This window comes from Notothenia rossii, assembly GCF_949606895.1.
Source record: "Notothenia rossii genome assembly, chromosome: 3".
In the NCBI taxonomy this organism is placed as follows: Eukaryota; Metazoa; Chordata; class Actinopteri; order Perciformes; family Nototheniidae; genus Notothenia; species Notothenia rossii.
In genome coordinates, this window is record NC_136901.1 from 11,248,609 (window position 1) to 11,392,787 (window position 144,179).

The following is a 144,179-nucleotide window of genomic DNA, read 5'->3' on the forward strand; positions in this document are numbered from 1 at the left end:
TGTTTTGATTTGTAAACACACTTTGAATTTGGCACACTCGATGCAGTAGTATTTGTATTAATGTAAAGGAAAGAAAAACTTTTCATACATTTCGTAGTCTGTTCACCTGCATTTTCTCACTATTTTAGACTTTCTAGTGTGATTAAACCTGCTTTGTCATCTATTTTACTCTAAATGCAAGAGTTGTAACATAAAGATGTGTTGAAGAAGACTTGAAACTTGCCATTAGGACCCCAAACATATTTAGAAAATGCCAAAGTAGAAAAATCAAGTGGGAATTCGCATTATATTAGAATTGAAATCACATTTATTGATGATAAAGCCAAAATAAATCATACCCTCTATGGGTTTGATTAAAAAAACATGTTTGCTAGACCCCTATGAGTTATATCATGGCAACCAGTATCGCCATGACAGCAGATGGAAACACCCTCGTGGAGTATCACCTATGTGTCTTAAGCAGTATGAAGGTCGTGCAGATAGCAGTCACAAAATACACTGACTCAACAATTCACACATTGAAGACAAAACTGCTGACATGGCTTTGTTGTGACTACATGAACTTTATTTAAATAGTGATTTGTCATTACAAAAAAATAAAACGAGTACATCAATTACACGCCTGATAAATATTTCACCATAAATGTTCACATTTCTTTTTTTTAACTGAGATTCTTAAATGTTCAAAGTGTCACCGTGATGCGTTTACATGAGTGCTAGAGTCATGATACAGTGGGGAAGAATAAGCTGATGACACAACGCTCTCCTTATGTCACAATATAGTGATTAGGCATTAGGAATGTCTGAGATTATACGAGTCAATAAATGAACATTAAGATTATAACAAATAAATGTTGAGCTGTAGAACGAAAATGTTGTCCCCTGTCATTGTACGTTTCTTTTTGTGTTAAAAATAAAACTCAAACACGGCACATACAAACTTCAAATTGTTTACCTCCTTTGTGCTGGCCCTGATTCGACAACACAATCGGGACCACACGCAAATACAATTCAAAGTGGCGTAGGGCAGAAGGCACTTTAATTTCCATACAAACTCAGCAACCTCGCTCTTAACAGGATACAGGAGCCGATAAAGACCGAGAGCAGACTTACAACCTGCAGGCGGAAACACAAACAGCGCGTGGGCCTTTGCATACGATTTGTGTGCGGAGGGAAATGCTCGGCACCACGTTTGGTCCGACAGTAGCTCAAGTGAGAAATTAAGCTTCTTTGTATTTGAGGACTATAAGGACATGGCACATTAGGTACACACATACAGACACAATTTGTACACACATTTACAAAGAGTGGATGCAGTTGTCTGGACGGCCAAATATCTAACCTGTTAAAGAACAATATGCTTGTTTAAGAGTGCTTGATTGACATGAAGAAAGTAATCATCTCTAAAGAAAATGATTTATAAGCATACCCAACATCTGAAGTGGATTCTTTCCATGGACAGTTTTTTGAGAGGAAAACAGGATTTCGACAGCAATCCAGAACAGTTTGCCTCTTTTTCCTGCACAAGTAGACTAAAAGATGGTGCGTTTAGTGTTAGTCGGCAGGATATAAAGTCAGGAATAACAATTGTTACATCCTGTTGTCATTCACATGTAACAGTTAGTAAGGTAATGCTAATTTGGACCGAGAACTCTTCAATTGTGTCTCCACAACCTTTTTTCTTTAAAAGCCACATTGAAAACATGTCTTGTCTCATAGTTTCTAGGATACACTCAGTACACAACATATTATCAATATAATACAAATATATATAGTCCTCTATTATCTATGGATATGAAGAGGTGAGGTGTTAGCTACCATCAAACATATACGGTCAATGGGGCGTTAAGACCTACATGTGACGCTTTTCAAAAAAACAAACAAATAAAAACAGTCCATCACACCTGGCCATACTTAGAAGCATTTGTGCCATATTTTCCTGATTGGCCGTCATGACGTGTGCTAGCTTGATTGGTGGGTTTAAGAAGAGGTTCCCTCTCATTCGTTGTTGTTGCTGCTGCTGTCGAAATCTTTGCACTGCAGGTCTCCCTCGGTGTAGTTGATGCCGGGGATTTTGTCGCCAAATCGGTCCACGCACCAGCAGATCCCCCTTCTCCGACCACGAGACGGCTTACACTGCAACGGTGGAGTTAACACAGAGTCAGCACTTTGGAAATAAAGGGGTTTTAGGCATGTTACAATGATCTGGTTGGTATTTCGGCCAAACACTTCAGAGACATATTCTGTATATATCTGACACCTATAATATATTGTTGAAAAAGAGGAGGACCTTTGGGGGACCTTTAATAGATTATTCGTACCTGCTTGCGCTTGAAGAAGCCCTTCTTGTCACAGTTGGGGATGTAGAGAGAGAGAGCCAACACCCGAGAAGTGTCCTTCATACTCTGAATGAGATTATCCAGTCTCCTTCCGCATGGGCCCTACACACACAGACACAGGTGTGAGTGTGTGCATGGTTACAATGTGTGTTTTGTGTCTATTTCTGCAACAATAATGACATCAAGACAGGAAGGTAATACAGGTTAAAGACCTAAATATCTATATTGAAATAGAGTTGATTAGAAGGTTGATTTCCAAATTGAATATTTAAGTCACCTTTGCAGCTGTAGTTTTGTTAAACCACTACTTTAGGATTAAACCAATAGGATTTGGTTATTTCTTTCTATTTTTACATTTTAGTATAATAGTTTTCCTGGCGACATTTGAGGTAACCAGATGCTGTGATTACGGGAAATACCTCCACTAATGAGTACTTCAGTAATTTGGCATTCGACTGTGTTCACACCTTGTTGTATGTGTGAAAGTTGCCCTGCGGGGCATCTTGGCTTGAATTTGTCAGAAATAGTTTCTTTATGTTTATTTCCCCTCTGAGCTGAGTGAGATTTTCCCTCTGCTATGCCTGACTGTAGTCTCTGCTTCACTTACGAACTCAGGCTCCGATTTATCCAGGCTCAGCGGGGAGAAGTCCAGATTGCTGGAGGGTCCCGGCCTGGCCAGCTGCTTCTTGCGATCCTTGGCCTGCCTCATGGCCTGGGCTTTCCGACTGCTGATGTGGTCTCTTAAGGGCGCTTTGGTTTGCTGAGATTCTCTGTCTGATAGAAAGGCAAGGACAGATGAGGTCACTCCCCATGATCATGCATGTTTGAGGGCTATTAAAGGGGCCCTCTGGGCTTTTCTTTTAAGTTATATTTAAATATCCTCATCAAAATAAACAGTTTATCCTTTAGGCCTAATAAAAGTGTTGAATACATTCCTCCCCCATAAAATATTTGGAAAGCTGATCATCAGCAGTTTTGACTTCTTCTCTGCTTTTTCATATCTCTATATTTCTCTACAGCATCCCACTGCAGAGCTCCGGCCTCGCCAGAACCAATGGCGGAAAATCTTGTGTAGTTATAGATCAAAAATATATAAATTCCACTCTTTTATATTGCACACATTGTTTTATCGTGCTAATCCTTCATAAGTAAAATTGGCTACTAAGCATACATTTAAGCTCATGTAAGCCAACATGAGCTATATGCTAATGTTAAACATGAACACAACAGTATTAGGTACACAAAAAACCCACTTAGAAGGTTACAGTTGTATCAAAATGTTTAGTTTACTTTGTTTGCAAACTAATGATTGCATGCTGTCGAACATGGGAATGTGTATTGTATCACAGGGATGTTTTTTTCATACTGTACATGTGCACATAGGACTGACTCAAACTACTATAAAACTTGAATATGAGCATGGGATGATAGAATACTGACACAAGAACAAAAGCAAGAACAAGAATGTGTTTGTGAAGCTTGATTCACACAGGACTACTATTATCAGGGGAGAACTGTCTTCACCACAGTGCAGTTGGTGCACCGGATCTTTACAAATTACAGACATGCAGGAATAAAATAACCCGATACCAATTATTACTAACAACTTGATGTCCACGGGTGTAATATTAGCCCTGTGCAGAGCAAGGCTTCAAAGCATTTTTCTACTGCTTTCAAGAGACTGTTTGAAGAAGAAAAGGGGTCAAAATCAAAAGCATAATGATGGCTCCCACTTGGCCTAAAATTAACAAGTAAATATCAACTCATGGTGGAAGAGGACAGGAGAATGTCACACAACACGACGTGATGATTTCACTGCAGCAGCTAAATGCTTATTTAGCACTGTTAGTGGCTACTGGCCAGCTTCAGATCCGAAGTGTTGACATACAGATTACAGAACAACATAGCCTACATTTATGGCAAGCTAGGTTGCCAGTTTGGGGTATATGTAGACCGGGGGTTTTAAAACGTATATAGCCGGTGACCTAAATGAGATATTTAGTCTCACCCTGGCACCCAGGCCCATGAAAACATACTATTACACTTGTCATGTGGCGGACTACCAGAAAAGGCCGCAGCCCATTTTGTGTCCCAACCTCCACATGTACATGCAGCCTTCATCTGTGCAAAAATACAGCTCTCTGCTACATTTCGGGGGCCGCGCACTGTCGCTCAAACCTCAGCTCGCCCCTCTGCCTCGTCCCACCCTCTATTCATCCTACCGCAACAACTGTGTAGAGACTTTCTTTCCCAAAAGCACTTTTATGCTGATATTTCACTTCATTTAAAGCTTTAAACATGCATCGGCCTTCTATAGCCGCGTTCACACCGGAGTACTTTTCCCACTTTAGTTCCGACATAGTTCCGAAATGTCGCGTTCACACCAAAAAGAGCCGGAACTAAAATTAGTTAATGAGAACCTTTTTACCCCCCTTTTCCGTCCCTGCTAGAGAGCAGGGACTCATGCGGCTTTCTTGTGAGAAAATAGCTATATTTCTGATTGGCTGGGCGGATTGCAAACCACGCCCCGTAAAACTCAAAAAAAGTGTTGTGAAGCCACAGTTTTATTATCCTCGCATTAGCATTATTGGCATTAGCATTAGCCCTGCGCAGAAACGCAGAGAGACTAATTTACGGCAACACAAAATAAAACATGGGAGCGGTGGAGATGAGGAGGTGTCGGCGTTCTGGCTATTTACTCGGAAGGCTTCAGTAGAAGCTGCTGGGAGTCCCAGCAGCTTCCCCAACTCCGGGGACTTCCGGCCGGGGATTTTGGGCGGCAGTATACGCCGTGAAGTTGTTTGCGGCCTGCCAATAAACCCAAAGCAGAAGAAGAAGAAGTGACGTCAGCGGCTTCATTTGCCTAATCCACCCCCAGGGATTTATTCCGGTGTGAACGCGATCTGTACTTAGTTCATCAGAACTAAAGAGTTCTGTTGAACTAAATTCTCATGAACCTTTGTGGGAAAAGTACTGCGGTGTGAAAGCGCCTTATGTGTCTTAAGCCTCCGCTGGCCCATTTCCACTGCTGTGACACGCACTTTTTTTCATTTCGGCAGATTCCACATTTCTGCACTGGCGTGATCGCTAAACTAAGCTAACTGGGCGGGGGAAACTAGGTCATTGCAAATTATGCTTAAAATCTGGCAAACCCTTACACCCCAAGTGATGAAGAGGATCACGGTTATGTCATCCATCCACATAATTCCAAATTCTTGGAAACAAGCAAGAACCATCCTCCAGTTTACTGCTGACACAGTTCTTTTTTTCTCCGTCCATTGAAAGCTGAGGCAGATCAGCAGCCAGTGTAAACCCAATCAAGTCCTCACTTGCTAATCCTCGAGTTTGTCTAATCTGACCTGGGCTGACTGATCACGTCTTTCATTGCTTCTTCACCCTTTTCCTCGAGTTGGAATTGTGAAACATGGTGATCTTTGCAGTCACAGAAAAACTCCTTCCTTGGAAATCAATGTGAAATCTGTCCGGATAAAGTTGCAGTTCAATAGTTTAATGTGTCATGCACTAGCAAACATGACACATGGTGTATTACTGTTCTTAAGGATGTTTTCAAGTGCATAGATAAGCTTTTTGGCAGCTCCTACTAGATTATATGCAGCATACTTTTTGGCTCATTCTGTAGCTCTGTAAAATGTAATGATGTGTGTATTTATCACAAGTGTGCACATGGGTTTTGTTTAATTTATGTGCGCTCAGCATGAGATGTAGAGTTAACGGAGAAGCCGGCTGACGGGCGGACAGATGGGGTGATCAGTAACCCACGCTCAGCCTGCATTCTGCTGAATCATGGCACAGCCTGGGCCTGCCTGCAGCGCCGTGACCGAGAGAGGGGGAGGGAGGGGAGAGGGGGAGGGAGGCAGATGAAGAGACCAGGGTGGGACTAACAAAGAGTGGTGGGAGGGGAGCAGAGGAGAGTGTGGGAAAGGGAGATGAAAAGAAGATTTTTGGGTATACGACAAGTTCTCAGATGCTCTAAATTAGCTTAGTCTGATGAGAAGAGTGCAGCAACTCCAACATATAATGGTATAAATCCTCACATATGTGATACATGTGTATGGCAATCTTTCTTATCTTCTGCCTTTGTTATTGGACTTCACTCTCAGCCAATAAACTGTGGTTCTTTGGCTCAGTCCTGAGCTCTAACCCCACCACTGAGATTATTTTTGTTTCCAGAGTAGATTTGCTTCTATACCAAAACTCCAATCTGCATGAGAGTAAAGCATAACACAGAATGGGAAATGGTGAAACTGTGGATGGGTGGGAAGAATAATAGGGTGGAAAAAGATGAAGAGGGACAGTAGCCAGGCAGTGAAAGAGGAGAAGATGCAGTGTGATGAGAGAGAATAGAGAGACATAAAGGCGGGTTAGGTGTGGGAAAAGGCACAGGTGGTGGATGAAGGAAAGTTGACAAAAGAAAAAAGAAACTGTAGAGGAAGGGAAAAGGGATAAATCAGACCATGAAGAGAGTGTCACAGGCCAACATTTCCCACAATGCTCCCCAGCAGACACAGTGACTGTCCCTGAACTGCCATTCAGCGGAGCCAACCAGGAGCCGCACGGAGCACCACCTGTAATCTTCTCCCTTGTTTTATGTGGGCTGGGGGCCCCGAGGCGATGGGCCACTCACACGAAACCTACTGATTTACGGCTCGCAGCCCCACCAGGGCTTTTCAAACCCAGATGACAGGTTGATCGACGCTCCGCGCCAATTGTTGACAGAGTTCACAGGGTCAAGACTCACGGGGGCTTTTGAGTCCTGTGCCTTTAATGACAGGTGTCAGCCCGTCTCAAAGAGGGCTGCGAGGTGACTCACATAAGAGAGGCAGGGAGGGCACTTACACCTCGCCTTTTTAAATCGCACACCTTAAGAACATACTGGATTTCAGTTTTATGACATGGTGTGTGGAGTGTTTTTGGAACACATTTGTTCAGCTTTTCTTAATTCATCACTGGCTGACTCTATGTGTGTGTCAGAGGGCTTCATTAAAATTCCAGCCCTGACAAAGGAGGAGTATCATCATTATACAGCTGTTTGCTATTTCTTTGGACCAGAGCCTTTTACATATGTGGTTGAAACACAATCATTGTAATAAAAACCCACTGTTTTCTTGCACTGTTTAATGTCTTTTTTCTTTCTTTTTTTGTCTTAAGTATAGTGTATGTATGCTGCACTGTTGGAATAGCCAGGGATTTAAGATTTACATTATTGGCCACAACTGCACTTTAGATATTGTGTATTATGTACATTAAGCCTTTGAATCTATGAAACACTATCAGAGCTGACATAAATATGATAGATGCCGGCCTTAAAGGGACACTGTAAATAACTTTAAAGCCAGTGGGATATAATAGGTGGAAGAAGACAAAAGAAAGTCTGCACAATGAATAAAATATTAAGCTGCTATCAATGAATGGCTTCATTAACGTTGCATTAAAGTCAGTGACCTGTTTAAGCGCCATTAGAACCTCAGTGGTTACTATACCTTTGGAAGGATGCAGCATTTTATACAACTTCTCGTTCCTGCACAGCCCCCGGCCGTGCAGCAGCGCGTGCAGCGGCTTCTCCTCTCCATTCTTGGGCAGGCAGCGGAGTCCGCGCGTGCACGGCCGGGTGTACACGCCGCACGGCTGTTCCTCTTCGAGCGCGCACGTCAGGCAGCAGCCGCAGCCGGGCTCCTTCACCAGCTGACAGCCCACCGGCACCGGCGGGCACATGGACAGTGCCTTCTGATCACACGGCTGGCACGGCACGAAGGACGAGCCGCAGCCGGTGATGCTCAGCAGGGGAAGCAGCAAGGAAACACTCCACAGCATGGCGCGAGACTCGTATATTAAAAGCAGGGCGTTGGTTGGAAACGATTATCAACTATATCTCACGCTGAATCCTTTCTTTGCGAATGATTTGAGTCCAAGCATCAGAGGGGGTGTTGCATCCACAGGTGCTTTGCGCGCTCAAATATCACTGCATCCGATGCTCACAATCCACGAATAGTCTTCCCTCCCTGCAAAATATTAAAATAACAAAATAATATCCCTGGATATCAACCTTCAGTGATGCCCGGTGCCGTTTACGCGCAAGCTACTCGTCTCCAAATGAGAGATAAAAGGCCTGTTACACGCTGTCGTTCTCTCTGTAGGTTATTTATCCCGCACGGGCTGCGAGCAAAATGTATAATCTGTGGCTTTGAGCTTGCCTTTTAAAAAAGAAACTGCCAGAGGCAAAGCCTACAACGATGGGTATGTCAAACAACGTTTGGAGGGGGAGGCGCACTTGTCAACTCCGTGCGCTGCGATGCTGATTCCACAGGGCGGGTGCTGGCATGCCTCCAGATCTGCCAGATAGGAGACGATGCTCCTGAAGGCGACTGAATAAGACCTTGTGTCTTTCTCTCCTCGCACAGTGGCTATTTAGCAATTCTTATTTTAAGTGTAGTGAAAGCCACCCGGATCTCTTCTTGAAATAATTCTGGAAACTTAATTAAAAAAGTTGAAGAGTTTTGTTTGAATGGCAGCCAATGAACTTCCTAACTGTGCTGCCAGATTGGGAAGTTATTTTAAGTGGAAATGAAAAGTAGTTTTAGTGTTTACAGACCTCTCAGGGAAGAGTCACATCAAAATGGCTGCAGAAGTTGGCAGAAAAGAAAGAAAGTGTGACCTAATGCAACATTATTCATGTCACACACAGGACAAACAGGTGGTGTGTGTTGCTAAAAAAACTATTTTGGGTTGACAAAACTGAATCGCCTGTTAAGATATAGATTTATAGTGAGAGGATTCTTTCTTTTATGGAGGAAATATTATGATTATTGGTCACTGTGTTTGTGGTTGCTTCCAGCTGGGGCTTGCCTGTTTTACGCAGTCACTTGAAGCATGAATGAAAGACTATGTTAAATTGGACATTAATGTATAATCTATATATCTGTCACAAGATACAATCCAACTGGTTTCTTCTTCCATTTGTATACACAAATTCCAAGGTTCTTGACCCCCAAACATGCTGGTCAGATTTGGAATCGGTCCGATCTCTCCCTGGAATCCCCTCAATATCTTTACTCGTTTGCCAAAAAGTCCTTGCAATTAGAGTATTTCCAAATGTTTTCGCATGCCAAGCTGTTTTCTTTCCCCTCAGATATCTTTGGGTTTGGATCTCTGTTCAAAGTACTGTTGCTTTAAATATTTGTGCGATGCTCTCTTATTCCTAACAAATGTTCTCAAAAGATCCGCACAATAACTCGTTGTAAGATGTCAGGTCAAACTGCACTTGTACTGACCCTGTTTTGTGACCCAGTGAGGTCAGTGTCCGGCGAGATATCTGAGCAGATGTTTCTGGCAGATACCAATATCTCTGAGTGGAATCTATTTAATGATTTTAACCCCGGGACTGTTATCTTCTTGGAATAATCATAACTTATTTCATTTGTTAGCCTCTGTGTTTACATCCTGTTATTCTTCATCATCTTCTTCCGTTTGTTCTGTCAGTCAGTGCTGAAACTGACCTTTAAAGGTCAACCCTCATCAAAGCTTTGATTCCTTTGCCGTGTCGCGTTTCACTTCCTCTTTCACCCTTCCTCCCCTTTGTGGAACTTTGTCGGCAAACTGTTTTTCAGATCATCCGACCCCTGATTGCCTTTGCCCTTGACCTTCGCTCCGTATCAGTTTTCAAATGTCGTCACAGGTGTCGGAAAGGTCATCACCCACGCACCCTTTTCATGCCACCTTCACAGATTTGAAGAAAGAGCGCCATTCACATTGTAAACCATGTGCGCCACATCTGTCTTCCAGCAACAAACCTTTACACATTTATGATTTATTTCACAGGGGCATTTTGGCAATTCTAATATATTTACACTTGGAAATGGAGGAACTGTGGTCCAAGTGCTTCTCAGGTTCGTAAAGCCTGTCACAGCGTCCGTAAAGGTTGGGTTTCCTGTACAGTTTGGGTTTTAGTCACTTGGTGTATATGGGCCATATAATGCACAGATGGTGGATATAGCGGCTCCGGATAGAGATTAATGCTTTGGGATTTTCCTCGAAATTAAGCCAGGACTAAATGTGTTGAGGTCTGTGAAAAGGTTTAATGCTTTGCTATCTCTGTGAGCGACGTCCATAGAGTTCCTTTAGCAGAGAAATAGCCTTTTAAGGCGGTAATGGTACACATTACAACATCAAAATGGTAAATGGACTGTACTTATATAGCGCTTTATCCAGTCTTTAAGACCCCTCAAAGCACTTTACATACTACATGTCATTCACCCATTCACACCCATTCATACAGAGCAGTGTACCTTACTCTAGGACCTAACATTCACACACATTCACACACCGTTGGCCATGCCATCGTGAGCAACTCAGGGTTAAGTATCTTGCCCAAGGATACATCGACATGTTGACTGCATGGGCTGGGATCGAACCCACAACCTTCTGGTTGAAAGACGACCACACTCCCTCACAGCCACAGTCGCCCTTTTTCAAGGGTCAACAATTTACGCACAGTTTGTATCGGTTCCACAAATCTTAGCCCAATTTTAAAGTAACTTACTCGGAAAACACCAAAAAGTATTTTCCAATTCTACTTTCTCCTTATTGCACTACTGTGTGAAGTGTCTTTCGTCGCCATTTATCTGCTTGGCTTGGCTTGACTTTATTTTTTATATATTTAACACTTGAGGAGTAAAGGACCATCAGTTTTGTCTCTTTGGGTCTATATCTTTGTATTATGGTGCGGTAGTGCAAGTCCTAGTTCTTACATGTTGTGTTCTTTGAGAGACCCAGCCTGTGATTTAGGACATAGCTCCTGAAAGCACATCAGCTCCAGTATTGTTGACCTTTGACCTCTCTGTGAAAGCAAGCCAATACCACAGCCCTTTCTCTTCCATGGATTATTAAACCTTGCCTGTCTTTGCTTCTATTAGAGGTGTTGTTGGCCAGTCTTCAAACTGTGTATGAACCAGAACTCATATACAGAAGCTTTCAACTCATCTATCTTTCCCCCCTTTCCCTCCTCAACGTCCTTCTTTTTCTCTGCCATTGTTCTTCAGCTTCTGTTTCCAGCTTTTCTTTCATATCCTGAACTACTTTGTATGTTCAAAGACACTGAAGCTGCTGCTGCACTTGTTCTGGAAGAGATAATGGAGCTCCAGTCAAGTTGAGCGATGTCTTAACACAAAATGATCAAAAGCGGAGAAAAAGAAGCAAATTCAGCACAAAATGGTTCAGAGTGCCGATAAAATCTATGGGATACAGCGCTCCAGTGTCGGATTTCTCTTTAGCCCCAGGACCTCGGGCTAATGTGCTGCACACAGGAAAGTCAGGAGAGGAGAAGTATGCCAGACAATGAAGTAATCCTTTCTGAAGTGCTAGCCTGAAAGCCTGTGCTGCAAGAGGCTTCATATTTGTTTTTCTTTTACCTTCCAGCACATAGAGCAGGTGGAAAATCACCATTGTTCTCCCACTAACCCACAGTGCACTTTGACAGTGTGTTGGCAGGCAGTCGTCGCTGCTAGTTATCACTCCGACTGGTGTACATCAGCAGACTTTGTGTGACTGATGTTCGCCACATGACACGGTCAGAGCTTACTGTAAGCGACAAAGCCAAGCAAACCGCTGGAAATGTGCTGAGGCAGCATGCATTTCCCTCCCCCATACACACTCACGCAGAGATACAGTCGGTTCCCAGAATACGATGTGCTTTTCAGAAACAATTAGAGGAGTCCACGCTTGATAAACTTGGGCTGAAACCACAAGCAATGCAAGTGCGTGGTGTGAAGTACAGGTGTTGACCTCTTTGTTAATCCCACTAGGCATTTTAGGAAGAAAACTACGGAGCAACATTACGTCAAATGTAGTTCTTACATCTCGTACGGCTCTTTCAGAATAAAAAAACTGATATTTAATACGAATAATTGTCCAATTCTGCGCAGGAAGCGATGTGTTTCATGTTTCTGGCATTATCGGTTGTGTTTTTTTTGTGGAAATGGGGAATTGGGTAAAGACCATGAGCAGCCGCCTACAGAGAGTTTAATCAAGGGAAAGTCCCAGGGAAAAAAAGATGCACGTGTGTCGACCACAGTGCCAGATTCTTATTTAAATGTTGGGAAATGCAGTGCATCAATACCACATCAAGAGGTGCACAGCAGCGATGACTGAATCAGAATCAGAATGGGAACAACAACTAAATGTGTTTGCTTCAGTAAAGATAGTAATCTTGTGCCAATCAATATTCTTTCAGCCAAAAATGACTTTTTACTGTAATCCGCCTGGCTGTGGTTGCTCTGATTCACTAAGTTGTTAAGATGACAGTGCACTTTTGTTTCCATGACACAGCAACTGAAGTCCCCGTCCCCAAATTACACTTTGGGAAACGTATGTTTGGGAAATGAAAACCGCAAATTAGCATAGTGTTGTTGTGATCTGCGTGCATAACTACAGCGCAAGGTAAGAGGAGGGGAAGGAGGGAGAAGCAGGGTCTGGTTAAGGATGGATTATAGAGAGCAGTACGTGAGATGGCAGATTGGCGAAAACCTTGTCAGCACATCTGTGTGGCCCTGGCAACTGTGCATTGGACAAAGACAGATCATTGGATCCAGATGTTGGAAAAGCTTTGGTGTGTCTCTGCCACGGCGATTCTATTCAAAGAGCGTTTTTCTATGAATCCGTGGAACGTGAATATTCAAATCTGTCAGCAAATCATCCGTCTTTCGTAAAGCGAGCTGCTTTTAAATAGCTTGCAGTGAAGATGAATTGTGTCAGGTGATCTTTCTCTCAGCGGTGGTTCGGATTTGATCCATAACAAGCACGCCGACATCAACAGCCATTTACTCTCTTTTGGAATAGCTCTGTATCCAATATCCAAGATTTTTACATTTTTATTTAGCACCTGCAAATCCCAAAGTCGGAAACCAGCAAAACATTTCCTGGCAAAAAGGGATTTGGCATCGCTCTGATCGTCATCAGTCATAAAAAAAATGCTTTCTCAGAATTTGCGGTTTCCAGTCGCCTGCAGTGTGGCATGCAGAACATCTCCCAAATAACGGATGAATTCGGCAAGAGGACGCTCTCCGAGGAATCGTTTTGATTTACGGCGAGGCTTCAGCCCTTGTTGTGGGCCTGAACAGTTTGAACTTGCGGTCGGAGCTGTCCACCGCTTTGTTGCTTTCCCACTGGCGTCTGTGCACAACGCAATGACTGATGGTTAGGCTTTTTTTGTGAAGGGTCTTTCCCAGAATAAGTCCCACTGTGGTTTTCGGGGTCAATGTGATTTGAAGAGGCCAAGTCCTCCTGGCCTCGCTTTTGCATCTTTTAAGACTGTGTGTCTACGAAGTGCTTCCTCTAGTTAACATACTAATTTGATGGCACTGAAACCAACAGATAAATATGCACACTCGCAAACACAGTCACTGACAGAGCAGGCAGGTGTGTGGGTGACTATGGCATGTAACAGACTTTTAACCTTGGTTTATGTGAATGTGGGAGGCAACCTCATGATGCAAGTGGCCAAGATACTTGGCTCATATTTTTAAATGGATTTTTGGCTCTGAGAAATATCTGTGTTCCTTTTTCTTAAGCTCCTCAGCGTGCAAACCTTCGCCAAAGCAACTCGATTGATTTGTGGCGATCTGATTTTCCAGATTCCAGGTGATCAGGAACCTTGCAAACGACTTAAAAATAAGAAGTATGTACTGGCAGAAAAAAAAATCTCACAATGAAAAGGTTGTTTTTTTGGGCCAAAAGTCATGATATTAAAGAAATCCAAAAAGGGGCTAAAAGCCAAAGGCTGACCAAGTCTGGTCAAATGAGATGTGTATGAAGGATCTGAGTGCCCCGAGTGTGTGTTTCTCTTCCTCTCTTAAGCCCTGAAGGAAGGGCCTCCTCACATCTGATTGGCTGAGAGGGGAAACCCAGGTGCTATCAATGTTAATTAGGAGCAGGTGATCTAAATGATCTCCAATCACAGGAGAAACATGGCATTCAGCTAAGATGAATTGAAAAAGGAAAATTAATGATTCCATCTTTAAAATGTTGGAACTTTAGTTTGACCTGTTTAACAATTGAAAGGGGACCCATCATGCAAAATGCACTTTTAGATGTCTTTTATACATAAATATGTGTCCCTGGTGTGTCGGGGAACTCACGCAGCGTCAGAAAATAAAACCCTTTCTCTTTTCCTCCGTACCCAAATATTTTAAAAATAGGGGTACAACGAGCGGATACAGATTTGCTGCCGATATGACGTCAAATCAGCGGCGGACCCACAGAGAGATGCTATCAGAAACAATGCCTGACGTGTTTTGGACGTAATCTCGTTTTTGTTTACAATAGCAAGCCTCGCTAACACTCAGAGCTAACCTGTACTGGAGAGCATGTGTTAAAAAAGCAGGAAATAAAAAAAAGAACTCACCTTGTGATAAACCCGCAAGAGAAAAAGCATTTGAGCTCCATACTGTTTCAGAAATAATCCTTGATGTGGTTTAGAACAGGATGGCGTTTTATCACAGCAGAATTTAACTTTATCTCTGGTAGAATTCTGATCAGGCATTAGCTCCGCCTCCTTTTTTTTTTTTTTTCAAGCTAAGGACCCCAAATCCATTGGTATGAAACTTCACAGACATGTTTTGTATAGGTATGTGGCCCTACAATATATGTTTCCAATATAGCATAATACATCCACTTTAAGCTGTTCCAATTGTGAACATATTCTATATTATGCACTTTTATTATTATATGGTATATATACCAACATATATATGGTGCAACTGTATGAAGTGAGAGTAGACAACTAATAGTCTTTGTTAAATCATTTAAATGTGTAATAAAAAATACTTTGTGAAGGGTAATTCATTTATATATAATTTTTGTAAATATATAAACTTTAGTTTTAGATATCTTTTATGTGAGGATAACATTATCAGAGCCTTGTTGCTGTTCTTGATCTGTTATATTTATGACCTCGATTAAAATGCAATAAAATGTACCAACGTTGGTTTCGTGGAATATGATAGGGTAGTGATCGCCAAGGCAGCATATAATGGGGATGCCAATGAACAATAAAACCTTCTTCTGTGAACGCATTCCAACAGATAACCAGAGGCTGTGTTTTCTTCACAATGCAGGACTTTATACCTTCCACTCAGCACAATAAAGCGACTGTGTAATCAGGTTAATCAGGTTGACTCCTGTCTCCATTAAATCATCAGTTATTTGCTTCGAAATAGTTGAATCATTCATTGAAATTTGCTGACGAGGGAACACTCGCACACCTCTCTGCAACCTTCAATCAAGCAGTAAACATGTCAAGTCTGAATGCTCATAAAGCAGCACCCCTTATTTAGTGTCGTTTGACTATAATACGGCATTATGCAGGGGATATGTCTTTCGGCTTGACTCAAACAAAAGAATGTGCCTTTGGGGCGGATACAAAATGAGGCCTTTTGTCCTGACATACCCCGGTCCAAACTCATATTTTCCTCCAAATTCAGCTTCTCAAAAATGATTGTTCTTGCCCAAAGCCAAATCGGTAAAGTGTTGCACTTTACAGTTTACGTATTTTCCATATTTTGGCCGTTTATTCTTCTGTGTTACTAAATCAAGATCTTAAAAGAAGTTGAAGTATTGTTAGCTAGTTTAACAGTTTTTAGAGAGAAGTTATTCGTTAGGATTGAGAGTTTTTTTGCAGTGCTCAAAACTCATAAATGTTACATCAACTCTGCTATGGGTGTGGGCTTGTATAAACAGCGGTAGGCCTATACACTGTGGTTTTACACCGTCAGAAGTTAATTATCTTGAACAATTTCGCCTTGTGTATAACGATTAGTGTGATTATGTGGAGAATCCGCGGTGACAGAACAATCCGGGGGGTTGGCACAGCTTGCGTCATGAAAGTCATCTCAAGAATTCACGAAACCCTTCCTCTGTGTGTGTCCTTGGGGATGGTGTGTATGCCAATGGAGATGTGAAAGGCCAAGGAGACCCGCATGATGAGGGGGAGAGAAAAAAAACACAGGTTTCCGTGAGTGTTGCAGATTCCTATCAGAGATGCTGAGCTTGTCAGTTCCACATTTTTGGATGCAGAGATACAGAGACTGATGGGAATCTTGGAAACGTGCGTAATGAACACTGTCTCCTGCAAGACAAAGTACATTAAAAAAAACCTTTCTGAGTTATCATCTGCCTCGCCTCTCCAAATCTGTCAAGTATCAGAAACTCGCAGGGCTTCCAAAAGTCAGCTGGATTGAAGCCCTTGCTCCCATGTTTGGTGATCTGTGAGCCTCTGCCAGAGACGTGTCCCTTTTGAAAGTCATGCGATACCTCAACAGGAGGGCATTGTCAGGCCGAGTCACAGGGTGTTTGGTAGACGGAAACTTTCAAACAGCCAGTGAGTGCACGTATTCGTGAGACACACTGTCGTCTTGTGTTTCAAGAGCTGGGGAGATCTAGGGATCATTTCTAAGGGCTGATTGCATGAACACGTGAAATATATGCTCATTTGTAAGCTCAACTTTCTACACTTTGGTTTTTGTACGGATGAAACAAACTGGATATTGTGTCAGAGCAGGTTATCCTCTTTCTTGCAGAGTTAGATGAGAAGATCCATGTAAATATAATATAGATAGCTCAGTTTATAAAACAAACTGAGCTATCCTGGCCTGGCATTGGTACGAAATCGGATAACAAGCATGAGCTGAGCTTAATCATTTATTTGGATCTACTTGGCTTAATTTCCAGGCTAAGCTAACTGGCCTGTCCACTAGTTTGCTGGGAGATTGTGAGCTTAGTTTAGAGTTAGAAAAAAAGTGAAAACTGGGTTAGCCTTGATTTCTCCAAGGTTAGAAAAAGGTCAACCTTCCAGTTCAATTCTTAATTTGGAACACACATGCTAAGTTAAGCTAACTGGCTATCTTCATATTTACCATACAGACATGAAAGTTGTATTGATCTTCTTATCAACTCTCAGTAATAAAGTCAATATTTCCCAACATTTTGAAATATCTTTGTCAAAAAAGGAGCCAATAGATTTTCTTCTCAATTTTGGGAGTTTTTTTACTAAAACAATTCCAACCAAAATACCAAATAGGATCCACATATTTGACTTTAAGTCTTATTCCATCCGTTTTTTCTTCCTCTGACTGTCAAGAATTGAACTCGGCACACGTCTGAAAAGAAAAACAACGCTAAATAAACCTTTCACTACGCTGTCACTGACACGTCTTAATACCCACTACAGTCTTGATTTAATGACATGTCATAAGTGCGGCCTGAGTCACTCTTCTTGGCGGAGACGGCTTTTTTACAATCACACTGGGGAGTTGATGGAAATCTGTCACAGGGATGCGCCTCTTTCCTCACCACACACACACAGAGGTGCTCTTGTTATTGGCCGGATGTGAGTCCTGTGCAAGTTTTTTTGCCAGTGTAAAGAGTTTATTCTTTACATAAGGTTTAAAGAGGTGAACGTTTACATCTTGAACTAAATACATGCCGAGATAAATCAAATTCATTCGTGACATCTTCCCGAGGAACCTCCTAACGTGCGTGATATGTCTGCATCCAGAGGTCTAAACTAATATCTTAAGAGAGCTTTTTTTTTTGAAGTGTGTTTGCAAAGAGAGAGTCGTAAAGCCTTCCAGGATTACGGCTTTAGACAGTGGCATTTCTCGGGGATTATGCTGCGTGTACTGCTTGTACTTGTCTTGATGCCAATTCATGCAGAGCTCCAGCCAAGTTAATGAACCTGATGACATACGATAAGGCAGGAGATGTGAACGCAAAATGAAGAGGAATCTCACACCTCTCAAGCTCTGCTGGGTCAAGATGTTGCATCGTGCAGCAGAGCAATTTGATGGCACTGTTGGGTCTAATTTGGGGACTTTTGAGTCTGGCAGCTAGGTTTTCAAAAGATTCCCAAAAACGGAGGAGGAAGTTCTTCTCTCCTTTTCTGCAGGAAAGTCAGAAGGTTATGCTTTGCACTCGGGCACCTCAGCAGGACAGATACTGGCCATCATGGGGGGCCTGAACCTGAGTTCTCTCGGCTGAGGGGACGTTCTCCCCGTTGCCTCCATCCAGCTGATCCAACTCAACCACCACAGGCAAGGAAGCAAAGTTTCCGTCTCTTGTGTTTGCAAACCAGCTTCCTTCCCCAGCCAAAAAGACAGAACAGGCGGCTATTAATTACAAAGAAATATTATCCTCTTGCGGGAGGTTCGCAGCAACACCAGTATCCAAAGCAAACAGATACGGTGTGCTTGGAAGCTTGGTGCCTTGTACAGCTGCCATGCCAAATCTAAGCCCCACAGATCCTCTTACAGCAGATCAGAGAGTACAAGCAAGGGGGGGGGGGGTTGTTATCATGCACTCTGCAGCATCACGATTCCCATTTCATCTTCACTTCTTGACTCCAAAGCTGATAGGAAAGCAGCATGCAAAAGTGGTTTTGTTGTATTCCCTTCTGTGGGTCTTTTCCAATCTGCAGCAAGAAAAAGTTATGCGAGCAAACTGGATCAGATGATTGCATGATAAATAGTTTCCAACACGCTAGCAGATGGTTGTGTGGGAGTTTTTAAACATGCATAACACGGTGCTAAACAGCACAGGAGGAAGAGGGAAGATTGCATTCATTACATCCAAGATGTTACATTTTCTTGAAGGGAGCGTTATGAAGGTCAAGAACCAGCGAGATGTGGCGATAAAACTTGACTTTTCCCAGCAGGTGGTTCTTCGCTGATGCCGTTTGACTCAAACCACGATGCATTCATGGCACTTAAACAATATTTGGACAATGTAAAGCTTGTCTGAAGGGAGAAACCATCAAAAGAAGTCAAGCAAGTCGCCCCTTATTTAGATAAAAAGGGATTTAGTCATTCTTTCAAAGTGTTAATTTACAGTTTGAACCTCCGAAGCTAGGGGCCCCCTGACAAGGCCCCGCAGTACTGTGCATAAACACATCGTAAATAGCCATTATACCTTTGACATTACCTGCAAACTGCGAGGAGAGGACATCCTGTGCAGTCAAAGGGAGAACACTGAGTGTCAGAATGATGGATGAGGCTAGACGGTGTTGTTTTGATGGAAAGATGTGGAGGGCCGTACGCCTGGTGCTACACCGCTGCTGCTCTTACAGTGTGTGTCCCCTCACTGGAGAAAAAGTGCTCAACACGTCGGCTAGGATTACAGTTTCACTTCGCTCCACGCGTGATTTACTTTAAGGCATTGGCTGCAGGAAGTTTACTTTGCTATTACGCAGGACATTTCAAACTGTTAACACCGCATGCAACACTTTACTTTACAGGCCTTCTTTTATTCTAATGATTTCCTAATAAAGAACCTGGAGAGAGAGATTCCTGGAAAGAACAGTTTAATCTGGGAGTTATTATAGGGAACGAGCTTAATTGTGTCCAATTAATAACTTCAAATTACACTCGACTGAACATGCAAAGATCTCAGCATGGGATTTAAAGTGCAACTCAGGAGTTTAACCTATATTTCTGAGTGTAAAGTACTATTTGGTTTTTCTGAAATTGGTCCAATAATGAGCTAGAATTCTGCACCCTGTCTCGCTTTTGGAGCAATTTTTTCACAGTCAATTAACATCCACTAAAAGTGCTTGTGTTGGCCACTGACCGGCTCACTGTGTTATTCCAAGAGTCTGACCACTATTGAAAGGACCCCACAGAGACATAAAACATTTTCCTTTCACTTGAGAAATGTTTGTTATTGTGTCTAGCAAAGTCTGAAATCTCGTATCCACATTGTCCGAATCAGATAAAGATTCAGCCAGGATATTAAAAAACGTTTAGATAACATTTGTCTCCCTCACTGCCTGGCCTTCCCTTCTTCCAACATAGCCAGAAGCCACATTGATTGACAACAAATATTTCATCATTCCGAGACTTACGTGGCTTTGTTACCGTCCTGGCTAAAAGAAGGGCCTCCCAAGGGTGTGTGTGTGTGTGTGTGTGTGTGTGTGTGTGTGTGTGTGTGTGTGTGTGTGTGTGTGTGTGTGTGTGTGTGTGTGTGTGTGTGTGTGTGTGTGTGTGTGTGTGTGTGTGTGGACAGCAACACTGTCATCAAAGACTCCATCATCAGTTTCTTTCTACACTAGGATCAGGGGAAGACAAAACAGCATGCTCCTATCGTCGGGGAGTTGTTGTGTCCTGGCCTGTGATTTTCTGAACTCCTTCCACCTCACACGATGCTCACTGCTTATTCAATTTTATTCTTTGCAGACCATTTACATGCACAAAAAAAAAAATATATATATATATATCACACTACAGGAAAGGGGAAACATTGATTTTTTTGTTGGCACCGGAAGTCAATAGCAATCTGCTTCCATTATATTGGACATATATTAACACTGAGCACCAAAACAATCTAGTTGGATAAATACCGCAAGACGTAAAATAAAATATATCTATTTTTGTATTTAGGGGTTAACTGCTCCTTTGTTCCTTAAGGAACATCTTCTACATAAAGTCAAGCGGTGAACCTGCTCAACTTCACACATGGTCATGAAGCTGCTTTTATTTACACCAGAACTTCACCTCAGGGATTTCAAACAGCCGCTGATGGACACGTTGTCTGTTGTTAGGGTTGAACCCGTGACCTTTTGTTCACGGACAGAGAACAGAGATGCTGTCAGCCCTGATCTCCAGACAGGTGTGTTTGAGGTGAGGATCCTCTTGTTGCATCTCAGGAGACATTCCCCAGTGACTCATGTGTTTCCTTTTCTCACCTTCATTTGTTCTGCAGAGTCTTGCTGAGCAGGCACACTGCTGTCTGTATCAACACAAATGAATGGTTCATTATGTATTCACATTTGATAGATAAAATGCCACCACACCTCCCAACATCACACTTAGGACTCGCTCAGTTCCACCACAGTCTTCTGTCTGTTGACCGTTGAGTGCATTGTGTGGGATGAGGATATTGCTCAAGGGTACTACTGGCAGTCAGTGTTGAGAGAAGGATGAATTATGCTTTTTCGCTTCCTCTACCTCAGGCGGACTAGCAGACACACGCCTCTGTGTGTTTCCAGGCTACAGTAGGAGTCTGTGATGACGACCAATGTTAATGATTCATCGATTACTTTTCCAGCTGTCGAGATGAATGATTATGAAAATGATCTGTATGTTTATTTTTGTATAGCGTTCGGCTGTACGGTGAAACACGGCTTTCCATTCAGATCCCTGTATATGGAACAGTTTTGTAAGTATGGGGCGCTACCAATTCTCCAGATTTGGAAAGAAGAATGACAACCACTTCCCAACCATATGAAAATGAAGAAATACTAACAATTTCGCCAATTAAATGTACAGGGAGAAACACATGTCTTTACAATGGAAATACAGCGTCTGCAATATGACAAAAAATAATTCTTCAATTATAATGAAATGCCTCATAATATAAAATTGCCCAATTGATAATTAGGACATATGTATGAAGGGATTTTGATACAAATGAACTAATAAAAATAATGGTTTAGTATAGTTGTCAAGCATAAACTCTTAGTGAATATCATTTCAGATAGTTTCAGGATGCTCAAATGAGAAAGATAAGTCTCAAAAGGATCCAAATACCTGATGTTTTGGCTGATAATGTCTGTCGAAATGCAGTTTGCATTGTATTGAGGATGTATCAGAAGGATCTGGTTGTGCAACAGCACCATTAGGATCCACCAGGTGATCCGCATGACCTCCAATCAACTCCGGGGGAGTGTGACACCCATCTGAAATTAATTCGTAAAAGGACAAGACAACAAGTACCAAAGAATGAGGGACTGTTTAGTTTACAAAAACAATAGTTAGAACATAACGTAATAAACTACTACAGTCGAAGATTGATGAATTTAAAGGGGTGTTTGGTGTCGCACAGATAAAACAACGGAAGCAGACAGGCACAGATAATCTGACTGTGAGGCCATCCTGCATTTGACATAATAGAACTCAACCGCATCTTCATCATGACACCATCAGGATTATTTTTCAGATTTAGGACAGCTCTCTCCGGAGTCACATCAAACATTATGTAACATTATTACACAAAAGGTATCACAGGCTAAGTAGTATTCCTCATTACAAGTAAACTGAATGGCTTATGCCAGTCTTGATCACATAATGTCTGCTTGTCATGCAAGATGAGTCATGGAAGTATCTTATATGATAATTCAATATAAGTTTACCTTTGAATGCAGAAACGTTATGAATTTAAAGCAAGTTTGTAGAAGGAAAGGAAAAGAACAGAGCAGAACACGGTGAGAAAGAAGGTATTATGAATGAGAGAAAGAGCACATACCGTACTGAAGATAGAGTATCATATATATGATATCCTGTTAATATTAAACTCCTACTTTCCTGAAAGCATTCCTGCTATGTTGGAAAGATTTACAATGTGCAGTTTACAGATGAAGGAATTTACAGCATATACAATATGCGGGGTGTTTGAATGTGCATACTTCTCTGTCTGTTTCTTCAAACAAAATGATTTCAAATGAAGGGGGAAAAGCAGAATAGGAATCCAAGTTTTGGATAAAATATGATGTTTTAAGAGGAGATAAAAAGGCGGGTTACGATGGATACTTTTTTTTGCAGTTTTCTGCCAGCTCCGTCTCTGAATGAATGTGTCGAGGGGTGTGGGTTCCATCGTGGAGGAGATCGTCTCGATTTGTATTGCCATTGGCAGAAGTCATAGACTAAATAATGGTTGTGTAATGGAATCGGTGCTGCCTAAAACACGGGGAATAAATGTTGGTGGTCATGTTCATTCATGCTGGTAATAATCACTGCCTATTCACGAAAGAAACTCTATTCAAAGCAAAGCAATTATGAACTTTGGACAGACACTGATGGTGTTGCATCGATCCAAGATTTAAAACCACTTGTGTGTCTGGTACACTCAAAGTTACGATACTAGGCAACTATTGAGGAGAAATGGCTCCAGCTCTGGGAGCACATGTTCACCTCAAAAGGCACTCCGAAGCCAGATGAATCTTCAAGTCAAAGCATTCTTTTCCTTCTTTCTGCTTTGGAAAACATTCCAGGAATAAGATCTCAGATGTGGAGACAAAAAGGCGCCTTGTACTGTAGATACATGTCACATGAATAATATCACCTTTGAAATGTTTTAATAAAAGCATCTGAAAGAAATTATGCAGGTAACTCCACACATTGTGGCGCTTTAAAGCTGGCCCGAGGACAGAGCCCTGAGGCTCCTCAAGGGCCACGTCGTAAAAGAGAAACACTTACGCCCCGACATGACTCAAGTTTGGGAGTTTTCACATTTATGACAGTTGGTGTTTTCTCTCAATGTACCACGCTCATGTCTGTATGCTAAATATGAAGCTCTAGCCAGGAGACAGTTAGCGTAGCTTAGCATAAGACTGGAAACAGGGAGGAGTAACTCAATTATGCCCAAAAAACCAAATCCAGCTACCGGCATCTCTAAAGTTCAGTTAAAATGTGTAATTAAGTTAAGTTTAAGTTAATTCTGTACAAAAGTGTAGTTTTGAGGGTGCTTCACATGGCTTTGTCTTTATGCTGACTATCTTCTGTCAAAATGTGAACTCTTCCATCAAAATTCAAATCACTTTTAAAAAAACCTCTACCGTCTCTGAAACCACAAAGTAAGTACAACGTCTGTATCCTTGTGGCAGAGACAAGAGGAAACATCCTTATCCTGACCCTCCTTCCAAATCTAAGTCAATGCTTGACTGAGATGCCTCATAGTCTCCACCCAATCTCATAAAACTTGAAAGCTGAGTTGGATTTGAATACTCCCACGACTCGAACATGTACGTCGGTGCGGAAGATATGAGCGCTGATTGTCTGATGCAGGATCGTTGTTCCGGAGAGATTTCACACGAGCGTGAAGCTAAAAGGGAGTCAGTGAGCTGTTGCGGGGACACTGCGAGATTCTAACAGGGCCTGTTATGCGGCTTTGGCGCGGGAACAGCTGGCTCGTCTCAGAGCTCTCTCCGGCCTCTTTCCGACCAACATGTGGATGTGAAGAGAAGCCCAGCGTAGCATTTCCACCCCTAATAAGCCTCCACTGTTATCTTAAGGAAATCCTCAGGAGCTGACAATCATTCAAACTGCGGATATGTCAGGGGTTACGAGTGTAGTCCGTAGCAAATGGGCTAAATCAAAACTTCTCTTGAGAAGATTACCACTGGCAGGAGCACTTGAGCAAAAGAAAAACAATGATGAGCTTTTTAATAATTTCCTCCAAGATTTTTCTTCATTATACGCCTGAAAATGTCATCATGTCATGGGCGATTGGTAGGAAGCAAGAAGCCTGTAATAAGCGCTCTTTGGGAGGTGAAAAGATACACGGAGGAGGTGGAGTGCAAACCAAAACAAGCAGGTTGATTTTTCCATTTGATAAGGACAGAGTGGGAACTTTCCCTTATTTGAATATTTACAGTCCAGTGGCATCTGCGTGAGTACGGGTCAAGTGTTTCCCAATCGGGCCTGTGTGTAGGAAGCTCATACCTGGGTGAGAGGCCTCTCACAGACGGAACACATTTCCACTGCGTACTTCACTTCATGTTCTGTACATGTGCTGCACGGCACTTCAACACTGAATTCACTTCTGAGGGAAAGACAATCTGAAATGACTTTCGATCTCACTCAAAATCATCAAGCAGTTGATCTTTGGTGTCAGCACAGCCGGTAATACAATTTATTTTCTCTGGAAGTGAAGTACCTCCACAACTATTGGAGAAATTGCCATTACATTTAGGGGTAGTGATTTGCTACATGGTTGTGGTATGTCATTGACCTTCATTGGTCAAGGTTAGTATCAGTCAAAGGCTAGGTTGAAAGCTTTGATATAGGGATATGGTTCAGGTAAGGCATTGACCTTGAGTGGTCATTGTTAGCATTGGTCGGTTTCTCACAAGAGTTGACGCGAATCTACCCCCATCTAGATACTAACTATGAAGAAGGATAGAACCCTTGTGAACTGACGGAAGCTACATTTACTCTTAACTTCAAATGAACCTGGCCTTTGCTATAAACTGAAGCTTTTATCTTTCAGATCGGATGGAACTGAGGACTGGGGAACTACTGGTGTTTTATTTGAAAAGTAGAAATGCTTGGTCAGGACTTTTTGAACCTTGGTTGATCGCAGGTCGTAAACATTTAATACTTATTTCTCTTGCTTCTTTGACGTAGAACACCTTTAGCGAACTAGACGGGACCATCACGGTAGTTTTCATCCAAGCCCTCCTCCTTTAAAGACGATTTCAAAGCAGAGAGGCATCTGGTCCTGATTTTTTATTCTACGAATTGTCCGTCGATTGAACCCCCGAGCCACACGGTATCGGGGCGTCACGCCTCTGATCCGACGCTTGAACTCTCACTGTTGTTTTTACAGCCATATGCTCGGTTTTGAGTGTGCTTCTTACTTATGCTGCGCACAGGGGATCTCTTGTAAAATAAAACTTTGCTATCAGTTGGATTTCCTTGTTCAAATAAAGGTGTCAAATAAAATCAAATCACATTTGCTGCAGACAGGACCAGGAACATGGCTTCCACCCACTGCATGGGACCATTACATGAGTCTGTGTTGTGTGGATTAATTAATCTAGGCCTATATGTAGTAGTGTCTATGAACTGAGCCAGGACCCATGATGCGTACCTCCCTTACAGCTCATAATGTGCCGCGGCGAGGCAAAAAGAGCGACAGTGCGTATGTAATATGTCAGGGGGGAAGTGTGTCATGCATATTTGGGAGTTTGAACACTGTCTGCAGCCGTGAGAACCTCACAGAGTTCTGATTATATTTCTTTATTGGCTGTCTCTCATCCGTCTGACTCTCGCCGGTCTCAGGCGTGGTGGGGCTCCAGCAGCCGACAAACAAACAGACGGGCTACTGCTTGGAGAGATGCCTGGTTCTCTCTGGATTTCCCCCGAGTGGCTCAGCGTCTCGGTCACAAACACACACCTGTTATCAATCCGTTTGTGTTCGTGTGGTAGTGTTGGAGTGTTTCTGGCTTCTTTAAAACTGATCTAGTCAGGAATAACAACTGAGAATCACCTGAAAAACAGAACCAAATTGTAAAAGAATATCAAAATAAAAGAAATGGTAGTGATATCACTCTAAAACTAAAAATAACAAATATGTCATTTAGAGCACTGCATAACGTATCAATGACTATTTTTATATGTGACATTTACCAATTAAGATATGTGGCATAGTCTGATTTAATTCAGGTTTTAGGAGCCTTTTTGGACAACAGCACACGGGCATGTGTGGTATTGTGGATCTTGTCACAGTTTGCTACACACCACCACTTGCCAGATTTGTCTCTGTTAGCAAGGCTTGGAAAGAAATGCATGTTGAAAAGAAATCTGGTCTCAAGCAGAAACACACCAACTTTGACACAGTATGAAAGACTTGGATATCAACAAGCTTCTGGATGTGCACAAACATCGCAACGCCAAACTTTTCAAGAATCTGGTTGAAGGAATGAAAAGGGAATGCCGTGGTTACATGGTGTCATTTGTCCACCACTGATGGAATACTTTAAGAATGATCCCATTTGGACAGCTGCACGCAAACTATCGACTATCGACTTTCATTAGCCATGTAAACAGCTTTTCCAGGAATATTTGTTCTTGGAATAAGGGCCAAAAACGGATCATTTTGTGGCTGTAGTCAATAATGTCATCATTTGTTTCCATAGCTTCATACAAACATGCAGGAAGAGCAGAGGTTGAATCTAAGGCGAGAAACATTTGCCGTTCAGTTTAAAATGAACAAAAAAGTAAAAATGGGAGGAGAGCAGCACGTGGGAAGGAGATTGGGATTGGTTTCGTGAATCTCGGAACATGAGGAACACGCAGCATGTGTTCCAGATGAACCCTGAAAGTGGTGAATTCAGCTGACAGTGCTGCTAGTGATTAATGTTGAGGAAGGACCATACCGTCTACAAACACACTCAAATCTAAAAGAACACCCAAATGTCTTGAATGTAACTGATTTGTATTGCTTTAATGTTTTTTTTTCTCCTTAGGAACAGGTAAGCCATGACAATATAATGTAAATGATAAGCGCAAACAAAATCTGAGACCCTTTTGTACATTCATTGTAGCACATTCATTCAACAAGTCCTATCTGTACACCGGGTCACTGAAATCACTTCTTTTTCACTGAAACATGGCAACGCTCGACTCAAAGCCAACAGGTCAAAATGCTTTTTTCAATTAGGAGATTATTCTTTTTTTATTTATCCCAAAAAATTGCTTTGTTAGTAGTCAATCATTTGCACTGAACCTCTTTGCTTTAAACAAAGCGCCGCCACACATTCCTCCATTCTTTAACACTGAACTGCGATGATGACAATGAAACCGATATTTTTTTTGAAAACAAAGAATAAATAAGAATAAATAAATCAGTGACTTTTTGAGAGGGCCGGAGCAGACACCTTTTGGCAGTCTGACAGAAACACGTCCGACTTAATTTACCTCCAATTTGGATTCTTCTTTTGGCATTGTGAATGTAAGTGCTTCGTTTACACACTTCTAACCGGGACACAGCGGACCGGGCGATGGAGGTCTGCACAAAAAAAAGGTCTTCATGGTGGATGTGTAAACCCCAGGCCCCCCTGTGTAAATGAAATGACCAAAAACACACATTTCTGCACGTACTGAGCTGAGCGAAACGTGTGCGGAACAGAAAAATTGAGTAAAAGCGACATGCACCATAGTGTTTTGAATCTTTGGCAAAATCATAATTGTAACTGTGATGGGTGCTGTTTTCATATTGCATTAGAGGGTTTGCTCCTGAAATTTTTAGCGTGCTTCCCTTTTTCAAAAAATCATCTACCATCTACGACGCGTTAGCTTCTGTGAGCTGTCGAAAAAGCGCTCAAATGCTTCTGTCCATGCAATTCAGACGCTTCTATCTCACTCATGCCCTACCTCGTTCTGAGAGAACGCAATAACGTAAAATGAAAAACATGACAAGCCGAAAAAAATAAAATAAAACATATACATGTACAAAGTAATGTACACCATATATTCAAACACATTTCAAAATCGTCAGACTTTGAAATCATTAGCCAAAATAAGTATATCTTTTTTTCTCAACCCCGTTAGGTAATCTTATTTATCTAGACTGTACAATATATGTATATATGAGTAATCATGAGGGACCAAAGCAACAAAAATAAATACTTTTTCGCTATGTCACCTTTCAAAGTAGTATATCTATGTACATTTATATCAATATCAATTTTCCTTAGCTTATTGTGAGTGGTTGAGCGTGTGTTCAACAAGCAGGCATTGGCGCACAGTGTGGAAACTCCTTAAGTTTTTTTATCTTTTTGCCCTAAAAGGTATCTAAATGTAAATTTTGACGACACTGTGGAAGGAAAAAACAAAGACGGGACTGTCCTCGATACAGTGAAAGGTAACCCTGGCTCAAATGGACCAAAAACTAAAGAAAAATGAAGGAAAAATAAAGCATCTCACCATCATGTGACTACTTCAACAATGGGTTGTTCTACTTCTTTTTCAGGACTCTTATTTTTTTTTTCAGAGTACAAAAAGTTTTCATGCAGTCTTTGACAAGTCATACAACCTCAGTGTCCGGAGGTTTTAAAGTCATTTTTAGCACACAGCATAGAATGTTTTCAGTGATGTTGAATGTAGCTATGAGGGAGAGGGAAGGGGAGGGGGAGGGGGAGGGGGGAGGGGGGGGGGGGGGTGCAATTTGGGACAACAACATGCATAAAGAACAGTGCATAGGTCCAGGTCATTGGGGCCAGTCCCTGGTGATCTCCAGTGTGTTTCAGTGTCTATCAACAGATCCACTACTGCAAGCAGTTGGTGAAGGGGGAAGGGAGGGGGAAGGGGGTCCAAGCCTGGATGAATGGCGCCATCTTGTGGTCTCTCTCCGTCTGCCATGCGATCAGGAGTTGCTGATTTCCAGGACAGTAATCCCATAAAAGCGAGAGGAGGGGTGGTCAGGCTTGGACCGGAGGCCGAGGTGATGCATCTGTGCACTTTTTTTTCCTTCTTTTTTTTTTTCAAAGTCTGGTTTGCAGTTCCCATTGGTCACTGCAGAGCCCTTTCTGACGCACATCAGACCTGGAAGCGACCACTCTAAAGGATTTCAAGATGAGTTTGGTGGAAGGTAGAAGAACCAAGCTTAAAGATCAAGCTAACATGCATAAGGTCTTCAGACTCTGTTTTGCTAAAAGCCATCAAGGCCAACATTTTTTTTCCTGAAGACGAGTTCAAGAAGAAATCTCTTTTTTTTTTTTTTTCTTCATCTTTTGAAAAGAGGAAATAATAATGGCTTAATAGCTACATCATTCTTGCACTTGTATTGCAACTACCTTTGGTAAATCAATCAACAAAAAACGACAACAGAAAACCCCTGAAACATACGAGTCTTCACGCGTTCCTCGACTGAACTTAGCATTGTTCCTTTAGTCTTTAGCCAGCATTTTTCTTCTAGTACAGGTTTTCCCCCCGTTAGTAGATTTTCTCCCTTCAATGGCCTTCGTGTTTGTCACGTTCTCAGCTCCACACCGCACTTCCTCTACAACCCGCTCTGGATCCACGCCAAAATCCTTCACCTCTTCCAAAAAAGTCAAGACAAACCAGCAAGGCAGAGAGAAAAAGAGAGAGAAGGGAAACAGAAACAAACCGACAGGAAACAGAAAAGAAAAAGGACACCATCGATACCCGGCGACTCCAATGACGGAGGAAGATTTCAAAATGGCCGCTGCCATTCAGACACCAAAGGTTTCACCGCTTCATCATCTTGGAGGCGAAGCTGACGATGGCGGAGGCGGGCTGATCTGGGTCCAGCTCCGCGAACAGGTGGCTCACATTGTCTGTTGTGCTTCCTTGTTTCCTCGCCACAAATCCAAAAAGCCTGTTGGCAATGAAGAGAAGAGCATTTTTGATACTCGAGCAACAATATAGCCGAAACAATTATTTCTAAAATGCACAAATACTAATTTATCCTAAAGCATTTCAACTTACTTCACTGAGCCACCTCCTTCTTTGCCCCACCTATTAGAAGAAAGCAGGTTTTTAAATGGCCCCCTCCAACGTTCCATAATGATTTTTTTCAACAGCCATAATGTGCGACGTAGTATTTTTTTTTTTGTCTATGATATTTGTACGGAACAAGTTAGCTTACTTTCTGTCCTGGGGATCAATGTCACAGAAGGTCACCGTGTTAATGGGATAGTGTCGCCTGAAGAAAAGCCTGCAGCACGAGAGAGGAAGATTAATCACAGCAGTAAACACACATGCCTTCTACAAAGCATACATTTCTATATTTGTAAAGTTCCCATGTGATAGAAGCATATTTAATAATAAATAGTGTAGTCTTCAGAATCAACACACGAGGGCGCCAAAAGCACCACTGTTTCTCTGCTTAATTATTGCCTCTTGTTTATCCATTTTTTTTTTATTATTACAAGACATTGTTAAGAAAATTAAACACACATGTTTTATTGTTATATTTTACTAAATTATTTTATTTGTTCTTATTTATTTTTAGCTATTGTTTTTAAGATATGTATGAGGCTTCTTGACCTCTCCTTTCACATTTCAAATTGTATTCACTGGTCGTGTGGGTGTGTGCGAATAAAATGAATTGAACCCAATGTGCCATCTTGTTTGAAAGTTTTTGCGCGTTGACTCACTTCCTCTGACTGTCGGTGAGCGTGATGCCCTGCGTGGACACTTTGAAGTGCACGCTGGTGGCTGCGGGCAGAGGGTTGCTCTCCAGCGTCTGACTGATAGCCTTGGCGATGGCCTGAGGCCCCGTCAGGGACTCCATGTCCACAGAGTTGATGTAGAGAACGTTGCACGCTAGAAATAAACAACACCGATGCATTGTTAGATAAATAAAGAAACAGGAAGTGCATGCAGGTAAATGTAAGGGGAGGGGTTGTATCATACACAGCACAGTGACTAGATTATCTTCAATACATGCATTTCACTAAAGGTTGTTTTGGCTAGCACATAATAATGTTTCTGTGAGAGCAGGCATCCTCACAGAGTGCGCGATGGAGCAGAGCAAAGCAGTCTTTATTTACCATGAGCCTCCTCAGGAACCTTCTGAACTGTAAGGCAAGAAGTGAGCAAATTAAGGATAAATGTAAAAACCATGGAAATAGTGCAAACAGGCCATGCCCCATGCCGAAGTAGGATTTTACCAAGGTGGGACGATATATTCATCAAATATTTGAAGTTTAAAATGTGATATACTATACAGTATATGGCTCAGTTGTCAAATTTAACAAAAATATTGGGGTTCTTTAGTTTTACTGCTTTATGTACAGTAAGTGTGTGTGTTAAGTTAAAAAATTTTTTCTATGTCATTAGATTTTTTGTCTTTGATAATTATTGGCTAACCAATAACATATTTTGTCTTTTTGTGCTTGTTTTTGTTAATTCTGTGAATCATATGTGTATTTTTTTCTTCTGAACTGTATGCAGAAGTTCAGTTTCTCTCAACGTATGTTATACTTGACTCTAAATGTATACTTCAAGAGGAACTATCTAGACATTTGTGTGAAAATCCAGTACAATGTGGTATTGTTTAAGCCACCTTACTAGCCAAAGCTTTTTTAAGTTAGATGGAACAATATCTGAAAAGTGTCCCATTAACTACTATGTTCTTCTGCTTATGACTTCCTTCATAAAGTGCCTCCATGCTTCCATTCCAAAACATATTCATGTTGCTTTCTGCCATGATGATGGAAGCAGAGGTGCAGTGGTAGAACCTTTTATAAGAACATCTGTCCACAGCTTACCTGCTCCCTGCTTCAGGAGTTCAACCGATGGATCAGTGGGGGTGGCGAGTTCCAGCGCCTCTTCATTTGGGTCTGTGAATGCCAAGATAGAGAACAACTTGGATCAATGCTGTCAGAAAATATTCATAAATACAATCTGAAAATAAAAGGGGGATGCTGACCTTTGGCGGGGATCATGAGCTTACAGGGCAGAGCCAGCGGAGTCATGGAGTGTTGGTACACCAGAGCAGAGAGACAGCCTGAAACACAGAGGGTCTCTGATGAGCTGAGTCACTCTGATTTGAGATGATAACAAACAGGACTGGATGGTGAGCTCACCAAAGTAGGGCTCGTTGGGACAGCCCTTCAGACGCACTCCTTTAGGGCTTGTCTCGATCAGGAAGTGCCTCACCAGCTCATTGGTCAAGTCACCAACTGGAACACAAATTAAGACAGCAACAATGAAATTAAGACGAATACTTGTTCAAAAAGACAGATATTCTTTCTTTCTTTAAAAAATGGACAAACATATCAGTATCTTGTGAGCACTAGATATTTTATTTTGCCTTGTAAGTAAAAAAACGTTGCCCCTTATCATGGACACACACATCCCTTAAATGTACAAATATTATTACCCTTTTTAATGTCCTGAAGCAAGGACATGGAAACAGTATCAGTAAAACATTTGGACATGAACACATTCCCCTTAACACATAAACAGGTATTCCTCGCCCATCCCAATCTCTGCTATACTCACCCATACCTTTTAGATTATTCATATTTAACTTATATGAAAATAGAAATATGTGCCTTGGACTTAAAGTAAAAATGTATCTGGAAGCGGGATTAAAAACCTTTGAATAAAGCATTTTTAAACGGTCAGATATTCTGATTCAAAATGAAACTTCCACGCTGATCTCTACCTTTCTTGTTCTGCTGGATGGTGGGTGGGGGGCAGGCCACCTTCATGGCCAGGCCGTAGGCTCCTCTGAAGGAATGGCTGTCCCTGATGACGAAGGCCCCCGGCTCCCTGTCCTTCAACACATTGATGGCTGGAAGGAGGAGAGAGGAGACGAACAAGGAGGCAAAACAAGGACATGGTGACCATTGTTATTTCCTCTTTCACTTGGAAACTGATGAATGATAGTGAGTACAGTCTGTACTCTGGAGCCCTCACCTTGCTCTCTGGTGATGTCCGGCTTGTACCAGTACTTGGACGTATCCTGAACAAACTTGACGTTCATCTTAATGTCCGGATAGCCATCTGTTTGGAGACAGGGGAATGATAAGTGGAGAGGACACAAACATCCTGAGAGGCAGTAAACGTCTCGCTCATGTCTCACCGTATATGGACTTGGGGCCGTCGGGCAGAGTGTGTGTGCCGGTCAGAGTGTGTGTGCCGGTCAGGTTTGGCGTGCTGCCCCCGCTGGCTGGGGTCAGGTTCTTGTTGTCCGTCCTCTCCGCATCCCCGCTGGACATGTGCCTCTTCTCCGGCAGCTGGGGGGAGACGGGGAAGGCGGGGGTGGAGGGGGGCTGGGCGCTCCCCTGGCGGGAGGCAGCACCCAACTCGTCGGGCGTGCTGTGCCCGCTCCCCGCCATGCGCCGCCCCATCAGGGGGCTGGGGGGCACCCCGCCACCGCCTACTGTTTTAGGGCTCCGGCCAATCAGAGGGCTGGAGGGGACGGCTGCTGGTTGTCGGCCCAGCGAGGGGCTGCCCTGGCCCAGGCGTCTCTGCAGGGCGGGGCTGGTCGGCGTGTTGGTGGCCACGGTGCGGTGCAGCGTGTTGGGGCTCCCGGGGACCGTGTGGACCCCCATGACGCTGACCTGGGACCCCTCAGGGGACCCGGGTCTGTTGGAGTAGGAGGGAGAGGGATGAGGGGCGCCATCGGAAGAACCAACCCTCCTTCTACAGACAAAAAAAGACATAGTTATTATTTTTGAGACAGCATTTTATATTACGTTACATTTGATTAGCTGATACTCTTGTCCAAAGTGACCTACAAGAGGTAGAATCAAGAGGATACAAATTCAAGCTGCAAGAGTCCTGCAAGTAGCTTCATAAAGAGGTGGAACAAAGTATAAGGGCTGCGCAAGTATCTGCATTATTAATACATATCTTGATCATTTCCTAGAATAACTAGAAATGTGTGCCAAATGTCAGTTCAACGAGATCCCAGGTGGTTTCACATTCCACATCAAAAATGACAAAAAGGTGGTGTTCAGTTACACAATGAAACTTGCATACATGATATATTGATACACAGAGGAACTGCACTCACCCATCAGCGCTGTGGATGGGACTGCTGGAGGAGAGAGGAAAGTTGAACCCTCTGGACTCCCCAAAATAGCGATTATCTGAAGAATACAGAGAATCCAAAACACACAGTTAGTCTCAACTTAGTGTGTCACTCAGCACGTTGTCCTGAAAAGAGAATCTGAGGAAGACCTGGGGTGCAGCAAATATTTAGCTCGCAGTGTAAAAGTGAAAAAACAAAGGAAATGTGTGGGGGTCAGGAGCTGTGCAGCAGTGGCCTTACCTTGATCTCCATCATTAGAATCAGAGTCTGACAGCGAGAAAAGGTAAGAGAGGAAGAGATGTGTGGGAGAGGAGGAGACAAGGAGGACACATGTGAGCGCAAAGCCAGAACTGTAGAGAGTTAGCTGTTAGCATTTAGTGGAACCAGCTCCAGGTGTAGTACCAGTTTAAAGCAGCAGAAAGCAGCAGAAGCTAAAAACCACTGCAGCTAATCACTGCAGAGCTACAGGATGACATAATGCAGAGACCCTGCTGCACTGAGCACACCATCACACTGTATAATATTTCAGGAATGTGTCTTTTTATTCGATTTTTAAGTCTGCTACATTATTTTAAGTTTGATTTTCTTTGTTCTTTTGAGAGTGTGTTTTGGTTCGTTTTCAGGTTTTTATTTGAAGGTTAAGGCTTAGATTGTAAATATCTAGTTTGGTTTGATTTAAAAATGTAGATTTGGGAAGTTGTGTTCTCTTTCACTTCCAAACTACTGAAAAAAAGGTGTCACCTGCAATTTCCATCGAGACCACAGTTTGTTTGCATTCGATCTACAAACGATTTTAGATCGTTACGTAAATCCAAAACCGTGATTTATTGTGAAATGTCGAAAGGTAATATTGTTAAATTTTTTCCTGAAGGATGTCTTTTTTTAATTTAATTTCGGTTTAGGACAACATATTAGTTTCCCACATTTTTTTTTTTTATCTTTGGATTTTCCACAAGTGATTAATAAGGAGTTCAAACAAAGAGCTAACACTGTGAACAAGTGGAAATATATTTGCAAGATGAGAGACAGAACATGAATGGATAATATTTGATAACTGACCTGATCCAGCGTGGTGATGAGGCTTCAGGCCCAGCGCTGACAGAGGAGTCTTCATCAGACCTGGAGGAGAGCGAGCTGCAGGCAACGAGAGGAAAACGAAACATTACAACAAAGCATAAACACTTAGGAGGGCAGTGGGATGAGAAATGTACACTGAAGCCATGCAAGGATGAAACACAACCACTTTGAGGAATGAAAAAACATTTCTTCACTTTAGCATCAAAACAATCATACATATATATTTAAAAAAAAACAAGATATTAAGCTGAAATTGTGCATGTTTTCAAATGCCAGATCATGTACAAATTCAAACAAAATATGTTATAGTAATGTAAAATACTGTCGGTGCTTTACAAAGGAGAAAATTGTCAAAGTAAAAGTATTTACTATTTCGTACTCTCTTAAATATCATAATTATTTGACATGAAAAATGTCAGATATCAGCGTCACCGATAAATCCGAAATCTTTTCCAGTGGTCTTTTTCCGAAAATGTGTGAAACTAGATAAATGAATTGGCAATTTGTCCCCCAAACAAATAATGGCGCTGTAGCTGAAAATAATCAGCCATCCACAACACAGGTATGTAGTCATGAAAAGGTTGGAAGTTTAAAAGCATGCTGCTACTAAAAGTCAACAACTCTGGATTAATGTTGCCATAAAGAAAACTGAAGAGTTACTTCCAAAACAAGATGTCAGAGAATGTCTGTCTCGGGAGCCAGAGAGCAATCTGAACAGTCACTTTCCTCTGTCACTGCTACCAACGTAACAAGGTAAACTGATCCTTTGTATTCCAGCGAATAGACATCAATCGTTCGGGAATTTAACTTTTTTCATTAAGCATGACATGGATTCTGTATATTTGCTCACTTAAAGGGATAGATGTTATTTAGTGGGGATGTACGAGGTACTATCTATAGTCAATCTTTATTTTGCTAGAGTACCTCATACTGACCCACTTAAACAGCCGTACTATCCCTTTAAGGTGGCATGGAGAGCGTTAGATATGAACCACAGAGCAGATTCTTACTGCAGCAGCTGTGTGTGTTCAGGACTGACTGCAGTAGGGGGGAGGGGGGAGGGGGGGGGGGGGGCAGGGCTGGTTAACAAGAGTATCCTGACAATCTGTCACAGAAACATGCTGAACAGGGGGGTCGGTGTCTAATGGTTTGTACATAAGTCAACGTTTGTTTCAGTGTGTATGGCTCTTTTAACTTCAAAAAAAGGACATGTAAATGTGAAACCATGAGAAATGACATCAGTGCATCGTCAATATTTCTAGATATCTGAAGTGTAAACATTTGAAATGTGCAGAAGAAGACGCAAAGGAGAACTAAAAGAACAACAGATCCAGTTCTCTTTACATATGTACTCTAAATTTGCTTCCTGAGGAAAAGCAGAAAGACAAACGACATACTGTGTCCTCCATAAACATGATTTGCACACACCTGCTATGTGCTGTTGTTCTCTGTCAAGTCATGCAGGGCTTCATGTTTGCTGAAGCAAATTCAACATTTGTTTTACAGCGTTGCGAAAGGTGCGATGTAATGTAAAGGTGGGCTCGATCTCTGTATGTTTAGGACAAGGGGTGAATACAGAATATAAAAAAGACTAATATCATGTTCCTAATAATACACCTAATGTTGTGTACAAAATGCACAAAAACAAAGTTAGATTCGACTGTTGTTGTTATTATTATTATTTCCATGTCAATCAGCATTTATATGGTCATTGTGGATTATTTGGACTATAATCGTGAGGTATTGTCATGTCAATGGATCAAGAGCCTTTCTTTAGCTCACACATTCAAGTCAATATAAATACTTTAAAATATACAATAATCGGAATTTCATTACGTTTCTCTATGCTCCTCAAATTTGAAACTAATCTTTCCTTGTGTGGGAAAAATACTTGTGGATTGTGAAAATTGTTTTTGTTGTATTCTTATATATAAATAAGAGATGGTTTGATGGTATATTGCTTCCTGCATGATGCCTCATAACTAGAAGTAAGCAGCTGTGTGTTCTCATTAAAACATGTGAAGACAGAAGGAGGGGGCCCGTCTTATGCAAAACAAAAAGTGTCACATCTTCAGCATATACATTTTTTAAAGCTCTCTGCCCCTCAGTGTGCTGCAGGACTGTCTCTCCTTCTCTAACACGAGACAGTGATGGATCAAATCTCCACCTTGGTTTTGCTCCTTCTGAGCTTGTATGCAACTCTCGGCAAGTACGTCTACATCGAACAGAGAAAGTCGTGGTTTGAAGCTCTTGCCTATTGCCAGCAGTATCACACAGACCTGGCTCCTGTCAGATACAAATCTGAGATCAATCGACTTATGGAGCTCGCGAATTACTCCACTGAATACAAGTGGATTGGACTGATAAGGAATCTCACAGACGCTGACAAATGGACGTGGTCCGGAGGCGCAGAGGTGTCAACGTTTTTCTGGGAAAACGGTCAACCAAATAAACGTTCAAATGAAGACCACGGCTTCGTTAAGAACTACTCTTGGCACGATGCACCGCCATTGCTTAGATTGAACTTCTTCTGCTACACAGTGGTGGTGGTGCGGGAGACAAAGACTTGGCAGGAGGCTTTGGAATACTGCAGGGAGCATCACAGAGACCTGGCCAGCGTTACTTCGGACACAGAGATGTTGCTGATCCAGAGGGAGCTACAGGAGAGGGAGACGACGGAACGAGTGTGGACCGGATTGCGTTTCTTCCCCGGAGGTTGGCTGTGGGTCGAAGGTAGGGGGTTAAGTTACGAGGCCTGGGGTCAAGAGGGCAAACCAGAGTGTCCTGAAGTGAAGCGGCACTGTGCGGCTCTACAGGTCCCTTTGAACTTCACCTCAATACTTCACCTCAATGCCTCGGCTGGGACAGTGCACACTAACAATACAAGGAGTTATGGGGTAAATAATGCACGAGAACAAGGGAATAGTTTTATTCCAGAAGTTGACGAGGCTGCAGATGTGAAAGAAGGGGTGTGGGAGGCTCATGACTGTGAAGAGAGACTTCATTTCCTTTGCTACTGAGCGTTTAGGTTGGGAAATGTATATATGTTAGTCATATTTATTGGTTTATTAGTTGATTTTCTTTGCCTAAACTTCATTTTTGTGTCTGTTTATGTTAGGAAGTTTACAAGGTGTCCATTTTGTGTGTGTGTTTTAGTGCCTTTTCTGTGTTTCATTTTGAATTGTGCAACTCTACTAAAATTAAACAAAACATCTTTAAGTAGTCAGTTCGATTAAAAATTAAAAAACCGTGTCCTTTCCTGTTTTTTTCAAACATTTTCTCACCATTTCAACTTAAAGGAACAAGGCAAAGGTAATTGTTTAGAGGATTAGAGAGAGCCCTCAGTCTGCAGGCAGGGTGAACCTACACAAGTTGAAGTAAGGAGTCTGTGGCGACACGGGGAAGCTCGGGGTCTGGGGGGAATTCTCACCACCGCCTCTGAAGGTGGGACTGTTGGGAAACCCTTCCGCATCGTCCTCTCCAAACGCCTCCCGGTAGCTGTGCATCTGACCCTGGAAGAGATCCAGAGGGGACGGACACACAGATATCAGAAAAGTGATTTGACAAGCAAAATGTGTATGCAAAAATATTAAAATGTATAATATAAATTATCCTAAAATAAATCATTCTGCATAATGACTACTTTTACTTTTTGTATATTTTTGATCCTAATACTTCTGTGCTTTTACTTAAGTAACCACTTGACTGCAGGACTTGTAACAGAGCATGTGTACAGGATCTGAGTACTTTTTCCACCTCTGTCCAAACCATAACATAGGCTGTAAATAAAGAAAATCCTGTTATGCTTAGTGAACAAAACCGAAGTGATTTACAACTATTAAAAGAAAAAAAATGCTTAACCTTAAACTTGATGTGTGTTTTGAAAAGCAGTGAGAGCCTTTTATTCTTTGTTACGATACGGAAATGGCACTTTGTCTAATGTCCTTTCTCATCATCACTATTAAATGCTGACCTCTCTGGGTCTTCCTCCCGGGTTCAGGGCCAGATTGTGGGTGAAGTCCGATGAATCCACCACCGACGTGTTGTCATGGCTGCTCTGGTACTGTCCCTCACTGGTGGTCCGACGCCGACCCCGACCCTTCTCCTGAGTCACTTCTGGGGTCATTCCTCTGGAGCGTACCCCTAAAACACCACAACATATTCACCATGTGGAACTTTCCTAGGTACATTTGAAAAACAGCTTTTTTTTTATGTTGCTTGTGCCCCACCCTGGGGTTGTTTTCGGGAACATTAAGTAACATTAAGTAACCTGCTTTTATCTTGAGAGCCAGACAGAGAAAAGTAATATGGGAAGTCGAGAAGTGAAGGGAATACAAAAAGCAGAGGATAAGTAGAAAAAGAGCAGAAATAATAATAAATGAAAAGTCATGTAAGATTCCACAAATGCAAAGAGAAGGCGACGGAAAGTGGACAAACCAGAGAAGGAAAAGGAGCGATGGCGGTCAGATTCTTGCGGTGTCATGCTAGCACTGATGCCCCGAATACGAGCGTTGTACTCTGTTCCCAGAGAGGGAGGGAGGTCAGGGTCGTGGATGGAGGGCAGGAGGTGGAGGGAAAAGGCGGAGGAGGAAGGTGAGAGAGGTGCAGAGGTGGAAGCAAATGGTGGGAAGGGTTGTCCATACAGCAGAGAGATGGATTAAACAGAAAAGGGGGAAAAACATCAGAACAGAAATGGATCTAATGAAAGTGAGAAGAAAATCAAACGATATGTCAAATGAGATGACAACCTGTTTATAATCCAATGAAGCTTTATTGCTGCTATAAAATGGTTTATATTATTATATATCTATATGGTTGATGATTATGTTTAGAAATGGTTAGAAATAGGATGAATTTACAACTTTCTTCCACTGGGAGGCGCTTGAGAGCATCCACATGGTTTCAAATAAATGTAAATATGGACGTAGACAATGCATGGAAGCTGGATCCTCTCTGAACTCCTAGCTATTCTTACTCTCATCCCATCTCCACTCTTCCCAGCTCTGCTGCTTAAAGCTGCATTGCTAATGCACTGCATGGTGCTGGACACAAAAGATGCCTCTAGTTGAAGATGAAACAAGTTGCCGGCAGCAGACTACAGCTTGATAAAGGCCTTTGTTTTTAACTACTCTCCATCATTTTGCAATCATATTGGCAGAAAGATCTCCCTGACCTAAACCCAGCTAAGATATGCAGCGTAACTCACCAAAATGATTTTCATTTCTGCTTTTGTTATTGTAAAACTATCATTATTGTTGCATTGCAAACCTCATTAGTTCATCCTCCTCAATAGCTCTAAGCCTTACCGGCGATGCGTTGAGCCACCAGGCCCCCCAGGTTGAGCGTCTCCTCCTCGGCCTCTTGTTCTCTGGGCAAGGATGAAGAAGATGTTTCCTTGGGCTGGGGGGTGATTGTTGGGAGAGGAGAGGAAGAGGCACTGTAGCCTGGGTAAGGAGACGAGCCCTGCAGGTCTGGGGAGTGGGAAACCCCGCCTCCTGGGTGGGAGTTCACAGGCTTAACTGGAACCTGCTGTTTGAAATTAGGGGATGGATCTGAAGGGTATTGGTGGGCTGCTTGGCGTGTTTGGAGGTAGGGCTCTGGGGTGTGTGTTGGGGTGATGTTTTGGTGTTGGTAGCCAGTGTTGGACCTCTGGGGAGAGTAGACTGGCGATTCCGTCACTGGGCTCTGGTTGGGCAACGCTGAGACTCTCCCAGGTGACCGCTGGGGCTGATGGAAGTTGCTGTTGACAGACCCTGAGTTGTTGTAACCATGGATAGCAGAGTCTGCCTGGTATGAGGGTCTTGCGAGGGTCTGTGAAAATGGCGCCTGGGATGAATTGAGGCTGTTCTCCCCAGGAGGAGCACTATGGGACTTGGACATGAGGGAGTTGATTGGGTCCAGGTCGAGCATGAGCATGTTGAGCGCCTCGATGGACTGCTCGATGTCCCGCTGCGAGGCGGAGGTGGGGAAGTGGGGCAGGCTGTGGGTTGACTGAAGAGGGGGGCCAAACGGGTCATCTGGGAGGCTATACTGGTGCCAGGTGTTGAGACCTCTTTGAACAGCCTCACGGCTGCTGGTGCTCCTCTCCGGGGCCCTGGGCATCAGTTTGGGGTTGGTCTCAGGGCTACTGGCTGGCTGATTCCCAAATGACTGTGATCGGTACATCCCTTCTCCATTCTGGTAGTTGTTGTATCCCCCCTGTGGCGATGCAGAGTCCACAGACATCTCTTGCAACGCCGTGGGCGTTCGTACTCCATGCACGGGCATTTCGCTTAACTTTTCCCCAATAACAACTCTCTCAAGGTAGGGTCCGTCGTTTGGCCTACTGCTGGGTGTCTGTGATTGGTAGTAGAGGTCAGCCGGTGTGGCGTGGCCCTCTAAAGACGAGAGCGTGCCCAAGCTGTCCACGCTGTTTCCCTCTTGACTATTGGGCGGCTCGTCGTCTAGAATATCCGTCTCACGCTCCTCTGTTGAAGCGGCGCCAATTAGCCTGGTGTGGCCCCCGTTCACATGCACCTGCGCTGGGACCAAGTGTCGGACACCACCTCCTGGACTGTTGGATGTGGACAGGTAGGCTTGTCTCTGCTGAGTTGTTGCTTCGAGACCGCTCAGAAGCTGGTCGAGCTCTCTTTTTTCCTGCGGACTGAGCGGCGGCTGGGTCGCTGTTGGGTTGGTGGGGTTTACGGCGCCCTGTAAGGACTGGCTGTGCTCATCAGTACGATCAGTCTTGACGGAGGCGGTAGAGTTGCCTGAGTCGCTGCTCACAGAAAGGGTGTGGTCAACAGCGGGAAGGGAGGCGTGGCCTGTCACAGGTATGGTTTGGTCAGTGGTTTGGAGAGGATGGCTGGGGTTTTGTAATGGGTTCTCAACATTGGTCAAGGGGTTTTCATGGACTGGGAGGCCATTGATGGTGACAACTCCCTCCAGGGAGTCTTTCTTGCGGACCCGGGCATATAGACTTCCATCAAGTGGACCTTGGGTGTGAACAACATCTGAAAAAGACGTATACTAAAGTCATTAAAGAAGTTCCATGTTTTTATGCAGGTCCAACCATACACATAATTGAAAAGTAGAAAAAAGGGATACCGTTTGTCTTTTTTGAACTGCAAGATGATTCTGATGAAAACAAAACCTGCTTGAGGTGATTTCAATCATCTTGTCTTCCCACACAAATAGGTTTCATTGGCTCCGACCTATCACATTAGTATGGACCTGTATAACTCACACCAGAAGCACAGTGACCCCCCTCTGCACCCATCTTTTTTGGCTCTCAGGTTCAGCATGTAGCCCGGCCACCAGCAACACAGCCCCTCCGGCTCTATTAATAGCACATTTGCAGGGCCCAAGCGACTGTCACGTTGCGTCAGTGCAGGCCTGCATGGTCTGACGTGAACCGGGGCGACTCCTGTCCAACACACTCAAACAGCTGGTCTTTGCGAGCCAAACAGAAGATCAGCAATGCCAGTTTGAAAGCCCAGGGCTGTACTGAAGGAGGATGAGCTGTCTTCAAGTTGATTTCTGGCTGCTGAATCATGTTGGCAATTTCATGCTTATTGCTTACAAGTTGCACGATCAAAGTAACAACTAAAATTGGTCTAAAGACATTGGCATACTTTTAGACCGTTTTTAAGCTTCAACAGTAACACTGTGTGCCATGTGATCTCTCAAAAGTCACATTCTTAGTCTGAAAGAAAAGTTAAATACTTTTGGAAAGTTATCGCTCCTTCCTGGCAACAGTAAAAAAAAATATATTGAGGAAAATCACCATCTTTTTAAAGTATCTGACATGTATAGAAACTAATTTGTAATTTCTTCTCACACATAAAGGTCTGTGTTGAAAAGTTAGGTAGGAAAAGCTTTGAAAAAAAGTTTAAATATAAGCCTCATTTGTGACACACAAATAGAGGTAAGGTCCAATACTGTAATTCACACACAATTTGTACTTTAATTATAGGCCAGGGAACTTTTAGAAAATATTCAACACTATACTTGCTCCAATAAAACCCAACAATCATACATGCAACAGCTCATTCTGTGGTAAAACGTATGCTTACAAAGGAAAGTAATACACCAATCCTCGCTTCCCAAATCTAGTTTACATTAGCAAAGTGAAACAAGACATATACATGACCGCAGATGGCTCATATGTGGGGTATTCCAATTTCAGCGACCCCCGCAAGCAGATGGTTAATCGCTCGGGACGCAGCTATTTCAAAACCCATGTCAACAACAACTTATAGGCAGAGTAGCAACAAGAACCAAAGCGCAGGTAGGGAAGTTGTAAACACAGTTTGTTCCTGTGGTTGTTTTTAATGATGACATAATAATTAACATTATGAGAGGAAATGGCAGGATGTACATTTTATTTGGAGCCGTGTTTAATCTAGTGTAACCAGAATGTATTACAAAGTCTTATGGACAACATTTTGAGATGAAAATATATAGTTTGAATACAAATATTTAAATTTGTATTTTGAAGAGCGACAAAATGTTTTTTTCTTGCCAGGAAAAATGTATTAAATTCTGGATCTCAATTATATAAAAAAATATATATATATATTAAGGGACTTAATTACATCACATCAAAGTATGGAAACCTCCTTCTTACCTGAGCTTTAGGTCAACCATCGGAACTCTCAAGACAGGATGAAATATTTCCAAATTTTCTGGCAATTACATTACGAAAAAAATACACTTTTTAGTCCATACTGTCCTGTCCGGTAGCCTCTCAGTGACTGAACGTTATCCTTCTGAGCTTCTTTTCTTACTCTCCCTGTCCTCTCTGATTCATGTCCTCTCATCACCCAACATGTGCTTTACTGGAGTGAGGCGGGGCCGTACCACTGAAGCTGCCGAAAGGGGTGAGCTGGCACTCCGGGATGATCTGTGGCTGTTCCCGGCAGCGGGGGAGGGACCACCACCACCACCTCCTCCCAACTGCCTGAGAAGCAACATCACTTTAAATAAACTACATCTACTATCATTTGTTTGACTGCAGCACCCCTGCCTGGTGAGACCATTAGAGGGGATCCCCTCACTCACAGTCACCCTGTCACTGCATGGTTTACATCCTCAATAACTAGATTGTTTTACCTTTCAAGTACTTTGATTCAGATTATTAACAGCATTTCAAGAGTTTTCAGAGAACTTGGTTAACATTTTCCACCATCTGATTATGTCTGTCTTTGACACTTTTTTTCTTTTTTTTTTTCTTTTCCTAGCTCATAAAAGATGATCTCTGTGGCAAAAAACGGCTAAAGTCTGCCATGGAGACATTTTTTCCAGCTGCTGGTTAACCCCTCCCAAGGTCAAATCAGGGGAGACTGTTATATGACTTGTCACGGCTCATTGAGGTAAGAAAGGAGCAAACCAAAATTGTTTTCTTTTTGGTAAGAACCTTAAAATGTTGGTGCGGTATCGTTGTTATTCTGGTATCACAAGAAAAGATTTTGATTCATTTCTAATTCAATTTGATGCCTGTTGTTGTGGATGTTACCACTGATCAACCAACTAACAGACCCAAAGGCATCGACTTCAGCTGCTCTTCCAAATCAACCAAAAACTACCAGTGTTTGCACATTGAAGTGTACAAAAAAAAATCACCATAAACTATCTTTTGGAGCAATTATTTGCAAACAATTCTCTTTAACCAAGAAGAAAACTATAACATTGTTGACTGTTTTGATAAATGTGTTTATCCAACAGGATTTAGTGGAGACAAAAACTTCACACGAGTGACTCACAGGTCAAGCAGAAGTGTTTCCAGAGTGAGTCTCACCTCCTTTAACACTTTCCTTGCTATTTTCTCTTGCTCACTAACAGGGGCAAACAGGCCTGAAAGTCTGATGTCCTCAGTAAAGAACGGAAGTGCCAACATTGGGCATGACAGGAAGTAACTAAACGAGCATTTCAGGGTCACAACCCCACACTTGTGCCGGGTGTGCACACATTTTTTGTATACGGCTGCAGGGGTGACTATAGTTAAAAGAGTTTGCCCTTCAGTGTTCCACTCCATTGAATTATGACCACTGCGATCCAGGTATAAACCAATGTGACGACATAACACAAATATCTGATGACCCTGCATCGCTTGCGGTAAAGAAGACGAAGAGTTCCAGATCTGAATAGCCTGTTATTAAATCCAAAGACTGGGCCAACACTACTTCTCCATCTGAATAGAACAAATACCTTTCTTCTGTTGTCAATAAATAGCTGCAGCAGACCCCAAATTAGATAGGTTGAGTCACCAAGGCTTGGCCAACACAAATAACTTCTCATCTACATATTTCACGATATTGAAATTAGGCGCATGGAGTATTTTCAAACGTACAGTTAAAACTTAATACCAATGTAGCATCTTAATTGGCCCTTTCATCGATTTGGCACTATATTGGTCACTCACCTGTCCATTCTCCATATTGACTCATGCGACAGGTGCTTTCCTCTTTTGTGAGGCGTTTGCTCATACAGTGCTGCGCGCACACACGCACGCATGCACGCACGCACACACACACACACACACACACACACACACACACACACACACACACACACACACACACACACACACACACACACACACACACACACACACACACACACACACACACACACACACACACACACACACACACACACACACACACACACACACACACACACACACACACACACACACACACACACACACACACACACACACACACACACAAACACACACACCTCTTGGCTCTATTCTCTTAAGTGTTCGCTTGAGTGTCTCATTGCCACATCGCTGCCTTGCAGGCCATTAAAAAACCATTAAAACATCTGTGGCCAATGGCTTATTATAAATAGACAATGTGCTACAACTACTGTTATTGCTGTATCAAATGCACCAGCTGGGATGTTGATAATATACATAGTTAGTACATTTGAGATTAACACGCCCATGGTGATTGAGGCAACCCATTTGTCAACGCACCTATAAAGCAATAAGAGCATGACTGTAAGCCATTTTGGTGCTAGCGGTGTAGCTAAATGTGATTCATGCACACATAGTACTTCCTAGTTCTTTTGTGTGTAAAGCTGTGCTAGTTTAGCACCAAACTCATTGGCTTGGGTCTGAACCTCTTGGTCAAGGAACAATATTTGTGGGGTTCCGGTGTAGCCAGCACATATCCGGACCAATGGTGTGCTTCATATTGTTTACAGTCACATTAGCCAACTAATACCAAAAAAGGAAGTTCAGAGATGACGCTTAAGACCGGATTGTTTCCCCAAGTAATTAGTTTACACGCTACATTTACCTCAGGTGATCATACTTGGCTTTTTAACATATCTATTTATTAATGTATTTTATTCTGTTAGTTTTAATACCTAACGCTGAAGTCCAAACGTCTTAAATAAGTCATGTTGATTCATTTTTCATTTCCAGTGAAGAAGGTCCTCAGGGCTCTGTTTTAGGACCACTTCTGTTTCCCCATATTTGACTATTTGTAATCATTTTATGTTTGTCGCATGTTGTACTGTATAGTAAAGTAACTTCTCAATTTGTGGAAACTTATAATTGCAAGTAGATTGTTTGGACCTGGAACAAGCTCCTATTGATCTAATTGAGTCTAATTGAAAAAAAGGAAATCTACCACCAACTATTTAAAAATGTGTTTGGGTGTATTGCTCCTTTAGGTTTTCCTTATTAGCTGCTCTAGACGTTTTTCGGGGATGATGGAAACTTAAATACAGGCTTTACACTCTGAAATGGGACACGATGACCTTATAAAAGGACCAAACCCATTTATTTTTTTAAACGCAGACACCTTTAAATATAGAAGCACACCTAACATTTACATGCATTATTTAAAGGGGCCATGGTGGCTGTCTGACCCTCTAAGGAAAGAAGTCCACAATCTCAGTTTTATTGGCTGCGGTGTTAGATTTCATGTATGTTTTAAATGCTAATGTTTACTCACATGCATACAGACAACTACTGTAAGAGCTATTTATAGTGGGAAGTTGCCTTGTGAAAGAGAAAGGTCTCTTTGGATTGGGGAGAGGGATCTATGGGTGAGGAGGAAACTGGGAGTGCGTGTGAGCCAGTAAAACTGGGAAGTTAGGAAAAGTGAAGAAGCTTTAAGGGGACCAAGATGACAGAGTTTAAAAGAGCTCATTAAACTTCAAAAAGCAGAGAGTGTAAATGCAAAAAAAACCCTAACCATTATTTGAAAAAGCCTTTAAAGGAAATGTATAGGATTCAAATACTTCTTGAATTATTAGTAACATTTTATTGCCTTTTTCATTTGTGGCTAGACTTTGACTCTAGACAAACTTATTTTTAGTCAGTGCCAGAAAATATTAAATAGCCTAAGATGGATTTTTTTTCCAGTCAGGCATGTACTTGCCCAAACACACACGGTGTTGTCATCGAGCCATCGGGTATCTCTCAGCAGTATCTTTACAACTTTCATATCAGCGTGACGACGGCAAGTCTGCATGCCAACAGTGGGTGACTGGGTTTGACTGCCAACTGAATGACATGTCCTAAAAGAAAGTATTTCCTTCAAGAATTCAATTAAAATGATTGATTTTAAGGCTAGTTTGGTGATTGTTTTTTACCAAGTAAAGATGTTTACAATTACTTGCAAACTTTTAACATAAAAAACGTTTAGGCTGCAAATTAACGTCTTTTGCTTCAGAGCACAAGACAGAAAGAGCTCTATAGTATCGAGGTATGATTTGACAGTCCATCAGTGTAAAAGGTGTCATGGATGGTGTATCAGTGACTGGCACAAGGAAAACTGTCGCGGATTTATATTTGCCATGTCTGCCATGTCATCTATCACCAAGTGTCCAGCTGTCACAGTTTGAGGTAACATGACGTGACGGAATCAGAGTCTGTCTCCACGATTGCTTTTCAGGGGTGATGTCATCCATCCGCCTGTCTGTCTATGAGTGACTGCCATAAAACACTCTCTGCCTGGCTGTCTTTATATCTGACAACCAGCTGCACTGCACATGTGATGCAAGCAGCAGCTCTTTGCAACAGAGGAAACGCCAGATCCAGCTGCAGAGTGGGATTTGGAAGCCAAATCAACCCCAAACGCTAATTCAAATTCAGTTACAATACTGTACGTAAAACGTTGCTAATGTCGCGTGAATGATTATCAGTGAGGAAAAATACATCCATGCATTTACTGCATTTTTTTAAGGAGTAGAAGTGAAATTGTAAATGGAGAGAAAATGTAAGAATGGGATTATAAAGGGAAAAGAAAGTAGAATAACTAAAGAGATTTTATCACTTTATAACTTTTCCTCAACCAGGCACCTTTTAACTGAAGCTTCTCAAAATGGGTCGAGTTAGCATCTTCACAAAATAACTTAATAATATAGCCAGAGTAATGTTTACTCAGACATAAAGAGAGGACCAAAAGGGTGACGTCAGGGTTTTTTGCCGGCCTGCCTGTCGGGTTGGTTTCCTGTGCATCTGTCCGTCCATCTGTCTTTCACTCAGGAGGATCAGTAGCTGTCATAAAAGTGCATCTGCCTGCTGTCTACCTCCATGTAGGTCTGTCATCTCTGTCTGCTTGAGAGCTTTGGGGTGCCACGTTTATACACACTCTAAGCAGGGCACATAAGGGACAAACTATCCATCTGTAGCATTTGGATTTATATAGCCAGATTGATTGCATTTCTGGATTACTTTTAGGAAGTAAAGTCAACAAAACCATGGCTTTCCAAAGCAGGCAAACTAATGTTGTCTTCTAATTTTTTTGAAAAGAGACGCTGACAAAATGTACAAATGATGCTCAGTTAGCTCAACTCGATGACATTCAAATATAAAAAGGACAAAAGCAGAGCAGGACGCAGATCCAAGGAGATATCTATGCAGACAGTAGGAGAAAGGAGGCATTAAAGGATGAGGAGTGGCTCAGCGGGGGTCCTATAGCAGGGATTTGAACCTGCTGCTGCAGCTCACCGTGCTGTCAGCGAGAGGTTGAGTTCAAGCATTATGTGCTCATGCTAGACACACACAGAGGGCTTTAAAGAGCCTCACTTGGTGGCCACTTTTAGTGTGCGTGGGTTTGACACTAAGCGTAAAAGGTACAATAAAGGTATTTTTTTATGCATGTGGCAAAAGTTACAAACATGTCTTTATGGCAAGCCACAATTCTGATGTCTTTTTAAGGTGAAAAATATAATAAAAATGATGGCTTTTAAAGCTGAAATCACATCTGTAGAATACATAGTTTTTAGAGATTAATTCAATTCTTTTTCAACAGTATTCTTACGGCCTAATGATAGTTAGTTTGAAAACTTCAAACTACATTTTTAATGCCTGTCGGATTTTCCTGCAATCTGGAGCCGCATGACTTTCACACAAGAAGCATTTGTTAAACTGTTAAAAATCCTACTTCATATGTTTTAGCATGTTTAAAGACTTCTGAATGATTGATTTAAGACACTTTAAAATCAATTAAGTTCTTGTATTTTAAATAAAATGCAATGCCTTTCAAAAACGTTTTAAATGTCCTGTTTTAGTCTCATATTTAGTGTTGACTTTACTAACAAAACTACCAGCACCCAAAAAGAAAACATGTATAAAACAGTATTTAAACTATATACATATGGACAAATAAACAAAGTTATATTATTTTAAATACTGAACAACATCTATCCTACATGCATCTCATCCCACTCCAGTCCCTCTGCAGCTCACATGGAGTTAACCAAACTGCCTAATAGTTTTGGTACACCCAAATTGCAGTTCGCTCATAAAATGTTCCACACACAAATTGCTCGCTCCATGACTCACTTTATACCATATAGGAGCCAAACACACAGGATGCAACTGTGTTGACATGGAAACGCTATAAACAGACACACAGACTCTTATATCTGCAGACCGAAGGAACACAAGTTGTATTCTTGTCATTTCGTCTCGGCAAATGAGTGAGAAGATGGCGTTTTCCTGGGTAAAAACCTGCAGGATTTCACAGAGAAACACACATTTTGCAACTTATCTTAGCAGTATTTGGTTGGACTGTGTTATAAGCATTCAAACATTGCCATTTCGTTTTTTAAATAAAGTTGCGAGAAGTAAACACTAGTTTTCTACTCGATAACCAACACTGGTCAGCTGCGTCCTCTGCTCAATTTCACTTCATTCCTTATTCTCTCCTTCATTCAAACTCCAGCAATAAACACAATAACTTACTTGGCAAATCTGCAAAAGTCTGGTGTTCTCTGCTTCTCTCTGCGCCCGCCTTTCTATCTCTGTCTCCGTCTCTGACTCTGTCTCTATCCAGCTATTCCAGACATGTTTCAGGGCTCGGCCCCAGCCAAATATGGGACGGGGGCGGTAAACAAGGAAGACAGGCTGTGCTGTCACTGGGCCCTCTGCCCTACTGTACACCCCACACACACTGGAACACACACACACGTATGCTCCTGTGGCAAGACATTATGTTTAGTGGTTATTTTCATATTTCAGAACTCAGGGTATCATTTTATTCCTAGAACACATTCGAGCGGTAATTTGATGTGGCGCTGAGTACTCGAAACATCAAGCCGTTTCACTAAAGACGGAGCATGAAGCACCATTCCAATTAGAGAAGGGTAGAAAAATCAATGAATGTATTTTTTCTATGACTTGAACAAAGTACAACATGAATAAATATTGCATTTTGGTTCATGATTAGGGTTGAGTTTGATCGGTTTGACTAGATCCAGAAATTAGTACTCCTATGTTCTGAATCCACAATCCATGTATTAATACTTTAACTTAACTTAATTTCTATGTAGTACCAAACAATGTTGTTAGGGCCACGATTAAAACCAAAAATGGCTGCCAATGGTTTCCTCCGTACACTCGATTTCAATGCGACAGTGGTAATGTTATTCTGATGTTATAATGATTAATATGACATTTTTAAGAGCGGATTTGCCAGTAGCAGTGCATTCGCTCTATGGCCCAAAGGGTGGCCTTCTGACTGGTCTGACCCTCGGGTCGACAGCTGCCACCACACGGCGCTGCTATTAGTGGAGCAAAGGCAAGCCGACAAACACAAGGTGCACTGCACACACTCTTAACATACCACATAAAAAACTGCAGAACACCAAACAAACATTTAAAAGGCATACACAGACACCTATACAAGCCCATATACCGTAGCACAAAAATACAAACACAAACAGCTGGACTAATACGGCACACACACCTCCCAACACGTGTCGCAAATACCTTCCGTTGAAGTACACTAAAGACGCCTCTCCTCGCGTTCCCTATGTACATCAGTATGTAATTCACATGACTCTAAGCTACATAATCCCGCCGACCCTTTAAAGACACAAATCTTTCGTTGAGTCCTCTCAACTGGATTTCAAAGGTCGCAGAGCCCCAGATGCATTCAGACATCAACGCCTGAGGATGAAACGTTCGTTTAACGCCCGGACAAATAAGCAAGTCTGAATTCTCCAAATGATATCTGATGAGTGATAACTGTCCACTGTACCGCTCCATGTAAAAATAGGCCATTATGTCAAGTCAATGTTATTCGTGTGGCATCGTGTTGGGATTGTTTACTCGAATGTATATTAACATCCTCTAAGTGCTGTTTTCCCAATGGGGCAAGGACTTTCTCCAACAACAAACCAGAAATGCAAGGTCTTATTTCTCAATAAGTTCATCTAAACACGTCAATTTCCTGAATTGAAAAGCCTCAAACGGTCTATGACTGTGTAACATAAACTGCTTTGGATCTTAAATAAAGCTCTACCGTTGTGTCAACTGTAAATAACCAAAAGGGTGCTTAAAATGTATTTCCTTTTGGTTGTGGGTTGAGCAGAGCCACATTTGAAATAAAGGTTAGGAGCTGTGATGAGACTTGGCAACATATCTCGATGGCGTTTAGTGGCATTGGGTGTTTCAGCTAACTGGAACTCAAGAGAACTTCTGCCAGCGTTTGGGTCTACACGTCGACAATAAAAATCCAAGGTGCTCTGGACACCAGATCCACAAAGCCAACAATGATGAAGTAAGCTTTATATTGATTTGGGCATTGACAAAACTATAAAGTGCAGGGCGGACCAGCTGTGTAGCGATATATCAGACTTAACGTTCTTTATATTTCTCATGGTGGGACTGCCAAATACAAAAGAGTATTATATTACGTCATTAAACAAACTGAACATTCTTACATTTAGCAGTGGATAATTTCATTGCTACATCTTCAAATACAAGCGTTTCCACCCCTTATAGAAACAGACACTTTGTTCCTGCATCAGCTCCCTCTGAACGATCCCATTCTCACGTCCAAGGCTGCAATTAGATAAATGAATAAACTGGCAGAGAGGTTTTTTTCTGCTGAGTGCGGAGAACCCAGCCACCCATTCAATTAGGATCCAACCTGCAGTGCTTGGCCATTCCCACTGACCTTCATGCAACACAGCAATTACCGCAACGGTTCTCCGGGGATGTTCATAAAAATGAAATGGGTCTTTGTGAAGCCGTAAAAAATCACATATATAAAAGTGGATGCAGCACTACAATGACTGCCAAGTACTGGCTCAACTGAGTGTGAGTACACCCTCCTGTTTCTTAGATTAACAGCAATAATCATAAATCTCATCATCACTGACTGCCAGTTATGTTAAGGGAGAACCCTCAGGATAACACTTCTTAAAAAACTCCAGTCGCATGCATTGAAATTCAGGTAATTCATTTAAATTGAAACAATGTTTGGTTTGCGTTTATGAGGGTGATTTGGATGAATGAACAAGAGAGGGAAATGAAACAAAGCCAAAATATCACAACGTTTAGAAAGTATGCAAATGGTGATTATCATAGGCTTTCTTGATTGTGTTGATTATGAATGATGTTTGTGAACAGAGTGGTAAACTGTGGGATGGACGCAGGGTTGATTTATTGGTATATGAGTATATAATAGAAATATGAGTACACTAGGACACAACATGTTAATAAGCCCTATCCCTAATGTTGCTTATTGAAAATGTATTGAATATGTTTATCGTTTTTTCATTTTTGAAACACTGCATTTTCTGATAATATTAATGTGTGAGCTTAATGAAGAAATTCACCCTTGAAGGTCCCCTAGTATACTGTTTTTCATCAATATATTATAGGTCTCAGATATTTACAGAACATGTCTCTGAAGTGTTTGGCTCGAAATACCAAACAGATCATTGCAGCATCCCATAATCCCCTCTGTTTCAGCCCTGTTTCAAAAGTGCTGATTCTCTGTCTGTTACTTTAGATGAAAATAAGGAGCCCCTCCCCACGCCCCTCTGAGAGATATTTGGTTACAAAGAACTCAATGGTGCTCTAGGTGGAAATTCAGGTGATAAGGGGGGTTTACCTTGGTTGGTGATTGGCTAGTGGTTACACAAGACACATTTTTTTTATGACATCATAAAGTGGCCGAAATCTGATCAGCTCATTTTCAGACAGGATTTTATATAAATGGATCAGGACTAAAAGAGAATCTTTTTTCCTGAAACCTTCAGAATCTCTTTACACAGAGGGGACACATGTTGATGTATAAGAGACATGAAAAAGTGGATTTTGCATGATAGGTCCCCTTTAATGGAGGCCTAGCCTTTACTTTATGCGATATTTGGGGTGTTTGGCATTTCTTGCACTGATACTCCACTGGATGAGTGACTGGTTAGGAGGGGGCACATGATACAGGCTGACCAAATTTCAAATTCCTGCTGCAAAAGCTAGGAGTGGATGGAGGTTTGGGCTCATGTGGGACTTGGGCTTGCAGCTGGGGTCTCAGGTTACACCCCCCCCTGGGAAGTGGGCAGCCACCGACAAGGCGACTGATGCCCCCCTATTTCTGCAGCAGCTATTTAAAGGACTAATTGACAGACCAGGGTCAGTGGGTGGGGGAGAGCTCAAAGAAGGGTTTGGAGGTGGAGAGGAGTAGAAAGGCACTTGTCTTAAGGAGAGTGCATCAAAGCCACACATGTGTACCTGTGTGTGTGTGTGTGTGTGTGTGTGTGTGTGTGTGTGTGTGTGTGTGTGTGTGTGTGTGTGTGTGTGTCTGTGTGTATGTGTACATACCGAGGTCTCCGTCCACAGTCTCCTCACAGCGCTGGCTGAAGCTCTCGTATGAGTCCCAGCGGATCAGAGGATCTATGGTGTTGTAGTCCACAGAAACACTTGGCCCGTTCTCCAGGTGTCCTAGGCCTGAGGGACATATGGCATGATGGGTAATGGAGTACTCGCAAAATAAAAAATAAAAACCAAAAACTTTCTTTAAGTTGGCATACATCTGTTGTCAATGTTTTAAAAAGCTATCCAACATATCATGTTAGATAACTTTAGTTACAGTAAGTTGTAAATATATATTTTTCAATGTTCTACACCATTTCCCCCTTCAGTCAGGTGAATTGGATTACCTCTGATTTTGTCTGGTCCATATGAGAAAACAAACTCCACCTTCCCATGCTCTGGGAACCTCTCATCTGCATAGAGACACAGTATAAAAATAATATTTTTAAAACAAAGGACACAAACACACAAAAAACTGCATGACAATAAAAGTAAAATACAAACAAAAAAGAAAAAAAAACAGACAATCATAGATCAGATGGCAATATTTTAATTTAGATCTCATAACTTTTAACTTCATTAAAACAATCCACAATGATATGTAGCACTAAGAAGAAATATCTTTGTTCATATTTAATGCATTGTTCTGGGATTGACAATTAGCCCACACGCACACAATGACGAAAACTGAAAATTCACACCCACCCGAAGTGCCGTTACCTTTGAAGGTCTCGTCCAGCTCGTTCTTCCCAAACACCACCCCCAGGTCGTGGATGGCGCAGGTGTGGAACTGCACCCTGAACATCACGTCTCGGGTGGAGTTCCTGAACCTCTTGTGGTAACACTTCAGCTACGATAAGATAGAAAACATTAATACATGAATCAACTCAACAATCAGCATTAACACCGTATTTTAAACAACGGAATCTTACCAGGATGTCTCCCTTCAGAAGCAGCCCGGGTTCAATAGTGATGCAGATACTGGTGTTGCTGTCTCCTTGCACATTGCTGTAGAGAAAACATGAATAATGTCTTGTTTAATCCAACAAACGGGATAATAAAGTTCTTTATTCAAACTACACTGAAGTGGAGTGAAGGTTTCCGTACTATATTCCTGACGTATAGACTGGTTGCATTGCCTGGTAGACCTTCAGGAACGGACGGCAGCCTGTAAAGAGAAATCAAGAAAGTAATTTCAGAGGAAACAAAAACAGTAGGTTCTTTCTGTGTGTGTTAGCAGAGTCAGATTCTCACCTCCTTTGGCCTCAAAGTTGGGTATGCCGTGCATGATGACGTGATGCAGGAACAGGGGCTTGTTGTTGATTTTGATGTGTCCGGAAAGAAGGCCGTTGAAGTATTGCACATATCTACAGAGAAAGGAAGACAAGCAACGTCTGTGTATAACTTCTACAATATATACTGATAATAATGACTGTTCTTAAACAAGTATCCCACCTCTAGCTATAAAACACACCAAATCCAATCAAATTAAACTCTCATCATGTGTGTCTCACCTTTACCTATTGCTGGGTATTGTTCAAAAATATTGACAATATCAGTTCCCCTTATCAAAGTCAAAATACTTAATTTCTCCAAGGGGTTAATGGGTTTCGTAACAGTGGCAAAAGTGCAATTAAAAGCTAAAATAAAATAAATGCATATTCCAATATATATACAGTGTATTAGCACTAATGCAGGTATTATTTAAATCAGGTTTTGTGATATTATTTTGTTATTTTGGTCAATACCTGAGAGCCCTGCTGTTGACTCCCACTCTGACTATAAAAGCAGCTTTACACACTGCGGGAAATGTCAGAGTGACTGTGTGTGTGTACAGAGGCCAGTCGGGGTCTGCTGAGTTAGTGTGGTCTGGTTGTTAATGATGATAATGATGATGGTACCGAACGCGACCTTGACCGTGGGGTCGCCACATGCAGACACCCCCCACCCCCCCCCCTCCTCGGCTGTCAGTGGCCAGATGGTTTAGCCTCGTAGAAATTCAATTAAACAGAGCGGGGGAGAACACCGCTGGGAATCAACAACGTGTGTGTGTGTGTGTGTTTTTTATCAATGAATGATCCAAACAAGAAGTACGAGATATTAAAATATTAGGGAAGTCCCAAATTGAGCTGAGCAGGAAAACGGAATAATTGCAGATGGCCATTTCACTTTTGTTTGCACCTATTGTTTTAGCATTTAGTTAATAAAATACACCAACATGGAGTTTCTTCCATTATATTACTTAATTCAATATCTCTTTCATCAGCTTATTAGTGCCCCTTTATGGCTTACATTCTTTCTCTCAAACCTCAATAAATACAGTATTTTTACACTTCCATCTTTCCAGACTAAATGAATACCCTACAATGTCAGCAAAGGAGCTATCAATGCTTCCCTTAGCTTCATGTCCTCCCCTGTCTCTCACCCATTTTTTTTTTTTTTTTTGTATGTCGACACAAGCATCATGAAAGGATCTTGTTATGTTCCTCAAATCTCTGCAGTTCTCTTGTGGGCAATGAACATAAAAAAAAAAAAGTTAATGGTTTCGAGAAACTCAAAATGAATTCATCCCATTTCCAGTTGACTCGGATGAGAGCCTGTCCTCTCAGCGTGGGCTCATCTGGTTTGCTGTAAAATACAACAGGTAACACTTTTGATCCAAACTTTGAAAAGCTTTTATAGCAGCCGCAGCAGGTTAAGCTCATCTCCTACTCTTGATGTTAATGTCACACATTCCAGACCATAATACTTGAAGACTCCAGGGGCAGAGATAATTATATCCGAAGCAGGAAATAGCAGCGGGGCAGAGGGCAAGCGTATAGACCCGTTAGAGAATGGCTGAAATGAAGTGGTGCTAAGTCCCCTGCTGTTTCCTGTGTTTCCTCGTTTATCCCCTGCAACCTCTGTCCTGCTCATCCTTTCCCAAGAAGCAGAAGGAGGGGTCAAGCCTTTAAGCTGTTAACTGTCTAATAATGCTATTAATATGATAGGTGCAGATTGATGAGTTAAAGGAGGATGTTTGGGATGATACTCCCCCTTAGAGGGAGCTGCATTCAAAATGGTTTGAATAGCTTTAAACCACTGTTGATTGGTTTGACCCGTTCTGGTTTGGAAGTTCATGAAAAGGCCATTAACTCGGAAGAAATTAGAGGGAAATATGCTCTGATATGCTGGAATGAGCGGCCACCAAGCCTCCCCAGAGACACTAGAAGAATCCCTCAGACAGACAAGATAGACGGCTTCTCTCCAGGCTGTGATGTTTACTCACAATTATCCCAATTACAATTCAACTGGAGATAAACAGCGGAAAAACAAGAAGGAATGTACTCTCTAAAATGAAATGGGAGACATGGACAATGATCAGTCAGTTTGTCTTGTTATCGAGTGCTGTAGGGATGTTTTAGTAGGCCAACCCAGAAATTTGCTTCGTGGTGGTTTACCCGACAGCCAATTGGGATCTTTTTATTGGATTTCTGCAAAAACTAAGATCATTGGCAAAGAGTAGGATACTTACAGGTTTCATTTAGCAGTGAGATGTTGAGAAATAAACCTTTTATAAAAGCAATCGATAAAAAAAAGCTAATGGTAAGATGAGTCAACGAGTTTGGCAAGATGACGTTGACTTCCCCTCAAACCTTGAAGAATGTATGTTTGAGGTATGTAATGAAATATTCGCTCTCTCTATTGACTCCAGTGATTGTCCAGTCATAACTCAGCAACCACGGTGCTTTCGTACAGTTGAAGCGACACCTGACATACAGTGTTTGGTGGTTTCTCTTCACTGTAGCGAATATCAGACTCAGAAAGTCACAGGAAGTGAGGTAATGACTGACCTTATCTGTGACGGCTGACCCACAGGAAGTGCTTTGTCTTCGTAGAAGCGCCTCATGGCGAACCTGTCCAACGCCTGGTCAGCACTGCACGGCACAAAATTAGACTTGCTGTTATTATTTGCTATACTTGAGTGCATTCTGCTGTATTTGGGAAGTCATGCATATTTTTCAAAAAGTTAGAGATTTATAAAATATCCCCTGGCCTTCATCAATTACAAAGCAGCATTAAATCCTCCAGGCTCCCCCCCACCCATTAACATCTGGTTGTGTTAAAGATTGATGAAATGTTCTTCTTCTCAGAGCCAGAGAAATAAGCTGGAGTGTTTTGCCATAATAATCATAACGGTGTTTAATAAGTCCCAGACCTCCAGGCCTTACTGTGATTGATTGCTTTTCCTGTCCTTATAAGACCTTCTGAGGAGGAGAGTCATTGCACCAATGCACTTACATAGGTTATTTTCAATATTGGTTATTTACCTCTGCTAATGGAGCTCTTCTACACTCCATAATTATGTGATATTGAGTTTTAAGAAGGTGTTGGATGTTGGTGATTAGTACCTTGCGGAGATGTTGCTGTAGTGCATGTACGCAGCCACCACCACCCCCGTGCGTCCTCGGTTCCCCTGAGACACAAAAACAGAGACAACAAGACTCAGTTACATGATTTCAAGCTTATTTGAAAAAGGAAAATATTTCATAATGGATAAAAAGGTATTTGTATTCATCATAAACGAAAACAGGAACAAATAAATCCTCAGGTAAATAGCGTTAAATAGTTTGTAATCACTCTGCTTGTGTAAAGTGACGGATCGGACTCTAAAGGGCAACACTAGAGCAGGGAACAAAATGGGAATCTACATGTAGGTCGATTTTGGAAGGTCAGCACTCATATATGCATATTTATTATAGACATTATTTATAGTGTTTCAATTGCTGGTTTTCGTACACCTAGTGTGTTAAAATCTTTAGTAAGTGACCGCTGTGAAGAAAAAGTGAAGTCCATCAGGTCTGTCAAACACAAATTGTAGCTTTACAATGAGTTTTTTGTAGATATATATTTTTCCATGCACTGATCAATTTCAATTTGGTTACGGCTATTTTGCTTCCAAAATGCAGACTTTACCCACTATGTCATTCTCCAACAGTTACTATTCGATAATGCCTTAATGCACATTAAAACACACACAACTTGTAATACCATACACTAATTTCCTCCCAGCATTACCTTGTTGTGTAGCACCACCACGTTGCGGGGGTCTCCATTGAGCCACGTGTCGATGGACTTGCACATGCTGCAGATCTTATCCAGCGCCGGCGCATGGTGGTCCGGCCAGCCAAACTCCAGGACCTGAAGGGAATCAAAAAGGATCAAAAGTTATTTTAAGTTTACACTCCTCTCAAACAAGAGCCCACTTGATAGATCTGCATGTGTCTGAACTAGAGCTTCAACCAAGTATTGACCAATTTAGGAGTGGATCAATGGAAAATCATTTAAAAAGAAACTATCATTTCATTTTTTAATGAACATTTTATATTTCAGCCACTCAGATATGGAGATTTACGCTGTTTTGTATCAAAATAAAGTTGATATATTTGGGTTCCGGATTTTAAATTAGGACATTTAAAGACGTTGGACTGCAGGAAACTGGGATAGAGAATTTTCTGAGATTTTACAGACAATTTTAGACAGATTATCGGCAGATTAAAGGATAACGAAAACAACCATTAGTTGCAGCTCTAGTCTTGATCCAAACAACACAGACGCTGAGGGGTGTACCTTTGGGTTTAACTTGGAAAGGTCACTCCTATACTCGCTCAGGTTGAGGATCTGAAACCAGAAAGAGACGGATATAAACATTTCAAAGCACAAATGGACATTCACATTATTTTTTTTGCCCCTTAAAGAGCCACGTTTGTGCAGTGAAACAATGGCACTCAGTCCAAAATCAGAAGTGATACAGTCATGTCTCCTGGTTCCTTTTGGGGGGGGGGGGTTCCTCACCAGATAGTGCTCCCCGTGTTTGGAGCGCAGCATGGTGGCCACCTCCTTCAGGTTGGTGGTGTAGCTGCGCTCCTCGGCGCCGGCGGGGAAACACACGGAGATGATCCTCTCCGTGATGTAGACCAGGTCCACCTCATAGCTCTCCTCCATGGCCTGTACCACAGCCTGTGCCCTGGAGGGAGGGGGGGAGATGGTACCAATGTTCAGCCTTGTTACCGCTGCTGTGAGAACATTTCTCTCCGATTTCTCTCGCGGACTAACGACAGATTCAAAGTGATCAGATGTAAACTCCCGCAGCTCACTCTTATGTTTCTTGGAGAGGAAAATATATAAAATTCCTCACTGGCTGTTGACACGACCTCTGCTGATAAAATGCAATCTATTTCACCGGCCAATCAGAGATGGGGATTATTGGCCGGTGAGCACGCAGTAAAGCCCTGCATGAACAATAACAGCGGTGGAATGATAATTGACATAATCATCAAATAGAGATGGATTTAAGATCAACATGGATCAAACTCCACATAAGTTGCAGAATTTGTCTCCCTTTTTATCCAAACAATCACTTTAGATGCTTCCTATTTCTGCATTTTGGTAGAAAAAGCTCTTCACAGATTAAAGGAAATATAAACTTTGTTTCTAATTCTATTTTTTTTTTTATGTATGCATCTAAAATAATGACAATTTTCTTTCTTACCCCGACTGCTTTCGCCTTATCTCCACACTCTTGCAGGACCTCGTTGATGCCTGCAGAAACACACACAGATATGCAGAGGGGGGGGGGGGGGGGGGGGGAGAGAAAAACGATTCATAAGCAAACTGCCTCTGGTAACGATGAGGATGTTAAGGTAGGAGGAGGAAAACACAGGAGGAAGAATAAAGATAGGAAAAGGGGAAACAACAGAAGAAGAAGATGTGATGAAGAGGAGGGAGATGATGGGAGGACTAATTGCAGATGGGAAAAGAACAAGAGATAATGGGATTAGAGTGGAAAAGAAAGTATTTCAAAGTATTTAAGAGGGAAAAGAATAAAACAACATCAGGATTCAAGCACACGCTTTAATGACCCTCTCCTGGACTTAGGTATTTGCTGGGGAAATAGCAGCAGGCTGTTTTACTGTGACAGTCCTGCAGAGGGAAATGTTGCTAAATCCTCCGTACTGTCGAGGAACCGCCGCATGCTGGAGTTCCTCTGACTGCCCCAGAGGAGGAAGAGGAAGATGATGAAGCCGTCGTACGAGGAGGAACGACAGCTGAATTTATCTCCACCTTTCCCCACAGCTCCACAAACTGTGAGCTTTATGGTCAAGTGGTGATGTTCTCTAATCATGGAGCAAGGTTAAACACACAGCTCAAAGCTCTCTCCATATTGCTTCTCACAGAAGAAGCCCCCCACAGACCCCCCCCACCCACCCAAGAGCCAAAATGGGAAGCATAATTCTCCGTGATTTGACAGGAAGCAGATGCTAGGCGGACCGCTGGTGTTAGCAAAATGAAACAGGCTGTTCACACGGGGCCGAGGGGGGGGGGGGGGGTTACGCCGGTACGTTTCACAGCGCAGGAACAATCTGTTGTCTTGTAGCGACACGGGTGCATGAACGCCTCGTGAAAGTTAATGCAGCATGTCATTTTAAAACGGATTTGGGGTTGTTCTGTCCATTGCATATCATTATGTTTCCCTCCGTGAGCACATTGCTTTGGCAGTTTTTCACATTTCTGCTCAAATTCACAATTTCTAAACCCTGCACTGCTTTTTCCTTGTATTTATCTTATATTGTACATATTTATCTTCAATCTTTTAATTTTTTTATTGTCTATACTTTTGTATTTTACTTCATTCTAAATTAATTTGACCTTGCAATGTTTGTGTAATGCACCAATTCACCAAAGAAAATCAATTGTTTATAAAAACCTACATTAAACTGGATTCTGAAACGTGACTTTTAAACAGTGAAAGTTTGATAGTTAGTTGCTTAACTCCGTGGCGTTAGTTAAGTATTTTACGTAACCCTAACCCACTAATTTGAAACCCCAAACCAAAATCTTTTCCTTAACTTAACCAAGTTCTCATGTTACGTAAAACAGTTCTACCCTTGCACAAACATTACTTTATCATAAGATACAATCAAGGAAAATATAAAGATTAGATTTTGATGGCTGTTTGAGCAAATGTATCATAAAAGAAAGTAGAGGTATGCCTATGGTATGGTCGTGAGCTCCAGAAAGGCTTCTAATTGACCTTAAGAATGGTTTTCGACACACAAAAACCACATTACACTTTCACTACCAGGGGGTACAAACTAAATAAATAACATTTAGCAGAATGTTTGACTTCCTGTGTGGGAGGGGCCTACCTTGCCGAACAGGAAGCCCGTGCTCCACCTCCACGATGAACGCAGGTGGCTGAGCGGTCTTCGCATTGAGCTACCCAGAGGCATGGCTAACAGCACGGGAATCACTTCTCTATGTTCGACTGTTTAGATCATAAAATAAAAGTCCTCATGACAGAAGAAGATGCGAGACCTCATCAGCGATTCTATAACGCACCATCTTCTCCTCTTCCCTCTCGATTGTCTCCCTCTACTGCTTCCTCCCTCCCTCTCGCCCACTCTGTTGTTTGGAAGCACTCCTCCCTCGCTCTCATTATCTCTCATTATTTGGGACTCCCTCCCACCGCCTCTCTCGTCTTCTTCACTCCCTTTTTTCCCAAGCTGTGTGTTTGTGGACTCTATGAGTATTCTGTATGTTTGTGTATGTCTGCTGCACATGTGTTTGACCTTAATTAACCTTCAAGTCACCAAAGCGGGACAAAAGCATGGAATGAAAACCACTTTTCCTATTCCATCTTTGTATTTCTTTTTGGATCAAGCAGTTCAATTGAAACTATTGAGAAAAAAATACATTTAGGAATGCTATTATACTCATAATGTATTCTTTATTGACTAATAAGGTCAAGTATCATGCAATATTTATAATGGCTGGTCAGTCATTGACATTTTTTCCCATAGTTTGTATACATTCTAATTATTTTATAATGCCATATGATGCATTATAATCCCATATTTTATGCAAAAATAATCATTTTAAATATGTTTGTAATGCGTTATAGACAGGATCTTGCAAAATAGATGTCAGCAAGTAAACAGAAACTATGAATGAATGTATGTGTGCTTATAGCTATAACAGTACGGTTCTATAAACTGAATAGAGCATGATATGGGAATCTTAGAAAGTGCTTTTTTCTTCAGTATTCACATTCTCTATCCTATCCTGATTCCAATATTCTCCAGAGTGCACTTTGATGACCCCATCAGTCCCCCACACTGACCCAAATATGGTCACATTTAGGGCATTTCAACTCCAAACCACCATGGATGTGTCCGAAGAGGAAAAACGAACATTCCATCAGCTCCCGGTCAGCTTTTACCAGCAGCCGGATTATCAACAGAGTCTCCTCCTCACATAAACAAACAGACCCGGTGATTAAAACGCAGAATGAAGGCTTTTCTGATGCAATTTGGCTGCTCCTAACTTCAAATCCAGGTGCTCTATGAACAAGATCCTTCATCTGGTTAAAGAGAGAGTTAAAAATAGCCAGAATACAAAAAAGGCCAAATGTGAAAGCATGGCTTGAACCTGGATACAAAGTCAATTTATGACAGCTTCTAGCAAAGAAACACAACAAAGATGAATTACACCCTTATGAGAAACCAACTGTTACCTTGATTATATCTTTTAAATGATTGGACATATTTGGGATATTGTCAGATGTCTTTCAGTTCCTGCTTTTCAGGCTGATATTTTCTCACACTTTAGACCCTTCTCTTCTCTTTTCTCTGTGTGAAGTCACAGACTGTGAATTAATCTCAGCACAGACTGGTGTACTCACACTAATCTATGTTTATAATCTCACTCTGAATCATCGCGGCAACTTCTGCTGCCGATCTCAACAATCTGACGCAAACACTGACTCACTTTCGTGACTCACAGAAGAAGAAGATACAACGCAGGGATGCTTGTGTCTGAGAATAAATGCTGCTTCTGGTTTCATGAAAGGAAAATAAAGCGCCTTATAATCTTAACGCATCTTTGTGACGCTTTTAAAGAATCTCTTTGCATTCCTAGTGGTTCTCAACTCTCCTATTTTTCTGGAATCTTGCCTTCTCTGCAACCCACCGCCCGTGCCCACGCCCTTCATGCTTTTAGAGATGTCAACCTGAGCATGCATGCCTTGGCAGCGGCTCCTGGCACAGAACACACTCCATTTGCAGTGAACCGGAAGCTTCTCTCCTTTTGTAAGGTATATGCTAAATATGACTGTACACTGGCACAGGCAGGGTCAAAGCATTTACCTCAAGTCAGCTGGCTGGATTTAATCAGGGAAGTGCAACTGGAACACTCATGGCTAGTTTCATTGTTAAGATTTTTTTTGTTGCCTTTTTTCCTATTTTTCAGATTAAAAATATGTATTGGAATATTGATCGAGTTAATTCCTCTAAATGTGTCTTTAATTTAAAGTCATGAAGGTGTGGACATTTAGGTACTTTTACACATTTTATGCTTCTAATAAATATTGTACCTTTTTCTTATAATTAAATAACTCTTATACATTTTCAGATTTAGATCGTCAATGCAAAATGAAAATAAAGAAACAAATATGATAAACTAATATCTTAAGTCAAGCTACTCAGCAGTATATAAACTAATTACCATTAAATACCAGTTGCAACACATTAATGCACATATCATGATAATCCACTAATATAATATCATTCTTAAAAGGAGTTTCTTTGGTACTAAGTATATTTTGATGCCAATACTATTACTTAAAGGTAGGGCAGGTAAGAATGGAGAAACCAGCCCAAGTGCGCTAGAAATTAAAAGTACGCAGCCGAAAAAGATCGGCCCCTTCCTTCAGACTTCCTTACAGAGCCCCTCCTCCAACACACACGAACGCGCACATGACCAATGAGGGCACGAGATCAGTTTGTGCACAGATGGAAGGCTGACGGGCAGGTAGGCCATCCAGTTATTTTAGCCGAGCCGGTGAAAATAATTGGTTGTGCTTTTTACAGCATTTTTTTATTCATACTGTAGATTGTACAACAGCACCCAAATGTATGTTTCAAAGTGTGTCCACATACATTTGGCCTGACAGAGTACTGTGAGACTTTTACCAAGGCGCTTTTCTGAATGATAACAGGTATGAATGAAGAGCATCTAAAGCATGTCTCGTGGCATTAACACTGAGAAAGAAGAGGTGTTACTCACCGGCGTACCTACATGCTTTAATGCCAGCTGAGGAGTGGGAGGCTGGAGAGAAAAGTGAGACAGAGTCAGAGAGTTAGTCATTGTTTCTCTCGCAGCGAGGGAGGAAACAACATGGTGAGGAGAAGAGGATGAGGAGGAGAGAGAAGAGGAGAGAGTATATCTGGCTGTCCGATCAATTGTGTGTCAGTTTAACATATGCAGACTTTGCCTGACAGACAAACCTATAGATCTGAAAAATTCCATATCATCGAACAAAAAAGATACAAAACACTGTTTGTTGACACTTTAACTAAATGTATAGCGAATAATCTGTTTGTAGAATGAAGCAATTTTTTTCTCACTTGCAATTTGACCATTATATTTCACATTTAACTATTATTTGGATCATTGATTCAGCTTAAGCAGCACCAAACATTTTGTTACAGTATTTTCTTAGAATGTAATAATGCCTACAATTGTCATAAAATGTGCAATGTAAGAAAAACCAATATTGTAGCCTGATAGCTAGACTTATTATCCTGATTAATATTCTAATGTATTTTTACCAAGAATACCATATTGCATTATGGGGAATTTAATACATTTTTAGGTGGGTCAGTGAGGACACTTGTTTTATCACATTTTATTGCAAATGTTTATTTAAACCAAGGTTGACTTGCTAGATTTCGTTTCGTGCTTTCACACCTCAAGATCAAATAAATGATAACTTGAACGATAGCAAAAAAATAAAAAGGCGAATACCGCTGAATTTCATAGTATGACGAATCATATAGGAGAGAGGCAGAGATGTAAAAGTGGAAAGAAAGTATGAAACAGAGACAGAGAGAAAGTGTGTTTGCCTCTCCACACACACTGCCAGACACACACACACACACACACACACACACACACACACACACACACACACACACACACACACACACACACACACACACACACACACACACACACACACACACACACACACACACACACACACACACACACACACACACACACACACACACACACACACAGCTTGACAGTGATCCATGTGTTAAGGAAAATCTCCTAACTGAGTTAAGTACAGCGTCTTAGGCTCTATAAACAAACCCGGGGACTGTTTAACAAGCTGCTGCAGTGCTTTAAAACGGCCAGCGTCCAACGTAAATAAGTGAAAAGTAGTTACTGTGGCCCGGAATGTTCCTAATTTGGTCACATCGTCCTCAGTTAATCTTTAAAAATACAAGGGAAAATGCCACTTTTTGACTGAGAATGATCAAATCGCTTTTCCTGCTGCTTTTCTAATCATGTCCGACAATTTGCTGAGCATGCATTCTTCATGGAAAGTGAACGAGCGCTCCCGTTTCAAGCTCATTAAAGTGAGAATGACTCAAGCCTCTGTGTTGCAGTGCGTACACTTTGTCTTGTAAAGTAGCAGCCTCTAGAGGGAAGGGGAATAATCACTCTGACTGCTGCTCGGTATGTCCTTACCTCATCAGTCTTAAAATACCTTAAAACACTTATTTTTCGTGGATGCTTTTCCCCAAATGTAAACTGCAAACTGATGTTTTAGTATGTATTAAATATCTGCATTTAAATACACATGTAGTGTTCATAATCGAGCAGGGATCCTTTACAACTGTCCCAAAATCTACATATTTTCCCTCCAAAAAGAACCCTGAGTGGGGAAGATTTATGGCTGATGTTTATCTGTTGTTTTAAATTTGTTCCACTTATCATCAGTTAGCGATGAGGCATATAAGAAATGCTTCAAGATGCGTCATCAGCAGTGAAGTAGAACCTGCTCTGAAGTAAACATGGATGTTAACGATTCAGGATTTGACCTTTTAAGGAAAAGTTGGTACAGTTTGAGTATCAATAAATACTGTAAAAATATGAAATGTGTAAAATACTACAGTATTTTGGAATGAGAAAGCTGTTCAGTTTGGTGAATAATGTGCAAAACTGTATCTTGGGTCATGGAAAAATGTATTTGGATCATTCTGGTTGCCAAAACAAATCTTAAAAAAGCAATATAAAACAATATATGGCCCTTTTAAACTCTCACAGGAACATTTGTGTTTTCTATTTTTTACATTTTGAACACAGTTTGGCTGTGTTGTTAAATGGTAATATCATTCCTTCTTTTAAACTATATATAGTAATTTAAATTTAAGAGGTGAGAAGAATCATTTATTTTATTTTTTTCTGATATTTTTTACCCTTTTCTTTACGCTCTAAGAAACAGCTGCCTCTGACATCATCACCATCAACTCCCTGTCCCCTCCACAGCTGACATGTCGGGTTTGTTTTGCACTGACTGGATTTTTCTTGTGGGAAAATGAGGAAGCTCTTATGGTTATAGCCTCTGACCTTTGACCTCACAGCGCTCCCTGTGTGTGGTTCCGCCACAATCCCAGGGAGAATCATTGCATTATGAAGGGGGTCGACAAGGCCTTTAAATACCATTTCATTCCACGCACACACACACACTCACCGGCTCATTGCTGTTCGGTATCTGACATGATGTGGTGACCTGTAAAGGGAGAAACAGAAATCATGAGTAACACAACTAAAGGATCTCTGAAGTACTTTCTACTGTCAGAAGTGCGTCTATTTTTGTAGCAACAGAAAGGAGGAGACGTCTCTGAGTGTTTCCTCCTGAATGCCTGAGTATTCCCCAAATCACCCCCTGCAGAACAGAAATAGCCCCTGCCTCATAAAGAAGCCTCTTTTTACTGTTCCGCAGTGTGGGAAACTGGTCCCGGAAAAATCACATTTGGCACTGATCCACATTGAGAGAGAACGCTTCCTGTTAAAGTAGGAGCAACTATTCAATGATGCTGTCGATTCACACATAGGTTGAAGCATTTAGCTATGTCTTTTGAATTCTTCTTGCATGATGTTTGGACGGTCTGAGAGAATCAAGGCAAAACCACAAATGGCCTCATCAAGTGTGTCAAAAGTAATTTGACTACACACATTTTTACAATGCGCAATCCCAACACTTTGCCTTGATTAGCTTTTGAGTAAACGTGACATTTAATGTGTTTGTGACCATATTTTACCCATGCAATGAAGCCTTAAAACAATGGAATAAGCACAGTACACTAGAGGCATCCATACATTGCCTATATGTGATCTCAACAAAGACCCGTCAGCGCTTTGACTCCATTGTCATCAGCCTGAAATTAGGATTTGTGGTGGTTTTGCTAAGTCTGTATTGGTCAATTTGTGTTTTTTCAGGTCGGTTTATTTCCCTAATTAATCGCTCGTTCTGTAAAAAATGACTACTCGTGCCAAAAATATATGTCATTAAGCATTCAGTTTTTTCAGATAAGCAAATTCTGCCATGTTAGAAGCTGGAAGCATTTTTGTTTTGCTTGAAAATGGACTCAAACGAATATTTGATGATCAGTAGTGGCCTATTAATCAATTGATTGTTTAATCTTTGGGTTATCTAGCAAGCCTGGTGTTCATTGAGATATTGCTAGTGATAGAACAGCTTTTCTTTTGGAAGTTGAACATCAAACAACTGGGTGGCACTCCAGTACTATAACATGCAGAGTTAGGAGCAGTACCTGCTGCCAAGCTCTTAGCAACAGCATCACTTGTCCTCTAATAATACTATCACCTCAGAATTAGAGCGGTATTGACTTCCTCATGTTCCGATGCCACATGAATCATCTTTAAATAGCAGGCTGCTTTGATACTCAACACATTTCGCTCATAGTATCCATGACAGGCAAGTTAGTGTGGCTCCTAATAGTCTGTGCACAACAAATCGCTGATTAGGATGCACAAACAGGGCCTCTGCTGATAGACTTCCATTTGATTGTATTTACTTTACTGTGCACGATAAACATGCACGTGGGAGCGCACGGAGGCATACGTGTGCAGCGAGTGGACGGATGTTTACGAGCGGAGAGATGACAGCGCGCTATCAGAAGACTACAGGCTCGGGCGGGAAGGAAGCGGTTGTAATTAGTTTGCTCTGGGAAAACAAAAGACTCATTGACTTTGTAATGCTATCATGAAGCATATCAGAGTACAGGAATGGGATAGCATCGCTGAGGATCCAGGGCACGCTGATATGTGATGGCATCAGTCCACAAGCTGATATGTGCCCTACTTCAAAAGGCTGAGCAACAGTGTGAGTGGGAGACCACAACTACACCACAATAACAGCGGCAACCATTGACAGGAAAACAATCAACAATGTTATTTATATTTGTAATTTTTCAAAGCAAAAATGCCAGGAAATTTAGATTTTCTCTGGACTTTTATCATATTAAAATGAAAATATTAAGCTTAGGCTGACTTGCAAGGCATTTAATCAGAAGCAGAATCGGGTTTACTGCCGAATAGGGACGAGGAATTTGTATAATGATGCATAGATGAACGCAATGAGTACTTTAAAGAGACAAAGAAGAAATAAATCGAGATATATAAAAAAGTAATATCTGACATATACATAAAAGTAAGTAAGTACAAAAATATAAAAGAGTATGACTAATTACTTTAATTACTTTGAATTTTACTTTGACTAATTGACTTTGGGAAACTGGGAGTTGTCTCACTATTTTCTGATATTTTATTTAGAAAAAAACAATTCATAATTTTGTGGACCAATCAGAGCAGACTGGGCTCTGGTTTGAGACACTGGCCGTTTCTCAATCGCGAGGATATTGGCTTCCAAGCCAATATTTCAAGGATGCTACGTCATCAAGTGGCGCAGCAGGACCGTTCCAATGTCCAGCATACTTGGAATTCCACCGAGGCCGCGTCCTTGGTTTGGGGGAAATTTCGAGGCTGCACATGGGTAGACTTCGCGTCCTTCAAATCCCCACAATGCTTTGCGCACGGACCAATTTCCCCAAATCTGTGGCGGAAAATGTAAGGTGGGGCCTCTCATATGACGCACGCCTGCACACTTGCTAGCCTGTTCCACTCTTCGTTTTCCGAATGCCAGGAAGGATTCTTGCCTAGCTTCTGAAGGAAGTGACTCGGAAGACATGTGCTACCAAGCAAGCATCCTCGCGATTGAGAAACGGCCAGAGAGTGAAAAGAGGTGCTGCAGCCCATGCAGTATGAGAAAAATAAAGAGCTTTTGAACATTAAAGCATGGAGACATGTCCCAGTAGAGACACTACATACTGATATACACCTGAACATCAGCAGGAGAGGACTCTTTAAAGTAGAGACACTACATACTGATATACACCTGAACATCAGCAGGAGAGGACTCTTTAAAGTAGAGACACTACATACTGATATACACCTGAACATCAGCAGGAGAGGACTCTTTAAAGTAGAGACACTACATACTGATATACACCTGAACATTTGCAGAGTAGGGCCCCTTTAAAATCACTGCCATTCTTAATCTTATAGATTTGACTTTAAAAGCCAATATTTGCAATCCTTCAGTCAAAAGTCCCCCTCAAGACATGCAGAGAACATTGGGAAAATATTTGATGGACGAAATGTATGTGGGTCAAACCATCAGTAGTCTGATTAATATCCAGTCCACTTGGACTTTATTCTTGTTTGTGCATGTGTATACGTGCGAGAAACACATCTAGGAGGTCCTCATTTGGAATGGCCTGGTTAATAAAGTGAATGAGTAACAACTGTTGCAGCTGTGGGCGCTACAGGGAAGTGGATAAAAAGAGAATGAATGATATTAACGTTCAGCTTTAGTTGGAAGCATATGAAAGTTGCTGGTACCAGAAAGCCAGGAGCGAGTCGGCTCATGCTCGCTCTTTACAGTTCCTGCTACCTGGGGCCGCGGCTGACATTCATATATCAGTGTTGGCGGTCCCAGTGGCCCCGGGGCCTCGTAGCAAGAGCGTCTGCCTTTTATTTACAGCTGACAGGGCCTGTTCTGTGCGTTGTACTGTAGCATACGCCTGCAAATGTCCTGATGATGACTCCCTCCAGTATTGATGTAAAGGTCAGAGGGGTGTAGTGATGACTCTGGTCTTCAGATGCTACTTGAGTGTTTGAGAAACAAGCGGCCAATTGCAACAAAACACCTTAAGAATCTACTGTATGACCCTTAAGGCTTACATTGTCTCAGTGTCGTAAAAATCCCTTAATAGGTCTTGTTAGATAAGGTAAAACGATTTTACTGCATCATTTACAGTCATTTTAACCAGCCGCTGATTAATTTCTTTAGAAGCATTTTCACGGAATCATACACACTTCTTGTTGATATCACATCACATGTTAAGCTATGCAGTCATGACAGCCAGAGCAGCAGACAGAGAGAACTCACAGACTTCTTAATCTCACATTCCTTCAAACAACGTGTCTCTAAAATCTGCATCACCACGCAACCAAGTGAGAGAACAACAGCTACCCTGATTCATCCATATATGGTGGGTGCAGCTGGATGGTGGACTAATACAGGCTTCATGAGGTCTTTTCCAGCTCAGACGGATATAAGTGGAGGGATCTCAGAGAGGCCCTGCCACGCGCTTCAGCATCGGGACATTTCTTGCAACTGAATATCCTAAATCATGATTATTGACTTTTTCTTTGGCCTCTGAATGAGTCCCCCCAAATCCCGTCCCACCAAATGAACCAGCAGACCACAAAGAAAGCTCTCCAACATCGAGTGAAAGACAATCAAAGTGGCTTTTGAAACAGGGAGCTTATAATCTCATGGAGTCACGAGGGGCGTCTGGGAAGCCACTGAACTAGAACAAGGAGTCAAGCGAGCCACCGGGGGGGCCCCTGCTGCAATTTCAACCCAGCCAAGAGGCCTCGTTAGGGGGCAAGCAGAGGTCAGCTGAGGCGGGACGTTGTTGAATTACCCGCAGCAAAGGTCAAATGTCTCAGGTGAGTCTCGGCGGCTTCACGGAGCTTCCCTCCTTTGTCTTGATGTCGTCCCCCTTCGCAATAAGAGCGTGGATCAGCGAGAGCTTTAATGATTTTGCAAATGTGCCGCTCAGGTACTCATGAGGGTTTATATTGAAATGGAGAAGGAGAATATCAAAGCAGGACTCTCGAGCCACGTCCACTGAGATGAAACGCCGTATAATGAGTTAACATGATGCTGTATGAGAGTGATGGATTCTTGTCAAACAGGCTGGAACAAGCATCGCAGAAAGCCAAGCAAGAAGAAGACTGGCTTGCTCAGCAAAATAAAAAAGACCATTTTTTTTTACCTAAAGAAAATGCATGAAAGATATTTTTGTGTTGTTTTTTGTCACCTTTTTAGTTCTTTTCTAGAGCTCTCATATTGGGCTGCAGTTTTCTCGCAGATTTATGCCCATTTGACAAAGCATTATCACTTTGATCTTACTTCCATTTCAGCCCGATTGATGGGAGAAAGCATGTTTGCAACAGTGCATAAATCATCTCATTGGCTCTAATAAATAAGCCCGCCATTGGTCCAACCACACTCAAAATTCCTCAAGCACTCCTCCTGCCCACACAAGAGCCACTGCCGCGCCGATGGCAGTTTGCCTGAGAAAGTAAATTCTTCACTTTCCAAACGGGGGCCAAATAAGGACTGAAGCTCAAACAGCCCTTTTGGAGGGATTTATACATCGGCTGGGTTTCTGTTTAACTTGGAAGGCTACTAAATCCGCAGAGCTCCGCGATGGGGAAGAGCCGGTTCCTTTCTCGCTTTGACATTTTGACATAATGTCAAGTGTGTCCCGTGCCATGTTCGGCTGGGTGGCAGCGTGTTGCTGGCAAGAGCGCCCTGGCAGGTTCGAGTGATGTTGTCAGTGGCTGAATAATATCGGATGAGGAATTTAAAAGAGATAAATGATGTTGTAGTAAAAAGAATGGCAAAATAAGTTAGTCATGCAGAATGCTGCCAAGTCACAATAACGCATGGGAAAGTATTAACACTAACATGCTGTCTATCATTTCTAAGAGTCCTTTATTCAATGTCATTTAAAACAGATAATCCACTCTGTAAAAACATAGCTATTTGTTGGATATCTACATTTGGACAAGCTTTTCAGGCTTGGCTCGCCCATGAAGGTCCAAATGCTGTTTCAGTTGCTTTTGCACCCAAACAGGATGGAGAAGGGCTGGTTTGTATACACACGAAGTCTAAATAATTTTTTTTGTAAAGAAGAAAACATTCCACGCCAGCTGTTTTTCCACTGGTGTCCATCCAAACCCGGTAGCGCAACACAAACAAAGTATTCGCCGCAGTATGAAAACCATCCTGTCGAACAAATGACAACACCGTGACAGGACGGACAAAAACGTTTGAAATCTACCAAGCAACAAGTTCCCAGTCCTCTCTCGAAGAACCCTGCATCTAAATCCTTTTTCATACGGGAACAAAATCACTACCACATGGTTAACACGCCATAAATAAGCATAAATATCAGCCGAGAGGCACAAGCGTTTGCTTTGACCCTAAATGGTTCAGACAAAAAAATACCACAACACACACAGGCTTATTCAGAGTGGATTGCCTTTTCTTATTTCAACTATTTTGATTGCCTGGGAGCTCTGATTTGGGTCCAACAAAGGCTGATTTGACCTTCAAACCAACATGCCGATGTGAGGTTTGCAGCCCAAAGGAACTTTATGAAGTGGACGCGAAAGAGGCCAAAGACCGTGGATCACTTAGATATTTGGTCATGGTCAAGCCACAGTCAGGGGTGGGGGAGCTCTGGCTTGGCTGCTTCAGCTCTTGTACGGTTACAACAAAATAACTGCGAGCTACAGACGACAAAATACCCCCATTAAATACGGGAAGGATGGATATCAGATGTGAAATTGTGGCTCACTTTGGACACAGGTTGCAAACCTCCGAATGTAAAAGCTTGCCTTGGAGTTTTAAGTAAGGGGAGCATATCATAAATGTAATTTTAAATTCGTGGGAGAGGTGGGTAACATTTGGCACAGGTTTTTAAACCAACACCTCAGTGGGTATTGAATCGTGGGAAACACTCTGTGAGTAAAACGAGCAGTTCTTTAAAGGCAAGTCTATTATGGAAGTTGAATGACAAGCATGTTTTCGTCATTACCGGATGGAGCCGATGTTGGACGGTGCTGATGGGTTGGTTCCGGAGAGCCTTCGCCTATCAGTTCCTGCTTGATTAGGGGTGGCTGCAGGATGCTTTCTCTCATTCCACCACGAATAGCACGGTGAAGCCAGATTGGAGAAACAACGCCAAGCCAAAATCAATGGTATACTGTACACAGGGAAACGCGCAATAAAATATAGGCTTTCTAGAACACAAGATGCTCAAAAGGATTTAGCTGCAATTACTTCTATGAAAGCCTCAAGTTATGTGTCTTTCCTATACCTGAAAGTAGTTTGTGTTACCTTGCATTGAAATGTCCTTTTAATCGAAATTGGCTTTTTAGTGTTTTCCTTGCCAGTCTGTCACTAATTGACAGAAATAAGTGAGAGGGTAGGCTGAGCCCTGGCCTCATGTGTGGTTGCATTTTAAATGCCATCCTCCCTGGTCACTGCTGCTTTTATAACTCTTACCGGCACATACTTTGGAGCTCACACAGCTTGAGTTCTCACCGTTTGCCAGCCTCCCTTTTTGTTTGTGTGCACTTCTCTTGAAGCCTAGAGAGGAATATCTTAACAGTCAATCTGCAAAACAAATGCGCGACATATCAAAACAAAATATCTGCACAAACACGTGAGAGGAATTTCTATTTGGCAATCAAAGTTGAAAGGTGTCTTCTTTGTTCCCTTTCAAGATGATTTCCTGCGATTTATGGTAGGTTTTCCCCAAGATGTTTCGAAAGGCTGCCAAGGATTCACTTCTCTGATGTGTCAAAAAGATGAACTGCCTTGAGGTATTTTATTAAGGAATGGGAGAGACAGATGCAAGAGAGGAATAGCTCAAGAGGGAGAGATCTACAGTGTCGTTCAATGAGCATCGCTCTTAGAGAACATCTTCGTGTTATGAGGCACGAGGGAGACATGAGTTAGTGCGGCTTAAGAGGCTTTCTGGGCAAGGTGGAGAAAATGGGAGCGCATTTTCCCTCAAGACTTATGACATATGAAAAACAGGAAGCCAGGGCAAGAAAATCAGATTCAAGGTTGTGCATTGTCTTCAAATACAATTCTAAAGACAAATGTGCAGCTGTCACAAAAAAAGGGTTTCTTTTGGTGGCGTAATAAAAGCGCATTCCTTCCCGTTGTTTTGACTCTTGAGTGGGAGACAGGACATACAAGTCTGGTGACCTCTTGACCGTTCATGTTTTACTGCCATCCGTGTGTTAGCTCAAGGTCAGAGGTGAGTGATTGCCATCATCCGTCTGCATCCTCTCTCAAAAGGTGTCAGAAAGGAAAAGTGGGAGAAAGAAGCGAAGGATGGAAGAAGAAGACTTTTCCGTGCAAACATTCTCCTTGACAGACTGCTCTACTTTATCTGCTGTAACGGCAGAGCAGATGGGATTTACGCTGAGAGGGGAACCACGTGTTTGCGTGCTGTGTTGACCAGTTGCTCCGCGTCTCTCTGCTTGGCTCTTGCTGACACAAATCACTTCTTGTCGGGTCATGACAGGCTCCAGCAGCAACTGGAATGGACTCCCCGTTCCCATGGGAGAAAGTTTCCCGTGGCAGACTACATGACATCCCTATTTGTGAGGCTACAGAATTCATGCGTCGGTATGCAATAAAACGACTCAAAATCCGGACTGAGGTACATTTTCTTAAAGCCAAACAAACATGCAAACGACAGATGGAATACACAGCCAAGAAAACTTGGGAAATCTACTCCCCCAGATGTCTTACCTGCGCAGCGGTGCCACTTTTTCTCACGCTCTCACCCCCTCTGCCTTGTTTCTACTTCTGCTTTTCACTCCCTCCTTTAGACCCCCCTCCAGGAGAGAAAGCGGGCAAGAGAGGGAGTACCAAATACAGACACTTTCCTCCTCCTCCTCCTCCTCCTCCTTCTCCACCCCTCTCGCTCAAAACAACAGCAGTAATCCCAAACGCGTGCCAGAGAGCTACTGAACTGGATTCTGTGTTTATGTGTGCGCGCATGTGGATGTCTGCGCAGCCTCTGGACTGGACCAGGATACTCTCCTTTGTACTGCTGGCTCTGGTTCCTCCCGTCAACTGCCAAGAAATGTTGAAACACGCTATATAAGGCCAATAAGCGGCTTGGGGCTCCTTACGATTCTGGTACCCAAAACGAGAGAGCAAAAGCCGTCCGGGGGCAGACAGAAAGTGTAGCCCTCCCTCTGTCTGCAGTCCTCTCTCTCTCCGTGTCTCTCTCTCCTCCCTCCTTTCTCCCTCGGCCCTCTCTGTTGACGCATGCTTGACAGAGGGAGTTAGAGGGAGAATGCTACGTAGCTAGAAATACCTACTTTACTTCTTGTTTATGCCAAAAACACACTTAATTCAAATTGATCAACTACTTTGCTGTTATATAGAGTTTGTATTGAGTATGTACATTTGTTTTAACATATTTCATGTAGGATTTACTATGGTAATATTTGCATGTTCACTCATTTTACTGTGAAATACAAACACTCTAATTATTGCATATCATGTCATTATAAAATCTTGATATCCCACATAGCTGTTATTTGTTTTTGTATTTGATTTGTGCCTTTGCATTTATTGAATAATGTGCCCAGTACTAGCTTGCTTAATTGTTAGCCTCTAACCAAAATATGATTTTAAAGGCCATATTAAAACTGATAAACACATTGAAGTAGTAGTAGCAGAACGACGTTGCAACTCGGGAAGTCTAAGGAGCTCTCGAAGGCAACCTTGGCTTTGGTGGGGGTCTGTCATTGAAGTTTTCCAGAGCGTTTCTTACAAAAATATTTGGTGTAATTAAAACACCTAATCCAAGAGTTGAGAAGAAGAGTGGCAAACCTGTACCTGAGACTGTATCTGCTATCGATCTACTCGAGTGGGACCCGAGATCCCTTTTTTCTAAAATACTTGGGAGGGAAATATTTGCCTCCTGTTGGGTTTTTAGCACCCGAGGTGAACTTAGCTCTTGACCTCCAGACAAGAGCCGAGTTAAATTAGGCCATCAGTCATCTGCTAGCACCCGGTCATTAGGCCTCCCGTACGGTTTGTCTGCCAGCTCTATCTCCCGACTGCCGCGCTGCATCCATACCGCTGAAGGGCGTCGCTATGGAGACGTGCTGTGATGGCTCTTTGATGTGACGCGTTTGCGCAGGGGAAACAGACCTGCCTCTGTGAGGGCGGCTGAGGAATGAGGAGGCCTGGCTCCCGTGAATGTGTGTGTTTGTGCGCCCACGTGTGTGTCTCATCATTTTCTCTCACCCACTCTCTGTCTTGTTCTACCTTTTTTCACTTCCATGCTTGGATAGTTACTCCCTTTTCCATGCCAACATTCTTGAACGGACCTCATCCCTGCTTCTGTGCACGTCTTACTGTGTTTTTGGTCTTGCTCACTGCACTTCTTGGAAGATAATAAAGCAGATATAAAAAAGAACAACCTTGGAAGGACAAAAGCCTGTAAAACACCACTGAAAAGTTGTCATGGAGACGGTCCAGTGGTTAGAAAGTGAGTTTATGACAGTTATTTTAGCCTTTTGGTCGCTTAAAAATGTATTTTTCAGCATTTGGTTGTGCTTTTCTTTACAATCATGTGTTCCTTCTGGTTAAAAACAATCAAGATGTCCAAAAAATAAGATTGGGACAGCCAAAAATCAAGCAGGCAAACGCATACATGTTTTCTTTTAACTCTGATATTCTTGCCAGGTCACCCAACGTATAAATATACGACATATCCAGTCTCACCTCTCATGTCTTGCTTCACTAAATGAACAACAAATTAAAAAAAAATCTGAAGGCTTCAATCCAACAGTCCACAAACCAATGGGTGACTTCACTGCGACTACGTCTACTCCTTAATACAGTCTGTGGTTTCTAACAATCAATACAAATGTTTGATATCCGCAAAAACACACGTGCCTAGTACATAAATAGTCGCAAGTTATACAGTCAGTGGTAAAACGGGGTTATAAGCGTTCCTCCTGAAATATTAAAGAGCTCCTGGGTTGCACTTTATAGAGCATGTAATTCGCCTGAGCTCTAATTAAAGGCTTCTCCCAGTTTTCACACATGTTCGGATGTGGATTTAAATGTAAGGATGCTAGGATTAAACAGCCAGACCTCAAAACACTTGACCCTTTAAATTCTGCACTGGCTTAGCTGGAGTCAGGCGTAGCTGGAGTCAGGCTCAGTGGAGTTTGGAATGTGCATGATTTGACTGACTTCGTGACAGTGAAAGTCTGCTGTTGCAGGTGAAGACTCTCCCTCTTCTAAAATGCGTAGCCGGTTCTAGCACCTCACTGCTTGTGTGATGTAAGCTGCGAGCGAGCTCAGCTTGACAGAGGGGGATTTTGGGCTAGTCGAGATGAAACGGGATGTCTGAGTCTCCTCGCTGCAATGATATCCTCTGGATTTACTTTTTGCATGACAAAGGAACTATTGAATCAACTAAAAATAGAAATTCAGCATGTGACTGGGATGCCAAAGTGCATTTCTCACCTCAACAAAAAACAGTTAATTATTAAGTATTAAGAACTTTCTTTTCCGATTATTTAACAGCACACCGTATTAGTTATTCATTGAAGAGATTTAATTACTACAGTCACAAAAGAGACACCTTTTTTTATATTTAAAGATAATAATGACGTTAAAAAACCAACTTCCTTGCTTTTCCACTAACTAATGACTTTTAAAGATTACTATGAACAATGCATAAGAGTTGACGTGTGAAACCCTCACAGAAGAAAATGCTCTCCACCTGACAGACTGAAGTATAACCAGGTCAACAGGAACATGCTCCTTTGGTTTGAAATGTGTCTCATGCCCTCTGTCATTTTATTCTTGGTCTCCGTCCGTGACTCACTTCCTGGTCCGACTGTTTCACCCCTAGTGCTGCTCCAAGATCTGTAAACATCTACAACCACAGGAAGTGGAAAAGCCTGATTACGAGGGCACTTTGTTCGGCTCCAGCTGACTGCAGCGATAAGTAAACAAGTGGTGAGATCTTTTGAATTGCCTGATGAACAGAAACGTGTTGAAAACACTGAGTGCTGCGGGAGGATGGATTTAGATACAAATGATCCCCAGGGCCTCGGGAGAACCTGGGTAAATGTCAGCAACGCATTGCCTGGTCTAAGTTTTCCCAGCTGACTTTTAATGTTTCTATTAGACTAGAAGTAAACTGTTGTTTCCATTGCCTCTTTCTGTTTTACCATTGCCTTTAATTGTACATTTACACAAACCTTTCGCACCTTTTTCTAATAGTTTTTGAGTTCTGGGAATCCGCAAGTCATCTTGTCATCTATCTTTTCACCAGCCTCCGATGTTTTTCAATACTTTAATCCAGAAAACCTGAACCTAGTGCAAGACAAAGCTAGACAAAATAGGAAAACCCAAACAGCATTGTCAAATTTCCACGCATCTATCAAGCGCAACACAACTACAGAGTATTTTCCAAGCCAATTTGTCTTGCAGCTGAGGTAGAAAAAATATGGCATGTCAGACAGCACCACATTGTACTCAAGACACACACTTGTAAACAGGATTCTCTAAAATGCAGCCAAGGAATGACAAAAGCACCTTTCAGCAGAGTTGTTGACAAGAGGAATATTCAAAACTTCTTCTCTCGCTTGTTTTGTCCAACCCCACCATTCCTCTTCGGCCCTGTCTCGCCCTTGCCAAACCTCCCTGGTGTGTTCCAACCCGCCAGCCCCAAAGAGCAGCAGAAACCACTGCAGCGGCATTCCAAGAGGCTCCTCCGAGACATGGCAGGGATAAATCACAAGGAGTAAGGAAGACCACGCTGCGCAATCCAGTACACACAAGTAAACATGATCACTTGCACACACGCGGATCTGTGTGCAAAGTGCCAAAAGTAAACCCTGAATCTAGTCAAGTATGTTGATCTGAAGTTCCAACAGTGATCCATACTGTCCACAACTGGATTCTGATTGGTTTCTGCCATTGAGGAAGCTCTCAGACAAGATGTTTTTCAGAAAAATGTAAAGTAAACACTAATTACAGCCTCAATTTTAAGGGATTACTTCATCAGGAATTCACCACTACACACTGCATATGAGTCCAGAAAAGCACTTCCAGGGAAACATTTTGCACATTTTTTGAAAGTCTTGAGCATCTTGCCTCAAACCAGCCAGATTTCCAGCCACAACCCCACTATCCAACTCAACATAGGCAACCACAACAACTGCGTTAAGGTCCCCAAGTCCATCTCCAATACAATCTGGCGTGATAACTCATTTGTCGCCAAGCTAGAAAGTCCTCAGGACTCGGAAAAACAGCGGTTCACTCAAAGACGTTTGCGGTTGTACAGAAAGGAAAACAGAAACTGAATGGTAGCCAAAGACTATCAGCCGTTCTTCATCAGGACACATCAGTGGTCACATCTGTCTTTTGGATGTTCCGCAAAGACATTTTCATAAGCTTTAGAAATGAATGATCGAGCCCGTATGCGGGGACAGATTACCGGAGCAGAAGGGAAACATACTAATACCGATACACATCAGTAATCGTTCCACTGACAACAAGATTACAGGGACGAAGGGGAAATGTTTTATTGACTTGTAAAGGTGCAATAAGTCAGATTGTTTAGAGGAGTGAATGTCACTGTATATCTTCTTAACAATCTTACTTTCCATGTTATCCCTTTGGAGCACAAAGCCGCACGACAGTGATGTTTTTAGGTACTTGACCAAATGAAGAAGTAGTTATACTATTACAATATATAGCAGGGTGATATGCAGTGATTCTCATTATGGCAATTACAGAGATTTCTAATGAGATGTTTCTACTTTTAATTCAGGCATGTATGTTATTGCAATGTCTCTAGTCAGTAAATGCCACTAAGCGCTCCGAATAAATGTTATTCATGCCAAAAAATACTAACATTTTGTCATTATTTGTTTGCATTTCATACATTAATTGTATCAAATGTTGGTTTTCTACATAGTATTTAATACACTTGAATGAACTAAATGACTTTTATTTGAGTTATTTTGTCAGAATTGAGTAACTTAAAGATATTGAGTGCAATAAAGTAATTAAAGAATGCAAACTAATATTAAGGTAAAAAAAAAATGACCATCCATCAGATGTTACATAATCATTAGAAAAACGATTCTTTTGTCCATTCCTAATAGCAATCATATAACTAATTGCAAGGAAAAACCGTATAGTGCAGACTCTTTGTGTAAATAAATTACACATATGTGTCTCTCATCATATGTTAAGAACATTTACGTTTATCACACGCTCACTAAAGTTAGAGTAGGCCCCATTAAAATGTCGTAAAAACACTGAGATGCTTCATAAAAAGTGATAACACTACCGTTAAAGCTTTGGAACAACTGTCTTTTGATGTCCCGGTTGCTATAAAGCATGAAAACAGGGAAGCAGCGGTTTCACGTCTACAGAACCGCGAACCACTGGCGACGACTTCATTGTGCTTCATGACAAATTTACGGTTCAAGGTCAGCGTGGAGCCGGCTGAAGAAAAAGCATCTCGCTCTGCCTAAATCCACAGACTTTCATTTTCCTGAACTTTTACGGCCTGAAACAATGAGCCATACTGTTTCCTGTTTATCGAGGGTCATTTCACTCGAAAGGCGCCAACACAAATGTTTAAGCCACTTTAGGGATTAGCACATTAGCAAATAAGGATTAGGGATGTGGTGCCAAAGCTGTAACTTTTTAACCAAATTAAACACAATTCCAATCCTCATCAATTCTTCTCTTCCCAGACACAAAGCATCCAATGTCTGTCAGCGCCAGAATGAATGACTCATGACTCTGGTTATCCTGATTATTCCCCCAATTGCCACCACAAATGGCTTTGCCTGGTTTTAGAGGTATTTGGGATGTTTCTTCTACGCAGCTTTTGTTCCTACAGTAATGTTTGGGTAGAGGTGATGTTTTTGGGAAGGAGGTACGAATGGGGGCGTCTCTCCACACAAGTCACAACTAAAACCACTAAGAATAACCTTGTTACGATCTGACACCCCCGCCCTTTCCCTGCCTCCTCTCCATCATTCATTCCTTCCTCCCTTCCTTCCTTCCTTCCTTTCCCTTTACTCTCCCCATGAATTCTTCCCCTTTCCACTGAAGATTCGGATCAAATGTTGGTCGTGTGCAGTGAAGAATTTATTTTTCTTTAAATATACTGCAGTTTAGAATAACAAAAATGTTCCTTTGCAAACAAATGTTAGATTGCAAATTTCAGATGTATTGATTGCCGCAAATGCATGGGTTGGAGTTACTGGTCAAAAACAAGATCATGTTGTAAATATATGTTTTCATTTAGCTAAATGAAGCTGTATTATTTTGGTTGGAATCCTCTGTATCTGCAAGCTGGCCTCATTGGTGGACATTGTCACGAAAAAAGTATTCTTTATAATAAAACTAATAAAAGAATACCCCTTGTTGTTCACTAGCAGTGCCTCACGTCTCATGTTTAAGCACTTAGGACTAGGATGTAGGTGTACTTGGAAGCAGATGTTGATGGACGTGTCAAAATAAAGGCGCAACGTGAAGATCATAATCTGTTACAAGTCATAGCTTAAGATCAGTGATCATACATTGATTGTTTCAAGAGAGAAATATTAACTTTAAGAACTATAGATAGAGCTGCTTTAAACTCTTTTTTAATAATATAAAGACAAACTCAAAAGGAAAAACAATGACCAAGGTCACGTGTATCGACAGAACAAGTATATACTCAGTCATAATAAGGAGTAAAAGATTATTGTCTTACCTTGGATTCACATTTTCTATGAAGGGACAACTTGCACACTGGAAGAGAAGAGACAAAGTTGGGTTAGCAGAGAAGAGCACACCTGGATGAAAAGACAAAGAAACACACAGTCTCTACCTGAGAGTCCATTTAAGAGAGTCACTTTTTAGAAGTCACTGATTGTCAATTGCAGTTGAAAATGTAACTGTCTTTTTACTCAGCTGTGTGTGTTGCTGAATGTGCTGCAAAGGAAACAAGGTCAGCTCCATCCTGACTAACATGCTGTGGTGCTGCCCCCAAGTGGCCACAGAAAGCAAACATACATCCATACATGTGTTTGTTTTATCTTATTATGACCCTTTAGAAAGAAGTGTAACATGGTCAAATAATATGAAACGACTGGATTATTCCCAATAGAAGTAGGAGTTTTAATAAATATTGAGAAACAGTGAAAGGATGGGCCTCTAGGTGTGAAAAGGCCATGTTTCTGAGTGTGTACAGGTAGGACGGTTGACCCCCCCACACCTGCTCTGTAGGTGGTCCCCAGGTGGTGTGGGTGTTTTTACATGTGTGAGCAGAAGTGACGGCGGTGTTGGTGCAGGAATGTTCCAGGTGGTCTCAGAAAAACACTGGTTCATTTATGCAAGCCATGTGTAATGGTGATAAATGGAGCACTTGGTCATTGTGTTGATTGGTAATTATTTGGAGTGTTAAGTGAATATTTGTCCATCTAATTATCTACTTATTACTGACTCATATTTCATTGAGTTGTCATCGCCGGTCATGCAGGTGAAATCCTAGCTTAGAAATAATTCTGGAGCATGTTTTAACAAAGCAAAATGCTTAAATCTGTATGAAAACACTAGTTTTAAAACTAACGTATCTTCCCCTTACTTGCCTATGGTTGCCTGGCAACTGGTTCCAGGTTATAACAGTATGCGAAGAGCGTGCAGGTGACAAAACAACCTCAGTCACTTAAGACTGTGTAAATCCGCAACACATCTGGATGTCAATGACACATTTGATCTCTTTGTCCACAAGCCCTCTAGCAATGTGGCCTTTTCACTGGGGCGCCTAGCAACACTTCCTGGTATCTGTAAAGGGCAGGGAGGATGTCCAATGTGTAGTGAACATACAGTGCTGTAACACGCTCACATTTAATAGCACTTCTTCGCTGATTAAACCGCGTTTGCGCACATGAAGCTGCTCCTGGGGGCCGTTTTGGGCTTTCAGCTGGATGACTTTAAGCTTTAGCATTTGGCAAGGGAAGCTTACTGTATTTTAACATAGGGGATGATTGAACAAAAGGGGGATGAAAGGGGGAGTAATTCTCCCGTGCTCCCCTTTGCTCTCTTTTCCCTTTGTTTTGCATGCCTATCTCCAAATCCCCCTATACCCCAATTTCTCTGTCTTTATCCTGCTTCGCTCTACCCCCCCCCAGCCCTTACCCCTCTCTCCCTTTTCCCCCTCTTATCTAGGCTAATGCAGCAGCAGCAGCAGCACCAGCCATGCTAATTTTAACAGCAAATCCTCAGCCAAAGCCCTATACAGGCCCGCTCTGCTACCACCGGGCTTCCACTCGGCTCCTGCTAAAGACGCAGTGTTTGTACTTCAAAAGGGAAAGAGGGAGAGTGTGAGAGAGAGATGGATGGATGGATGGAAGGAGGGAGACAAGAAAGAACATTTGAGGCTGCCCGGGAGTCCTTTCACGTTAATTTCCCCTGGACTTTTTCTTGGAGTGACAATAAAACCTTCAGTTCTTCTAAAATTAGAACCAAAATCGTGCGAGTGGATAGTGGAGGAAGATGGGGCTTAAAGGGCAGGGAGGAAGATGGGAGAGACACCGAGAGTAAAAACAGCAGACACATGCAAACATGCAGACTGTGTGCACACATTGGAATAGAAAGGCAAAACAAAGGAGATGGAGACTGAGAGACAGATGTAGAATATGGCTGCCAAACACATTTTACATCACTGAGGACTGAACGTATTTAGACTTTGGGACTTTGAATAAAACTAGCTTTTCAGTTTCAAGAAATGTGATGCATGTTCTGACCTTTTATATTCTAATATGATCAAATCAGTTCATACAAATGTGTAAAATAGGTTTAAAGGGGCCCTATTCTGCGTATTTTCAGGTTCATATGTATTTTGTGTCTCTACTGTTTCCATGCTTCAATGTTCAAAAAGCTCTTTATTGTTCTCATACTGCCTGTGCTGCAAAACCTCTTTTCACCCTCTGTCTAAAACCAGAGCCCAGTCTGCTCTGATTGGTTAGCTGGCCGGCTCTGTTTTGACTGGTCAACCTCTTAGAGATGAGACTAAATTGCACATGTCTTATGGTTATACAGAATGAAATGTTTATTAATGCCGATATTTAATGTTACTACCTTATCTGCCAATATGTTTCCATCCTTATGCATCCCTACTTTATTATATCCCCATTGGTTTGGAATTTTTTGATTGCTAGTGTTTTCCCCCAATGCATGCTGGGACAACACCCAAGCCCTCCTCAACAGGAATCAGAGTCTGAGTGAAACTCACCTTTGCAGATGAAGCCCTCCTTGGTGATGGCCTGCTTGCATATATCACAACTCACGACCTTCTTGAACGGCTTCAGCTTGAAGGTGTGTGTGTGGACGCCCTCCAGCTCTTCAGGCTGTGGGAGGAAGAGGAAGGAAGAGAGATCAGGAGGGAGTCGGTTGAACGGCTGCCAGCAGGTCCTCGGCCAATAGCAACACATTTGGGATTCAGCTATGATATATTGGTCTACGGCTGCTGCATGTTAGATCTCAGGCTTTGATGGCTTCCGTGAACTGGTTTTACTTGTGCCTTTAAATGTGTATATATTTCTTTATATGTGAGACAAATGCTTAATTTTCCTAAAAAGCTTTAGAACAAGTTGGATTCATTTGAATTGATGAAGTACTTTCTCCAGGGTAAAATACTGATACATACTGAGAATTTACAAATATTACAGTACAACAGTTAGAGATCAGAGCAACTCTTTTTTGTAAATGGTTCAATGTTTTCTCACATTTTAAATAATAAATGATGAATAAACTGATCAAACAGGTGATACTTGTTTATTTCAATCATGTTGAAATGTCTAAATGAATCTTTCTGGCCTTTTTTAAACCAAAACATTATACAGTAAAAGTCACATTTTAAAATAATAATAGGTTTTTCTACACATACAGTTTTGTTGTTTATTTGATCAAAAAAGACACACTTTCATAGCTGAGATGATTTTGTGTCACAATGTTGCATGGACCTGCACACACACGACACACACTGACATAGCCCGCCCACCAGCAGAGGATGCTTTCACTTTGAAGTTTTTAATTAAATGACTAATTAATGATGAAGAGGAGAGAGTGGGGAAGAAAGAAGCCTCACAGCAGCCAACAACCTCAAAAAACTCTAGGAATGATGTACGCCTGGGTGTGTGTGTGTGTTCATACGGTACTGTATGCATGCATGCATGTGTGTGTGTGTGTGTGTGTGTGTGTGTGTGTGTGTGTGTGTGTGTGTGTGTGTGTGTGTGTGTGTGTGTGTGTGTGTGTGTGTGTGTGTGTGTGTGTGTGTGTGTGTGTGTGTGTGTGTGTGTGTGTGTGTGTGTGTGTGTGTGTGTGTTGGAATATTTCCTGCCTGAGGACACAGAAGCTCTAGAAACTGCACCAAAAACTGAGCAGAGCAGAGAGGAATAAAAAGTGCTCAGCATTTTCTGTATGCCTAAAAGCAATGATATTCAAATGACCGTGATGAAGGTGGGGTTGATGTGTTCATGTGAGGTGGGGTTGATGTGTTCATGTGAGGTGGGGTTGATGTGTTCATGTGAGGTGGGGTTGATGTGTTCATGTGAGGTGGGGCTAACAGAACATTTAAAAAGGAACCCTAGAGACCTCTGCAAAATGAATTCCAGGACTTGTTTACGATGTATTCGTGACATTCCCAACGCTTTCAAAGCATCATTAAAACAAAACTGTCCTTCCAAACAGCTGCGCATTACTCAATGCTGATTTGAACCAGGAGGATAACGCAGCCAAGAAGACTGTAACTGGGTCACTAGAATTTCCCTTTGATGGTGCTTTAACTTTTAAGCAGCTCAACCTGACATAGAGTTTAACATTTTTTGGAAAAAAAGAGTTTTTTAGGACCTTTTCAGTCATTTTTTCACAGTTTGGGGCCCAAGTGACGCAATGCAAATTACGCAGGTTTTAAGTAATATATATTATTTTTAATAAAAGCTAGCTTGACACTATTTCAGAAAAAGTATGCAGCTATTGAAAGCTGCTTATTTCGCTCACCCCTTGTTTCTCACCTTCCACCACTTTACTACTGATCTCTTTTCGCACAATCCCTCTGACTGAATAAGCCCCTTGGTGAGTCATAATGATGATGTCATTTCCTCTGTGTATTTGTGCAGCTGGGCCAGTCTAGGCTGGGCTCTGCTGGACTGTAAACTTTATTGAAAGCAGTATTTTAAAAGACACCTTGTTCCAACTATCACCTTGAAAGAGTGTCTTCAAGAACTCACGTGGAAACAATCCCGTGAATCATCTGAGAGGGATTGGTCGTTTTTTGTGTTATCCGCGGCTACATTTTGAAATAATTCTTGTAAATGCTGCATCGATTCCCAAATAAACCAAAGTGAATAGTATCACATTCATATTAAATAAATCAAACCCCAATGTCAACAAGACCATTTTCTTCAAACTACGCCAATTTTCAGCAATGAAAGTTGGACCGACCAATCAGCTTATAGCACAAACTTCCCTCAAAGCTTTCTTTCTACATCTTTCTAAAATTGGGCAATCCCATCCCATAATCAGTGTAACAGTTGTCAGCATTGGATTCCACCAATCGGTCATTAATGATGTGTTGAGTTTTTGTGCCCACAAGCTACTCTTCCTTGTAGATTCGGAGGAATATCACGTGTATCTTTTTTGAATTTTAATTCCAGGTACACTAAATTAAAACCATCTCTGCTAGCATAACTTATTCTAACCACTACTACCAGAACTACTCCAACTACAAAGGATTGCAGGTGATATGAGGCCCACTGATGAAAGCAGGACAGAGGATTGTAATCCTTTGCTTCTTTGTCTTTGAGCTCATTTTCTCTCCGATGCTCTCCGGCCTTTTTTTTTTTTTTTTCTCTCCATCTGCCGCAGTCAATTTGGCTCAAAGCTATTACAAAAGTGTATTTCTCAGCGTTTTCGCCTCACTATCTCCCTACATCTTAATGGCTTTTGTCACACTGTGACCCACTCGCTAGAAGCTCCACAGAGGAATCATGGCTGACCTTGGTTGTACAGAGCCGGACGAAGCGTGTTTCAAAAGGTAGTGTTCAACAAACAATACGCTGATAAAAAAAAAAGTGGAACCAGTATGTAATCCGACTCATTAAAGATATTCTTATTTCACAAGTTGGTAGATATACTGAACAGCAGCTCAGGTTTAAATACAGACGGACCGCAGACACTTTCATTAGAGGGAAGGGAAGTAATCTGAGCTGAGTGATACCCATCGTGATTATTGGAGAACTGCTGAGCTGGACCAACCAAAGAAGACGATGCGAGAAAGGAAAACAAAGGGCAGTATAACAATGCCAATGAAAATAAATACAACAGATACATGTCATTTTGTGAAACTGTAACCCACTCACATGACCTGACAATACACTGATTTGAATGAAACCTCATCGTACAAGAAATGTTAGTCAAGGACAGTTCCATTCAGATTCCACGATTCTATTTACTGTAACGATTTAAACTTCCCGCTGTGGGTCATATAAAGAATTTCTGACTTCTGATAAACCCAATCTAAAACAACTAAGATGGGCATGTTTTTGCAGTGTGCCCGTCTAGGTTTATAAATAGCAGTTGAAGCACCTTGGTGCCACTCTCCAGCCCTGATGTTAAAGATGACCTGGCAGAAAGCCGCTGGCTAAACCAATCAGACACCGCCAGCTGTGTCACAGGCAGGAGCCATGGTTACCTGGCTGCCATGGCAACTGGGGTCAATGTGTCCTGTCAAACTATGATGGATGAGGTAGGAGTTTTTCAAAAAAGGACAGAAAAACATAAGTTTGCACACACACAAACATGCCCACGTTGAGTATCGCCACTGCACATGGTTGCTGGATGGCTGCCATGGAGCATCTGGGATTCAGAAAGAGAGGGAAAAGGGCCCCAGCAGCTTAAATGGCGAGTAATCAAACATGAGTATAACAGGGATCATACTTAGTTTGAGTGGAAATTACCCTCAGAGTTTCACAGGCTCACACACACCGGGTCCCACTTCTTAAAACTTTTAGTAAAATATGTTACGAAAGCTCACAATTAGGCCTGTAATCAGAAAGCCACTTCCCTAATGGATGCCATGAGTTTCTTAACCATCCATGAAAGATTTTATTATCCGGTACGAAACAACTTGCTTCCTGATGATCATATCAAGGAAAAGACAACGTTTTGCCAGGAAAGGAACATTCAAGAAAAAGTATTTCTTTAACTTTCCCAAAAAGTTGACATCACTTACAAAATAGCTAGGTATACATATTTTAGATGTTTCTTGATGCTCCTAAAATGTACATATGTTCCAAAGACAATCTACTGCCATTGTGAGATTTTTTTTGAATGGTATGTAGAAGAAAAGATAAGCTCAAAAGTTCAAACTCCAACGCCATGGCCATTTGTCACCTAGGGTGTCACCAAAAATCAAGAAAACTAAGAGACTCAGGACGGTCATGAAGAAAACCAAAATTCCATGCTGAAATATTTGTAAAACAATCATTATTTTATCATTTAAAGTTCCAATTTTGGTCAATTCACAATGATGGAGTCATTTTTGAGAGTGTAAATCTTAAATGGCAGCTGTGTTTTCGACTAGAGAGCCATCCTAAAGACGTCCAACACCAAAAACTGAAAAAACACAAGCCTTGTCCTCTGTGTCGTGTGAGAAGGACAATCCCAGGAGACGCCGCAGAGAGAAAATGGAAAAGGAAAAACAGAGATGGGAAGGAAAATGGATGTAGATGGAGAGAAAAAGGGGGGATAAAGGGAAAGAGTGAGTGGTCTAAGAGCAGAGGACGGAGGAAGAGGAGAGTAGGTGTTTTTGGGAGAGTGTGTTTGTGTGTGTGTGTCCGGGCTTATAGACAGCAGGCACAGTAAATCAAGGCCCTGTGCTCCTCTCCCCCAGTTGCACTTAGCTAATGAAAAGCATCACTACGCTACCTCCACCGCGACCCCACTTAGAGCCAAGATGTGGGAGCAGGAGGGAGTGGGAAGGGGGGGGGGGGGGTTGACTCTCTCAAAGGCATGCTCTTTACCTCTGTAACCGGGACAAGGCATGGACACAAATGAGTCCTGGCACGTACAACCAATCACAAAACATGCATGTATTCAGTCATGCGTGTACACCTTAACCCCACTCATTTGTTATTCATCATCAATGACTAGCTAGTATCTAACACACTCTAGCAACTGATTAATGCAATTGTCTGTTAGCTAGATCTCTTATTAAATAAAGTGCATGCAGTCTGTCAAAAACGTGCTGCAAAAGTTAAAAAATGTGAGCCTAGTGAAGGCAAATTGGAGATAACGACATGTTAGACCTAAAATCAGTTGGAAACGAACACGACTACCAATGAATTCTAATATTTCCCCCTAACTTATCAGTACAATGTGTCTGTAAGTGTTGCTAATACCTTTTCTGTTTAAGGTGATTATATGTCAATATTGTGTTAAGTGCTTGTTTATGCTGCCTCCAAGTGGCCAGAAAAAATCGGTTAAATACAACAATGTGTTGCAGTTGTTCTTTGAGGTATTGATGTCACAATGGCGGTTACCACAACTCCTCCATGGACAAAAATCTACACTGCTCACCACAGCTGATCACATTTCATGTTCTGTATCAGACCCATATAATACAGAAGTCATCCGAACCATACCCACCACGAGCAGTCAAAGCAAAAGTCTCAATATAATGGTAATTGTTGATGTCTGGAACTTCCTGTTTACAGTATGTCAGGTGCATTTTGAGGCACTGAAACCCAAACTAACACTCTCTGCCACACAGGTTCATCAACACAAAACCCTGTAGTCTTATAACCGCCCAGTCAGATATCCATTTGTGTACAACAACCATCTAAAAGGAACGATGTTTAAATAACTAGAGGACTCATTCTGTATAATTAGCTGAAAGATTAGATGTTCTTATCTGGGGCACAAAAAAGGTATTTCTTTAATAAAAGATACATGTTACAATCGGAGCAATTTATTCCTTTCCTATTCCTCCTGGAAATAATTTGTTTGCGAAGGAATGCCAGAGGCTGCAGCAAACACGCTTTCCTTCCTAAGGCTGTCCGCTGTAAGATAAATACTATGTGACAGAGAAAGTGAGTGATTGGGGTGAATTGTTTTCTGAGTTAGTGACTACTTGGTTGATGGACGAGGTGAGCAGAGGGAGCGAATGAGTCACTCGGACAAAGAAAAAAAAAAAAAAAAGGCAAGGAGCTCCAAACCCAGCTAAAAACCTTGGATGACATGGCTCGATGAAGTCAAGCATGAGGAACAGGCCCCACAGACACTAACAGGCCGGGGGAAAAGAGAAGCCAGGGATGAAAAAGCAGAGCCACACCTGCTTTCAATTTCCACCAAATTGAAATTCTGTCAGGCACAATGGGCGCCTTTGTGAGACAGAGAGAGAGTGAGAGAAAACGAGAAGGAGAAACACAACAAGAGGAAAAATGGAAACCAGGATGATATTTGTCATATTTGTGTACAGTATGTGAGCGTGTCAGCATTTACATGTTTGTTTCATAAGCATATGCAAATGAAAACAATGGTGGATTTATTCGCAGGAAAAAAACTTGGTATCATTCGTATTTGATCAGAATACTACGGTGAAAGGGGATAACATTTGGTAGGGATTTTGCGGTAAAATCTAATCTATGTATCTTACCTAACCCTCATAAAATAACTTTTCACATTTAGAACACAGGGTTTTAAATGCGCAAATGTGTGAATTGCTGAAACACATGAGTTACTAAAGTCCAGGTGAATTTATGTAGCATCCTGAATTATTGTAGCATTATAATGAACCACATATTATTTAAGCCAAAATTCTATTAAATCACAAACCTATTTGGGTGTTCTACTGCTCCATAACAAATGTAATAGAAAAAGCTGTTTAAAAGTGGAAAATATCCATATGTTATGTGAAATTTGAAGATTGTAATGCAAACTGATCTTTCATTAATGCAAGCAGCATTTATGGATTAAATGTATAATAAAAAAAAATCCAAAATGGCATTTGACATTTAATTAAAAAAGACCTGCTGCACAGTGGACTATAGAAATGTTGAATTAATTAATTAAATTAATATGTACATTGTGAACTGTCTTTCCATTTTTACAACAAACATATAAAGTCCAAAAATATGTAAGATATGAATCATATCTTTACAAATCTAAGGCCCTGATACATTGCGTTTCTTACCCTGCCTACCTCCATACTTCATTGGAGTATGGATCAGAGTACAAGCACATACATGTGAGCGCAGCATGATTTATTTATGGCGCTGAATACAGCCGATCCCACTGGACTGACACTGTAGGCCGGTTGCCAGGTTGGAGCAGATCCTTGAAGACCAGAAACGGTCTACCTCCTGCTTTAATGTGGGTGTGATGTTTTATGGATGCAACAAATAATCCACATGCATTTGTGTGTGCACGTGAGGGGGTAGCTGTTATACTGTTTGCGCGATATGATCAATACCAGGTGCAGACAGAGGGACACAAAGATCAATGAGCTGTGATCATGAAGTCTAGGCCGCTTATGGTCATTAGCCAGCTGCTAATGAACTTAGAATGCTGTGTTTGCAAATGAGCTCCACTCTCTTGAGTCCATCTGGGGGAAATGAACACACACACACACAGGACAAGAGCAAAACAGAAGCCCTTTGCATTTTTCCTACATGTTGATACACGTCACAAGCTCATATGCAGAGGTATGTGTGGCTAAGTCGCCATTTGTTAGTATCTATGTAAGCTCTTAAACGATACTTATCAATTTGTTGAGAGTGCCTATGGTTTCCTGCCAATACATAAACACTTCTACATCTTATGGCTGTCATAACTTCAAGCTCTTTGTGATGTTTGATGGTGCACAGATAGAACTTGGGCAGGGATCCAGACTTGGTGCGGGGGCAGAGCGGTGCACAGTGCCCCGGGGAAGTGAGCTGAAGCTAGGTCGCGGCATGGCTGGTGTTGGCCCGGGGGCCTGGAGGGAGGCATCCGGTCACATCGCATATAAATCACCTGGTCACGGATACACAGAGCGTTGTTTAGCCAGAGTGACGGCTCACACTCTCTGAGGACAGTCTGACTCTCAAAGATACAGTACCACACGCAAGGCAGGTATATAGTAGACACATGCACAAAGAAAAAGAAAGGAGGAAGCTCCGGAGAGAGTTGGGGGGATCTCTGTCTGTGTGGCAGCTGAGCAGCACATCAGGTCCCTTCGGAGGCTGTTGACCAAAAGAAGGTCTAAGTGCAGTTCCATGTCTTTTGGAGGTGGGAATCATCATCAAAACTATATCACCACTGTTATTATTACATCTAGGAAAAAAGTCACTTTTTCCTCATATTTTTACCAAAGACTAACTGTTTGAATAAATAGACCGAGGGTCAAAGTTAACCCACAATAAAACCAAGTCGTTGATGAAGCCACATGAGGGTACTTGACCATTTATGTCAGCCAATATTGCTAATTATTGTTTTAGAGTTAATTATCTTTGAGAGTGGAGTCAGAGTGTGCCAAGGTTGGCCTTGGGCTAAACGCCAAGAAAACTGAGGTTATCACCTATAACATCTTACCGGAACATCCACCTTTGACAACAACAGAAGGCAATGTGCTTAAAGAAGTCAAGGACTTCAAGTACCTGGGCTCATGGGTCAACTCAACCGAGCAAGATCTTAAGGTGAGGAAGGCACTTGCATGGAGGGCCCTGAACGGCATGACCAGTGTATGGAACTCCAACCTCCCCCGTCAAATCAAACTCAGCTTCTTCTATGCAACGGTAGAGTCTGTTCTCCTCTATGGCAGTGAATGCTGGACCCTGAAGCCAACGCTGCAAAAGTCTCTAGACGGATGTTACATCAGAATGTTTCGAGCAGTATGTAACATCAGCAAGAGTGTACATGTAACCAACAAGATCCTGTATGAGGGAATACCAAGTGTGAGCGAGAAAATTGCAGCCAGGAGAATGAGACTAGCAGGACATTGCCAAAGGCATCAAGAGCTGCCAGCCGGCAAATTGGTGCTGTGGGAACCAACACACGGGCATCGGTCACGACATACGTGGACGTACTCAAGAATGACGTAGGAGCACAAAGTACCAATGAACTGGCCAGATGTATGGAGAACCGGGATGACTGGAAGCAACGATGGAGGGCTCGTCTGAGGACGACCAAGAGAGATTGGGATTTTTACTAATATTTGTAGAATTTCAAATCACTCCATTGACTGCAAAATTAAATAATTAAGAAAGTGTGTTGGGGAAAAAGCTTCCTGGCCCGCACGCAGAAGTAGAGAAATCTTCATTATTAAAGAATGCCCTCACCCAACGCAAGCTAATCACCAAGCATGGCTAGCAGATACGCTCTTATTAGCAAAGGAAAGAGACATTCCTAATACTCACCAGGCCACACACAGAGACATACAGAGGTGACACATACAGAGGCTTGGCAGGCGGTCCAATCAAAGGATTGATTTTCAGAGCTCTCCAGGGGTTCTGTTCAGTCAATGAGGAACACTGTTAGACAACTGAAGACATGATGAATCGACAATACATTGTTGCTTACAGTTTTTCAGCTGCCGAGTACTGGACTGCAGCATAAAAGGAAAGGTTTACTGATTATTATGCAATCTGTAATGTCCAACAGTGTCACGTCAACTACAATAAGGCAAATAAATCACAAAGCAAACAACCACCAATATGAAAACAAGTCGTAAATTTTCCATATACATTATCGTTCAACCTTATCTGCCACAGTAAGGTATTTTGCTTTGTCAAAATTGATGCATCAGAAACCAGAATAACATGACTTTTATGGTAATATGGAGGGTTTCTAGTGTATTATGTCACACACTGTGATCATAATCTAAACTAAGAGGGTAGTCAAAGTTAAAAACTAACAACAAATATCCCAAGGAAAACGTTGTTACATTTAGTTTAATATTGTTCGTTTGGTGGTGATTGGTTTTGTTTTCATCATTAAGTCACAGTTGTGTTATACTCAAATGTATAAATGCAAATAAATATATGTCTTCTTGTCCAACAATGACAGATTTTGCCCAAGCGGCGATGCAGAATATCCAGGAGAAGGTGACTCCTGTGTTTGCAAAAATGTGTCAAATTGTATAGAAGTCTATGAGAAAATGAACCACTTCTGTTTCCAAAAAACCCTACAAGATTGGCCAAAACCAACATGGCGATGAGCAAAACGCTAGACCAAGGCATTCAAACTTCAAACCAATGGGTCATGGTGTTAACCGCCCTTTTATATACAATCTATGTGTTTTACTGATCTTTTTTAAATGTTCAAAGAAAAGGGCTAAGTGCAACATGCATGAACTGACTTTTAGCAATGATTGCACAAAACCAGATACTTGCCCTATTTTATGTTTGCCTTGCAATTTTACAAAATCCAAGTAGAGCGTAGTTAGCATCAGAAAACAACTGAGGTCTGTACTCAAACTTGTGACTCTGCATAATCCCAGGTCTGGCTGCACTCGGGTAAACACCTACAGGAAATTCTTTAGTGAATATGCAAAGAAATCATATCGCTGGTGCTGTGTCAAATAACGGTTGTTGTTATTCATGGCAGGGCTGCTTAACATATTGTAAAGTAGTAATTAACACACAGAAGTATTTGGCCAGTGCTGTACAAACTAGCCTTCATTTGTGGCTATTTCTGTCAGCACGTCAAATCAAATATTCTCTCTCTGTGTGCGGGGTGATAAATAATGAATAGGGTATATTTGAGGAGCTTTCTTAGAACCCGCATTTCACACGTCACTCAGCTTCTCCTTGTTACCCTCCTTCCTCTCTCTGCTGATGTCACACCTCACAACACTCATGTCCTTCCCCTCTCTATTCCCCTTCATCATCATTTTTGTTGTCAATCTGAAGGAGCCATAATGTTGGATCGGAAGCCTTGCATCTGGACAACTCAATGTCTCGATTTGCATATGAAGTGCGTGGGAGCTTTCCCTCCACCCTGCCTCTCTCCCCTTGCATCTAAATGGCCCTCTCCCCCACTGCAAGCTACAGAAAAGTAGGGCAGATGCCTCATTTAACACTTGGGTAGGATCATTATACGCTGTGTATACATTATAGCAGAAAAAAAGCGATAAATACACCTACTTCTTCATTAAAGGTGGTGTTGCATTGCAGCTAGGAGCATAAAAAGGTAGGTAATGCTGGAAGAGGTAGTTTACATATAAATGCTCATTGTTTTTTTTATGGTTGTGTGTCTGGACAGCATCTTAAAAGGCAGATTCCACATGTAAAGGAAAAGGCTTAAATCCTCAATCTATGTTGCTTTGTCAGAAAAAGATGTCCCTATTCACCCTTAATCCAAACACATCATCACACATGTCAAGTGGTGTGTTGGCGTGCTTGACTTTTTCTTTCTTTTTATTCAAACCAAGATGCTGCGTGGAAATACCCCGGTTCCTGACACACTCAGTCAGTCCCAGAGAGCAGGAGAAGCGAACAGCAGCAGATTAAATTATACAGGAGAAACCAGAAATAGCTCGAGTGCCGTGGCCGCGTGGACCCGACGCAAGAACGCGCCGATGCGAGTCGCCACAGAGCAGTCAACTAGATTAGTCCAGCAAAGATCACGCAACAGAGTCAACCGCTGTAGATCCGCCTGCCACCTTGTCGTGTGTGACAAATCTGAACTTGACCTCTAGTGACCAGAAGATGAAGGATGTTAATGGTGGGATCTAAGTTTGAATTGCATTAGACCTTGGTATGCTTGGTATAAAAGTCAAATGTTAGCCAAAAATAACAATAAACAAGAATCAGAAGCAACAGGGGTGCTGCTGTGTTGTCAATTCAAAAGGAACCATTGACCATGAACTCCTCACTTCCTCAACACATCAGACATAAACATAACCGCCCACTTGACAACACTATGGAAGGTCCATTGGAGCAATTGAAAAAAACATGGGCAGAAAAGAAGCATTCAGAAATGTCTCATGCCTCTTTTGGGAAATCTGAATCCCTAACAACCTATTGCTGGACCCCAATGCATCCCTGTCTTACCCAAAACATGCAGGAGAGGCAGACCCAGGTTCTGGCCCTCCCTGCCAGAGCAGAGGGCAGAGACAGAGAGACGGATGGCATCCTGGGAAAAAAAGAAGGGATCTCCAGGCTCACGGAAGAGATCCATGGTATTCCAAGACATGCCCAATGTTTCCATGCAAGTGTTGGCGATGTAGATCCATGATGGAGGTGCACAGAGGGGAGGGGAGGGAAGGCTCTCGTGTTCTCTCTCTGACGGCCTCAGTCAGTCTCCCGCATCTGCGCTCCCTCCCTCTCTTGCTTCCACTCCTGGTCCTTCCCTCTCACTCAGTCACTCTATTGTTCGCTGCCTCACTTCTGCCTCCCTCTCTTGTCCCCCTTGAAGTGTGGTAACTTTATTCCATGTGGGAAAAGGGGGGAGGTGAGTCTTGGCCTTTATTTCGTTCTCCCTCCCCTCTCCTCAAATGATCCCTCCTTTTCCCCTTTCTTTTTCTTTAACCCTAACACACACACACACCCTATTCATTGACCACCGTCCACTCCCTTCCGCCGCATACCTCACCTCTCTTTCCCTCCACCCAGAGCATGCTCGCTCACGTCTGCGCTAATGTCACTTCAATTTTTCATCGGCAAAACCCCCTTCCTGTTTCCAGATCTCCACTCTCCCTTCAGAATATCTGCAGGACTCGACAGATGCTGTGACGCAGCTGAGAGGCCGGACAAACAGTGGGAAGCTAACAGGTAAAGGCTGCACAAGTTGGCGCGGGACCAGTAGAACATATAGCTGAGATCATCACTGTGGTGTACAGACATTGCATATGCAAATGCAGTCTCGTGCACACACTCAAAGAAAGGCCATGTTAGCAAACAACAAGGACCATATGGCCGTGCAGTACTCTCCTGCGGTGACATACTGTATGCAAGGGAACTGACATAACTTGTCCTGAATACCCATAAGAAAGACTTTATGGGGTATTCCAAGAAATCAGTGTTACACTTTCACATACGCTTGCTCGAGATTGAAGCGGTAAAGCAGCCAATACCGCTTTAATGGATTGTTCTTTGAAGCTTTACTGATGATTTCTTTGTCTTTTTTCCTTTTATTTTGTGAAATAAAAAGGGCCAGAAATGTCAGATATATCCTAGTTTATCTTGTCACCTTACTTCCATCCTTGCTTCTGTCATGATAACTATGCTTGCTAGAGGTCTGTGTTGCCCCCTTTAGTTTTCAATGATCTGATTGGATGATAAAACATTGTAGTTTGTGTAGCAGGCCGCTTCTAACTCACATATATGAGGGTACAAAACATTCAAACTAAGCCTTCAGACTTCAGGGACCAGTGTTTATCTTCAAATGTCTTTAAAAAAATGTATAGTTTTGAAGCCTAGGAAGACAAAAACTGATGACATCATTTGTCCTGGATCTTATCTGATAACTCAATAAAGTGTGCACTGCATGCCGTTCTAAATATGACTACACCAACAGGTTGATAACCCTTTTGGTCATGCTTGCATATGTGCATAACAGTGGGTTTTTCATCCTCCCAGGTCCCATTTGTGCATAAACAAAATAGTCCACATGCATGTATGCATACATTTCCCGAGCACATGTGTGAGGTATATGGCTCCATGCATGTGTACATCTACATCAAATACAGCACTGAATCAACATTATATCAGCAGTGCGGGCACATTACATCACTCCACAGTCCGATCCATAAAGGGCTAAGAGCCAATTCATTTTGAGAAAACACCCTCTATTGATCGCTGCTGCACTCCATCACTTCCACTGTAACAGTTACCACAATCCATAGGCTAACCTGACGCCAAATCTGTGTGTGTGTTTATGTCTCCCACTGTGTGCATTAACATAATGTCAGCACAGTTGGGGGAATACTTGTCATGTTAACTCCTGAACAGTTTTTAGTTTTGTTCGAAACATATGACTTACTCCCTTCAGCCAACTGGTGTAAACGGGGTTGCTATAGCAGCCTCTAGTGGCCTCCAACCAATCCTCTGCAGACAGGTAAGCTTTTATAAAACGTGCATGCATCTAATGTTTTTTTTTCTGTCTGGGTGCAGCCAGAAGAGACATTAAGGTGATACTTTACCACCTGCAAAAAGCATTGATTTTGGGTGTGCTTTTGGGAGTGGTGTATTTTCACAGTACAACATTTTTGTACAGTGAGGTCAGGTTCTTATTCCCCTATTCCCAATGCAACATGCCGGGACTCACTGAAAACAGCCAGCAGGCAGGCACAAGCACACATACTCTTTATTTCCCAGAGAAATGCACTCGTGGAAAAGGGTATTTAGGCCAGCGTGGGACAGTAAATCTCATTAAATCCAATGATGTTAGCAGCCTTTACCAATATAACATTTGATATACATACACTGACAAATGCAAGAGCTCCACCAACACACCAAAGAAGTTCAAATATTTTGGTTGTACGAGATATACTGTTTGGACAAGATGGAAGAGAAGAAAAGAGAGAATTCCACATGTGCAGGCCCCTCTTCTGTCGCTGGAGAATCCATCACATTAAAGCTTTAATGCTAAAATAACAGAGCATCCATCATACTGAACGCCATCCGAGAATACAGCGAGTACTCTGCAGATCCCTGGGCGGGGTACATGCCCACTGTAGCCACAGTTGGACGATATCGCTCAAGGTGGAAGGTGAGCATGTGATAAATACAATGAGCAATGAATGGGTTTTTTCATGCATATGCTGAGAGAAGCAATCTACAGGGTGAGAATAGGGAGCCATTCAGCAGACAGTTTTCCCATCACCCTCTTCTCTTTTGGCTGTCTGCAGTACTGCCTGATGTGAATTGACTGCCCTGGGGGACATTAGGTAAATGAATAGCGAGGCAAGTAAACAGTAAATGTACAGGAGAGGAGAGGAAGGCTAAGGAGACAGGGGGAAGCAGACAAAAAGCAAGGACATTATATGAAATTTGAGGGAAGAAACGGAAAAGAGGAGACGGATTCGAATACAACAAACAGAGAGGAAAGAGACAAGAGGAAATCCAGTTAAATGAGAGGAAAGTGGAGGGGAACCAAGGAAAGCAGAAGAAAAGAGACAAGGGGATAGGAAACTACATTTTTAAGGGGAAAGAGATGAAAGGAAACAAGAGGAAATTCAATGAAATAGAAGGAAAAAGAGGAAAGGACACACTTGGAGACACAGGGAAAGGAGAAGGAATAAGAAATAGAAGGGGAAAGGGAATACAGGAGAGCAGAGAAGCAGAGGGTTACCCTTCCATGGTAGCACCGTAGTGTCACCATAGTAACACACATGGAGAAAAACCTTCACCCATCATTCCCTCCACCTCCCTCTTTGTTTCCCCATCTCTGTCTTAAAAAAAAACGCTGCACAATCGCAGTCAAAAGACACACAATATTCCCATCTCCTGTCGTAACCCGGCCCTATCATGTGGGGACCGTGTGAGCCGGGTTGCCATGGAAACTGAACACCTCACAGCGGTCCTTGGAGGGAAGACACAGAGCCTTACCTCTCCACTTTCACCTCCCAGTCGGTCACGTGACCAGCTGTGATGCTGCAGCTGAAGCAGCAGACTCAATGGTCGTCATGCACACTGGAAGAAGTTCTGTTGTGAGGCAAAATCCTCGTTTGTTTGATTGTTAAATTAAACAACATGGGTCAGAGAGGGGAAACGCTTATTGCTAGGTCATTTGTTTTGGACACTCACTACTTATGATGAATTGGTCATCAGCCAACTGTTGCAAAATCAGATAAACAAATGGTTGCAACCTTCAGTGATAATCAAACCAAGTTGATTGTAGGGTAATAAAGAAAGAAGAGGGGGATTTTTCCAATAACAACTATATACTTTCCTAAGTGAGAAGAAAAGTTTAACATTGGTGCTAGATTTTTGGAGCAAGAACTCTTTATCAAGTAATATCCGTCCGTCCGTTAAGTTGTAAAACCCCTATTTCTTAGAACATATGAAAAATAATTGGTGCCACTGCAACCACCACCCTTTTCTTTTCCAATAGTACAACCTCTTTTCAAGAATAGTCTAGAAATGAGTCTGTGTAATTCAACTAAGATTTAGAAAGGTGGCCATACTGGAATCAAGGACTTGATTTTGAAAAATAGCCAAAACAAGTTGAGTTTTACTGAAAACAGGTTGAAATATTCCAAATATAGACAGAAAAGGATATCTTAATAGTTGTCATAATACATTTGACGGTGTAGGTAGAACAGTTCAAGATGTGCCTTATCTTCCTGCATCTCTAAAAACGCTAAAACTGGGTTCAAATCCGGAAAAATGGTGCGAAAACCTTCTTCAGTATCGATGTAATGACAGTATATGTATGAGAGTGTTCCTAAGAGGGAGAAAATGTCAAACAAAAGGAAATCCTTTCTCTAGATTGAAGAAAAAAAGCCAATGCTGAGAGGACATGCTGAGCTAAAGCTGTGACTGAACGAACATAATGGGTTGGGGATTCATTGCATAGGGTCGAGGAGATATATAATGAGTGTGTGTCTGCAAAGACAGTTACACACACATTTACGCACCCATACAAGAGAGTGCGACAAGGGGAGTGTGGTAGGAATGAGCGCGGGTATAGAGATAAGGAGCTGCGGCAATGGGGCGGGGGGGTTGCTGCTGGTGTTGTGGGAGGGTGTCGGGGCTTGGAGAGACGGGCGGCTGCAGCACTATATGTTACGGCGTCACCGCCAGCAAAATCCCATCATCACCACCAGACTTTAAAACACCACCGCTGCCTGAACGGTTCTCATACGCAACAGCAGAGGGAGAGTTACAGCACTGCAACATTCAAGTTTCAAACCTTTCCACCAATATCTAGATTCAAAGCTTTCATGATTCCAACGATGAGGTTCAAATTCAAAGATATGAGGGGGCATGAAAGTGTCTTTACTTTAGGATAATATTCTCACAAGGGGACATCATTTTTGAAAAACTGCTGAGGGTGCAGTGCATTAGGCTGATTTGGTCAGTCCTGCCTTAGGATAAGTGCTATTAAAAAAAAAGCTCTCTCTTTGCTCAAGAGATGCTCATGGCGTTGGGAGAAGGGAAAAAAAAATCTCCTCCAAAAATGATCACCATTTATCAGAGGATCACCTCGGGCACTGTTTCTGGTGCCCTCACATGTGTGTAAGTGCATGTGTAAGTGTGTGTCAGAGGAAACAGTGCCATTTAGTTATATATATGATTGATTATCAGCTAGAGAGGAGCATAAAGAAAGCAAAGAATTGTGGTCCGGGTTTGGCTAATAACGCTGCCTCCGGGGAAACAGACAAAGAAACAGGAGTGTGCGTTCGGCTGATACCATTCAATGAACTCCAATTGGCCTTTGTTGCTCATACACATGTGCCATACGACCAACGGGATATGGCGCAGGGATGAAACCCTCGTGGAAAGCGAAAAAATACAGCATGACGTGCAATGGCTGGAGATGAACGGTTCCCTTTTACGGGAGTACGCAAACCCACAATAATGGTGCATTACAGTTCTGCAGTTCCGAAAGCAAGGTGACCCTATGTATCAGGAGCAACTACCATTTGTTCCAGGTGGTTGCTGCAAGTGCCTTGCTCTAGGGCCAAGTCCAAAAACCCATGGTTCCACACCACCTCTATCTGGAGCAGCTGCCTGGAGACAATTTGGAGATGTTACACTGACCTTGAATCGCCACTTAGAGGGACACCAACCAGTCTTCCAGATCCCATGGTCCATGACCAGTTGTCAAGCTCTTTTTCACAGCTACGTCATTTGGTGGTGTAGGTAAAAGCGACTGAGTGCATGTAATGGATGAGTGGTATGATTGAGGCCCATTCCGATGTGGATTTCATGCAGGATGAGAATTCCAGATACATTTTTTGGCATTCATTGCAGAAGAAAGTCACCTGCGTGGGCTGAAGTGAGACATGAAAGACCGACATGTGCAGAGCTCGTCATTTAAGTCCGTTGGATCCAGGCTCAATCTCCCATTCCAAGCAAACCCCTTCCCCCCCTTTCCATGAAGTCTTACCTTGTCTCGCTTGGCCCCCCGCAGAGGGAAGAAGCAGGCGAAGAGGAACTTGCCCCAGCTGACGACGGCAGCCAGGCACCAGTTGAGGCGAGCCATGCCTGCGTCTGTCCCGTCTCGTCTGCCAGCCTCTTATCTCTCCCCTCGGTGCCGGGATAGGATCCTGCAACCCCCCCCCGGTAAAAAGAACGATGTCAAGCGAAAAAAGACCCCGCAGAGAAAGGAGACCCTCTTGTCCTACTCCGTGGAGCACAGTTGAAAAGCGTCAAAGGACAACTGGGGTTTTGTTTTTCTTTCAGGTTTTTTTTTGGGCAATTTTGGCAACCTGTCTGGCTATGTGTCTGCAATTCCAATTTGAGGGGGGGCTGGTGTGAAGCTACTGGCGTCCCACAAATGGACTAGACCTTTGGACAGTCTAGAGGGACCCAAAGCGTCAAGAGCCTAAAACTGTCTTCCTGTCTTGCTATCCATCTGTCTTTCTTTCGTCTTTCGTCTCTTCGGTCTCCACAGCCCGGTGTAGATGAGTCAGTCCTCAAAGTGTGATGAGCACCGTCGGCTGCATAATGCGAAGAGCCCGCTGCTGATCGACGACACTGTTACACACACACGCACGCTGGCATGCCCCACACTCCCAGTCTCACACACACATTCACGCACATGTACGCTCGCCTGCAGAAGAAAAACAAAAAACGCTGTCCTGGCACATACATCCACAGGCAGAAGAGCCCCCCTCTCGTCACACGGTTCCCCTCCAGGCTCAGGATCCCCGGTGCTTGGTGCTTACACACACCGCTTACACACACTCATCTCTCTCGCTCTCTCTCTCTCTCCTGCTCTCTCACACATACACACATGCACTGATGCTGCAGCACTTACTCAGCCAGCGCGGGAGGAGGGGAGCAGAAAGAGTGAGGAGGGGGGGGGGGGGGGAGAAAGGACTGGGAACATAACGGTTGAAGGAAAAAGATGGAAAACAGAAGGGGGTTTTTTTTCTGCTGAGAATGACAGATTGAGTGTATTCATTGAGTGTTTGTGTTTCAGAGTTGAAGCCAGTGTCGGCGAAGGAGAAGATGTGCGTATGAGCGAAAGTGCGCATCAAGTAGTGTGTTCACCGGGAGAGGTGGAGGAGCAACAGAATGGGCTGAAAAGAGTGAATGGAGGAGTCAAGATGGATGGATGGATGACAGACATCAGGAGAGAGGGAGAATTACAAAAAGGGAAAGTCGCAGGGGGAGAGGCGGGAGGGGGGGAATGTGTTTGAGAACACTGATGAACACACACACACAGCAGCATGCGCAACATACGCACACAAGCGGACACGCAGCAGCCGTCACGGTGCAAGGCGGATACAAGGCAGGCAAGGGGTGAGATGATTGTAAAGTGTGTGGAGAATTGGGTCGAAGGGAGAGAAGGAGGGAGGAGAGAAAGGAAGGATGGAGGATGACAGAAGAGGAGAGGAGCGGGGTGTTGAATCATTGTGTCTTGGGTGATTATTTCCCCTCGCACACACACACACACACGACTGCAGGTGGTGCACAGGCTCGTTCGCTGTGCTGCAGTCTCTCTACGCTTCAGTGGGAGCACATTTTCACTGCAGAACGCTTTTCTCTGCTATACCCCCCCCCACCCCCCCCCACCACCATCTCATCCCCCCCCCAACCCCTCCCGCCCGGCACACCATCGCCACACCAACGCAATCACAACACATCAAAGCAATGAGCGAGGGAGATAAAGTGTAGAGAGGATGCTGTTCTGTCAACCCCGAGCTAGCTAAGCCTGGGGGGTGGGGGAGGGAGGGTGTTGAGGGGGGGGGGGGACATAACGCAAAATTGTTTGGCCGTATGGAAATGCGATGGCAATAAAAAAGAAAGAAAAAATTACAAATCTTTCCATTGACAGAGAGCTGCTCCCATTAGAGTTGCTCTTCATACGTTCTGAAATCAGCATTCAGTGCACATGTCAGATATAAACACAGTGCATCATCTATCCATGTGTGCCTGTATGAGATGGAATCATGCGACAACAGTCTATGTTTCTCAAAAACAATGCATTTGCAGATATGGAGATTAATTGCATAAAGTGTCATTTATTATTATTTGTTAATAAATGGTCATCAATAGCTCCCGTGCTGCGTTGTTGTTTACATGCGTCAAGTTCTCACGAGAATTGATATCTCTTATATACAAAATCAGCGCCACAGTATTGCCCTCATAGTATATATTTTTCCCCTGAAGTTCACACACACTGGTCGGAACAGCTTTTCATGTCCCGAGTGGACTTGATTTATTTGTCCCGCAACTTAAGCGATGTCACTCCAATATTTAATTCGATCCAAACGACAATCTTTTTCTAAACTTAACCGAGTTCTTCCCTGTGATTATTGGAAGTATTTTGAAAGACTGTACGCATGTAAGGATTGGTAACTACCAAAGAGGAATCTAGACCTTTAGGACACGTCTTTGATGAAGTTATAAAAGGTATGAAATATAAAAGTAGAGGGCCAAGAGGTCATTACGTACCACAACCAATCAACAGCTGGACATTCCTGTTGATACAGTACAATCCAAAGTCAGGATCCCATTGGAAAGAATGGCTGGGTTGTTGTATCACATCGCTTGCAACAACTGTGATGACATTGGTCAAACGGCCAGGACCCGAGGGAAAAGCCGAGCGACGGAAACAGAATCCACAGTTTGCAAACAAACACCACGACTGGTCACAGCACGTCCGCAGAAAGATCAAGGAAGATATTGGACACCAGAGACTCTCTTTCAAGGAATTCACAACCACCAGTTATCACATGACCAAAATCCTGAATGAGGTCTTATAATTACACCTTAACAAGTTCCAATCCAGTCAGAAAGGCATGGGGTAACGTCTTCAGGACTACTTAATCAAGTCAAGTGAGTGAGTCAGTTTAACCCTCCTATTCTCTTTGTTTCCCCCCCTTACTTTGGTGTTTGTGGTCAAATTTGACCGGTCCTGTTTTAACTGCTATTACATTAACACAAAAACCATTAATCATCACCAAATGTCATTGAACGCCCTTTCAAACTGTAAATATTGTATAAGACTAATGAAAAACTGCAGTAAATATACAAAGAATAGATACTGAACATGTATTGCGTGTGCCAGGTGTGATCCATGTGGGGGGATGGGCACATAAGAGCGGGAAATGTGTCAAATTGTTCTGTGTGTGTGTGTGTGTGTGTGTGTGTGTGTGTGTGTGTGTGTGTGTGTGTGTGTGTGTGTGTGTGTGTGTGTGTGTGCGTGCGTGCAGGCGTGCGTGCGTGCGTGCGTGCGTGCGTGCGTGCGTGCGTGCGTGCGTGTGTTTTATCTGATCCGGATGGTTACTAATTCCTTTTCTTTCTTTCTTTGCCCGGGAGCACCATGGGTGTTACAAAGTTGACTAAATCATCCAAAATGCAATGAAAGTGGTGATCAGCAATTGTACATGTTCAATTGTCTACTGTGTAGGATATCATAAAGCCTTAATGCAATCGAATATAAAACAAAAAAGTTATGATTGATGAAAGTAGTAAATTGGTCAGATTTGACCCAAAGACAACAACAGGAGCGTTAATCTAAAATATCACAATTTTCACTCAATGGGCTTTAGAAAGGAATAAATAATCTTCAATGGTAAAAACTGAGACTCACGCAATTAATGTTGAAAAATAGATAAACGTAAAACCAAAGTATGACAAGGCATGCCTATATCCCATATAGAATGTTTACCACAGATGGGATCATAGAGTTATAACAATTCCTACAATTACTAAATCCCTTTTAATGTACTCAAAAATGATTTTCTGGCAAAGGTAAGAATATGTGAATACTGTTTAATGATTAGCAATGCATGCCGGCTGGTGTACAGAGGCTACTGTTTACTACAAAGATTGACGGATGATGTCAGTGTGATGTTGATGCAAAATGGCAGCTCTATAGAAAGAATCCCTCGCTGTCTGAGTCTGATGGTCCAACACCATAACCTGACGTTTTAGATATGGCTGCTATAGGGAAAAAAATCAAATCTAAGTCACCTCACATATCCATGCTTGGGTAGGGATGAGGAAAAAGCAAATGGGCCCAGAAATGCAAAGCAGACAGTGTGTTTTACCTTTATGTCAACATTATTAATGATATCCTGTGGATTCCTTTTACACTGAACTGCCTCCCTGTTTTATTTTACAACACATACAGTATATAGCATATGATCTTGGGAAGGTATTTCGTCAGCAAGAGGACATTTGTGTTTCGCAGTGGAACGAGGAATATGGTTTTGTCCTGCACAGTTTCCTGCAGCAGTGTGTGCTGTACATCTCAGTGTGAGACTGGGCTTGTGTCCCACTCTCTTGGCAATGCGCTGACCTTTCTCATTAGGCATAAGCAACTTGCATAATCACTGCTGACTTCTATTGACTGGCCTGTCACACTGCCTATCCGTTTGACTGGAAACCCCGTGAAAAAGTGCCGGCTGCCAAAATAACTTCTCCCTCAATGACTTTCCCCTGTCATCTGCAGCCGGATCAGAATCTATCATTTTTCACCGAGTGCACAAAAACAGGGGATTTACAACGTTAGCTACTTATCCTCTGTAACAATTGTCTACCAATATTTATCCAATGTCAGCTCTTTTCCCTTCTGTCCAAATATATGCACTGCTTGAAATATTCACAACCTTATTCAGAGATTAAATATTGCCTGTTAATGTTGTGATGTTGTAAACATTGCTTATAATGACCCTTCTGCAAGTTCTAAAGCACTTGCACACAAGGTGATGTACATTTTTCATCACATGCAAACAAAATCTGAGTAAATCTCATTCAAGTTAATGCTTTTCACAACAATGACGGTTATCAATTTACATACTATTAAACTTCTTGTTGATTCACTGTAGGGAACAACAGATTAGTTGGCAGTTATGTAAAGATATGTTGCAATATCTCTCTATATGTTTATAGTCTATTGTGAGTGTATACTTACCTTTTTCCCTTACTGGATATAGGTTCTTTAAATAAATGTCCACCCTGGGAATAATAAACAGCCACTACTACTATAGTAGTGTTGCCACATCAGCAGGGCAGAATGGAAAACATTTAATGAGCTAATGGTGTCCCAACTGTATTTAAAGGGGTGGTTTGTCATTTTGGGAAATACGCTTATTGGCTTCCTTGCATAGAGTGATATAATACTATAGATACCACTTTAACACCTCTTTTAAGGCCTAATATGTACACATTTTGGCATTGATTTTTAACGTGAAACTGTTTAATGTTTTTTTCCCTCTGTGGATGAATCGGCTACTTCTAAAATTATGAAAAATGAAGGGATTCCTACCAGGCAGCAATGCTGTTGAGAGATGTTACGACCCCCTCCACTCCACTAGGGGTCTCTGCCTTTGTGTTTGGCTTGTTTCTGCACATTTTCACACTCCCATACACGCAATCATTACTGACGACTGATTTCTACATTTGCTTAGGTTTCTTTGAAGTCCTTTGGTTTTTGTTATAGTAAATAAATACGCTTGTTGTTACACTTAACTTGTCTGGTCTCCCATCTTTGTTGCAGCCAATGAGCCAGGCCGTAACAAATGGAGACTCGTCAGGGATCTTTGACATTGTTTCTAATTCTGTAGTGCAGCCATCTTTGTCTGCTTGTTAGTGGATTGCAGGGCTGAGACTCATTAAAGGAATCAGATCAGCTGTTACTTGATAGGCAGGTGCACCTCGTTGTGTGCATGCTGGTTGTTTGGGAGACATGGACAAGTGTGGCGAGTAGATTCTGGTTTTTGTTGGATAATGTAAGCAGTTGTAATGAAATGCAGATGGGTGGTGATTTTGTTTTTCGTCGCTAAGCTCGTTATATTGGTGATTTTTGTAGCCGATTTTTGGTGGTCCTGTGAGTGTCTCTCCCTTCTGTCCCTGTAGGCTTCAGAACGGATTCCCTTTGGAATTTGTTGGGGGGTTTTAGTGTGGTGTGGATGTGGTTAGAGCTATTTGCTTGGGAGCACGTCCAAAGCTGCGGGTGGAGTTGCCCATTGCTGGTTGCTCTACCGGGCTTGTGGGTTTCAGTGCATAAATACCCACCATAAGTAGCACCTGAAGACTAGGGGGGAGTTTATGTAGTTTCTGTTTGGTTTGGTAGATAGAGGGACATGACTGCTGTTATATCTGTGTATGTGCTATTTGAGATCGGCTGCAAATGTGTTAAGTGAGTTTACAATGTTTACATGAGTGTTTGTGATCTGTCTCGCCGTGGTCAAATAATGTTGGTGTTTTCCTGTTAGTAGCTTAATTCTGGAAAACCGTTTGGTTTTATTAGTTCTAAAACAAGTCTGGGATTTGGTGATATCTTAGTGCAGGATGCTACAGCTGCTTATGTGGAAGTAAGTAGATGCAGGAGGGAAGTGCAAAATGATAATTTGTTGGAAGTGTCTGCAAGTGGTTAGTTAGACCTGTAAGCTTTGGGCACATAAGCGCTGCAGTTCATGCCTTGGTTGGGTGAGCTTTGCGTAGTTTGGTTGCCTCTTTGAGCTGTGCTTCTGAGGAAGACTTGGTTGGTTAGTGAGCCGTTTGTTTCAGAGGAACCTTTGGTTTGATGCTTATGTTGATTCTAGTTTGTGATAGCTGGTGAAGGCAAAGCTTTAGCAAGCTTTTTCTAGCTGCAGGTAATTTGTTGGACACTGGTGAATGTTTATCTGTTTTTGGACCTCCTGCTAATGTTCTTCCATGCATGGCCCATCATCCATCACCCTTCTCTTCAGTGTTTGTGTTCTCTCTGATCTCCGTCTTTCCTGTAAACTCTTAAAAAGCTTCCTTAGGCGTTGATGTTGCGGGGGTACATCTCATAAAAGGCTTCTTCAGAGTTGCTGGTTTGGAAAATGGAGACTGGGTGAACACCGATATGAAATTCAAACCGGTCAGAATGGAACATGTACAGTGGGGCAAAAAAGTATTTAGTCAGCCACCAATTGTGCAAGTTCTCCCACTTAAAAAGATGAGAGAGGCCTGTTATTTTCATCCTAGGTATACCTCAACTATGAGAGACAAAATGAGGAATTTTTTTTTAGAAAATCACATTCTCTGATTTTTAAAGAATTTATTTGCAAATTATGGTGGAAAATAAGTATTTGGTCAATAACAAACAAACAAGATTTCTGGCTCTCACAGACCTGTAACTTCTTCTTTAAGAGCCTTCTCTGTCCTCCACTTGTTAACTGTATTAATGGCACCTGTTTGAACTCGTTATCAGTATAAAAGACACCTGTCCACAACATCAAACAGTCACACTCCAAACTCCACTATGGCCAAGACCAAAGAGCTGTCAAAGGACACCAGAAACAAAATGGTAGACCTGCACCAGGCTGGGAAGACTGAATCTGCAATAGGTAAGCAGCTTGGTGTGAAGAAATCAACTGTGGGAGCAATTATTAGAAAATGGAAGACATACAAGACCACTGATAATCTCCCTCGATCTGGGGCTCCACGCAAGATCTCACCCCGTGGGGTCAAAATGATCACAAGAACGGTGGGCAAAAATCCCAGAACCACACGGGGGGGCCTAGTCAATGACCTGCAGAGAGCTGGGACCAAAGTAACAAAGGCTACCATCAGTAACACACTACGCCGCCAGGGACTCAAATCCTGCAGTGCCAGACGTGTCCCCCTGCTTAAGCCAGCACATGTCCAGGCCCGTCTGAATTTTGCTCGAGAGCATTTAGATGATCCAGAAGAGGATTGGGAGAATGTCATATGGTCAGATGAAACCAAAATATAACTTTCTGGTAAAAACTCAACTAGACATGTTTGAAGGAGAAAGAATGCTGAGTTGCATCCAAAGAACACCATACCTACTGTGAAACATGGGGGTGGAAACATCATGCTTTGGGGCTGTTTTTCTGCAAAGGGACCAGGACGACTGATCCTTGTAAAGGAAAGAATGAATGGGGCCATGTATCGTGAGATTTTGAGTGAAAACCTCCTTCCATCAGCAAGGGCATTGAAGATGAAACGTGGCTGGGTCTTTCAGCATGACAATGATCCCAAACACACCGCCCGGGCAATGAAGGAGTGGCTTCGTAAGAAGCATTTCAAGGTCCTGGAGTGGCCTAGCCAGTCTCCAGATCTCAACCCCATAGAAAATCTTTGGAGGGAGTTGAAAGTCCATGTTGCCCAGCGACAGCCCCAAAACATCACTGCTCTAGAGGAGATCTGCATGGAGGAATGGGCCAAAATACCAGCAACAGTGTGAAAACCTTGTGAAGACTTACAGAAAACGTTTGACCTCTGTCATTGCCAACAAAGGGTATATAACAAAGTATTGAGATGAACTTTTGTTTTTGACCAAATACTTATTTTCCACCATAATTTGCAAATAAAGTCTTTAAAAATCTGACAATGTGATTTTCTGGATTTTGTCTCTCATAGTTGAGAAAGTTACAGGCCTGTCTCATCTTTTTAAGTGGGAGAACTTGCACAATTGGTGACTGACTAAATACTTTTTTGCCCCACTGTATATGTCATTTTGAACTTTGCATTTAAATATTATTCTGTGTTGGTTGCTACGTTTGGACGGTGTTCCTAGGGGGAACTCCTTTTTTAAGGGGGGGCGACCCCCTCCACTCCACTAGGGGTCTCTGCCTTTGTGTTCTGCGTGCTGGCTCTTGTTTGTGTTTCAGGTGATCAACCTGATGAGCCACACCTGGGCCGTCGACATAAAAGGCCAACACCAACCCATACTGCCCTCTCACTCTTCTGTTGGACACGGCCGCGTCTTTGTTTCTGCACATTTTTACACTCCCATACACGCAATCATTACTGATGACTGACTTCCACATTTGCTTAGGTTTCTTGGAATTCCTTTGGTTTTTGTTTTAATAAATAAATACGCATTTGTTAAACTTAACTTGTCTGGTCTCCCATCTATGTTGCAGCCTATGACCAAGGCCGTAACAAGAGACAACACTTCCCATGATCCAACGCTACTTCACAACACCACTAAACTTCGTCTTTAGTTATATATTTGTTTGCGAGACCTCTGGTGGCAGAATATTACATGTTGTGCACCAAAAAGGCCCTTGAGCAAGGAATAAATGCGGGGGATGATGCCAGAAGAGACACATTCAGTCTCAGCAGACAGATTTAATATGTGACCTTCCAGGTGTGAAAAAGAAAATAATAATAATCAGGAGAAAATACTCACCGCCATAGTTTGCAGGCGTGCAGTGATGTCACACGAGCCGCCGATGGACACAGTGTTGTCATGTTTGTGATTGACAGCTGGAAAGCGTGGTATACAAGCTGCAAGAGAAACAGAAGGAGGTGCAGAGTTGAGTTTTTCTGCACCGGCATCCCATTCACATTCAGAGCACAGAGTGTGCACTGTACTGAGCAGACAGCAGATTAGGTCCCATCACACACCTAATCATTCACTAACACGCACACTCATCTGCCTTACACCTCTCTTCCACTCGCCCTTATGTATTCCTTTCTTTTTCACTTGCTCCTCTCCTCCATTTGGTTTATTTCTCTCCTTTTTGCACCTTTCTCTTAGTATTAGCCTCCAAAATATACCCTCTGTACTATTCTTCCCAATGCCAAACCCTTCCATAACACATTCTCAAATAACAACGTACCATTCCGAGACCAATCATTTTGTCTCAATACATTTAGGATTAAAATAACTGCTGTATGCTGAAGTGGAAGTTTAGAGCTTGATTACATCATCACACACCCTCCCATGCCCTAGCACTGCAGGCATGCCAGCCCTGACTCCTGGGTGCAAGGTGCCATACATAAAACATAATACTACATAATAATGACGACACCTGGTTGTTTCAGAAATGTCCCTCTTCATCATGTCTAATCCAAGGGAGAGCACTGCAGAGGCAGAGGTGACCCTTATGGCCTGTGATCAATGATTCAGTCTATTAAGTGAAGGTGCTTTGATCAGTAATTGTCAATGACACTGGATCATGTATTTCAGTGATCTCCCAATGATTTAGTATTCTAACAAACTGAAGCTTAATTTTATCATATTAACAAGCATAATTGTTTCTAAGGCTGTCCAGTATACAATGTTTTGGAGCTTCGAAGCCAACAATTAGAGTCCCCTGGTCTAAATAAAGGTTTAAAGGGGACCTGTCATGCAAAATGCACTTTTTCCATGTCTTTTATACATAAAAATTGTCCCCTCTGTGTAAAGAGATTCTGAAAGTTTCAGGAAAAAAGATTCTCTCTCTTTTTGTCCTGATCCATTTCTATAAAAACCTGTCTGAAAATGAGCTGATCAGATTTTGGCGACTTTATGATGTCATAACGATTTTTTGGGCTTGTGTAACCATTAGCTAATAACCAACCAAGGTAACCCCCCCTCCTAGAGCACCATTAGGCTTTCACACCAGAGTACTTTTCCCAGTATAGTTCCGATATAGTTCTGAAAATGTGCGTTCACACCAAAAAAATCCGGAACTAGAATTTAGTTCATGAGAACCTTTCCCCCCCCTTTTCAGTCCCTGCTAGAGAGCGGGTGCTTTCATGGGAGAAAAAGGTTCCCATTTCTGATTGGCTGGGCGGATTGCAAACCACGCCCTGTAAAACTCCCAAAAAGTTTTGTGAAGCCGCCATTTTATTTTCCTCGCATTAGCATTATTAGCATTAGCCCAGCGCACAAACGGACAGGGACTAACTTATGGCAACACAAAAGAAAACATGGGAGCGGTGGAGATGAGGAGGTGTCGCCGTTTCTGGCGATTTACTCGGAAGGCTTCAGAAGCTGCTGTGAGTCCCAGCAGCTTCTACTGAAGTCAGTCCCCAACTCCGGGGACTTCCGGCCGGGGACTTCCGGCCGGGGACTTCTGGTGGCAGTATACGCCGTGAAGTTGTTTGCGGCCTGCCAGTAAACCCAAAGCAGAAGAAGTGACATCAGCGGCTTCATTTGCCTAATCCTCCCTCAGGGACTTATTCCGGTGTGAACGCGATCTGCTCTTTAGTTTCTGATGAACTAAGTACTGCAAAGTACTTGGTGTGAAAGCGCCTATTGTTTTCTTTTTAACCAAATATCTCTCAGAGGGGCGTGGGGAGGGGCTCCTTATTTTCATCAAAGTAACAGACAGAGAATCAGCACTTTCGAAACATGGCTGAAACAGAGAGGATTATGGGATGCTGCAATTATCTGTTTGGTGTTTCAGCCAATCACTTCAGAGACATGTTTTTATATATCTGAGACCTATAATATATTGGTGAAAAACAGTATAATAGGGGACCTTTAAGGTAGATTCTTAAGGTGTTTTATTGCAACCAGTCGCTTGTTGTTGCTGTTATTATTGACGATAAAAGCTTTAACTTAAAGGTTTGACGTGTTTTTTTTAGCAAGGAACAAATAAATAAATGGTCATATTTTAGGGTCCGACCTTTAGTATTTCTTCAAAACAAAAAAAAAAACAAAAAGCTTAGATAAACACTCTTTGGTATGACGCTCATATGGAGTCATGCTGCTTGGGGAAATCTTCAGGTGACAGGTTCATCTTTAGCGGGAGCAAATGATGTGCAGGGACAGGGAGGTACTTGGATGCGCTTAGTGTGAACGTCTATGAGCGGTGACACTTCCGGGGCCTGCTGCCAAGGTAAACTCAGTTATCCAGTGATGTCTGTTCCCCTCCCCCATTTCACACACACTAACACACACAGCAACTTTCAACCTTTCCCTCCGACCCCATGGGACAAGGAGAGACAGGAGGTATGGGGTGATGATGAAGCTATTGGCAGAAAAGTGGATCTACACTCTCTCAGGACTTTAGCAACAACACCATCAATTTGTACTTGCTATTTATTTGCAAAATGTAAACTGATTGGATGTGATGTTAAAGGAATCCCAGATTTAACATATACAATGTTGTTTAGGTGTTTTTGAGAGTTAGAGTAAAATCTAAGGTGTGTGAACTGTGCTTAAAATATATAGGCACATTATAAAACAAATGGCAAGATTAGCCATGTTGGCCTATTGAGAAAGTCGGTCCTTAAGCTGTGATGGAAGTTGAAAACCGAGTCACCATAGTTTTTCCTTTACAAGTACTTTATTTTTTATTATTTTTTATTGCGGTGCCTGTGCCCTGCTGCTGCAAAGCGAGAGCAATGTTTGTTTTTTGCATTTTCTATTAAATGTCCAAATTGAACATCTTGACACTAAACCAGTGTTCTTGTTTATTACATTTCTTTTTTTGAGAACATTTATTAGTAAAAAGTTGTAGGGACAACATTTGTAATTTCAAAAGCGCAAATGACGCCTATGATTTTTAGTAATTCCAATGAAATAGTTTACCTGGCAAAGTCTAGTGAAATGCAGTTATTCAGTAGCAAGGGAATTTCCATTTTTATTTTTCATTTACACTTTTTTTTTTATTATCCCTAAAGATGACTTTTATCATGTATACTTTGACATAGTTGTCAGTATCAATAATCCATTGTGGTCTTTTGTCAGTTTTACTGTTTGGATACGGACAGCTGATCTGGGTTCAGCGGCAGCAGGCAGAAGGTAATCAGTGATGTAAATGGCCCTGATAAGCTGCAATCAGGTATCAGCCAGACGACAGCAGCGTAATGCAACTCAACAGACACGTTATCGTCGCAATCAGCTGAGGCCAAATTAGAATCGACCTATGACTCTCTCCTATGTTCCTTTAAATCATCCGCGCTACGCTGCTTTCACCTTCTCGAGGCATATACAAATGGGGAAGGTCGAATTTTGTTTGGCTTTTTTTATAAAGGACGAAAACTGAAATGTAGACGGCAGAGTGAGATGATAATTGTAACTGATGGAATTGCAGTTATTAGAATTGATGGCACACTTTGATCCGGATAAAAGGAGGCCTATAAATGAGCTTTTTAAAATGTTAAAGAGCAAAACACTGCTTTGTAGATCACAAATGGGACACATATTTGTCTTGCTTCTTCACAAATAAGAACACAAATGTTAACTCTAAGAATTGGTTCGTTAAAAGCTGCCAATGGTTACCTCGCTGCCCCTCTGGAAAAGCAGCAAACGACAGGGCAATACAATTAACATACAATTGCAATAAAGTGGGAAAAATTAAAGAATCAATCAGTCATTTTCAATGTCGTCTTGACATTGAAAATGCTTTTGATGCGTGAAATAAAGGACATTTATCAAATCTTAATTCGTTGTCCTCCTTCTAGTCATCACCGGATATGTGCCTGGTACACGGGAGCAGGATTGTGGCTATTTTCATTTGGAACAAGCTCAGAAAGAGCCTGGGGGTACCCATCCACCCCCCCTTCTGTCCGAACATCCAGCCCATAGCTCATATCCCGCTGCTGACTTGGCTGTTTTCCAGTAGGGTTTGTGGCGTTCTTTTAGCCCCGCTAATGTAGCTACCTATGTAGGTTAAAGACCCACTCGTGGTCAACAAATACACCAGTGCCAGGGGAGACATCTCAAGGTGAACACACTGTTCAGATCATACACTCTCCCTTCAGAGGTGGTGGCGACAATAAATAGGACAACAATGTCATGAGAGACATATTTCAGCTCTGATTGATTTATTCTGAGTGGTACATGACAAAAAAAAACACTAAGCCATGACAAATAGTCTTAGGAAAAAGCATGTTGGGTTTTTTATCCAAAGAGATGTATAGAAAAATGGCATAAATGTGATTGCTTATGCAGCTAGGTTGTGCATCCTTCTCGCAAAACGAAAGTGTGTTTTTACCCTTGAAAAATTGACTTTCTCCATTTAATCCCCCATTCCTGTCTGCTGTGCTTAGGAATTTGCAAACCCCTTAATTCCCTAAATGAGCAAGGAAATCAATAGGACGACTCCGGGCCTTTACTCAGTCTAATTATACACATTTATCACCAATCAAAGCCTTGGATTTGAATACTGACCGCTGAGACTCTGTTGTACTGTAAGGCAAAGTGACCGTCCGACCGCAGTCCAGTTCATCCGTAAAGCAAGACTAGAGCAATTTGCAGTGCTGAGGATAAGGATCAGAGCAAATAACCACCGGACCAATGGGAAAGAACAGAAGAGAAGAGGCCGAATGTCTTCTGGATAATCACAGAACATTTCAGTTCATATGAGACTAGGCAGATCAAATTCATTCACACAATTGAAGCCAAGAAAATGCTTTAGTCCCAGCAATTACTGTGCGGCGGGAAGATACAGAGATCTGTCTGGACCGATCTAAAGTTGCCTTATTGGGTTTTAGGGCTGAAAATGAACAATATGATCTTTGGCAATAGGGTTCTTGCCACTATGAACAAGTATAGATCGTTTGTTTTCCCAGTAAGGGGAGAAATACCAATTAAAAAGGTCTGAAAAATGATTCAAGCTTACAAAACGATGATTTGAAGGGCAAGGTATTACTTCATGTTTATTCAAATGTGTCCTTTGTCAAGACACACCGAGAATTTGTTTCGGTAGCAAGTACATTTTGGCCTTTTTAGATGAGAAAAAGCAATATATAGATATGAGAGAAAGAGGACACATTGACCAGTACTAAACTTGTCGCCATGAGTGACATTACATTCACATTGTGACACTAAAGTCTGTCGGCTTCTTAAGCAAATAAGAACTTTGGTGATATGGACAGAAAGAAAGGAGCAAGAGCAAAACACTTGTCAGGCACTGGAGCAGTTCACTTCCTTTTAAATCTCCTGCAGTATCTCGGCTGAAAGGCAGAGGGAAGGGGGAGAGGAACAAATAGGGCAGGACAGACAGCACAGGAGACAGAGTCAGAGAAGATGCTAAAGCTCCATGTTGCTACCTTACTGGGAACTAGGCTTTTGTTGGTCAAGGCAGAAAACCAACTGGTTAAGATAATTATGGTCATGGTTAGAGGAAACATTGGGATTAAAGAAAGTGCTGAAACGCAGTCTCAGAACATATCTGCTATCGTCTGATGTGGATTGCTCTCAATTCCAACTCTACTATTGCATCTCAAGTTCCTAATCTGACTGCAAACAATTGACTATTACAAGGAAAAGGAATCTTAGCTTGCATATGTGATAGCTACACCTGAACCCCCCTAAAATATTGCCCCTTTTTTCCCCCCAGAAGCCTATTGTCGTCCGATCGCTAGCCAATTGGCTTCAAAGTAGGTGGATTTACCCATTTGAGTGTTTTCTTTGGCTTGTTTCTCTGTTCTTTTGGCATTTTTTAAATGATAAAGCACAAAGGTTGTCAAAACCCACTACTGCATCCTTTGTGGGTGTTTATTATTCATTGTTTTTTGACTGGTCTGGGACGGCCGATCAACCTTCCTTTAAACCCAGAACTGTGAGCATTTGTATAGCTGCAAGGGCAAATGTGTGTTTATATGTCTGTCAGTGTTAACTGTAAGAGTGTGTTTAGAATAAGAAAATTGCCAAATGTTGAAGTCCCCTTTAAAGCTCTTGGCAAACCTGACCTCTTTCGTGGGCAGAAAATGGCCGGCAGATATTAGGAGAGACATTTTGAGGAAAACAGCGAGAGATGCATAGACCTCTACTCTCCTTCAGAGCCAAAGCCACGAGAGGCAGTGAGCAATGTGTCTTTCCTGAGGGAATAATGGGAAATGAACCGTTCTAAAGGCCTAGTATATCCAACGGGACACAACTTCAGGCATCGCTGCCAAAGTGTCACAACACTGGCAGGCCGCAAAACACTGACGCACACAAACAAAGACACACACAGAAGCTATGAAAACATACAAAGAGCCTCTGCGCCGCAGTCTTTTGGCTTAAAACATTAAAGGGGCAATATGAATTTCACAGAATATGGCAAATATAAATGACCCAATTTGAAGGATTACTTTTTAGTGACCACAATTAACAATAGTATGCTGCAAAAAAAGACTTTACTGCACGATTGCTGAGAGGGGAACTAAGATGGACACATTTTCCCTGCACAGGAAAAACATAGCTGTAAAGATCATGCATTAAAGCCAGCTGACACTGATCAGAACGATGATGATGTTTTCCGGTGACGGCTCCTCTCACTGCCTTTGCCCGGTGCCGGTGCACGGTTGCCATGGGAGATGTTTATGTAAGCCATGCCTAATCCTGTTAACTGTTACTGCGGCTGCTGAGCAGCAAAAGTGTTGGGCAATGCTGCACTGCAAAAATGGTCTATCTTAAGTCCTTTCAATGAGCACCGGGGTTTGACTTATTCTTGAAACAAGTGAACAAGGGAAACAGGAAGAGATCATTTTAGGCATTTGGGGAGAAGACAACACTGAGAAGTGATTGGGACGTTTTCTTTCATGGTCAAACTGATAACATATCTTGGGTTTAAAATAAATAACAATTGGGACACTCTCCTCTTGGAAACATCCCCCATTGACACCCATACGATTTGCCTGTGCCTTGAAAAGACATACAGTATATTCCAGACATTTCTATTGACCTACACTACTGATGATCTTTATGTATATGTCAGGAACAGGAAAGACAATGATAAATGTCAAGGCAGAAGTTATGCAAAACTGAGCGAGACCCTGTAATGCAGCATTGTATCATCTCATACTGAAGAGCTGTTACTAGAATTGATTTTTTTTGCAGGGCAGTCTAAATCATCATGGACTATAAACCCCTACCTCACTGCCTTATCTTCAACCTTCACCACTGCCATAAAAAATATAACCTTTAAAAAATGTTTACCCTTCAATAATATGAACATTATGAGTGTATTCCGCCATCTTCTGTAGAAAAGGAACGGCAAGGGTGAAGTCAAAGCCTAATTATCCCGATTAAAAAGCGAGAGTATGAACGAGTCATACAAAAGAGGATTATACAGACATGAAAGAAGAGAGAGGGGGGAGAGATAGAGCAACAGAGAAATGGAAGCTCATATAAAATCAGACGTGGATGATGGGAAGTCGCACACATGCAGCCTCACAAAGAGATTGGACAGGGAACCTATGCATCGCTGGTCTCCTCACCCATTCCCTTCACTCTCTTTTGCTCCATTAGCTTTATTACAGTCTCTTGGCTGAGGAATTGGGCTATTGAACTGTTACTACATCATGAAGGTCAACGAAAGATCCATTGTGGTTTTGATACCGTTCTGCCGTTAGTATAAGGGGTTTTCCTAAAGTCACAGATCAGGTGGAGCTTTTATGTGTACGTAGTTCAATAGATGTATGTTGGAAAATGAAAATTAGGATCAACCGCAAAAATTATCCATAGTAAATCATTCAGGCTAATGTAGATTTTGAGCAACTCCAAAGATTTAGCTTTAAGGAACAACATGTCAGTCAGAGGGCTGTTTGCGATACTTTGGTACTCAAAACATATGGGATGGATTGTCTTGAAAGATGGTACATTCATGGTCCCAAGTCGATACTGATTTCTGCAATCCCCTGACTTTTAATCTAACACAGACGGCACCAAATTGATGGCAATCCAATTGCTAGTGACTTATTCGACCGGCCCACCTCGGTACCTCAAGTAAATACCGCTAATAAATTGTCGACGGGGGGTTGCTAGTGACTTATCCGACCGGCCCACATCGTCCGACCGGCCCACTTCAGTACCGGCCCATAGGGATTCGTCCCGAAAGTCCCGATGGTCAGTCCGCCACTGCCAACAACATAAGGGTCAAGATTAGAGGTTGCGCTAGACTTTTTCGCTGCCCGTCATTTTGACGGACAGGATCGTAACATTTCCGTCAAAATCCATTATTACCGTCGGTCTGTACACAACCGGGGGGGGGGGGGGGGGGGGGGGCGGGTGGGTTGGGGCGGAAGAGCACGCTCGTTTATACTTTACGCTCCCAGACATTTCAATGATTTGTACGGCATAGTTAGGTCTGGAAACGACATAAGGGCATAACACCGGAGCCCTGCTGCGGGGAAACTTTGGCGCTGTTCTGAGTTTGTTCTAATCTGTCAAAATGACGGACTGCTTTAAGATTTTTCCGTCATTGTCAAAAGAATTCCGTCATAGACGGAATATATTCGGTTAACGCGACCTCTGGTCAAGATCTAAAAACATCAGATCTTACACATACAGCTCTTCCAAATATAGAATACAACAATTTTCCAAAATTAGTCAATACTGAGATTGGCCATCAAGCCTTCTCAAACACACACACAGACACACGTGCCTCACCTCACCCCCCCCCCCCCCCCCACCTCTTGTTTCTGCTCAGTGTCAGCACTGCACAGCAGCCTGGGCCTGTAACCCATTACACACAGTTTTGTTCTACTCAGCGCGTCATCATCACTTTGATGCATCCGATGATCACAGTGCGCAGAGGAACATTAAAATACAGGCTCTGCGAGTCACCAGGGGAACACGGGGCATTGGCCTCATCGCAAACCTTCCGAACCCCCCCCCTTCCCTTTCTTGTGTGATGCTGGAACAAGAAAGAAGAAAAATCTTTTAAAAAACAAGGCGATTACCTGACTTCAAATTAAAAGAACCTAATTTGTTATAAAGACTAAGTCACAATCTAATGCTGATAATACTTTTGGCAGGACCATTTTGACCAGCATCCTCATGGAAAAGACTTTAAATACAATACCATCAGTGTGCAATATACTGCTGTCACAGTGTTACGGGCTGGAAAACACTGCAATGACTGCATTGTGCCACAAAAAGCAAAACTCAGGACAAATCATATTGGAATGCTTTCAGCTTGCAGGGAGAATTTGCTGTTCAAATGAAAACATTTATATGAATAAGCAGTTTTGTGTTTTTGATAAGAGCTGTAGTGAAAAGGACTGTTAGCAGCAGGTGCGGCACAGCGGCTCAGTGATGTATAACGCAGAGGTCAATGCAACATAAAGACTACAACACTACATTTCACCCTGTGTCCTGTACCTACAGGAAACCTGCAGTAAGGTATGTGGAGGTAGCTTCCTCAACGTCCCTTCTTCTCAAATTAAAAAGGTCAAAGTGCATTTGACCCTCTTTGGACCAAGTTGTCATCTGCCTAATGTCTGCTTTAATACTGACAGACTGGCAGTCCTGGTATTTTTGTTCCTAATGCCAGGAGCCAGGGGTGCAAAACAAGGTTTAAATCTCACACCAAGCTCATTAGAGAGACGAACCAGCAGCAGTCTACCACCATTAACGTGCCAGCTCAGCAGTAGCATCAGTGGGGCGGCAAAGTTGTGATGGAAGCCCTGCCATGAGACGGTAGGAGCTTGGATCAGAGACCAAGACATGGACATGCAAACTTAATACACGCTTATACATCCTCACTTTCAAATGAGCTGTAAAGAGGATAGAATAATAGGTACCGGCATGTTTTGGTGTGAATTTGTTCCGCGTTAAAGTACGTACATAAGCTGTACCATTCTGCACAAAGACAAATGTAGAAAACCATCAGAAACACTGAGCTCTTTGGCTTGATTTCGAAAAGATAAGTGGGAAAAAAACCTGACACAAAAGGAATGTAGGATATTCAGATGAAATGAATTCAAACAAACCTGAGAAGATAGAGAACATCGGGAACCGAATAATGCTTTCCCTATTGAAAGATTATCTGCGGTTTTGCAGTTTTGTCCAAGAATGACTTCCAAAATGGTAAATTATATGACGAGTCAATAAGTCGTAAAGCATACAGTGCAATCTTGATGTCAGTGATATCCATGATTGGTAGTTTAGCTGTACCATGAACTCACCAGATCGTAAGCAATCAATTTTCCTTCTCTATGAGTTATACAGCTAATTTTTTTCCAATTCATGCGGCTGTCGTGTGAATGCCATTAAACAGAGCTGTCAGTGTACACCATGACACACCAAGTGAGAATCATGCAGGAACCTTTTCGGGGACTAGCTGGAGCAGCATGGAAGCCGAACGTGTTACATCCTCCCAGTCTAATTTAATTATAAGTGCCATTTATTTTCCCATTCATCTTCCACACGGGGAAAACTACGTTCCTGTCGGGAGAAGCCTTTGTGGTGAATCCACTCGAGACAATTCTGCGGTGCAGAGTGCAACGCTTTAAAAGGGAAAGAAAACAAACGATTTGATTGGATCATGACTGATTTCAAGAGTACTACAGCTACTGATGTATTCCTCTGAATCCTAGTGTGTCAGCCATCATGTTCAAAGCTACAAAAATGTTTTTGTCACTACAAGGCATCCAGTTTTATTAAAAGAAAATATTGTCCCGATAAAATTATGTTGCTTTAACTCTAATCTGTTTAGTATCCGTATAATGTGAATCGTATCCTTGAGATATGTATAGCAGTATGTTTTGTAATGTAATCAGTATATGTGCTTTCCTATGCATTATTGAGGGGAAATAAATATTTATGATACAGTCGTGGCACAGTTTTGCCTTTTGCTACTTGAAGACATCATGCACATCCAGTATGACCCACATACTGCAACAACAAAAAAAAGTCTCACTGTCTAATTTGCTGCTCTCACCTTCTATCACTCTTCACGCATGGACAAACACAAATATGCACTCGCCAATACGCATCCTGAGCACATCGGCTTCGTTTTAAGGGCCTACTGGAGTGTTTGACATTGTATAGTTGAAGTGTGTGTGATAGGAGGAGTGACCCGCGTGTGTGGAGGGTAAACGGAGTGACTCCCCGGGGGGGCAGCTTGTTCTCTCCAGCCCTCTTTTAGAGTTCAGACAAGTCCCATGATGCCGAGAGATTAATGAAGCTGCGCTGACACCGTGATCCCTGCAGGATACACACACAGTCACAAGCGTACATGCACACACACTATTCATTTCGCCTTGTGACAGTTTTCATGTACCTGCAATGATGCGAGTCAAGTGTTTGTTGCACTGAGGGTGGTACACCGACATATGGACATTGGATTTCTTAGAAATGAACGTGCATTTAATTGAAAGTAGGACCTTCAACAATACATATCTACAGTTTTATCTAATTAGGCGTCTCCCATCAGTAATAAATAGAAAATAAAATGTGATTTTTTTTTAGATGGCACCTTCTCTTAATTCAGCATTATGTCATACATTATGCAAATTGATTCAAACCTTCAGGAGTCTTTATCTGAAAAGCTCAGATGAAAAACGCCTGAGTGTGTCTATCTTTTATTCTGGAAAAGATGCAAGCAAACTGCACCAGAGCTTGGGAGAGTGGAGAGGGTGTCGCATTAACACACGGACTAATCTCATGCCTGCAGTCAGACCGGATGCCTTACAAACTGCAGCAGTGCCTCTCTGTGCTCCAAACAGGTACTACGATTGTGCATCTACCAGTAATAGGGTTCTGCTGAAAAAAGCAAAAAGAAAGTACACAGAGAAAAGAACACCCCCAAGGATGTAGACTTCTGAAAAGGTATTTGAGGATAGGGAAAGAGGAAACAATAGATGTTGATGAACTTGGAGCATTTATTACAGTCGTAACAAAAATCTGATCCAAAAAATGCCTTTAATTATGTTATCTGCATTGAAGTCACAACAAAACTTTGATGTCAACTAATTCACACATTGACAAAAAGAAAGTCAATAATACTTCAAGTTAATCCAAATAAAAAATAAGGATACATTTAACCTTAGGAATCAATCAATACTATTAGCACAATTTGCACTTTTCTATTGAACCTACAGTACTAACTTACCGAACCGTTTACTTATTGTAAGTCACTCTGGATTAAAGTGTGAGCTCATTGAAATGTAATGACAGGTGATAAAAACAGTCTTGTGTTTGTGATCTTTGAGTTAAAAATGTTTACAGCAACACAAATCCTCCTGACAATCCATTTTGGTGACTGTATAGTCAAAGTAACACCATTGTAGGCACATGATGTAGTTTTACACATCATATCTTACCACTATTGATACAAATAACATTAATAATTAGAACATTCTATACCTCTTATATGATCCAAATAAGCAGGCTGACACAAATATGACCAAATGATCACACTGAAGCAGTGTTCGTGACACCTGAAACCGGTTTGATACTATTATCAGTCCCCAGAAATAGAAGGTAAAACTCAAGCAGGTGAAGCAGATGTGTTCTCCCGCTCAGCTTGCTTGTGATTTTTTCTATCCCGTGAAACACCTCCTCCTCTTCAATTCTTGTCGAAAATATTAGTCGCCTAATCTGCGGGGTCCTTATGAGATGGAATGCTGCCTGCACCAATGACGGTATTATTAATAGAAGAGGTGTCACCAAGGCAGTGATTTTTTCCACAGGAGGATGCTTTTCTCTTCTCGGAGAATGAAAAATAATAAGGCCAGCAACAGCTGGGCGAGAAAAATCAAAAAGTAGAAACCCACGGTGCGGTTGGCTCTGTGGTTACTGCGCTTGAGGGTCATGCTCACCCTGAGGGCAGTACAATACATGCACCCGTAGCAGTAGCACACAGACAATATGCACACATTCGTAATGACCGTCGGGGGAACAATCAGCAGCATGAATTCTCTGTGGGAAAGTGTGATGTGCTCCCTCATGGTGATATCATCACACAGGAACCCACTGGTTGGCTATAGGAAGCCCCCCTCATGCAAGCTCACCACTATCCCTCCATGGAGGCTCACTGCCAAACTGGCCAAACAAATGAGCCCCGTGCTAACGTGAACATTGCAGGTGTCGATCATTCTGAGGTAGTGGATGCTGTGGCAAATAAATACGTAGCGTTCCACGGCCATTAGAGCCAGGGTCATCTGGGCCCTGAGGACAAAACAACGTATGATACAGAACTGTGCAATGCACCAGCATCGGTAGATCTGACTTTGCTTCCGCACGATAGAAGTCAGTACAACCAAAGCGGTAAAAAAAGTTAGCCCTATGCCACAAGCCGATATGTTTCTCAGCAGAAGCAACTGTGGCTGCCACAAGAGGGGCTTGAATCTCACAGTCAGAAAAAGGAGGAATCCGTTGGTTGCAGAAGACAAAATGACACAGGCAAGAAAGACAAGAATAAAAGCCAGGAAAGTTTTGTCTGAAAAAGAGAAGTCCCAGGAGAGACAGCTGGACATTTCATCCACGTCTTCATTAAAGCCGACTGTAGCCGTCTCGTTGGATGTATTGGAGATAGAGCCGTTCGAGGAATTCAGATGTTCAGCCATCACTCAAGGTAGAACACAAGCTGTTGTTTGAGAGGATGGAGGTCTTCAGCGGAGTAATTGTGAGGAGGAAGGGAGGGGCCATGAATGAATCAAAGCTCGTTGAGGAGAGCATGTTTGAATTATGTCATCGGAAAAAAAAATGCTCTTAAAAAAGATTCCTTTATCATAAGTATTTTTTTGACCTTTACACAGGCTATATTCAAAAAGGAATAATCATGATTTCCTACCAAATACCTGTTTTTAGCTTTCAAATATAATGGAAAGGCATATTTCTGTAGTGATGGTTTACTTTGGTTCACTGAATTATACATAGGCATCTAAAGTGCATTAGTATCCTATTGAAGGACATATGGAAATGATTGTACGCCATGCATTTGAATATACCAGAACATTGCATCTGAATTGATGACAATTGACATATTTTTGTTCGGCTTCAATTCTAATGTCATTCATTTCTGTGACTTTTCATGCTGTGAGGAAATCAAGTAGGTCACAGAATCATTCAATGGATCTGTACAAGAAAGGTAATTTAAACGCAACTGCTCATTTCTCATGAAAGAACATGTAAAAAGAGGTTGCAAGTGCTCAAATTGGCATAGCACTTCTGACCTTTTGCACTCTTCTTCCAAGCATCGTAATTCAAAAAGCTCCAGCAAAGAGAAAAAAATAGAGCAAAGAAAAGCAACACATTGTACCATATAGGCAGCCTCAAGATTTAAACAGCGACTGATATTTTTTATTTGAATTAAATAAAGTCTTGTACATTTCACAGCTATAGGTGCCTACACAGTAAGCAAAACAAAATCTACTCTCTGTCCGTGTGCAGAACCACTCCACAGGGTAGCTCAAGACAGTCATGTGAATATAGGTGAGGGGGTAGAGCTGTGGGCAAAAAAAAAGTACTCCTCCAAAGATCGACTGATTTTAAAAGAATTAGATGAGGTCCTCAGTTTGTGACTTCAGGAGGCATTTTCATGCAGATTCCTTCCAAAGTCTATTTCTGAAAGAAACGCGACAACATATTTCGAGAAATGATCATGCTTTGAAGGTGGATAGCTGAAGTTCTTTGAGATGAACACAGACTTGATTCATTATACTTTAGAGATATGTTAAAGCTCCGAAAAGTTTTGTAATGGCACTTTTCAGTTAGTGATATACTTTGGAAATGTCTCTTGAATGTGCAATGACATCCTCCATCTTGACTTTCCGCTCGTTGCTCCACTTCCAGAGGCTTAAGACAGAACAGCATGGGAGCTCTTGATTCCGACCATGTTGTCTACACTGACAGACCGCCTCATAGACGATTTACTCAGGTCTTTGTACCTGTCCTCGCACAGCCGGGAGATGGCCTAGAGAGAAAAAAAAATATGTAATGTCTGAAAATTGTTTATAATGTCTCAACACCTATGGATGCACACTCATTTGTCTTTAACAGTATAACTAATGTGTGCTTTTCTTATCTATATTTCATAAGTTATATGAATCTTCATTACTGCATGCTTTTTTAACCTGCTATGCCTTTTTGCTGTAACAACATTTCCCAGCTGTGGGACTAAAAGGATTTCTGATGACATGTAACCAAAAATGTAATCCATTACAATATCTAAAGCAACCCTCCCAACCCTGGTTACTACTTATACAAAACAAGGAGACATGCCAGATTTGGAATGCAGCCTTGGGCATCCTCACCTCCAGTTTTTGGGCCCGCTTGTTGCTCAGTGGCTCTAGAGGGAAGCTGAGATTGTTTTCGTCCGCCAGCGAGCGCAGGTCGAAGTAATACTTGGCGTAGACGCTGGCCGGGACGTTGATGTTGAACTGGAGCAACTCCAGGAAGTGACGCTCCATCTCGTTCCTGCAGAGAATAGACATTAACTGAGTCTCGTCGAGTTTAGTTAGATTTGACTGCAGCAGCAGAACGGTTCATTCATGGTTGAAAGAAAACACTCACATGTCCTCCACTGTGATGTCTTTGAGGATCTGGCAGTAGTCAACGTTCCACACAGCCTGGTCGTCCCAGACCTTGGAGGCCAGCAGGATGGCGCCGAGAACGATCCGCTTCCAGTTACAGGGACAGATGTCCATCTCAGCGTACGTCAACAGCCTTTCCAGGTATACCTAACACAGAACACATCCATCAGGTTATGTACATATATAACAGTAGCAGGAGGCAGGAAATGATTACATGTGACATACACACTTTGCAATACTTCTAGATTTTTTACACTGATCCTTACAATGCAAGAGTTCCTGAATCTTTTAATGCTTCCAGTTAAACATTTTAATTGGTTTCTTTTTTTTTTCTTTTTAGAAAAACGTCACAAGAAGTGGTCATTGAATGGACTTTGTACAAGGAAGCTTGCAGGGAACATTTTGATTGCAGTTGCCGTCTCACATGCAGCTCTTTTGGGTAATGTCTGCATAATGTCAGGGTTGCAGTAGATGTGAAAGTGATGAAGATTAGAGGGTCTGAATCTGCTGTAAACTCACCAGAGTGACAATGGCGCACTCAGCAGTGAGCTGCGCCGAGCTGAAGAGCGTTCGTATGAAGCGGTAGATGAGTTTGTGTTCGGGGTCCACCACGGAGTAGTCGTCTGGAACCTTATCCCGCTGTTGGGCAGAGTCATTAGTCAATCGGCACAGAGCAAACGCTAAATGTTCTCGGTCTGATCAAACGCCTCGACTCACCGTCAGAGGGTGCTTCTTCTCATCGAATATGTCCAGCGTGCGGTTGGAGTCTCTTTAGGAGAAGGACATAAAGCAAAGTTAAATATGCATATTATAGGATTGTTTTCCCCTTGTACCAAATGGCTTACCTGTGGGGTTTTAAATGTGTTTGGTTTTCTCACTTCAGCCTTACACTAAATGGCATTTCAACTATATGATGAACACATCTATCAATCTAACTTACTGACTGCCAATGGCTTATCGGAAAACCATTATAGGTTGATAAACCATGGTACACATTATTTTTTGTTTTCAAACTGACTGACTACCTCACTTACTAACTGCCTAACTGACTAGCAACCTGCCTAAATGACTAGCTACCTGCCTAACTAACTAGCTGCCTGCCTAACTGACTAGCTGCCTGCCTAAATGACTAGCTACCTGCCTAACTGACTAGCTACCTGCCTCAATGACTAGCTACCTGCCTCACTGACTAGCTACCTGCCTCACTGACTAGCTACCTGCCTAACTCACTAGCTACCCGCCTCACTGACTAGCTACCTGCCTCACTGACTAGCTACCTCCCTAAATGACTAGCTACCTGCCTAACTGACTAGCTATATGCCTCACTGACTAGCTACCTGCCTCACTGCCTAACTAACTACCTGCCTCACTGACTAGCTACCTGCCTCACTTACTAACTGCCTGCCTAACTGACTAGGAACCTGCCTAAATGACTAGCTACCTGCCTAACTGACTAGCTGCCTGCCTAACTGACTAGCTACCTGCCTAAATGACTAGCTACCTGCCTAACTGACTAGCTACCTGCCTCAATGACTAGCTACCTGCCTCACTGACTAGCTACCTGCCTCACTGAATAGCTACCTGCCTAACTGACTAGCTACCTGCCTCACTGCCTAACTAACTACCTGCCTCACTGACTAGCTGCCTGCCTCACTGACTAGCTGCCTGCCTCACTGACTAGCTACCTGCCTCACTGACTAGCTACTTGCCTCACTGACTAGCTACCTGCCTCACTGACTAGCTACCTGCCTCACTGACTAACTACCTGCCTCACTGACTAGCTACCTGCCTCACTGACTAACTACCTGCCTCACTGACTAGCCGGCCCTTAACAAAATGGTCCCATTATGATGGAGATAAAGATGAAAGACTATTAAAAACACAACAGCAGTGGAATGTATGATATATAACAAACTGTTCTTACCTGTTCTTTATGTGGTAGTACATGGCCAATGCGACACTGGAACAAAGAGAAACCGACAGTGATAAGCAGAGAACCACTGGTTGTGATTTCCTCCTGGCTGCGTTTTAAATGTCTTCCAATATCCGCCGTAACTTTACCTGCTGCTACGTTTGTCGGAATGGGACTAAAGGACATATTGATATTTTCTCTGCATTTTAGTAAAGAGGCCGATGTAAGACATTGCTAACAATGGGTTAGCGTTAGGGATGCACGATATTGGTTTTTTGAAACCGATACCGATAACTTCCTGCTTCTCAAGACCGATACCGATACCGATAACCGATAATAATATTTATATATATTAAATGTACCTGTTGCCTTTTTCCCCTCCTCGTGGAACTTCTGCATTGCATTTGTTAATACAAATAGCAAGCGAACTATCTAACTCTGAAACGTTGAAATAGTCCCATACTACCGACAACATGTTTGTTTACTGTCCTGGCTTCACGGCCGCACACCATTTACGTCACAGCCAGGCATGAGTTAGGGAGCGCTGGATTTGTGAAAAACTCCCCTCTTCCTAAACCGCTAATACCACAGTACTGGCAAAACGGGAGGAGCCGAGTGAAAAACAAGCGCCCCTCATCCCAATCCACCCACACCGCAGTATTTTTTTCTTTTTTTTATCCAAAAAATATATTGTATATTATCGGGGCTTTTAATACTTTTATCGGGTTTATCGGGATGACGTCATAATTCCTAATATCGAACCGATAATTATCGGGCCGATAATTATCGTGCACCACTAGTTAGCGTGTCAGCTGGAAGCAGAATAGCTGAAATAATAATGTTTTGAGAAGTGAGGGACAAAGCCCATGACTCTTTCCTTGTCCCATGACCACAATTTGCTCAAAAGGAAAGCAGCAAACTAAATTAAAAAAGATAAACTACTTCTGTGAAGATATTTCAGAGGCGAGGGAGTGTCACTTACCATTTGATCGTGCTCTTGAGGTTGGGCTGGCTGACGGTGCTGTCATCGATGAATATTGTTGAGCAAGAACTGTACTTCTTTGTCAGCTGCCCAGGGGACATCTGCAAGGGAGGAGGGAATGGAGCACGCTTACAATGAGTGGAGGGATACCTGTTAGAGTTTGGATGTTTTAAAGTGGGGCTGTATGAGGTACTTTACCCTATTGAGTGTTTTACCTACAGACGCTGGAATTAGGAATGAGTTGCGTCTTGATATTGCTGCTCCCACCATCACAAAAGTACATTACTTAGCTTCAGATTACGGATAAGTACCTTAAAGAGCCCCACAGCAATACATCATTTTAAACATTTAATTAAGCGAATGGCATTTCTGGTTCAAATGTTGCCCAAGTGTAAGAAAAACGTAAGCATCAAGTACACGCAGACCTGTCACTTACATGATTCAAGTAGTTGCTTTTCCTCTTCTCACGCACTGAAATATTAAAAAATAAAATAAGAAGTCAGTGGGTTTAGGAGATTCAGAGGGTGTAAAACAGATTATTGGTGATGGCTTTAGCAGGTAAATACTGACCGTCTGTCTGCGACTTGTTGAGGAAGAGGGTGCTGGCTCTGGGGTGGTCTGATGGGTTTGACTCTTGGGCCAGCTCTGTAAGAACAAGTGGAAAGCATTAAAAATACTGAATCGGTTTGTCCCAAAAGTCTCCATAATGATGCTATGTTGCAAAGTGTCCCAAAAAAGCAGCAAAGTGATTCATCACCCACCGTCCGGGAGCTCCCTGTCGCTGATGTGCTGCAGGTAGGTGCCAGTGTCCTCGCTCACGTCCTCGGTGGTGGTGATGGGACATTCCTCCAGCTCCAGCTCCCTCCTGTGGATCTTGGGACTCTCTCCAGGAGAGATGCAGCAAGACACCGAACCTCCCATCTTTGACCTACAACAGTCCTGCTACAGCCAGCAATGTTTCCCATACAACTCCTGCAGCTTAGGTTTAATCTAAATCCTCTAAGTGGCAGTCAATGAAAGAAACCCCAATCTAAAGCTGACTGACTCTTCAGATAAAGCATCTAGTTTACTACGACCCAATCTAGCCTGTATTTTTGGCAGCAAAGTGAAGAATTCTGCTTCAGAGTTGAATGGGATTTAATGACAGCCAACTGGGTGTCTGCAGTATGTGCAGGACAGCTGACATTTTCAGGGCGTGTGCGCAGCATAGCACTGGTGCACTTTAATAACAACAACACGCGTGAACTTAATATTTTTTGGGCGTTAAAAGACTAATATTAGCTCATGTTATTGAATAAAAGCTAACATACAAAGTCACAGGCTCCTCTAGCTCCCTCCATAGCTAGCCGGCTAATGCTAGCTTCCGCAGCTCAGTCCATTCCTGGCTTGCATGGAATAATCCATATTTTACTGCAGTTACAGTCCCTGTCACACTTAAAGGCTTATCTACAAGAATACACTTTACATTACCCAAATGGAACCAACTCCTTGGATCAATAAATGCGTGAAAAGATAACGAGTTTTGGAATTTTTAAGAGGTAGCCAACGTTAGCTCTCATCTCGTCGCATTTGCAGGAGACACGTCTTGGATGTCAAATCCAACGCAGCACTGAAAGTTCAGATGTAACTTCCGGCTACTGATTTTCAAAGTAAAGGTCCTCTTGTATTTGATGGTGTCATGGTCTTAACATTCTTATTTAGTGACGTATATTTTATATCTGGCAATGTGTGTGCTAATTATTCAGTTCAAAATTAAAACCGTTAACTTCATGCAAGGACATTTTATTCATAAAAAAAGCTATACTTAAAATAAAAATCCTGATTTCTCCAGCTTTTAATTAAGTTAATTTGCTCATTTGGTTCACGTTTTACATTAATTCAGAATAGTATTACTTATCTTATCTTAAAAACCTGTACAAAAAATATATACAATACAATATGCATCATGGTTCTGAATTGGAAACGCCCCTCATGTCAGGTTAAAAGTGTTTATGTGATGAAGCTTTTATTTCCAGATTTCCATGCTTTTATTTTGTGTACAGGAACGCAGGTCAAACGGAAACTGTGTTGGTGCTATGTGTTGTGGTTGTGAGCTTTACAGAACTAGTGGGCTTCATCTGCAGGCACCGCCCCCTTAATTAAATAGAAAACACGGCCGTTGAGAAAATCCTTTGCGTGCACGCCCATTTTAAAATCAGGCTTGCTCATTGGTCACTTTTAACCAAGCTGTTACATAATTGGTTGAAATGACTCATTGATGTGGAGTGGGCTGGGAAATTAGTATTGCAAATACGCCACAATGTTTAATAACGCAAAACCTCTGAAGTTGCGTTTTCCTAAAAGAAACAGGAAATATTATGATGATTTAGAAGAAACAGACGACGCAATGATTTAAATTAAATTGGCATTGAAGTACATGTAAACCACAAGAAGATGGAGGTATTGACTCAGTAAAAGAGCCAGAAGGCTCTTTAGGCTACCAAAGAAAGTCAGAAATCAGGAAGCTTGGAATTTTGAACAACCGAATCTCAAATGATATGTTAGAAATTCAAGACCAATAATTTATTTATTTTAAAAATACATTTGTTTATTTTTGAAGGTTGATAATTCTGGTCCACACTCCAATCCAGTAGAAGGCGGTAATGCACCTTTAACGCTGGTTCCCAACCGCCATAAAATCAAAAGAAGAAGAACCATAGTGCGCATGCGTGAAGTCACAGGTAAAATACACCATTGTTTAGTTTCTACCCCTTTTATAAAAGCATGGCTCTGGTTCCGTACGTAGAAAATCCGTTACCTGCGCTTTCTAAACTCCATAATTCATCAGCACAGTTTCGCTTTGCTAACCATGACCTCCATCTTACCCAGGACTGGAAGAAACTCGGGGTAGCAGCGGTTGTTTGGGATGCGGTAAGTGACACATTGGTGTTAACATTAATAGCTTACTAACGTTTTATTATTTGACTACAAGTATATTACGTTTTGTTTCCCAGGCTGTTGTTATGTGCATTTATCTGGAGATGGGGAAGGTGGAGTTGAAGGGGAAGGAGGTCATTGAACTCGGAGCTGGCACTGGATTGGTGGGCATTGTTGCAGCACTGCTTGGTGAGTTCACTGTCCAGGAAATATGAATACTGGCCATTCAATGTCCCATTTTTAGCCTACATCATCATTTATTCACGTTTTAAATAAGATGTAAGTACAATTATAAGACATAATGGAGACACCGTAAACTATAGGAAGCTTGAGAATAGGGCCCCAGACAATAAACATTAACGTTATATAGCAATAATACATATTGCATTGAGACGTCATGTATTATTCAGACAGTACAACCCTAAGTCTGCACTTTTTCCTTTTCTAAAATCGTTATTCTTTTTGTGCAACCTTTCTAGGTGCAAAAAGAGTGACCATCACTGACAGAGAGCCGGCCATGGACTTCCTGTCTGCAAATGTGAAGGCAAACCTACCCCAAGACACCCAGGGATCAGTGGCTGTGTCTGAGCTGACTTGGGGAGAGGGCCTTGAACGTTACACAGCAGGGGGGTATGATGTGGTGCTGGGAGCAGACATCGTGTACCTGGAGGACACCTTTGTGCCGCTGCTGCAGACTCTGGAGCACCTGTGTTCGGACACTTCTGTGGTTCTACTGGCCTGCAAGATCCGCTACAAGCGAGACACAGACTTTCTGAGCATGCTGAAGCAGCGTTTCACAGTAGAAGAAGTCTACTACGACAAACAGAGGGACATCCATGTGTATAAATCCTGGAAAGTGCCACCTCGGAGGGATTTGTGACATGAGTTTTCACTCATTCATTTGTAATAATTTGCTGTTTTTGCATCAGAATCCAATAAAATATTCAAATATTACCAGAAACACATTTATTAAGAGCTGCCAACAATGTAAATATTTGAATAGCTCTAACATAATGCACTGTTTTATACAAGTTGGTGCTGACATTTAGAAAGTGTGAATACAAAATTAATGATAAGCAACATAAAAAAAAATAATACTATGTCATGACTATACATAATACAACATGGCATTCCATTGTGATGAAATGTATTCACGGTGAAGAAGTCCTTTTAAATTGCTCGCACTTAATCCTCTTCTTGATAGGTGCAATCCAGACGTTTTTGATGAGATTGGAAGCTCCACATAACTGAAACCGTCCAATCAAATGCATGATAACGCCTTGTTCATTCATAAGCAGCAAAACACCCATGTACACTTTGTGATTAGCAGTGTTTTCCTGGTGTGAAATGTGGTAGGATTGCTTAAGCGAGGAAAGTGTGCATCCCACTTCCTGTAAACAGAATTTGGAGACAGCCTCTTGCTTATTCCTTCAGAGACCTGGACCCCGCTACTGTACATAGACAGGTCCAGATATTCTTATTACACACCAACCTGAACCCCAGGACTTTTCAATTATACAGAATTCTCAATGTGACATTACATGTTCAAAGACAGTATAATAAACCAACATATAAAGCAATCTCTGATTCCAGTGACGGGCAATGAGTTTAAGAAATATGGAGACAAAGTATTTATTTCTTTGTAAAGAAGTAAGGCTCATCGTTTTTGATTTGCACTAAAAAAGAATCTAGGAATGAACGAATTCAAACTTAAAAAAGCGGTATTTTACGATGATGTTCCGACACTTGGTTAGGACTACAGAATATATTGAGTGTTATGAACACTGTAGTGTATTAGGGGGGGAAAGCCCTATTAAGTGTTTTAAAAATAACCCGGATGATATGCCCATTCTTAACAGGCACGTTTTTTAAAGTCATTTGTCTTTAAAAAAATCTTTCATACAAAAACATTATTGAAAACAGTTTTATCACAAACTGTAGTTTAACCATTTTTTGGTTTACATACTTGCATGAGCTGCATTTCGATTGAATTAATCTGTCCCGAAATTAAAAACAATGAGCCTTTAGTAATATGTTTGTGAACATGCATCAGAAATAAATCTGTCTATCAGAGCTTTTGACTACTTTGCAATGTGTCTTTACTAGAGATGTCCCGATCCGATCATGTGATCGGAGCCGATCACACGATTTTCAAAAGATCGGAAGAAAAAAATCGGGGATTGGGATTTTTTTTTTTTTTTAAATACTTTCTTTGAATTTTGTATTCAATGTTACAAAACAAAAATGACCATGTTCAAGTCTTAAAGTCATCCTGAGGCCTTAGTTTTGGTTTCAAATGACACAACATCATGTATGTGTTGCTTCTTTGGGGCTTGTTTTCATAGACCTGGTTGCTTCTTTCTCTCAAATCTGGCAACAGAGTGGGCAGGGCGCAGTGTCTGATTGTAACAGTAAGCTAACGAGTACTGATAAGCTTTATTCTGTTTTGATCCAATGCTGCACAACTGAACTGATCCAATGCTGCTGTGAAAAACAGAAGCTATATCCATGTTGGATAGAATATCCAATTTAAATAAAAAAATAACCTTAAGGGAAAACTTGAATGCTTTTTTTCTTTTTTTTCTCTTAATGCATTGCATAAAGATCGGATCGGGAAAAATCGGTATCGGCAAATTGTCAAAATCAAATGATCGGAATCGGATCAGGAGCAAAAAAAGTGATCGGGACATCCCTAGTCTTTAAAGCTGCATTTAACATGAAAACCATGTTACAACCCAAACATACTGGTTACATTTTGTGTTCATCCAGTATCAAGGCAAAGTCAATTTAAAAAATAAAATGGCATTATGCAAGCATACGTGAAACAAAACGCAGCTAAAAAAAGATCAAATGTCCCATGACCTGGCCCGTCTACATTTCTAAGCGTTAGTAAGTAACACGTTAATGCGAGTGATAGAGAGCGGTTTCGGTTTCAAACGTTGCTTCTCCCAAAGAGTCTTGGGGAGATTCACCTGTAAAAAGGTCCTTGGCGATGGTGGTGCAGCCGCTCCCTGTTGCTGGTGTGTATCCAGGCACCGGTGACTGGAATGCTTCCCTTTGGTGACATCGCAATCAATAAGAAAGGAACATCCTCATTGTTCATTCAAGGACCCTGTTGCCATTCTGAACATTCCTCCGACTTTTCATGTGTGTTTTCTAATCCCGGTGAGTCAATTTACTGCAGTTTTTAAAAAGAAAGCACAAGAGCAGAAAAAGGGGGCGTGGCACCCAGATGCACGGCTCCTGTGCCGAGTCTCTGTACATGGGGCTTGCTGTTGCCCCGCGCCCCCCTTCTGGCAGGCACATGCTGATGTTTCTACTCCGATTTGTGGCAGTATAAGTCTTTAAGGGCTTTCAGTTCCTCGATGAGGGTTTTGTTCTGGTTCTCCAGCACGGCCACACGGTTCTCCAGACACTTGACGTACTCCTTCTTCTTCCTGCGGCACTCGCGGGCTGCCTCCCTGCGTGACAGTAGGATATGTGTGAGTTCATGTCTGTGGTTAAGGTCTAAACATAAGCTACAATGACCTGGATGGCCTAGCTTCTTATATTTTGCATGGCTATAACAGTACATGAAATACAAATAAAATTGAATAAAATAAACTTGCTGATATTAAATTTATTTCCAAATGCTGCAATTATGTGGATGTGAGACGTATTATAATGTATTTAAGATCCACATTTAATTCAAAATAGGGTGTACTTGCTTTATGATTATTATTATTATTATTATATGATGATTGTGGCTTGTAATTGTCTATAAATTACAATAAAATTGTTTATCGAAACTGATTCTGGGACAAGATATCGTCCAACATAAGAAGTTACTGTGACAGGCCTAACTGTCACACCATCCTGAATGAATCACACCAACTACAATACATTTACCATCTGACAATAATAGTTTAAAGAGCAGCACCTGGTGTCATTTCATTTAGTGAGCCAACATTGACAGTCAGCTGAAACCTGTCCTAAGGATGGTCATGTGACACTGAAGCATCTCAGGACTTGCAACCGTTTGCCTGGAGACAACAGAGCGTTAAAAAGAAAAGTACAAAGTATTAAGTGAACCTCGTGACACCCTTACCTGTTTTTCATTAGTCGGACCTCCCTTTTTCGCGTGACTTCCTCAGTGCCGCTTCCTCCTGTACCCATTACAGGCGAGGTCGCCATGACAACCCCCGATGACATGGTGCTGGTGGGGGCTGTGCGGATCTGATAGGCCTGGACGTCACCAGAGGCAGCTGATAGAGAAGAGTCACAGAAATGAAAACAAACCCACTTTGACAGTTTTTCAAAACTCATGAATTCTCCTTTATAATGCTTCAGCAGAACATGTTTTTAATAGTTTCCCCACCTTGTACAACCACTTGGTTGCTAGGCACCAGGATCTGCTGCCCGTCGCTGGTCTGGGCGTACTGCAGGATGGTGGCCCCCGGCTGGGCTGTGTTGGACATGGTCAGCGTCTGCAGGCCATCTGTGCCGTTATTGGCCAGCTGGATGGCCCCACCCTGGGTAATGGCAACTGCAGAGGGACATAATAGTGTTAGAATCAGTCTCAAATTAACTTAAACTCAACAAATCCTCTGCATTGGATAGAGAAAGGGCAGCGCCTGATAGCAGGGAAGCTTGCATATTTCAACACAAACAACTTCCTGTTTTGTCAGTATGTAAAAGTACTCACTGTACTGGCCATTGCTGGTTTGATAGATGGGAGTGGGCATTGTAACCGTGGTGATGGCAGGGACTGAGTCGTCCTCTGACTTCTCTTCTTCGATTCGAGCCACTGCGGGAGGGTCCGACGATAAATCGTTCAGAATCTTCCTGTGGAAGGGGACAATCGCAGAAATATATCAAGAAACTGTTCAAGGTTTTTGCATAAATGCAACAATAATTGGATTAAATTAAAAAGCATCAGTTATTATCTTTCTAAGTTCAGACATAAAAAACCCCAAAGATAAGATGTTACAGACCTATAAGAAGGTCTTCTGGACAAGATCTCTCTCCTCTTCTGACAATCTGTCACGCTGTCAACAGATTCCTGAGAGTCCTCACTCTCAGCAACAGTTGAGATCTGTAAGCAAACAATAATCATTAAAGTCTTATTTTAACAGCTTCTTTTTAAGGGAGATTGTTACCTGAACAGTTGTCATTAATAACAACTGACTCGTTGTTAAATCAATGCACAGTGTTGAGCGCCATTTTAATTTAAAACAATAGCAAAAAGTCCATATTTGCGCTTTTCAAATCATAAAAGTTAATGCTTTCAGGTGCAAAGCAACTTTTAGAATTCGGATCAAACATGTTGGAAAAGATTGAACATTCTTTAAAGCTCAATTATGATGCACTGTAACAAAACAAATATCAATGCATAGGGGTTTTCTCTCACCTGTACTGTCTGGACTTGTGGAGACTGGATGACTGAGGGCTGAGCAGCTTGGATCACCCCATGCACTTGCACTGTCTGACCGTTCGGTAACTGCACTAGAGTCACTGTAGGACCAGTGGTTGTCACCTGGCCAGCTGCTATAGAAGCCTGCAACCATGACAACCCTGAGTCATTCCCTATCTGTGTACAAAATTCTCACAAGAATCAATTATTTTGCATCAGGTATTATGCATCTTATATTGAAACGTGTACATTTATTTTGTAAAGATTTACCTGGGCCAGAGTGATCTGCTGGGTCTCAGACTCCGAGACAACTGTTTCACCACTTTGCTGTGTGTCTGAACCAGCCTCCATTGTCATTTAAAATCTGCAACAAGTAATCATGTTTAAATAGTACTGTGCAGCACAAACAGTGAGAAAGAGGTCTTTGGTGTACAGAAAACACTCAGGAGGTTGTGCCCTGTCCACCAGGCTTGTTGATGGTGTAAAGGAGGGTGTGGCTTAGCTAAACATGCTAGCATAGAATTCATAGGTAAAACATCGTATACGTCTTCGTAAAATAATGTGGCGCATGGTGTATTGAGGTTCATCAACAATATAACATACATCTGCATATCTTAAACATGATACGACATTTTAATAAAGCTCGCACATTCCATAAACACAGAATGCTAAAGCTAAGTGTCTGGCTAGCCATCTCGAGTGTTACCAATCTACAGATAGCATGTAGCTAGCTAGCTTTAGCAGTATGAGCTTCATTGATTCTGTTAGCATGCTAATAGCTAATGGAAGTGCATTGGATGCTAGTACATTTAACCGCCATTTATTAAACATTAATCAAGGCTCTATTGCAACTCTTTATTTCCATTTCTAACAGCTTGTTTCGCAATATGGCACTTTGCTGTGGAATTAGACAGGTTTTCAAATTAACACTACATTGAATTAACTAATAACGTTAGGTTGCTAGCTGTGAACATTTATGGAGGGAAATGTCTGCATGCATTGAATGCCAGTTATGTTTGCAACTTGAGATTTTTTCTCCCACTTTCACTTCCGAGTGGTTGGAATATTTATACGTAAGGTTAGTATTAGAATACATACATTTACTTGAATAATTGCTTCTGTAACTTATTTATAAACAATGTAAGAAAAAAAACATTCAAGCCCACTCCCATATTAATACCTATGTCTCAGTTGTGCTGCGAGCCTTGCAGAGAGAGACTGACTCATTTTGAGAGCCTCTGCAACACCGCCGCCATGATCTCTTTGTTGGCATTGAGCAGATATTAGGCGAAAATAACTTCTCTGGGCAGCCATCTATCTGTTTAGCAAACATCGGATGCGTATCCTCTTACCAACACAGACTCGCTTCGTCACTCCCGGGTCTACGGAGCTCCACTTTTATTCAGACCGACACGTAAGAGACCGCGTCAGGCTACACCTCCGTCGCGTCACCGAGAACAACAACACGGAGATGAGGACGAGGGAGACGACGACAGCGAAAATCAGCTCTGTCGACAGGACCCGACCGAGATACGGAGATATCCGGAAAGTCACGGAAGTTGCCGAAGTAAGGCTGAAAAACCACGGAGATAGCCGAGAGAAGTGCTTGAGTTTGTGCAACTCATCTGAGTATGCGCCAAGTTTTTTAAGTATAAATCTATTAAAAAAATTAAAATAACTGTCATATATCTATATATAAGGCATTTTTGGGAACCATGGACAAGTAATACATAGTTCACTGCTATCATTTTAACTGTGATATGAGAAACTATACTTTTATAATAATGTAATTATGTTTGTGTGCAAATTGATTTTTTAACAATGCGAATGTTTTAAAGCCTTGCAAAATGATTTACTGAAATTCAAACATATAAAGCTTTCTGACTATACTGTTAATCAAGAGATGTGAAACAGAGGCACCTAAACACCCATATTGATTTCAACAACTAATTTACCATTACGTTTACAAATACACTAACATTTCATTTCAAAATTACATGAAATATCGTGCCTAGAATTATTATTTTAATAGGTAAATTCATTACGGATCACATGTTAGATTTTAAAACATTTTTATTTTCTGTAAATATCTTATATATTGTTGAAATTGCAATTCTCTTATAATCCACATGGTGGCAGCAAAATCCTTCTTTATTTATTCCCCCCATGATAGTCAGCATTGCCCCATTATGTTACACTTGGCACATGTCTCATTTATCCCAGCCTGATATGATCTGTGAATGGCACTGATCTTAACTGTGACACTGTCTTTGTCCCACCAAACCATATTGTGATTTTAATGACAAACCAGTGGGCTACAGCCCTGGAATACTTATTATGTGTTCTCTTTACTACCCTCGTGATTCACATTACATTTGCTTCTCCTTGGTCGTCGAAGCTGGCCATAAAATGTACTCATTAACTGTGTCACTTGGTGTATGTGAGGAGGACCGGTGCTGTAGGAGCCAAATGGGTTATAAGCTGTGGCAGCTGGTCAAAATCCTGCGGGGAAAATGAGACTTCAACCCAATTTACGACCATCATCTCTATGTGCGAGGTCATTTCGGAGGCCTTTTAATACGCACACACACACACACACAAGTCAAACATACCCATCTTCACCTATCGAGTGATTGACTACACCACTGGTGCAAGCATACTCACGGGTGACCCAACCAATATTGTGTCCTCTGCCATAAAACCTGGATGTGTAGGCAACAAAAGTATTACATTTAGCTCCAATAATGTACCGTGCAGTCATCTTGTCGTCATTAAAACCCTTTTATAGCGAATATCATATATGTGTTGCAATCCAGCCTTCTTATCCGTTTCTGAGTCCATGTCAATAACCTGATTGGACATTGATTTCCCTTAATAATGACCAGCAGCTATAGCCTATAGGCAGAGCATAATTAGCCTATGAGTGGGGAGGTGTCATTAGTTATCACTGAATGTGCACTTGGCTCTGCAAGCTGTGCACATTCAGATCATTTGCAGTGTTGCTTTTCCCTCCCATGTGAAAATAAGTCTTCAATCTATGCATGTTGTGCACATTTTATCAATTTTGCACAGTTCTCATTCCCAAGATACACTTATATCAAGGTTGCCCGCAATAATAATAATAATAATACCATAATGTAAAAAGCTTTGGCAATTTTCCATTAATGTACATCTGCTATCATTATTTATAAGATGGAAAAAACCGGAATATATTCACATATATGTCATATTTTGGCCATTGTGTTTTATTTAAAATGTAGTCCATTAATTTTCTGTGTATCCACTAATCTTCTCCGATATGAATCTTGTATAAATACATTTTAATTCTGCATCTAAATCCAAATCTTTTCATGTTTCTCAGTTGAAAACACATGAACGCACAAACATAATCAGCCCGTGCTTGCATTATTCACTTCTTTATCACATCACCATCACATTGGAGTGCATATCAACATTGTCAGCGCGCCTGGTGATTACAGCAAATGTACGACTCGGACTGCTAATGCTGGCGAGTTCTGGCACGGAATATCTGATTGCACGCTTTACCAGCAGCAACTAACCCTGGCTGTAAATCAATGCAGAAAACACCCAGAAACAGCCGAGTAAAAATCATGCCACAGACGTCCAAAATGGTGTAGGAGGAGGAGCAGGATAGGAGTTTAATCTTCAGAATATGAAGTAGAGACCTAGACTCCAATCCATAGCCCTTTCCTTTCCCCTTAAACCCAGCTGTCAAAGCCCCTGGCTTAACACAAGCCTCCAAAACCCCATCGACAGCAAGCCCTATGACACTTCTTCTCCCCCAATTTTTCTCTTCAAGTCCTATTTTCTTTTAAATCACGACCTTGTCTAAATCATCATCTTCGGTGTGTGTAACAAGCACACACAATAACATGCATGACATATTCCGTCAACATTTAAATGCAGTCTTCAATCAAACCCTGTGGAAATATCATACCTGCCAGGCTGCCACTCAAGCAGGGCATTATGGGAGATATGGGTTCATATGTGCAGGAGGGAATATGAATACAGAGGGGGGAAAACATGCAGTGCATTTGAATATACCACTGACCTTATATGCATGCTTTTCATTGTACGTGGAATTACCTGAATCGCATATGAACCAGTGCACCTGGCAGACGTTGCCATGGATACCGGGCCCCCACAGTGTGTCTCTTTCTCTCTATCATGCAAGCGTGCAAGCGTGCTTCTCAAACCTGAAGTTTTCTGAGATATCTAGGGAAATTTTTTGAGGTGCAGTATGGAGCTGCAGCTGCGAGGCA

The 144,179-nt window shown here is 42.1% G+C and overlaps 5 protein-coding genes across 14 annotated transcripts; 1 reads left to right on the top strand and 4 right to left on the bottom strand.

Annotated features, from left to right (window-relative positions):
- Positions 1–543: 543 nt before the first annotated feature.
- On the bottom strand, positions 544–8,752 carry igfbp5a (insulin-like growth factor binding protein 5a). The gene is made up of 4 exons (XM_079672848.1): positions 7,841–8,752; positions 2,947–3,113; positions 2,322–2,441; positions 544–2,136 (listed from the first exon to the last, which is right to left on the bottom strand). Exons 1-4 carry the CDS (start codon positions 8,169–8,171, stop codon positions 1,999–2,001), a joined length of 756 nt encoding a protein of 251 aa, XP_079528974.1. The 5' UTR covers positions 8,172–8,752; the 3' UTR covers positions 544–1,998.
- Positions 8,753–27,318: 18,566 nt separating this feature from the next.
- Positions 27,319–104,566, bottom strand: tns1a (tensin 1a). Of its 9 annotated transcripts, none has more exons than XM_079668390.1 (35): positions 103,715–104,565; positions 85,911–86,025; positions 83,388–83,425; positions 68,129–68,167; positions 65,662–65,691; positions 61,076–61,125; positions 60,379–60,550; positions 60,154–60,204; positions 59,602–59,724; positions 58,935–58,999; positions 58,377–58,460; positions 55,798–55,910; positions 55,651–55,711; positions 55,476–55,551; positions 55,249–55,393; positions 54,891–54,956; positions 54,553–54,678; positions 40,796–42,481; positions 39,927–40,007; positions 39,463–39,632; positions 38,857–39,001; positions 35,472–35,546; positions 34,653–34,679; positions 34,395–34,470; positions 33,459–34,021; positions 33,293–33,379; positions 33,039–33,167; positions 32,455–32,550; positions 32,298–32,375; positions 32,137–32,208; positions 31,417–31,443; positions 31,021–31,189; positions 30,510–30,578; positions 30,350–30,379; positions 27,319–30,239 (listed from the first exon to the last, which is right to left on the bottom strand). In XM_079668390.1, the coding sequence occupies exons 1-35, from the start codon at positions 103,808–103,810 to the stop codon at positions 30,110–30,112; spliced, it is 5,160 nt and encodes a 1,719-aa protein (XP_079524516.1). In that variant the 5' UTR covers positions 103,811–104,565; the 3' UTR covers positions 27,319–30,109. The 9 variants fall into 9 exon arrangements, with proteins under 9 accessions (XP_079524516.1, XP_079524517.1, XP_079524515.1 ...); XM_079668391.1 differs by having other exon boundaries at positions 55,264–55,393; positions 65,650–65,691; XM_079668389.1 differs by having other exon boundaries at positions 65,650–65,691.
- Positions 104,567–127,434: 22,868 nt separating this feature from the next.
- LOC307032419 (cyclin-Y-like protein 1) lies at positions 127,435–133,195 on the bottom strand. Its single transcript, XM_079670387.1, has 10 exons — positions 132,350–133,195; positions 132,159–132,233; positions 132,025–132,059; positions 131,589–131,689; positions 130,619–130,654; positions 129,412–129,463; positions 129,214–129,333; positions 128,675–128,841; positions 128,416–128,578; positions 127,435–128,075 (listed from the first exon to the last, which is right to left on the bottom strand). The coding sequence occupies exons 1-10, from the start codon at positions 132,507–132,509 to the stop codon at positions 127,959–127,961; spliced, it is 1,026 nt and encodes a 341-aa protein (XP_079526513.1). The 5' UTR covers positions 132,510–133,195; the 3' UTR covers positions 127,435–127,958.
- Positions 133,196–134,314: 1,119 nt separating this feature from the next.
- Positions 134,315–136,695, top strand: mettl21a (methyltransferase 21A, HSPA lysine). Its single transcript, XM_079671024.1, has 3 exons — positions 134,315–134,498; positions 134,582–134,693; positions 134,984–136,695. Exons 1-3 carry the CDS (start codon positions 134,352–134,354, stop codon positions 135,382–135,384), a joined length of 660 nt encoding a protein of 219 aa, XP_079527150.1. The 5' UTR covers positions 134,315–134,351; the 3' UTR covers positions 135,385–136,695.
- LOC307032776 (cyclic AMP-responsive element-binding protein 1-like) lies at positions 135,456–141,364 on the bottom strand. Of its 2 annotated transcripts, none has more exons than XM_079671023.1 (8): positions 141,077–141,364; positions 140,167–140,260; positions 139,894–140,040; positions 139,478–139,578; positions 139,189–139,328; positions 138,862–139,029; positions 138,592–138,748; positions 135,456–137,965 (listed from the first exon to the last, which is right to left on the bottom strand). In XM_079671023.1, exons 2-8 carry the CDS (start codon positions 140,251–140,253, stop codon positions 137,821–137,823), a joined length of 945 nt encoding a protein of 314 aa, XP_079527149.1. In that variant the 5' UTR covers positions 140,254–140,260; positions 141,077–141,364; the 3' UTR covers positions 135,456–137,820. The 2 variants fall into 2 exon arrangements, with proteins under 2 accessions (XP_079527149.1, XP_079527148.1); XM_079671022.1 differs by having other exon boundaries at positions 139,894–140,073.
- Positions 141,365–144,179: the final 2,815 nt, after the last annotated feature.

Coding starts and splice junctions, on each gene's coding strand:
- igfbp5a (XM_079672848.1), bottom strand. CDS start 8,171: ATGCTGTGGAGTGTTTCCTTGCTGCTTCCCCTGCTGAGCATCACCGGC. Junction 3,114..7,840: donor AATGCTGCATCCTTCCAAAG/GTATAGTAACCA, acceptor CCTTTCTATCAG/ACAGAGAATCTCAGCAAACC. Junction 2,442..2,946: donor ATAAATCGGAGCCTGAGTTC/GTAAGTGAAGCA, acceptor CTGTGTGTGTAG/GGCCCATGCGGAAGGAGACT.
- tns1a (XM_079668389.1), bottom strand. CDS start 103,810: ATGGCTCGCCTCAACTGGTGCCTGGCTGCCGTCGTCAGCTGGGGCAAG. Junction 32,551..33,038: donor CATCCAGCAGAACAAGAAAG/GTAGAGATCAGC, acceptor TTTGTGTTCCAG/TTGGTGACTTGACCAATGAG. Junction 31,444..32,136: donor ACTCCTGAAGCAGGGAGCAG/GTAAGCTGTGGA, acceptor CTTGCCTTACAG/TTCAGAAGGTTCCTGAGGAG.
- LOC307032419 (XM_079670387.1), bottom strand. CDS start 132,509: ATGGGAGGTTCGGTGTCTTGCTGCATCTCTCCTGGAGAGAGTCCCAAG. Junction 131,690..132,024: donor AAAGCAACTACTTGAATCAT/GTAAGTGACAGG, acceptor CCTCCCTTGCAG/ATGTCCCCTGGGCAGCTGAC. Junction 128,842..129,213: donor AGTGCGCCATTGTCACTCTG/GTGAGTTTACAG, acceptor GTTCTGTGTTAG/GTATACCTGGAAAGGCTGTT.
- mettl21a (XM_079671024.1), top strand. CDS start 134,352: ATGGCTCTGGTTCCGTACGTAGAAAATCCGTTACCTGCGCTTTCTAAA. Junction 134,499..134,581: donor CAGCGGTTGTTTGGGATGCG/GTAAGTGACACA, acceptor TTTGTTTCCCAG/GCTGTTGTTATGTGCATTTA. Junction 134,694..134,983: donor CATTGTTGCAGCACTGCTTG/GTGAGTTCACTG, acceptor CAACCTTTCTAG/GTGCAAAAAGAGTGACCATC.
- LOC307032776 (XM_079671022.1), bottom strand. CDS start 140,253: ATGACAATGGAGGCTGGTTCAGACACACAGCAAAGTGGTGAAACAGTT. Junction 139,579..139,893: donor CACAAGTCCAGACAGTACAG/GTGAGAGAAAAC, acceptor GTTTGCTTACAG/ATCTCAACTGTTGCTGAGAG. Junction 138,749..138,861: donor CAACCAAGTGGTTGTACAAG/GTGGGGAAACTA, acceptor CTTCTCTATCAG/CTGCCTCTGGTGACGTCCAG.